This window comes from Bombina bombina, chromosome 7, assembly GCF_027579735.1.
Source record: "Bombina bombina isolate aBomBom1 chromosome 7, aBomBom1.pri, whole genome shotgun sequence".
Classification (NCBI taxonomy): Eukaryota; Metazoa; Chordata; class Amphibia; order Anura; family Bombinatoridae; genus Bombina; species Bombina bombina.
Window position 1 is genome coordinate 393,064,635 of NC_069505.1, and position 144,179 is coordinate 393,208,813.

Here is a 144,179-nt window from a genome sequence, read left to right on the forward strand (position 1 = left end):
GCAAAATGGGGAATGGGTAATAAAGGGATTATCTATCTTTTAATATAATAAATATTTTGGTGTAGATTGTCCCTTTAGCACAAATCAAATTGACACAAAATACAAACAGAAAACACTACACATATAATTAACCAAATACTCATATGAGCAATATAAAAAAGAAAAGTCCACAGGTGATCCTGCAACAACAAAACAATATGTGACAGGCAGGCAGCTCTCTCGACAAAGATGGGTCAGATGACATCAAGTCCTATAAGACAAGGATGAAATGGCAGCTTAGCCGAGAAACGCGTTGCTGTGCAACATTTTCAACATATTTTAATAAATCCATCTTTTATCTGAACCTTGCTCTGCCTTGCGGTTATTGGATACATGCTTGGGAATCCGCATTACATAAACCTATCGTAGGTGTTCCCCCCTTTTAACTCCCCTGGCTTTAGGGGGGTTAACATTCATTACGCTATTACGCCATTGGCTGTGTTCCTTCCGTTGGGACCGGAAGCTGTGACATCACTGGAGACGAGCCCCTTCGTGGCCCAGCTGCTCTGCTGGAGTGTTTGAGTCAGCCGAGCGGCTCTGAAGCCTCGGCTCATGTTTTATTGCACTGGATGTGCATCTCCGTTTGTGAGTACCTTTTCTGCCGTGGCTAAACGCCTTTGCATTGTTTTTGAGTTATTGCACCAAAGGGCGCCTCTTCTTTTCGTCTTATAGGACTTGATTACAATTGATAAAAGAAGGAAATTGGAAAGTTTTTTTTTTTTTACATTTGGTACTTTATCCAAACTATTTAAGTTTAATGATGACTATACTGTCCCTTTAAATATAGGCTATATTGTAAGTTTTCAACAAAAACAAGTATATTCCCAGAGAGACATATAGGACCAGTGATAAATATGTATCAGCAATATTACCCTATAGGTGACTGTTCTGGACTTTCTTTAGAACCTTCTATGCTGTTAGAGTTGGAGGCAAATCCAGCTCTTCTGCAAGGAGTACTTTATACAGACATCACACCGCTCAACCCAAGGCAAAATGACAACCAGATTTGGAATGTCAGCTTAATGTTAGCTGCTCTGTATCCCTTAAGCAAAAGAGAAAACATATTTTAGTGTAGCCGCCTCTTGTTAACCCTGTGGCTCACTTATTTTTTCTTTCATGACTCAGATAGAGCTTTTGATATTAAATAGCTTTCAAATGTATTTCTATTATCAATTTTGTTTCATTCTCTTTGTATCCTTTGTTAAAGGAGTAGCAATGCACTACTGGGAGCTAGCTGAATACATTAAGTGAACCAATGAAGAAAAGACATTTGTATGCAGCCACCAGTCAAACAGCTTGCTCCCAGTAGTGCATTCCTGCTCCTGAGCATACCAAAATATGATTTTCAACTAAGGATATCAAGAGAATTAAGCAAATTAGAATTAGCAATGAAAACAAGGTTTCATGATTCAGATAGAGCATGAGATTTTAAGCACCTTTCTAATTTACTCCTACTATCAATTTTTTTTTTGTTCTCTTGCTATCTTGATTTGAAAAAGCAGTACTGTAAGCTTTAGAGCCGGCCCATTTTTTGTTCAGAACCTGGGTAGCACTTGCTGATTTGTGGCTAAATGTAGCAAACCAATCAGCAAGCGCTACCGAGGTGCTGAACTAAAAAGGGGCCTGCTCCTAACCTTTTATTACTGCTTTTTCAAATCAAGATAACATGAGAACAAAGAAATATTGATAATAGGAGTAAATTAGAAAGTTGCTTAAAATTGCATGCTTTATCTGAATCATGAAAGAAAAAATGTGGGGTTAGTATTCCTTTAAGTGTTTAATCACCACAAACTGGTTAAACACACAGGTAAAGTCCCGTAAGATAAAAACATTTACAGCTCCTGAGTGAAAAACAGCCAGCGCGCCAATCTGGAGCAACACTTGCACAGTTCCACCAATTACCTTCAGCTTCCTATTTGGGGGCAGCAATGCTCGTGGCTTCTGGGTTATACTCTACATATATGTTTAACCCCTCTTTTGTGGAGTTTTAATATATATTTATCTAGGGTCCTAAATATATAAATATATATAATGTGCTAAGACAATATACTTTAGTATCCAGCTCAGACTTGAGAAAAGTGCACAGACATCTAAAAAAAATCTCCTATTTGTCATGCTTAAAAGCAAAGTAACTTTTCAAGGTCAAAGAGACGACCTTGGCCTTTAAAGCTAACATCTAGTAGGAACTGCTTTCTCTTCATTTCTATAAATTTGGGATATTTATTTCTCAGATCTCCTTTAGGAAGCTTCTCTTCCACTTTTTCTGAATAATGATGACTTGGGGGGAGGGGGGGGAGTATGTAGCAAACGTCTGTAACAATTGAGTTTTCTCCATAGCTGTGTATAGAGCTGGTTGCTAAGCAACAAAGACCTCCCTTGGAGGACCACGTTCCTGCAAAAAAAAAACACAAAAAAAAACACTCAGCACATCCTTACATGACATCATGTTGTATTTAACAAGTTCAATCGCTCTGAAGGGGATGCGCCAGCATAAAGCAGCCATAGGACTTGTTATTTCTTGTCTACAAATATTAATATGCCTGGAAGATTGGCTGCTTAATAACAAGCTACAACTGGGATTTGGAACATCCTGAAACATGAACATATCATCTGGGAGGTTGATGATTTTATGAATGAAATGATAATAGGTGTTTTATAGTTTGGGGGGGTTGGTGGAAGATACTATTAAAGGGACATAAAAGTCAAGATTACATCTTCAAGATTCAGATAGAAAGTGCGATTTTAAACCACTTTCCAATTTGCTTCCATTTTTAAATTTACTTTGTTCTCTTGGTATCTTATATACAAGAGCTTACTTAGATATGCTAGTTTGTAACAATGTTATAAATAGTGCTCAGAACACGTGCACACTCCTTAGCATATACACAGGAATACATTCGGCTAGATTACGAGTTCTGCGTTAGTGTTACGGGGTCCTAACGCTGCTTTTTAACGCCCGCTGGTATTACGAGTCAGGTAGGTACAGGTGTACCGCTCATTTTTCTTCCGCGACTTTTGGCTACCGCAAATCCCCTTACGTCAATTGCGTATCCTATCTTTATAATGGGATTTGCCTAACGCTGGTATTACAAGTCTTGGAGAAAGTGAGCGGTACAGCCTCTACCTCCAAGACTCCTACCGCAAAAAAAAGTCAGTAGTTAAGAGTTTTATGGGCTAACGCCGGAATATAAAGCTCTTAACTACAGTGCTAAAAAGTACACTAACACCCATAAACTACCTATTAACCCCTAAAACCGAGCACCCCCCCCACATCGCAAACACTATAATAAAATTATTTAACCCCTAATCTGCCGACCGGACACCGCCGCCACCTACATTATACCTATGAACCCCTAATCTGCTGCCCCTAACTTCGCCGACACCTATATTATATATATTAACCCCTAATCTGCCCCCCCCAACATCGCCGCCACCTACCTACACTTATTAACCCCTAATCTGCTGACCGGACATTGCCGCCACTATAATAAATGTATTAACCCCTAAACTGCCGCACTCCTGCCTCGCAAACAATATAATACATTTTATTAACCCCTAATCTGCCCTCCCTAACATCGCTGCCACCTACCTACAATTATTAACCCCTAATCTTCGCCCCCAACGTCGCTGCTACTATAATAAAGTTATTAACCCCTAAACCTAAGTCTAACCCTAACACCCCCCTAAGTTAAATATAATTTAAATAAAACGAAATAAAATTACTATAATTAAATAAATGAATCCTATTTAAAACTAAATACTTACCTATAAAATAAACCCTAATATAGCTACAATATAACTAATAGTTACATTGTAGCTATTTTAGGATTTATATTTATTTTACAGGCAACTTTGTATTTATTTTAACTAGGTAGAATAGCTATTAAATAGTTAATAACTAATAATAGTTAATAACTTTTATTTTTTTTTACAGGTAAAAGAGCTGATTACTTTGGGGCAATGCCCCGCAAGAAGCCCTTTTAAGGGCTGGTAAAAGAGCTGATTACTTTTGTAATTTAGTATAGGGTAGAGAATTTTATTATTTTGGGGGGATTTTTTATTTATTAGGGGGCTTAGATTAGGTGTAATTAGATTAAAATTCTTGTAATATTTTTTTATTTTTTGTCATTTAGTGTTTGTTTGTTTTTGTACTATAGTTTAGTTTATTTAATTGTATTTTAGTTTAGATAATTGTAGTTAATTTATTTAATTAATTTATTGATAGTGTAGTGTTAGGTGTATTTGTAACTTAGGTTAGGATTTATTTTACAGGTAATTTTGTAATTATTTTAACTAGGTAGCTATTAAATAGTTATTAACTATTTAATAGCTATTCTACCTAGTTAAAATAAATACAAAGTTGCCTGTAAAATAAATATAAATCCTAAATTAGCTACAATGTAACTATTTGTTATATTGTAGCTATATTAGGGTTTATTTTATAGGTAAGTATTTAGTTTTAAATAGGATTCATTTATTTAATTATAGTAATTTTATTTCATTTTATTTAAATTATATTTAACTTAGGGTGGTGTTAGGGTTAGGCTTAGGGGTTAATAACGTTATTATAGTAGCGGCGACATTGGGGGCGGCAGATTAGGGGTTAATAATTGTAGGTAGGTGGCGGCGACGTTGGGGGCGGCAGATTAGGGGTTAATAAATATAATGTAGGTGTCGGCGATGTTGGGGGCAGCAGATTAGGGGTTCATAGGGATAATGTAGGTGGCGGCGGTGTCTGGAGCGGCAGGTTAGGGGTTAATAATATAATGTAGGTGTCAGCGATAGCGGGGGCGGCAGATTAGGGGTTAATAAGTGTAAGGTTAGGGGTGTTTAGACTCGGGGTTCATGTTAGGGTGCTAGGTGTAGACTTAGAAAGTGTTTCCCCCAAGGAAACAATGGAGCTGCGTTAGGAGCTGACCGCTGCTTTTTTGCAGGTGTTAGTTTTTTTTTCAGCCAGCTCATCCCCATTGTATCCTATGGGGAAATCGTGCACAAGCACGTTTTTCCAGCTTACCGCTACCGTAAGCAACGCTGGTATTACAGTGAGAAGTGGAGCTAACGCAGCCATTCAGAAAACTTGTAATACCAGTGTTGTTTAAAGTCAGCGCTGGAAAAAAAGGAGCGTTAGCAACTCAAGTTTTTACCAACAAAACTTGTAATCTAGCCGATTGTATTTAATATGCACAGTGTAATTCGTAAGTTTAGTGCACTTGATGTGCAAAAATCACTTAGAAAGTTGTACTTATAAGTACAAAATACAAAGCATAATTGTTCTTTAAAATGGTACTGAGTACCCCCACCTCTGCCAACTCGAAACAGGTAATATTTGTAATCATCATGTAAATACTCACAAGAGGGGACTGCAAAATACATAAAACATTGTAAATAATGTTGTCCCTTTATTTTTCTCAGAGTTACTGACCAGAATATAGCAATCAAAAATCAGAACCTTTTCTTTGAGTAAATGCACCTTTTCTTTTACAAAAAAAGCATTTTATATATATATTCTGGTTACTGGTATATACATACATGCACCCGTTTAGATGTAACTAACAAAAATTTAAAATAAATAACAAGAAAAAATGTGTTGTTGATTTCTCTAGCAACCAAGAAGAAAATAAATATGAGTTCAGTTTTTAAAGCATTTCCACTCCACAGATTTCAGGGCAGACGACAATGAGAGATATCCCCCTTTCTAGGTACTCTCTCCCTGTGAACACATTCACAATGCTCCAACCAACATTGCTTCAAATTCCAGCACCATGAAAAATGCTTTTGTCGGGTTTCCATGGGAACCAGAATCTTTTCAAACCCCAGCTAATCGCACTACTCATTGGGGGACAGGGTCAGAGGGTATTCCAAATCCAGCCCCTGTTGAGAAAGAAATCCTTCTCTCATCTCTATCTCTCACACACGTACACAAGACATGTAGCTTCTGCTGTAGCGGGCGCCAAAAGATCAGGGACAAGCTAGACAGCGTGGGGAGATGTCGCCCTTTTTTTTTTTCTCTCTCTCTCGCTCAGTGATGATTCTAGTTCTTTATCTTCCCTCAAAGCCTGTTATGTAGGCCTTGACTAGTGTAGCACTAACGAGACTCTGTTTAAATATATACATCTCTTTAAAAGGACATGACACTGTCACACTGTGATTGTAATATAAGATTTTTAAAGGGGCAGTAAAGTCAAAATTAAAGGGATAAGAAAGTCAAAATTAATCTTGCATGATTCAGATGGATCATGTTATTTTAAGACACTTTTAAATTCACTTCTATTTTTAAATGTGTTTCGTTTTTTTGGTATCCTTGTTTAAAAAAAAAATATGCACATATCCTACACTAAGTGGGAGCTAGATGCTGATTGGTGCATGAATAAGTTTGTCTCTTGTGATTGGCTAGCTAGATGTGTTCAGCTAGCTGCCCTTATTGCAATGCTGTTCCTTCAGCAAGGGATAACAAGAGAACAAAGCAAATTTGATAATAGACGTAAATTGGAAAGTTGTTTAAAATTGTATATTCTATCTGCATCATGAAAGAAAATGTGTTTGTTTTTTGTCCCTTTAAATTTTTATGATTCAGACAGAGAATGCAATTTTAAACAAATTCCAATTTACGTCTTTTATCAAATTTGCTTCATTCTCTTGGTTTCCTTTGTTGAAAAACATACCTAGGAAGGCTCAGTATCAGTAGCTAATGCACTACTGGGATTGGGGGCTGCACACATATGCTTATTTCCACTGGAAAAGCACAGCTCTGTCAATAAGAGGGGCAGTTTAGGAGCAAACATCATGGTGTGAATATATCTGCAGCTACAAACAAACCCCATACATTCATATATGTATGTATATATATATATATATATATATATATGTAAGTATGTATGTATGTATATATATATATATATGTATATATATATATATATATATATATATATATATATATATATATATATATATATATATATATATGTATATATGTAAGATAGGAGCTTACCTGTTGGTTTTCATGGAAGCCTGCTCCTAATAAAACTCTTTTGCATTCACCTACAAGACTCAGCGCTCCTTTTTCCTCATTCTACATAGACATGCTGTAGACAGGCAGACACATATTAAATGGCACACAGAAAATTATATATAAATAAAATGCTGGACACTGCTTGGAAACACTAGAATTTACCATCTGGGAGCAGAGTTTGCAACAATGTTATACATAGTTACAATTTACAAACACTGCTGCCATAGACTGCTATAGAAACATGTAAACTCCTAAGCTCCTGAGCCTACCTAGGTTTACTCTTCAATAAAGAATACCAAAAAAAAACAAAGCAAATTAAATAATAGAAATGAATTGGAAGGTTGTTTAAAATCACATGCTCTATCTGAATCATGAAAGTTTAATTTTGACTTTATTGACCCTTTAAGGGGAACACAATTAAAAAAAAATCTTCTGCTAAATTTATTTTGGATGAACAAAATGAAAAAATTGGATCTATCCCTTTAAAAAAAATGACGATTGATTTACTTTTTGCTGTCTAGTTTTCATCTTGTGGGTGTCCCAAATCAGGGTTTTATAAAATAAATCAGCAATGTAGGGGCATTAGCCCTAATCACCCACCCCAAGACAGAACATGCTATAAATATAGCTGCATTACAGCTGCAAAACAAATTTGAGAGATGCTTATTATATCTGGCACTAAAAATAGGGTGTGTATATTTTCCAGAGGCTGAGGTTTCCAGCTCCCTGACTACAGAGGCATGTGGTCACATGAAAAGCCGCTTTGGTATTAGCTATGATTTTACTTAGCATGTATTTTAGCACTTATGGGGTTAATCTTGCTTTGAGATAAAAATACAGCATTAAAGTGGATTATCTGGATTCAAAAATAGGAGAGTCGCAGGTTACATGGTACATGGTACATTATTCATTAGAGTAAAAATATATTTGAGCCTTGAAAATTGCTTTCCGAAAATCTAGTGGTTTGTTATTTTCTTTACAGCAGTTTATATGTTTAGGGACACTAAAGTCAAAACTAAACTTTTATGATTCAGATGGAGCATGCTGTTTTAAGAGACTTTCCAATTTACTTCCAACATCAAATTAATCAGGCTTTATATGCACACTTTTTGAGGTACCATCTCATACTGAGCAACAGTTCGCAGATGAGTCTGTGATTGGCTGATGGCTGTCACATGATATGGGGAGAAAATTGAAGTAAATTTTGAACATTTTAAGACTAAAAATCTACTGCTCATTTAAAATTCAGGGTAAATGCTATGGCATTGTATTTTTATTATGCACTTGTTGATTATGCAATTCTGTATTTAATGGTCTATTAAAGAATATGGAACACAAAATTAAAGTTTAGATTTAGATATAGCTTTAACATTTACAAAAACTTTCCAATTTACTTCTATTGTGTAATTGACCTCTTTTGCTAAAACATAGCCCCTCTCCATGAGAGCATACTTAGGTAGGCCCCTTCTCTTACACAACCAATCATGCGAGAGCCGAGCTTCTCACCACCCAGGAGTGAATTTGATGATATAAACTAACCATCTATACCACGTGAGTGAGCCTGATTTTTAAGGACCATTTGAAGTTTCATAAACGTCCCCTATAGTGCTCTGCACACATGCATGCTATCTAAAGAGAGAGTCCCTTTAATTGTAGACATATTTAATGACATGCACTGTCACTAACATATTATTCTTTACAATATTACAGTTAACAGTAGTTTTAGTTTTATATTATTTGACTCTGTCAGTGGAAGGTTATTTTTACAGAAAAAAAAGCAAAATTGTCACATATTTAAAAACTACACAATAAAAGTGCACCAGAGCAAAAAAAGGGAAGTGTCTTTAACACTCTGGGGTAACAGTGTTTGCAACTATGTACAACATTACTTTAAACATAGTTGTAAACACTACTCCCACGGCTAAAGACATGTGCACACTCCTGAGCTCACATAGGATTGCTCTTTAACAAAGGATACTAAAAAAACTAAGCAAAGTTGATCATAGAAGTAAAATATGTGGTTGTATAAAATGTCATGCTCTATCCAATCCATTTAAGTTTAATTTTGAATTGACTGTGCCTTTAATATATTATTCTCATGTCCCGTTAAGCAGTAACTGAATGCTGGTGGTGTTTGGGTGAATCTATAGCCTTCATGAGGGCATATCTGGTAGAAATTGCAGACAAGGTGATTTTGTGTAGAACGTAGGTTCTCTTCATAGACTAGTGAACCATCTCTAAGTTAGATGAGCCGGAGGCTGCAATATTGCTTGCAACATCTGGATGCCACTTGCTTTACTGCTGTACACCAAAGAGAAAGGGAAAAGTCTGACAGCTAAACCATAGTCTGCAGATGGGCTGTTCCCTAGAAGGAATAATCTTGTCTCTCTTTGAAATCATTAATGGGCTAAAGTGCTGATGTAGAACAGCACTAATTAATTATGTACTTCATTGTGGTTTTGTTAGTTATCTTAAAGAGACAGTAAAGTCAAGATTAAACTTTAATGACTCAGAGCATGTAATTTTAAACACTTTTCCATTATACTTTAGTTATCAAATGTGCTTTGTTCTTTTGGTATCTTTCATTGAAGAAGAAAACTAGGTAGGCTCATAACAGCTCTGGAGTGTGCACGTGTCTTTAATACTCTATGGCAGCAGTGTTTTGCAACATTATTTGTAGCTTTGTTATACAATGTTCAGCCTAGGCCGAAATTATTATTATTATTATACTTTATTTATGAAGCGCCATCATATTCCGCAGCGCCGTCCATGGATACAGATAATTTAAATAAAACAATAGTATAAAACTTCTAAGACTAAGAGACAGGACAGAATTTACAAACACATACAGGAGGAATCGAGGGCCCTATTCCTGTGGGAACTTACAATCTAGAAGGGTAGGAGATTGAGAAACAGGAGGTGAGGACTGCAAGATTGAGAAAGATGTTAATGCAGAGTTAGAGGAGGGATATGTTGTTAGGTAAAAGGAATATTATTGAGTTGGGTGGTAGGCTTCTCTGAACAGAAAAGTCTTCAGAGAGCATTTAAGGAAGAAAGATTTGGGCAAAGCCTGACAGCATGAGGGAGAGTGTTCCAGAGGGTAGGTGCTGCATGACAGAAATCCTGCAGTCTAGCATGAGAGGAGGTGATAGTCGCAGCTGCAAGGAGCAGGTCATTGTTGGATCTTAGTGGGCGGGCTGGAGTATACTTGTTGATTAGAGAGGATAGGTAGAGGGGAGCGGAGTTGGTGAGCGCTTTGTATGCAAGGGTGAGAATTTTGAATTGAATTCTGCTGTGTATGGGGAGCCAATGAAGGGACTCGCAGAGAGGTGCAGCAGATACAGAGCAACGGGAAAGGTGGATCAGCCTGGCAGAGGCATTTAGGATGGATTGAAGAGGGGAGAGGCGGGAAAGAGGAAGGCCAGTAAGTAGGTTATTGCAGTAGTCAAGTCGGGAAATAACAAGGGAGTGGATTATTTGCTTTGTGGTGTTAGCGCACAGAAAAGGTTGAATCTTGGAAATGTTGCGTAGATGGTTGCGGCAGGATGTAGAAAGCGATTGGATATGGGGGATGAAGGATAGATGTGAGTCAAGTGTAACTCCGAGGCAGCAGACTTGGGCGATGGGGAAATACGCCCCTGATAGCCAATACGGCAGAATTGACATTTTCAGTATAGATTTCAACAGACAAAAACAGCTATTTCAAATGACAAAATAAATGTAAAGCAGCAGTTTAGTAAACAGTTTAATACACCCCATCATTTAAAATGGATCAAAGGAAACCCATTAAACGGGAGGGCAGTTTACAGTATACAGGTAGCCCTCAGTTTACGTCGGGGTTAGGTTCCAGAAGGAATGGTTGTAAATCAAAACTGTTGTAAATTGAAACCCAGTTTATAATGTAAGTCATTGGGAAGTGAGGGAGTTAGGTTCCAGGCCCCTCTCAAAATTGGCATAAGTAGCACCTAATACATTATTTTAAAGCTTTGAAATTAATACTTTAAATGCTAAACAGCATTATAAACCAGTGACGTGCAGTCACAGGAGGCAGGTGCGGCAGTGCCTCCCCTGGCCAATCTATGTAATTACAGGCAGCATTTATTTAAAATTATTTTTATTTTTTTTTTCATATATTTTTTTTTTATAAAATAAGGTGACCCCCCCACCCCTCCACCAAAATCATGATTCTGTGTAAATTTTATTAAAACCGACTCTCACTGTTTATACATCAATACATTCATATTGCGCAAGACAAGGACAGCCGGCTGTCCTTGCATTGCGCAATATGAATGCATTGACTACTGTGGAAGTGTATGGGACGCTGAGAGAGACTGCCACCAGAGGAGAAAAGGTGCTAATGCAGTGCTCTCCAATGCGCCCCATACGCTTCCACAGGAGGCTAGCCTCCGTCCTGGCCGCCTCTCAGTCGTCTCACTACTAGTCTGACTCTCAGCCAATCAGATTCAGAATTCAGAACTCGTCTGAATCTGACTGGGGCTGGCTATCTCTGAGTGCCGGGCGGGAATGAAATATATCCTACTGCGTGCGGTCACGTGTCTCAGAGCAGCTCAACGCAGACTAGAGTCAGACGTGGAGGTACTGAACAACGACCGTTATTAACAGTCAGTCAGCATTGATTGCAACCGGAGCGTAGAAGACTACTTTAACTTGTTGTTGTTATCTATATTTGGCGGCGGCGCATCTTTTTAGGTAGGTCAGTGGCGTGGCGGGGTTGACTCACTGTTCTGTTGTTGTGTGACTGTGTTCGAATTGACTTCGATGTGATATTGTGATTATTAGATTGATTTAGGTAGGTGTCAGACTGTCAGTGGCGGTGGCGGGCCTCAGCCTTTTATAGTGACTCCTGAGCCTGCTGGGGCCCTGGGCCAATCTTTTATTTAAGGCGGCAGTGCAGCACTAAGTTGAAGTTAGATAAAGTGAGTTGAAGTGAAGTTGAACTTATACATTTATTACAACGAACTTGCAGCCTCGCTGCCAAAATAGTCAAGTCACTTCCTTTGACTATAGAGGCAGCGAGGCTGCAAGTTGGTTGTAATAAATGTATATCAAGTTGACAAGTTCAACTCAAGTTATCTAACTTCAACTTAGTGCCGCCTAAAAGAAAAGAAAAGATGGCCCAGGGCCCCATCAGGCTCAGTCACACGACAAGGAAGTTGGTTTCTTATTCAAGCTGTTTCTTATTCGTGAAAGTTGGTTTCTTATTCAATTTTTTTTAAAATAAAAAAATAGGTTTTATTAAAATAATAATATGATTCATATAAATGTAGTTACACAGAGGTGGAATCTCTTTATATAACAGATATACAAACTTGAAAAAAGGGCATACGTTGGCACCACTACAAATATTACTATTTTGAATAAGTAACAGATATTTTCAAAGGGTTAATAACCATTGGGCCACTGATTTCACTATGAATATATACAGGGTAGATCCCCCTCCATGCCATGCAATTGTTTTTAGCCTGGCCCAATGGTGTTTTGGGCACAGAAATTGATGCCAACCCTGGCATAGGTGACATAATTCTCAATTTTGAATAAATAACAGATATTTTCAAAGGGTTAATAACCATTGAGCCACTGATTTCACTATGAATATCTACAGGGTAGATCCCCCTCCATGCCATGCAATTGTTTTTAGCCTGGCCCAATGGTGTTTTGGGCACAGAAATTGATGCCAACCCTGGCATAGGTGACATAATTCTCAATTTTGAATAAGTAACAGATATTTTCAAAGGGTTAATAACCATTGAGCCACTGATTTCACTATGAATATCTACAGGGTAGATCCCCCTCCATGCCATGCTATTGTTTTTAGCCTGGCCCAATGGTTATTAACCCTTTGAAAATATCTGTTACTTATTCAAAAATGAGAATTATGTCACCTATGCCAGGGTTGGCCTCAATTTCTGTGCCTAAACACCATTGTGCCAGGCTAAAAACAATTGCATGGCATGGAAGAGGATCTGCCCTGTATATATTCAAAGTGAAATCAGTGGCCCACTGGTTATTAACCCTTTGAAAATATCTGTTACTTATTAAAAAATGAGAATTATGTCACCTATGCCAGGGTTGGCATCAATTTCTGTGCCAAAGCACCATTGTGCCAGGCTAAAAACAATTGCATGGCATGGAAGAGGATCTGCCCTGTATATATTCAAAGTGAAATCAGTGGCCCAATGGTTATTAACCCTTTGAAAATATCTGTTACTTATTCAAAAATGAGAATTATGTCACCTATGCCAGGGTTGGCATCAATTTCTGTGCCAAAAACACCATTGGGCCAGGCTAAAAACAATTGCATGACATGGAGGGGGATCTACCCTGTATAAATTCATAGTGAAATCAGTGGCCCAATGGTTATTAACCCTTTTAAAATATCTGTTACTTATTCAAAAATGAGAATTATGTCACCTATGCCAGTGTTGGCATCAATTTCTGTGGCAAAAACACCATTGGGCCAGGCTAAAAACAATTGCATGACATGGAGGGGGAATGGGATCTACCCTGTATAAATAGAAGCTACTGAGCATATTTAGATATGAATTTCAACAAAGGATATCTGGTTTTCTTCATTCTTTTGATATCCTTTGTTGAAAAGCATATCTAAATATGCTCAGTAGCTACTGAGCATATTTAGATATGATTTTCAACAAAGGATATCTGGTTTTCTTCATTCTTTTATATCCTTTGAAAAGCATATCTAAATATGCTCTGTAGCTACTGAGCATATTTAGATATGAATCTCAACAAAGGATATCTGATTTTCTTCATTCTTTTGATATCCTTTGTTGAAAAGCATATCTAAATATGCTCAGTGGCTATTGAGCATATTTAGATATGATTTTCAACAAAGGATATCTGGTTTTCTTCATTCTTTTATATCCTTTGAAAAGCATATCTAAATATGCTCTGTAGCTACTGAGCATATTTAGATATGAATTTCAACAAAGGATATCTGATTTTCTTCATTCTTTTGATATCCTTTGTTGAAAAGCATATCTAAATATGCTCAGTAGCTATTGAGCATATTTAGATATGAATTTCAACAAAGGATATCTGATTTCCTTCATTCTTTTGATATACTTTGTTGAAAATCATAGGATCCAGCACACACATAGAAAAGTTCATCAAACTTTGTTTGTATGGGGTGCTCGCACGTCAGAGGCTCCTGCACACGTCTCGTGATAGGTGAATTAATAAAATGCTACACAGGTGCTATATAAGGGGTTGAATGGTAGTATTCTATAGCATGATTAAGAGTCAGATAGACTTGAAACGTCGCTGCTGCTTTGTCTTCATGGTACTGTAAATAAAGCTGATACCTTGATGAATTGGTGGTGCTGATGTCTCCTCTTTGGATTTGTTTATATATATATATATATATATATATATATATATATATATATATATATATATATATACAGTATATGTATATATATATATATATATATATATATTTATATATATATATATTTATATATATATATGTATATATATATATATATATATATATATATATATAATATACACCCAAACACACACACACATATATATATAGATATACACCCAAACACACACACACACACATATATATATATATATATATATATATATATATATATATAGAGAGAGAGAGAGAGAGAGAGAGAGAGAGAGAGAGAGAGACAGACAGACAGACAGACAGACAGACAGACAGATAGATAGATAGATAGATAGATAGATAGATAGATAGATAGATAGATAGATAGATAGATAGATAGATATATAGATAGATATACACCCAAACACACACACACATATATAGATAGATAGATAGATAGATAGATAGATAGATAGATAGATAGATAGATAGATAGATAGATAGATAGATATACACCCAAACACACACACACATATATATAGATATACACCCAAACACACATAAACACACACACATATATTTCATCATCAGTATTTCCTGGGAAAACTTTCCAGAGGTTGTACAGGTTGCAGCACTTGATATACTAAGCAGATTGTAGTAATGCTGCACAAAGTGAAGACAAGTCTAAGTAGATTACTATGATTATAAATATAGATTAAAGAATCATTAGCACCAATCACTTTCTTCAATATTCTTGTCTCTTTGCAGACACCGAAGGCAAAATTCACTTAGAAGTCTCTACAATCTATACAACTCCTCTTATTCATAAGTTGTTCTGTGTAACTGGTTCACTAATTCTCTCTATTGTTTAGCTACATGGAATATGATGCAAACTGATAGCTAGTGAGACCTCTTTCATAATGGCCAACTGGCCCGATTTTCTCAGTTACAGTTAGTTAGGTTTTGACCTCCTGTCAAGTGATATAATTGCCCTGGAATTGTGTCCCACGTTGTAAAAATTTGCAATGAGGTATGGTTTTGGCATGGAAGACAACCATGATGTCTTTATCTAAATTATATATATATATATATATATATATATATATATATATATATATATATATATATATATATATATATATATATATATATATATATATATATATATATATATATATATATATATATATATATATTATATATACTGTATATATACTGTATATATGTGTGTGTATATATATACAGATGTGCTCATAAGTTTACATACCCTGGCAGAATTTATGATTTCTTGGCCATTTTTCAGAGAATATGAATGATAACACAAAAACGTTTCTTTCACTCATGGTTAGTGTTTGACTGAAGCCATCTATTACCAATAAACTGTGTTTACTCTTTTTAAATCATAATGACAACAGAAACTACCCAAATGACCCTGATCAAAAGTTTACATACCCTGGTGATTTTGGCCAGATAACATGCACACAAGTTGACACAAAGGGGTTTGAATGGCTATTAAAGGTAACCATCCTCACCTGTGATCTGTTTGCTTGTAATTAGTGTGTGTGTATAAAAGGTCAATGAGTTTCTGGACTCCTGACAGACCCTTGCATCTTTCATCCAGTGCTGCACTGACAATTCTGGATTCATGGAGTCATGGGGAAAGCAAAAGTATTGTCAAAGGATCTGCGAGAAAAGGTAGTTGAACTGTATAAAACAGGAAAAGGATATAAAAAGATATCCAAGGAAATGAGAATGCAAATCAGCAGTGTTCAAACTCTAATAAAGAAGTGGAAAATGAGGCGTTCTGTTGAAACCAAACCACGGTCAGGTAGACCAACTAAATTTTTAGCCCCAACTGCCAGGAAAATTGTTCGGGATGCAAAGACAAACCCACAAATAACTTCAGGCGAAATACAGGACATGTGGTGTGGCTGTCTCAAGATGCATAATAAGGAGGCACTTGAAGAAAGATGGGCTGCATGATCGAGTCGCCAGAAGAAATCCATTACTACACAAATGCCACAAAGTATCCCGCCTACAATACGCCAAACAGCATAGAGACAAGCCTCAAACCTTCTGGCACAAAGTCAATTGGAGTGAGGAGACCAAAATTGAGCTTTTTGGCCACAACCAAAAACGCTACATTTGGAGAGGAGTCAACAAGGCCTATGATGAAAGGTACACCATTCCTACTGTGAAACACGGAGGTAGATTGCTGATTATTTTGGGGATGTGTGAGCTACAAAGGCACAGGAAATTTGGTCAGAATTGATGGCAAGATGAATGCAGTATGTTATCAAACAGAACGCCTAATTTTGCACTTCTTGATTAGAGTTTGAACACTGCTGATTTGCATTCTCAATTCCTTGGATATCTTTTTATATCACTTTCCTGTTTTATACAGTTCAACTACCTTTTTCACACAGATCCTTTGACAATTCTTTTTCTTTCCCCATGACTCAGAATCCAGAAACGTCAGTTCAGCACTGGATGAAAGATGCAAGGGTCTGTCAGGAGTCCAGAAACTCATTGACCTTTTATACACACACACTAATTACAAGAAAACATATCACAGGTGAGGATTGTTACCTTTAATAGCCATTCATACCCCTTTGTGTCAACTTGTGTGCATGTTATCAAGCCAAAATCACCAGGGTATGTAAACTTTTGATCAGGATCATTTTTTGTAATTTCAGTTGTCATTATGATTTAAAAAGAGTAAACACAGTTGATTGATAATAAATGGCTTCAGCCAAACACTAACCATGAGTGAAAGAAACGTTTTTGTGTTATCATTCATATTCTCTGAAAAATGGCCAAGTATTCATAAATTCTGCCAGGGTATGTAAACTTATGAGCACAACTGTGTACAGGTAGCCCTCAGTTTACGCCGGGGTTAGGTTCCAGAAGGAATAGTTGTAAATCGAAACCGTTGTAAATTAAAACCCAGTTTATAATGTAAGTCAATGGAAAGTGAGGGAGATAGGTTCCAGGCCCCTCTCAAAATTGTCATAAGTAACACCTAATACATTATTTTTAAAGCTTTGAAATGAAGACTTTAAATGCTAAACAGCATTATAAACCTAATAAAATAATCACACAACACAGAATATATAATTAAACTAAGTTAAATGAACAAAAAATTTGCTAAACAGCATTATAAACCTAATAAAATAATCACACAACATAGACTTCACTTGCATTTTTCTGCAAATAGTTCTTTCTATGCATTCCAATCTGGACTGATTTATAGACAGGTAGATCTTGTTCCTTTGAAATCTGCTCGATAGCTCAGGTCTGGTTAAACTGATTGATTTCAGCTTGCTTGGCTTTGCTGCAACACAAGCGGACAGCTCCACCTACTGGCTATTTTAATAAATGCACTGCTTCTCAATGCTTTTCAATAGCAGTCACATGACTGTAAAAAAAGGTTGTTATTCTGAATCGGTGTAAATTGAACCGTTGTAAAAAGAGGGCCACCTGTATATATATATATATATATATATATATATATATATATATATATATATATACATATATATATATTTATATATATATATATATATAAATAAATATATATATATATATATATATATATATATATATATATATATATATATATAAATATATATATATATATATATATATATTGGGGCCCAATAATAATATTTAAAGTGAAGGTAAAGTTTTTTTTTAATTGAAGACATAAATTCATACATTATTATTAGAATAAGCTGTTCGCTAAGTTTATTTTAATATTTTTTATAAATTTAGCTATTTTTTATAAATAGATATCTGCCTACCGTTTACATGAAAACTCCTCCCCACCTCTACGTCCCACCCGCTCTATACGCATCTCCAAAGCGCGAGCATGACGAGCATAACTATTGCGCATGCATGAATCACCAATTTCTACCGCTACTGCGCATGCGATGCTATCGGTAACTAAGTGTGTATATAAGTATAATGTTGGTGATGCACATCGATACTAATAATAGTATTTATCCGAAGTACAGCAATGGTCTTCTCAATTTCTGAGACGTCCGTAACAAACAGTGTGACGTATGTGGCTAGTCCTACTTCAATCTATTACGCATGCACAAAACGGGAGCGCGCGTGGAGTACAATATGAAGAATGAGACATTAGCGCATGCGCACTTTAAAAAGGAGGCGGGTGACGTAGATTGATGGCCGCCTAACGTCCAGAATTTCAGTTGGATGTAACGAGAACGTGATCATTCAATAAATAAATTTAAAAAAAAAACGGTTGAATTTGATAAGCTAAAAATATAGATTTATTAGGGCGATAGCTACAGTTAACAATGATTTTATACAAGATGATGAATGAAAGTCATATTCATTTGGGACAGAGAATTTAATTCAAGATCGACAAACAGGTAACTTAACCTTCACTTTAAAAAGAAGAGAAAAAATAGAAACACAAAATAAAGAAAACTTTTCTTCCATGACCGTTTGTTGAAGAGAGGCATTAATAAAGCCAAGAGTGGGGCTGTATAAATATTTCTATTGGTTCATATACAACTTGGGAGAATAGTTACTTATTTTCATTGATAAATAAGGCACAGATACTAATCCGACTGGACAAATTTGTCTTTACAATTCCTCAGCTCGTCCATAAAGAAGCACCAAAAAAACCTACAAAATATTTTTTGATAAATTTGAGTGCACAGATGTGCAGAATCCATAAGAGAAATCTCCTTGCGCTTGATAAATCTTACTCGAAATGGAAAATATTTCAATACATATTATAGGTAACAAATCTTTATATAATATTCAGTAATATTATGTAATGCAGTTTACGCTTATGATGTATATAACAGACTGATCTTTGATCAGCACATCTAACACAAAAGGAATTGCTTTGCTCAGATAAATCAGATAAAAAAGCACTATATTGCTATGTAAGTGTTTATGTCTCCTCTGACATTTAGAAACAGCCTGGCAAAGCCAGCCACGAGGACAGTTTAAAGAGTCCGCTGATGAATGCGGGTCTGCTCCAGTAGAGGTGTGACTCCAGTTAATACTGATTGATTTCCATTGACTGTACTTCGAAACAAGAGCACTTTAAGAGGAAAAAATCCTTTATTGAAATTTCATAAACAAAATGTGGTGGTTCAAAATATAGCAATCAAAATGTCAAGATGCTGCATATCTCGTAACTGAAACGTCTCACATTAAAATATCGCCTTGTTAGGCAAACATTTTTTTTCTGCAGTCTTCTAATAGATTAACATATCAGCAGAGGCTGAACATTATTAGAATAAGTTAACACCTTGTTTGCTGCAGTTGTTTTCAGTGGTTAAACTCTAACTGCCTACTACCTTATTTGGAGGAGCCAATTCAGAATTTAGTCTGGAAATTATAAGGCTTGCAACTGACATTCTATAAACCAAATCTTTATTGTTTGGCTTCTGTGGAAAAGATAAGATAGCAAACTGCAAATTAGGTACAGATAGGTGACAAGGTTAGGCTTGTAAAGCTATCTTGTGCTCTTTCAGTTTTCAGGAATGGAAAATCCATAATTATTTTTTTTTAAACTTTAATTAAAGGAAAAGGGGGCAAAATAAATAATGAAAGCATATTTCAAAGTTCTTTTACAGTTTAAGCATTTAATATTATAATTTGAAAGTGTTAATTGTCTTCTTGAAAGGGACATGAAGCCCAAAATTTTCTTTAATGACAGATATAATAATATATATATTTTTTAAAGTTTCCAATTTACTCATATTATCAATTTTGCTTTGCTCTCTTGTTATTCTTTGTTGAAGAGATATCTAGATAGGTAATATGCACATGCCTGGACCATTACTTGACAGGAAACAGTGCTGCCATCCAGTGCTCTTACTAATGTAATACATTTTTGCTAAACTGCTTTTATAAATTGTTGCTGACATGGTCACGCGCCTGTATTTACCTTCCTTCTTTTCAACAAAGGATAACAAGAAAACTAAGACTATTTGATAATAGAAGTACCTTGTTTAAAATTGTATGTTCAATCTGAATCATTAAAGAAACATTTTGGGTTTTATGTCTCTTTAAGGCAAGCGTAAATAAACCAATAGCAGAATTTACAGAGCTGCAACAATGGATTGAATTGTTTTGTGATGACATTTTAAAGAGAGATTTACATTTCATATATCCACAATCAAGCACTGTTCTGCAAAAGAAATATTTGAAAATTAGTTTAAAGGTTTGGCAAATCAAGACCAGTTCAGAGATATACTTTTTAAAAAGCCTTTAATAATCCATTTTCCTAGTCTCATTTTCTGTGAACAACGAGGGACAGAATAAGCTTGTGCTCTGACCTAACTAGTCACTGTGTAGAATGTTGCAGGGTCACTTACAATTACCCCAAGTATAAAGGATGTGCTGCAGCCTTTATGGGAGGGAGTGGTACAAGTACAATTTTCGGAAGTATTTTCCAGAAAAAGCAATAATGAATGTAAATTGCACCATTGTTTTTTGTTTCTTAATTAAAGGCACGTGAAACACATTTTTTTTCATGATTCAGGTAGAAAATACAACTCTCCAATTGCTGGACTGCGGGGCAGTGCGCCCCTAGTGGAAAGTGGTTTAAACTGATACAATGTTATGTGACTGGTGGCAAACAGATTAAATCAGTGCACTGTTACTGGTGATATGTAATTAAAACATCTGTACTATGTGTATTACTGGCAATAAAGGGTAAAAGCCATGCACTGTGTGTGTCTTACTGCCCAATTGAGGTTTTTAAAGGTGCAGTTAACTCCAAAAATGTATATCATCATGAATATCAAAGAGGATTTTTCAAACACGTTAAAAAAGGGAAATAAAATGTTGGTAGTATGCTCAGGCTGTGCAGCCCACATATGCTACTATGCAATATCTGTTACAAATATTTAAAAATGGCTGTTTTAGCCTTTTTCTCCATGGGGCATATCTACCAATCAGAGCCCGTGCATATGTTGCAGATGTGCACATGCGCAACCGATAAGCCTTTTTTTTAAATGACTGTGTATTGCAAAATAGCTTGAATAGTATGATGGTGCTACCCTTTGTAGATGTTTATTTTGATTTTGAAGCCAACAGGAAGACCTTAAAGACTGATTGCTCACTGGCTGATAAGCAGACCTCTTACTATTATAGGCGGATATGACTCAGAAGCATAAAAAAACTGTAATATATTGTTAAATTCCCTCCTCTAGAGACAACAAAGAAAGAAGATGTAATGTCAACAATATTGTTCAAATAATAAAGATATCTTATATACCCAGGGGCTCTCCGGGATAGGGACAATAGGGACTTGTTTTATGGGCAGGTCAGTGAGTGTGTCATAGTGTGAGCCAGTCAGTGTGGGTGGTGCTGGATTCGAATTTGGGTTTGAAATGGGCGGAGCGCTGTCAAGGGACGCTGCACAATGGACGTTGCACAAGGGATGTTGGCTGCACAAGGGACGTTGCACGGGGGACGTTGCACAGGTGACGTTGCACAGGGGACGCTACACAGGGGACGTTGCACAGGGGATGCTACACAGGGGACGTTAAACAAGAGACGTTGAAAAAGGGACGTTTCACAAGGGATGCTGCACAGGGAACGCTGCACAGGGGACATTGCACGGGACGTTGCATAAGGGACACTGCACAGGGTACGCTGCACAAGGGACGCTGCTCAAGGAATGTTACACAGGGGCGCTAAACAGGAGACGCTGCACAAGGGACACTGCACAGGGTACGCTGCACAAGGGGACGCTAGACAGGGGACGCTGCACAAGGGACACTGCACAGGGGACGTTGCACAGGGGATGCTGCACAAGGGATGCTAGACAGGGGACGCTGCACAAGGGGCACTGCACAGGGGACGTTGCACAGGGGACGCTGCACAAGGGACGCTAGACAGGGGACGCTGCACAAGGGACACTGCACAGGGGACGCTGTGCAAGGGACGCTATACAGGGGACGCTGCACAAGGGACACTGCACAGGGGATGCTGCACAGGGGACGCTGCACAAGGGACACTGCACAGGGGACATTGCACAGGGGACACTGCACAGGGGACATTGCACAGGGGACACTGCACAAGGGACACTGCACAGGGGACGTTGCACAGGGGACGCTGCACAAGGGACACTGCACAGGGGACGTTGCACAAGGGACACTGCACAGGGGACGTTGCACAGGGGACGCTGCACAAGGGACGCTAGACAGGGGACGCTGCAGAAAGGATATTGCACAGGGGACGCTGCACAGGGGACACTGCACAAGGGATGTAGCACAGGGGACGTCATGACATTTATGTGCAGCCACCAGTCAGCAGATTCTAAGCCTACCTAGGTATGCTTTTCAACAAATGATACCAAAAGAAAGAAACAAATTAGATATTAAAAGTAAATTGGAAAGTTGGTCAAAATCATGTTTTGTCTGAAACATAAAAGGAAAAATGTTTGTTACAATAAACTTTATACATAGTGTGAATTCCTTAGACACGGATTACACTGTTCTAACCATTTCCAATTCTCCATCAATAAATTCAGAAACTTAATGAGTCGTTAAAAAAGTATTTAAAATGTAGAGCAGTGCATTATAAATACCATTAAAAACGTTTTTATTATTTTTACAATATGCCTCTTTTAGCAAAAGAACATAATTCTTAAACGGTTAATATTCTACAATATCCCAGTTTGTCAGACTCGGTACTCAGGAAACTATATTTATATCACAGTAGAAGTGTTAGTCCTAACAGTAAGTAGTAATACCTTTTATTGTAATAAAAAAAATATTTTAAAAGGGATTGTTGCCCTCTTTGTCAGGTAGGAACCAATCTCTCTTTCTCCCACTTAAAGGGACATGAAACTCAAAAATTTGCTTTCATGATTCAGATAGAGCCTGCAATTTTAAACAACTTTTCAATTTACTTTGCTTTGTTGTCTTGGAATCCTTTTGCTGAAAAGAATTCCTAGGTATTATGAACTACTGGGAGCTACTGCTAATGGGTGGCTGCTCATATATGTATTGTCAATGGTTCATCCAATGTATTTAGCTAGTTTCCTGTAGTGCAACGCTGCTCCTTCAACAAAAAATACCAAAGAAATAAAGCAAATTTGCCAACTGAAGTCAAACAGAAACTTTTTTAAAATTTTAGACTCAACTTCAATAGAATATTACTTAGCGCCATTATATTGCTTTTTCTGCTGTGGCTGCAGCTGTATTCAAAACCATTCTCTTACCCCTTACGTTGGTCAAGCTGCACATCTTCATACACGAGGCACTAGCGCCAAACCCAATACATTATCCGATTTGATGTGCACCCGGTGACCTCACAGAGCAACGGCCAATCAGTTGGGCACTGTAATTCACTCATCATCACTATTTGTTTGTGCCTCTGCCTGGGGTTTAGGGGGGCAGGCACCCCGCCGATCCTCTGGCATCCACCCCAAGTGAACCTTCGCCCCACCCCCTTGAATCCCGCAGGCGGAGGCAAAAATAGATAGTGAAGATAGGGGAATTACAGTACCCATTGTATATATTGTGTGACATGTATGTGTGGTGTAGACATGTGCTTGGCGAAGAAATTCGGTTCGGATCGATTCGGAATTTTTCGAAGTTCAGTTCGGATCAATTCGAATTCGGAAAATTTTGAATCAATTCGTTTCGGATTCGAAGAAATTCGGCTGGATTCGGTTCGGAAATTCGGTAAGTGTTAGGTGGGATTAGACTAGTATTATGTACTGTATATTAGGTGTAACCCATAGCAGAGTGATATAACCTAACATACTGTACAATACTAGTGTAATCCATGGCCATCCGAATTTCCTGAATAAATCCAAAGTAATTCGGATTTATTCGCGAAATTCGGCAGTATTTTAATTCAGAAATTCGGTTCGATCCGAATCACCGAATTTTCCGAATCGAACCGAACCGAATTGCACATATCTAGTGTGGTGTATAATGCCTCACATACATGTTAGATGTTACATATATGTGTACTGGTGTAAGGGGCTCCTACAAGGCGTTAGCGCTCATCCCATACTATATAATTCTCCAGAAATGGGGCGGCTCCTAAACTTATGTCCCTGCTATTTAACAAAAGATACCAAGAAAATGAAGGAAAATTGATAATGAAATTAAATTAGAAAGTTGTTTAAAATCACATGTTCTATCTGAATCAAGAAAGAAAAAAAATGGGGTTTCATATCCTATTAAATGTTGCGTACATCAATAGCCAGCGAGCACCATGATGTAATGTGTTGCGGTTTTTGAGTAGCACTTTATTCCTTACGACTCTGGGACTGGTATAACATTCCCAGCCATATATAGGCTTTATTTATGTAAAGGGGTAGTGGTTGATAAATCTGTGCAATTCTCTGCAACTCCTGGAGGCGTGTGTAGCAGTTACTAACTTGCTGGTACAAGTTTTTCCTTTAGGATTCACTTATGACCTTCACCTGAGTCCCAGGTTTTCAGCTCACCGCTCTATTTGATTACTTGGAATCCCTGCATAGCACCAGGAGCTGTATGGAATGTTCTGTATTTGGGGAAGTCTCTGACTTTATTATTCTGCTCTATATAACCCTTGGGATTGTTCTGCAATGTCTGTGTTGTGCTATTTAAAGGGACATATAACTCAACATATTGCATGTGAGGAGTAGCTGTTAAACATGTGAACCTTTTTTCTTACAAATTTAAAGGGACATGAAATAATGTCCTCGCGTTTCAAGCTTTTCAGGTTACTTCTCTTATGTAGTTTATCCCATGCTCACGCTATTTTTTCTTGAAGAGCATATCTAGGTAGGTAGCGTTCACGTGTGCTTATGGCTGCAGCTTAACATAGTTTAAATCTATTATAAAATACTGCCATATAGTGTTGTAGACAGGTGCATGCTACCTACCTAGGTATGCTGTTCTACAAACGATATCATGAGAACAAAGTTAGTTTGATAATAGACATAAATTAGATTTTTTTTTTTATTATTGCATGCTCTATCTGAATCTTGTAAGAAAATTGTTAGTTTCAACTTCAGAGAGAGACATATTACCGAACAGGAAGTGTCTGATTCTGTGGATCTGGGTCCTGGAACTATATTGTTCATTGGCTGATAGGGACAACTCCCACAAGGATTTTTTTTAAAGGGACAGTCTACACCAGAATTTTTATTGTTTTAAAAGATAGATAATCCCTTTATTACCCATTCCCCAGTTTTGCATAACTAACACAGTTATAATAATATACTTTTAACCTCTGTGATTATCTTGTATCTAAGCCTCTGCAGACTGCCCACTTATATCAGTTCTTTTGACAGACTTGCAGTTTAGCCAATCAGTGCCTGTTCCCAGATAACTTCACGTGCACGAGCACAGTGTTATCTATATGAAATACTGTACTTGAACTAACACCCTCTAGAGGTGAAAAACTGTTAAAATGAATTCTGAAAAGAGGTGGCCTTCAAGGTCTAAGAAATTAGCATATGAACCTCCTAGGTTAAGCTTTCAACTAAGAATACCAAGAGAACAAAGCAAAATTGGTGATAAAAGTAAATTGGAAAATTGTTTAAAATTACATGCTCTATCTGAATCCTGAAAGTTTATTTTGGCCTAGACTGTCCCTTTAAGCAAGTGTACATCAATTTTTCAAAACATAAAGAACTGTAAACCATTTTAAATATTCTTGTTTAGATGGAACAGAAAATATTTAGCACATCATGTTATTCTATGGCTACCTAGAGACAAAATTAACGTGATATGAACCCCAATTTTTTTTTTGGGATTCAGGCAGAACATACCATTTAAAAAAAGTTTGCAATTTACTTATGTGATGAAATTTGCTTTGTTCCCATGATATTCTGTGCTGAAGAGATACCTAGGTAGGCATCTGCAGCACTACATGACAGGAAATAGCGCTACCATCTAGTGGTCTTGGAAAATGGATAATATTCTTGCAAAACTGTTGCCATATAGTGTTCCATGAATGGGCCGGCTCCTAAGCATACATCCCTGCTTTTCAACCAAGAGAACAAGGAAAATTTGATAACAGATGTACATTAGAAAGTGGTTTAAAATCATGTTCTATCTGAATCATGAAAGAAAAATATTTGGGTTTCATATCCCTTTAAATGTGACAACTCTGGACCTAGATTTTTTTTGTGTGTCAGATATGAGAATATATTTTGGGGTTACAGTATAACTTAAAGGGGCAGAAACACCTTGTAATTAAAGACATGTCTAAAGATTTGCAATAAATGTACATGCTTGAAGGTTCAACGTTTTCTGAATACATTAACACCTTGTTTATTGAAATTGTATTGTAATGGTCAAACTCTACCCATCACTTGATTGATGTGTTGGAATCAGTCCTGACCTAACAATGGAGAAGACTAAAATAAAGTGCAGCATTATTGACTAAAATAAAGTGCAGCATCAGGATACAATATTGGTTTCTCCCCAATGACCGTCTGCGAAGATAAAATACCATTGTTTTGCAATGTACCGTAGCTGTAGCAGCCAAGGGGTTAACCGCAGAGACGTACTCAATAACACACAAGTGCGAGATGACGCGTACTAGGACCCAGCAGCGCCTCCGTCTCAGCCAGAGATGGACGTGCCCCCTTGGAAATAGCGCAGGGCAACGCTTATTGGCTAAAGCACTGTGAGGGGCGTGGCTGTTGTTCTACGGAGGAGGAGCGAACCAAGCGGAGAGGGGAGGTTCGGACGATTAGACCCAGAGGAGGGGAGTGAAGGGAGAGAGCGGCGGCCTGTGACAGGAGCTAGGGAGTCTATAGGGTAGAGACCCGGAGACAAGGCCGGGACTGAGTGGTGAGTAAGGCCGGGACGCGGGAGGGTTGGGTGTCTGTATTTATATCTGGTTCCCGCGGGTGAGTGCAGGTATATATATGTGCATTGTAACCTCGTTATGGGCTGCGGGCTGAGTGCATATGCACTGCTTTACCTGCACTCATGCACACCTAGTGCTCGTACCCCCCGAGCACACGGGTACCCACTGGCACTCTGCATTCTATTTCAATTCCAGTGCTGATACATTTTATCCATATGATTTAGTTTATTCGATTATTATTGTTATTGGCAGTTTTCTCACCCATATGTCTGTAAACAGATGGCTGGGTATATACACATAAGTAATATTTTATATATGTGTATGTAAAAGGTTTGTGTATGTATATATATATATATATATGTGTGTGTGTGTGTTACTGTACAATATTAGTGTGTCCTTATATATCACACTGAATAAACACCTGCTGAAAGTACAATGCAATGTGATTATACATAGAAGCATATTTACATATCTGCTTGATTATGTGATAATGTCACCTATCTATACAATACATATTGCTCCCCTGTACACTTGGTAAGGGTGCCCTGCAGTGTACCCTTTTGACACAAGGATATTAGATTCTAGCCCAATAATTTCTGGTCTGAGTCACAGAAGTCCTTTTGCTATACAGACCTGTATGTGTCTGGGGTGCACTAATTTGTGTGTCTGCTTTATTTTGTTATCAAACTTAGCATTGCAGCTCTGTGCCACCCAGGGGGTATAATGCTGCCCTTGAATTTGACAGTTGTACCAGTCATTGTATATCGGTAACCTTTTGTTTTTTATTAAGTAAATGTTTTAAATAACTATTACTCTGACTTCATAGTAATTACAAACTTTCAGATGTAGCACACATTCTGCTCTTATTCTCTCTTTTTGAGCCATAGGACTAATCCTTTTTTTTTTTTTTTTTCTTTTACGCATTTCACGCCTTTCCTATCATTAAAACGCTTGTTTGCAGACTTAAATTAAGTAGATGCAAAGTTGAACTAGCAAGTTAATGATTTAACAGCTCTAGTAATCTTTGAGCAGATTTAATAACTAAAGTAAATCTCAGTAGTCGATCATTACACCAGAGTTTAACAAATCCCAGACACCTATTCTAGAAATGTATTTCTAGATCCTAATAAGTATGATTTTATTCTTTTATGTATACACAATTGATAGGCTCCTATACATGGTTGACTCTTAATATTGTTTGTCACTGTTTTTTTAATATATATATAGGATAAAAAGCACATTGCTAGTCTAATTATATTTTCTGAATAGTATTTCCTATTTAAGCAGGAAATGTCTGTGAAATGATAGTTTTTCTGCCTGCTATTTTTATTTGTAATTTATTATGATTAATCTGCTTATCATGAGTCAAGGTTAACAATTAATACATTTTTTGAATACATTTTTATAATTGTTTTACATCCAGTAATATTTAATTCAGAGATCATATTTTCCATTGCTGCTTAGATATAACTCTGGCATCCAGTGGGTTAATTCTGTTTTGCTTCTACTATGTATTTTTACTCAGTTTAATTTACTTTCTAGATTACACTTGTCTTTGGATATATTAATATATTATGAAGGACAAATTATCTGATTGGGTGGAGAACATGAGACAATCTGTAAAGTAATATGCTACAACAAAAAAAAAAGTTCTCTGGCGGTTTAAAAAAAACATGTCAGTAATGTGCGTTCAGTAATGTGCTGGACTTTGCCTCTAGCTAAAATCTTGCCTGATATGTAAATTGATCTGTTTGATTTTTTTAATCTCCATTCACAGTATATTTTGTTGGGAATTTAAATGTCAGTGTGCATAACATCAAGGCTAGATGATTACATCTAACAAAAATAAGTTTATTTCTATTTATAAATACTTTTTTTTTCTGCTCTTGTTATCTAAAGTGGAAACCAAGGCACTTAACAGTTCTGATTTTATTTTTTCTATACCCCCCTGCTTTAAACTGAAAGAAAGAATATATTGCTATTTGTAAATACATTATAAATGCAAGCAGACATACTAAATACAGATTTGTCACTAAGGCACATTCTAAAGTTATATTGTGTCAGCTGAAAACTGGAAGACCACGTGTAACTGATTTAACCTCTTGTAGCCCAGCAGCATATTGCTCTGCAATGGACTGCATATTTCCTTGGCCCCAAGTGGATTGACATATTGTGTGGCTTTCTCATTAAATGAGATTTGTCACCGAAAGCCGTTAAAAGTCCCCGTCTAACCCTACATTTAATCCCTCTGAAGCGAAGCAGCAGCAGTAGTACTATATGCTGAAATGCATTTTTGCCACCCACTGTCTGCAATATAGGAAATCCCCTGTAACCCTTTTAAATGAATTTTTAGCAACTCACACATAAACAAAATAAAAATGTGTATTATTACATATAGTAACTTCACATGTACCTATCTAGGCTCTAGGATAATCTGCCCTATGAAGTATTTAACATCTCTTAGTATAAAAATAAAAAAATAAAAACTTTTTGAAAAGTAGACATCTATTTCCCTTTGATTTGACTTTTGTTCTATGTGTTTAAAACATTCCACACATTGTTATAAATGTCATTCATCCTTTATCCATATTAAATAGCAATATCTAATGCTGTTTTTATATTGAATTTACTAAAATGACATTAAAGTGCACATACCCCATGCAATGCACTATTTGGAGCGGGCTGGACACATTTGGTGAGCCAGTGACAAACATATGTACCTGTCGCTAGCTAGCTTCAGCAGAGGAGATTAGACAAGGCAAACATGGTTTTAAACCTAAGGAGACTTAGGTTACAACATGGCAACACCCACTGCTTTGTATAAACATAAACTTTACACATTTATTCAGTATTTATACAGCAAATATAATTTAACAAATTCATATGTATTCTGTTATCAGACTAATCTTTGCTGTGAATGCATCTCTATATCTAGCATTTATTTTGTGTTTAATGCCCTCTTATAGCTCTCTAATCTAGTTAGTACTTGTCAATCAAGCGTTTTATTTCCTCTCTACCTTATCAGGACTAATAAAGATAAGAGTACTGTGATGGGGGATGAGTTTTAAAGGCATTTATGGCATCAGACAATGGTCACTACAGAAGGAACTAAAACTCCTCCCAGGTTAAATTCTTCAGTGTATTAGAATGATGTGAAAAGAGACCAGTATCCAGGATATGATACGAAGCAGATTCCTCTGTGGCAGCCAAGGGTTAAATACTTCACTGTCATGTGCTGCTTTGTTTGTAAGTAGGTTTCTGAAGTTGGGACCCTTTTCTGCCAGTGCCTGGTAGCCTGAGCTAGTGCCTTTTGTTCCAAGGTCACAATGCAAGCAGTGCCGGAACTGTGCCCTTTTCTTCATGTAACTTCCTATGGATAAAGTGTACGGTTCTCCCACACTGTACCTAAATAAGAGGTTTAAGATGGGTGTCGGTAAACGCCTGCGCAAGTTTAGCTTCTCAGTTTCACTCACTGCAAATCTAATCTGGTTAAAGGCATAGGAAAGTCAAAATGTAAACTTCCATGATTCAGAAACCGTTTTTTAAAATTCACTCAGATTTCTCTTTTACTCCTCACATACAGTTTTTGGCCAACTTCTGCCGTTTCCACCTTTTTAAAAATATGTCTAAATTTCACACTTCCTTATACAAGACACAGTTAAAATATTAATCCATTCTCTCATCATTTACAGCCTTGAGTATTGCAACTCTATACTCTCCGGCTTCCCTAGTTGCCGTTTATCTCCCTTACAATTCATAATAAATAACTCTGCCAGGCTGATCTTCCTTACACGTCACTCCTCATCTGCTGCACCTCTCTGCCATTCCCTTTACTGTCTTCCTCTTGCCTCTAGGATCAAACACAAAATTCTCACTTTGACATACAAAGTCCTCAACTGCACTGCTCCCCCCCTATATCTCAGACCTTTTCCCCCAGATACTCTCCCTCCCGTCCCCTTTGCTCTATTTATGATCTCCTCCTCTCTTGTTACCTCCTCACATTCTCATCTACAGGACTTCTCCAGACTGGCTCCTATTTTGTAGAACTCTCTGCCTCGTTCCACAAGACTCTTCCCCTAGTTTTGAAAGCTTCAAACATTTTAAGACTCTACTGTTCAGGGATGCATAAAACATACAGTAACTTTTTTTTTTACAGCCTCTTTTCCTCTCCTTCTTTGTTATCCCTTTGACCCCTTGGTGTGTAAGCCTATGAGCCCAGGTGTTAGTACATCACCTTCATGAGATCTGATTTACAACAGTGCAACTCTTGGCAATACCCTTTACCCACTTGTTCCCTTGCATATCATACCTCTGTTTTTTTGCTGCTGAATCTGTTGGCGCTCTACCATTAACCGATTTGATGTTTCTTAACAAATTGAAATGTCTGATTGCAGCTTCACAAGTTCAGACAGACCACCCGTCAGTCTGTGGTAGGGTAGTAGCAACAAACACTGTGGGGGCTATCCTACGAACTAGATAAGTTTATACTGTTAGGTAAGGTCGGGCAGACTTGCTGGGCCTATGGCTCTTATCTGCCGTCAATATCTATGTTTCTATCAGTCTGCAATTGCCATTTGATGCAGCAACACTTAGCAAAATTTAAGATTGAGCAAGAGTGCTCTTGTGCACTCCATCCCCTTGCTCTTGTGTAAACATTCACAAATGAGTACAGTTAAATTTTGTATTTACACAGTATGGTCTCAGAAGGTGCGAACAGAGCTTCATCATTTTCTACCTTGTATCCTTTGTCGAAACTTTGCTCTTCTCTGAGAACATACTAAGGTAGGCTCAGGGGCATACATTGTTGCAAGCACTGCTACCATACAGTGCTTTAAGACATACACATAGCTGAGCCTGCCTCAGAATGCTCTTCTTGTTGGATACTTTGTTGAAACTTTGCACCTTTCAAAGACAGAGGTATATTGTTCTATCTGAATCCAGTTTAATTTTGACTTCCCCGTCCCTTTGCATTCTTTAACCCCTATGCTCCTAAAGGACCGTAAGGCGGTGTGCATTCATTTTCATTAACATTTATGCTTAATAATCTACCATTCTGTTTATAGTTCTTTTCTAAATGCTCCTTGCAACAATGGGGCTAACTGAAAGTCCAAATAGTTAAACTTCATGGAACATAAGTGAATGGGACAAATTACCACAAACTCTACCGTAGAGTGAGGACAGATCATGTCTGGCAAATCAGGGTATGGGATTGTTTATAAATGGGGCTGGTAATGGCAGTTATTTCCTTGCAGCAGGTGGTTATGCGCAGGGTATGGTTAGAGAATTGCCTATTTGTATTTCCCTGTAATACTTATTTTCTCATTTCCAGACATGCTGATAGATCAGGTACATCTGCTCTCATTTGTAGATTAACGTTAAAGTAACTTTTGTTGAATTATTTATATTTTTAATTAAAGGGACAGTCAAGTCCAAAAAAAAAGTTCATGTTTCAAATAGGGCATGTAATTTTAAACAACTTTCCAATTGACTTTTATCACCGATTTTTGCTTTGTTCTCTTGGTATTCTTAGTTGAAAGCTAAATAGAGGAGGTTCACATGCTAATTTCTTAGACTTTGGAGGCTGCCTCTAATCTAAATGCATTTTGATAGTTTTTCACCACTAGAGGGCATTAGTTCATGTGTTTCATATAGATAACATTGAGCTCATGCATGTGAATTTACCATGGAGACAGCTCTGGCTAAAATGCAAGTCTGTCAACTAAAATAAGGGGGCAGTCTGCTGAGTTTTAGATACAAGGTAATTACAGAGGTAAAACGTGTATAATTATAACTGTGTTGGTTATACAAAACTGGGGAATTGGTAAGAAAGGGATTATCTATCTTTTAAAACAACAATAATTCTGGTGTTGTGTCCCTTTAATATGGTTACAAAAGTGATCTTTCCATAAAACAAGCTTTCTCAGGAAATGGGAGCATACATAGACTGTTGCCTAAAAAGGATATTTAATTATTAAAGCTACCTAACTCCAGAGGTGCATAGGTTTTATTTGAGAGTTTAGGGCCTTCATGGAATGTGATAAACCAGCCATACAATTATTGCTCCAACAAATGATGTACTAAATTCAGACACGACTGGGATAGACGGATCACAGTCCCCAGCTTCCAAGAAACATTACTGTCTGAATATGTAGAATAATACCAAAAAAAAAGTAGCCAGAATTAAACATTTAGGAACCACAGCTCCTTAGTTTTATCAATGAAGAGCAGTTCTTTTGAAAATGTGTTCCTGCAGGAGCTTTGAATACAATTAACTTTTATCAGCATGCTCTCTAAGTGCATAGTCCCTTTTTGTAAAAATAAGTTTACAGCTTACAGATAAAACTGTTAGTACAATTTTTGTTTAGTAGGCAAATTTGAAAAATAAAATTGGTTAGATTAACGCATTGTATGTTGCATTTAATCTTCAATAAGCCAAGCTCCACACGCTACTTGCCTTATTTGGTGGAGCCAATCAGGACTCGTTACTGGAATAGCTCAGGTTAGCCACTGTGACAATGTGTTTTACAGTTTCTTTTCTGATAATCTCTGCTAAAGCCAATTCGGGGCATTATATATGGCAGGATTAGCCTTGTGAAGACATCAATTACAGAAAATAGGGTGAATAACATTTTTATTACAAAGACGTCTTTAATTTACTTAAATGCTGTTTTTAATATAAAATCTTTATTTGTGCACATTGCCAGCTGTAGAGCCCTCAGCCGTATGACACGAGGCATTCAAGCGCAGCCACCAGTCAGCAGTAGCTCCCAGTAGGGAATTGGTGCTCATCAGCCTACCTGGGTATGCTTTTTAACAAAGGACATGAAAAGAACAAAGAAATTCATAATAGACGTCAATTGGATATATATATATATATATATATATATATATATATATATATATATATATATATATATATATATATATATATATATATATATATATATAATATATATATACAAACACACACACACCAGTAGAATTATATAGTTAACAAGTGCATATTAAAAAGACAATGATTTAACACCTACTCTGAATTTCAAATAAGAAGTGGATTTTTTTTTTTTCTTCTGAGAAATTTATTTTTTCTCCCATTTGCCGGCCCCCTGTATCATGTGACAGACGTCAGCCAATCACAGGCTAGTATACATATACACTGTCAGCTTCTGCACATGCTCAGTAGGAAAAAAAGTGTCTTAAAACTGCTGCTCCATTTGAATCATATACGTTTATTTTGACTTGAATGTCCCTTTAAATACAAAAACATCCTTATAATGATCTGTTTGTCTTCTGATTGTGTTAGTCTGTTCTGGGCTGTACAACCCTAGATTCTTTCCATGCTGCCTGGTGCCTCATCACACACAAAGTACTATTTGATTTCTTGCATCGGGAGTGGGTTTTGGAATTTATGGGAAACTTCCAAGAGTCCTGGCACACCCCTCATAAATACAAACCCAAAGCTTAGCTGGGGTGTGTATGGTGGGCGTACAACTGCTTCACACATAAAACTATGAAGATGGTGATGCTCTGGATAAGTTTGGGCAATTTTTTTTATTTATTTAAAGGGACGTGAAATTCAGAAAATTGTGCGGTTAATTATCTGCTAAATCACCTGCATTAAACTTAAATTCATGTTAAGTAATAAAATGACTCAGAAAATTGTTTGTGCACTGAACCTCAGTGACACGGATGTGTACGATAGGCTGAGGTTGTATAGCTGTTAGCAACGGCAGATAGGTAAGATATTTTTACTGGTCACATGACTTATTTATTATCTATTGACTTGCAGTTAGTACTCTGTGCTAAATCTTAAATAACTCCTCGGGCGTTAACACAATGTTATCTATATGGCCCACATGAACTAGCAGTCTCCTGTTGTGAAAGGCAAATATAAAAGCATGTGATAAGAGGCTGTCTATAGTGGCTTAGAAATGGGCAGAAATTAATATAACAATGTTGGTTGTGCAAAGCTGGGGAATGATTAGTAAAGGGATTATCTATCTTTTAAAACAATAACAATTTTAGTGTAGAAGGTCCCTTTAAAGGACCAGTAAATGCAGTAGATTTGCATAAACACATGTATGATAAGACAATGTAATAGCATTTAGTGGGAACTTCTAAGTAGTAGATTTTTTTTTTTTTTTTTCTGACATATTTCAGTTATGTCTATTTCCAATCGCCCTGTATCACATGACAGCCACCAGCCAATCACAAATGCATATACTGTGTTCTGTGAATTCTTGCACATGCTCAGTAGAAGCTGGTGACTCAAAGTGTAAATGTAAAAGAGACTGTGCATATTTTGTTATTGGAAACTGGTTTAAAATTGCTGCTCTTTATTTTTAATCATTTAAGTTTAATTTTGACTTGAGTATCCCTTTAAAGGACAGTGCAAGAAAAAAAAACTCTGCTCTGAGAAAAGTGTTGTTGTTACACAAATGTCTTAGTCCAACATAATGTTTAAAGGGGCATGAACCCCCCTTTTTTTCCCCTCAAGATTTAAACAACTTTTCAGTTCACTTCTATTATCCTATGTTGAAGTAACAGCAATGCACCACTGGGAGCTAGCTGAACACATCAGTAAGCCAATGCAACTACCAATCAGCTGCTAGCTCCCAGTTTATGAGCCTACCTAGGTATCCTTTTCAGCAAAGAGAGCTAAGCAAACTAGATACTAGAAGTATATTGGAAAGTGGATTTAAATTGTATAATCTATCTGTATCACAAAAGTAAAATGTGGGGTTTCATGTCCCTTTAACTCCCACTATGAACTTTGTAAGGCCTGTGAATTGGGATCAATTTACATGTGGCTCCTAAAAGTGTACAGGTGACACCTAAGTTTGATATAAAGTTGCCAACTCCTGACCATGGCAGGATGAACTTGGGTAGTAGCTTAGAAAAAAAGACTCAGGAAAATACTCTGCTTTCGGGGTGAAGAATTGACAATTGCACCTCTACTGCTTTTGTTGAATATGCAACTCTTGGAAGTTTCCCATAAATTCAAAAACCCACTCCTGATGCAAGCAATCAAACCGTAATTTGTGTGTGATGAGGCAGCATGGAAAAAAATAGGATTGTAAATGAAATCTTACAGTACAACGTCCCCTTTAAAACAAATTCTTCATTTTCTGGGACTGTGAATTTCAGAACATTTACCAATACTAATTAAATTTGCCCCAACATGCATTGCTGGCCTTCCCTGCCAAGGGTACACTTCATATAACTATATCCAGGGCATTTGTTTTAAATCCTCGTGAAACGCGTATGAAATATTTACTTTCTCAAGGTTACGGAGCTTATCATGAGAGTTAGGTCTTGGGTAGGTAGAAAGGCACTGCAGAGCTACAGATGTAATCTGATTTATTACACTTTATTTCCCTTTCTAATAAGAAGGGCCTGGTTCTTATCACTTAAACCTCATCTTATTAAGAGAGCTTTGACTAGCAAAATCCTTCACAAAGGTGATCTCATCATTTCTCTGATGAAGCTGCAATTAACCCCAGAATCATGGGCTATATTACTCTTATTGCAAGCGCTTCACTGTGCGGGATGGCACACGCTGTCACATTATTGGCATTTTTAATTAATTGTAAATGAAAAGGATTTTGACTTATTTTCTAGTTTGATAAAGCTGTGTTGTCCAATCTTGCCTGTGTTGTCAAATCTTACAATATATTCACAGCATTATTTATTTTCTGATTATATATATATATATATATATATATATATATATATATATAATCTGACTGTATAAAAAAAAAGTACCAGAATCTTTGAGTGCATTGTTGATTTATGGTTTACCTTCATCTAAATAATAGCTATAGGAACGCTGCCAGTGCAGATATAGTCTTTGCAGGAATAGTAATAATAGAATTTGTTTAAAGGGACATTGTACACTATATTTTTCTTTGCATAAATGTTTTGTAGATTATGTATTTATATAGCCCATCTGGGAGTGTTTTTGTAATAATGTATAGTTTTGCTTATTTTATAATAACATTGGGCTGATTATCAGACTCCTAACCAAGCCCCAAAGTATCAGATGTAGACAGAAGTCTACAGATTCCTGCTTGCTCCTGTTTGTGTAAGGGGTCTTTTCATGTGCATGGGATTGGGGGAGGATTTGCTCTTTTTGCTTTCCCAGCCTCTTTCACTGGGTGTCCCAGCCTAACCTCTTCAACAGTGTTAAACTGGGATCTTTTAATATAAAGTTTTCAACAGGTTTTTACTAGATGTTTATACCAGTGTTTGTTAATTTTCAGTTGTTCTCTCAGAGGATTGGGCTTTAATATCCAGGCAAAGACTAGAAAATGAAGCATTTGTGTGTATATAGAAAGTGGTATGATACAGAGGTCCAATGCACCTGCAGGCTCAGCTCATTTTAAAGAGTTGAGTCAAAGAAGAAAGCCTGCTATTTCATATGCAGAAATAGACCTAAATTAACACTATATATATATATATATATATATATATATATATATATATATATATATATATATATATATATATATATATATATATATATATATATATATATATATATACACTCTGCTGCTGATATAACAAGTTATGGGCAACAAATCTTAAAGTACACTTTTCTTTTAACACCCATACAAAAGATGACCAATGTGGGTGCCAGAAGCCTTTATATTGCAAGATCGCAAGTGCACGCACAGTATAAACACAGAATTCCTTTTGCTTTGTGCAGAGAAATTAATATAAAAAAATGAAGCCAGTAACATTGGTTGGATTCCCTGCGTACACAAGGGCAGTTTGCAGTAATTATATTTTCATTTGAATGCAAAAAAATGTAGGTTGAACAGTCTGCTTGTTCTCTAGATAATGCTGACCGGATCAGATGCGTCTTATGTTTTAGATGAGTTCTACGCTTTTAGAAAAAGTGCTTATTTATGGTGCAGTAGTTCAGGGAGAATTTCCTTGATTAGGGCTTTGGTTTTAAAGGGATAGTAAACCCCAAAATGTTATTTTATGATTCAGATAGAACATACAACTTTCCAATTTAATTCGATTATCAAATTTTTTTCATTCTCTTGTTATCCATTGCTGAAGGGACAACATTGCACTACTGACAGGAAGCTGAAAATATCTGTTTAGCCAATCACAAGAGACAAATATGTGCAGGCACCAATTAGCAGCAGCTCCCACTAGTGTATGATGTGTGCGTATTTATTTTTTTAACAAGGGATACTTAGAGAACGAAGCACATTTGAAAATAGAAGTGAATTTAAAGGTGTCTTAAAATGACCCGCTCTATCTGAATCATCCAAGTTTAATTTTGACTTTCCTATCCCTTTAAGCATTTTATTACATTTTCAATTAGGGCTTGTAAGTTAAAGGGACAGTCTAGTCAAAATTAAACTTTCATGTTTCAGAGAGGGCATGCAATTTTAAACAACTTTCCAATTCACTTTATTCATCAATTTTGTTTTGTTCTCTTGTTATTCCTAATTGAAAGCTAAACCTAGGTAGGTTCATATGCTAATTTCTTAGACCTTAAAGGCCGCCTCTTATCAATGCATTTCCAAATAGATAACTTTGTGCTCACGTCTGTCAAAAGAACTGAAATAAGGGTGCAGTCTGCAGAAGCTTAGATACAAGGTAATCACAGAGGTTAAAAGTGTATTAATATAACAGTGTTGGTTATGCAAAACTGGGGAAAGGGTAATAAAGGAATTATCTATCTTTTTAAGCAATACAAATTCTGATGTAGGCTGTCCCTTTAACGTTATAGGTATTGGCAATTAGTGACTACCAAGTTGACATACTCAGTAGTTAAATACCAGGAAAAAGTTCCAAATGTGGGAGCTAGACCGTAAATATAGTGGCCACAAATTTCAGTTTTCATATCATGGGCTTGCATACCTAGGGGGGCAGCTGTCCAGTATTAAACTGGACAGTTCCAGTACATCCTTTCCATGATATAGAATTATGCGGTATAAAAAAAAAAAGTGGCATGGTTCTGTGTGTTAGTGACAGAGGGTAAAAAACTAAAGCTTTTGGGGAATGGCAGTTGTGACTCACTATCCCTTATGCCTAGTTACCTGCAGGACGTCTAGTATTTTTTTTGAAGATTACTTATATAGGGTTATCTGCAGACACATATAGATTCTTTTAATTGTTTATTATTATTTATTTTTTTCCTTCTTCAGTGACTTATCCTTTAACTGCCAGAAACATAAAGAAGTGAGATGACCTCTCAGTAAGCTGATGTGGCTCCTGCAAGTGCGAGTATTGTGTTATGAGTTGTGCAAAGCATGATGGAAGCTGTAGTTTTGAGGCTTTCATGAGAACTTATCATGCTGTGCGGAATACATATCACAAAGCCACAGATAAGCCAGCTTTTTAAGGGAGCGTATGGCAGTATGTAAATTTGTGGGCGTGGGGAGCAAATCAGGGCTTACAAACCTTGGAGGTGGATACAAAATTGGAGGAACCCTGGTACTGTGTATGTCAAGCTCTGTAACCATTAATTTCAAGTCCTGTTGCATTTTGTTGGGATGGAAAACAAACTGGTTGTTGTTGCAATGTTTTGCCTTTTGCAGGGATAAAGATGCCACTCATGTAGACAGGTGCAATGCTTTTATGAAAAAGGAGAGGTGCTCAGTTGGATGGGATTTGAGCTTTCCCCTTCTCCCACGCTTTATTTCTTTAGGGGAACATGATAAAAATATATGTAACTGCACAATAAAGTTCAGGTTTGCTCTTTATTCTTTTTTGGAATCTCAGGAACTGGCTACAGCCCACGATGCTAGTAGCCAGGGCAGATTTCCGGCCATGCGTTTGCTGCCTCTTTTATGCGTTTGTGCAGCATGATGGCTGCAGCCTGTTACACGTTGTGCATAATGATCACAAGCAGTGGGGTTTTTTATGGTTTCAGTATCCCATCCATGGAATGTGCAAACAGCTGTGATTGGCTCATCTGGTGACCAGATTACACATTATCACTGTTTGCTGATTATATGGAAATGAGAGTTGATAAAGACTAATTTGTGCTGCTGAAAATCTGTCCCTAAACCTGCTCTAATACATGTCTACAGGAACAGACCAGCGTGGGAGTGATATGGTTAATTTGCTAAAATTAATCATGATACCAAGAGAACGAAGAAAAATTTGATAATAGGAGTACATTAGAAAGTTGCTTTAAATTGCCTGCTCTATCGGAATCATCATGAAAAATTAATTTTGACTAGACTATCCCTTTAACCCCGTGTGTGCGAACGCTGGCTATGAGCCGTCGCAGTGTTTCCCACTCTGGTGCTAATGACGGCTCAGAGCCGTCGCTAGCACTCTCCCACCTTGAGGGAGATCTGGGGGCTCCCACCCGCTCCTACCCCGGCGATCGGGCCTGCATAGTGACAGGCATTCACGTTATGCGAGGTGACGTCACACGCAATGACGTGATGACGTCACTACGCAACTTTTTATAATTATAGGAGCAGGGGGCATGCTGCTTAGAAGAGTGTATCTCAGACATCTAAGCAGCTACAGACCCCCAAGACCCACTGTTGGAAAGGTAATCTCATAACCTTTCCAACAGTGTAAGAGGGGATCTGAAGGAGGAAAAAAAAAACGTAAAAAAAAACAACAAAACTTAAAACCGCTTAGCACTTAAAGGGTTAAAGCAGACATCCTCAAACCTGGCCCTCCAGAGGATTTGGAACTACAGTTCGCATGATGCTCAACCAGCTTTTATGCTGGCTGAGCATCATGGGAAATGTAGTTCCAAAACCATTGGAGGGCCAAGTTTGTGGATGTCTGCTTTAAAGCCACCACTGCTATTGGGTACATTTGATAATATAGGTCTTTTTTTATTATTATTATTTTAATTTGCGCACACTGAACAATAAAAGCTGAATTTTGGCTTCCGTGTGTCTTTAACAAAACATTCCATTTCACACTCTGGGGGGCGGCGCACTACCTTGTCACTTCTCACATACACGTAAAGCTTTACATCAAACGGACAACACAACCTGCTAAAGCTATTGCCTTGTGGGAGAGCCGGTGAGACGTTCACCACTGTTTTGTGGATCATCCCTAAGGGTTATTTAGAGGCCATACACAGATTGGGCACTATTGTGCAAAGCTGGCTGCCAGTCTTGCATGTTGTTCTAAATATATATACCTGCCTCGTAAATATTAAAGGGACATTAAACACTAAATAAATGCTAGATAGAATGATGCATTTAAAGAAAACATTAGTCTGAGAATAACATGTAGATGTATTTTTTAAAGTTTAATTAGCTGTTTAAATATTGACAAAATAAGTGTAAAGTTAGAGTCTATAAAGCGATAGGAGCTGCCATGTTGTAACTTAGGTTACCTTCTCTGCTGTGGCCAATTAGAGACAGTTATACATAGGTCATTAGAGTGAGCAGCCAATGGCTGTGTGGAATATAACCGTGTTAGTTTAACTATCTCCTATTGTACACAGCCTTGTTTGCACACACTTTTTATTACCCGATTTATATTTTAATGCTAATTGTCCTTAGCAGAAGAGACAGATAAGGGAAAACCTAGGTTCCAACATGGCGGCACCCCTTATTAATAGAAACAAAACCATTTACATTTATCCTCAGATCAGCAATGTTAAACTGCCATTTTGTTAGATAAACTACAAGGCTTTGATATTGCAGAACAGTTAGAATTGACGTGCCTGGACAGAGGTTACCTCCTATGTGTGTGTGACCTGCATTAGTACTTCTAGAACAAATGTGTCTTTGTACCAAACTTTGTGAATTTTGAGAAGCATATTCGTGCTTGTCCTACACTCCGCTGCCTAGCAGAGCCAATAAAGTAAATTATGTTACCAAGGATTTGTTCAAAATGCTACAAATTACTTAAAGGGACACTCAAGTCAAAATAAACTTTTTTATGATTCAGAAAGAATATGCAGTTTTAAGACACTTTCCAATTTCTATTATCTAATTTTACAGTTTTTTTTTTTTTTTTTTTTTTTTTTCCACGCTTTTTAGTGAACTTAATCCTACTGAGCATGTGCACAAGCTCACAGGGTATACATATACTAATCTGTGATTGGCTGATGTCTGTCACATGATACAGGGGGCTAGAAAATGGCATAAAAAAATTTAATTTGTTAAAAAATATATCTACTGCTTATTTTAAATTTAGAGTAAGTGCTATTGCATTGTCTTTTTATTATGTACTTCAGGGCTCGACAAACCTGGGAGCCACTGGCTCCTAGAATTTTACCCCTGGCTCCTAACTTTTTGGGTTATTCTCCATATATCTATATACAAATCCTAAATATTCTTACTGGCTCCTAATTTTTGAACATATTTGTCAAGCACTGATTGTACTTGTTAATTATGTAATTCTACTGCATTGAATGGTCATTTAAAGGACCAGTAAATACAGTAAAATGCATGATAAAAAGACAATGCAATAGCACTTAGTCTGAACTTCAAATGAGTAGTAGATTTTATTTCTGACAAAAAGTTATGTCTATTTCCACTCCCCCTGTATCATGTGACAGCCATCAGCCAATCACAAATGCATATAGGTATATTCTGTGAATTCTTGCACATGCTCAGTAGTAGTTGGAGACTCAAAGTGTAAATATATAAAGGCTGTGCACATTTTGTTAATGGAAGTAAATTGTAAAGTTGTTTAAAATGGCTGCTCTAGCTGAATCATGAAAGTTTAATTTTTGAGTTGTGTCCCTTTAAATTTAGCTATATGGTTAGTAGCATTTGAAAGTTAATGAATTTGCTCTCTAGATAACGACGTTCAAGCACAGATGTTACACAAAAGCAATAGGTGTTTTTGATGTCCCTTCAGTACTACCCAACATCCTATTGGCTCACCCAAGCAGAACAGTACCCAGCATCCCATTGGGTTACACAAACAGAACGGTACCAGCACCCCATTGGGTTACACAAACAGAACGGTACCCAGCACCCCATTGGGTTACACAAAAAGAATGGTACCCAGCACCCCATTGGGTTACACAAACAGAACGGTACCCAGCACCCCATTGGGTTACACAAACAGAACGGTACCCAGCACCCCATTGGGTTACACAAACAGAACGGTACCCAGCACCCCATTGGGTTACACAAACAGAACGGTACCCAGCACCCCATTGGGTTACACAAACAGAACGGTACCCAGCACCCCATTGGGTTACACAAACAGAACGGTACCCAGCACCCCATTGGGTTACACAAACAGAACGGTACCCAGCACCCCATTGGGTTACACAAACAGAACGGTACCCAGCACCCCATTGGGTTACACAAACAGAACGGTACCCAGCACCCCATTGGGTTACACAAACAGAACGGTACCCAGCACCCCATTGGGTTACACAAACAGAACGGTACCCAGCACCCCATTGGGTTACACAAACAGAACGGTACCCAGCACCCCATTGGGTTACACAAACAGAACGGTACCCAGCACCCCATTGGGTTACACAAACAGAACGGTACCCAGCACCAAGCACCTCATTGGGTTACACAAACAGAACAGAACAGTACCCAGCACCTCATTGGGTTACACAAACAGAACCACCAGATAATAAGGTCTAATTATGCGATGGCTTTGAAAGGGTAAAACCAGTTTCCGGAAGCTACATTTCCTTGAGACTGCTTGGTGCCACCTCGCTGCGTTGATATTTACCCAGTAAGGAATTGTGCTCTGAAGCAAACTGCTTCTAATCTGACCCTGTAAAGTAAATGTTAATATTGCTGCTCTGCTATTCAGAACAGCGTTAGGCACTTCGGGAATTACACTCCCTCTGCATGCGATGAACACGGCGCAGGAATGCCCAGCGCGACAGAGGCTGATGCTGGGTTGCGCTTTATGTATTGGATTACAGCTTCTTTCTGAATTATTTTTTTATTTTATTTTTTTCCTGGCAGAATCCTTCTGGTCTCTAAGGAAATCACAGCTCACCAAATGCCTGACTTGCTTCTTGCAAATTACATAGAAGGAACAGGCTGGAAGAACTATGCATAACATAGATTAAATTATGATTGTATTAAAGGGACACAGATGAACGTAAAACACTAAATATGAATTTCTCATAAAACCCTTTAAAGGACATGAAAGACCAAATTAAAGTCTTGAGTTTGTCCTCTGTATTCTTTGTTGAAAAGCATATCTAGTTAGGCTTAGGAGTACTAATGCACTACTGGGAACTAGCTGGGTATTTTTGGCTACACACATGCCTCTTGTCATTGGCTCATCAGATGTATTTTTGCCAAAATAAAGCTTCCAAATCATTTCAACCTTAAAGGGACATTCTACTTTTTTTGTTTGTTTAAAAAGATAGATAATGCCTTTTCATTACCCATTATCCAGCTTTGCACCACTAAGATTGTTATATTAAAGGGACACTGAACCCAAATTTTTTCTTTTGTGATTCAGGTAGAGCGTGCAATTTTAAGCAACTTTCTAATTTACTCCTATTATCAAATGTTCTTCATTCTCTTAATATTTTTATTTGAAAAGCAAGAATGTAAGTTTAGATGCCGGCCCATTTTTGATGAACAACCTGGGTTGTCCTTGCTGATTGGTGGATACATTCATCCACCAATAAACAAGTGCTGTCCAGGGTCTGGACTTTCTTTTTTAAATAAAGATAACAAGAGAATGAAGAAAAATTGATAAAAGGAGTAAATTATAAAGTTGCTTAAAATCGCATGCTCTATCTGAATCACGAAAGACAAATTTTGGGTTCAGTGTCCCTTTAATGTACTTTATAACCTCTAAATCTCTGCCTCTGTGCATTTTATCAGCCAGACAGTGCTAGTTCATGTGTGCCATATAGATAAACATTATGCTCACTCCCCTGGAGTTGTACAAAAAATAGCACTCATTGGTTGAAATGCAAGTTTGTATGCCTCTTTTCATTGGCTCACCCAATGTGTTCAGCGAGCTCCCAGTAGGACATTCATGCTCCTTCAACAAAGGATACCAAGAGATTGAAACAACTTTGCCTCAAATGATTTGATCTGTCTGAATCATAAAGGAAAAATGGTGGGCTTTTTGTCTGTGGCTAAAATGATGCTCAGTAAATATCCTAAATTTATGTTTTATTGATTTGTTTTTCTTTGTAAGTAGCCCCTTCTTTTCTTTCCTTCTGGTGGCTTCTGGAATAGAACAAACTCCTTTCCTCGGGGGTCTGATCTCATACTGCAGGCATCTAACATGCACCTGTTTCTGTCAAGTTGACAGTACTTGTTTCACACGCACAGCCAGAAGAGGTATGTATTCCCTAATGCAGACAGACATATATCTGGATCTTCCTCCCCGCAGGATGTGCGCTCTTTCTTGCAGATAAAGTTCCTGTAGAGCGTAGTTAAGAGCTTGAATTTCGTCTCTCTGCATTGGTTGGTCGCTTATATGAGGGAGATGCAATTACCTCTAAAACTTAACGTATGCACTTCGTTTATCTGCCTGTCTGCTGTAATAAACCAGTACATGCTTCTTAGATTATATGGGGGGGGGGGGGGGTCAGTATGGTTCTGTGTTTTATGTCTGCGAAACCCAATTAAAGGAGCAGGCTCACACAATTACTGGAGGAAGCTTTAAGCAGCCGCCGACCTTTGTATCAAGCAATGCATTTTAATAGCCTGCGTTCTAAATATAGCATTGTAATGTTCAGTTTTAGTGCTGGCTATCTGTGAGTAAGATGGTGTTTTTTTTTGTTTGTTTTTTTTTTTATAATTTTATTTTAAGGTTAACCTACGTCTTTTACTAATTAGTATCTTGGCGTTTTTTGCTTCCTGTGGTATTTCTAAGATAATGGGAAATTTTTACAAACCCACCTGGTGTGAAAAATATCCGTACTTCGTATTGGTCCGTGTTAAAATAAGAGCGTGGGTTCTGGGAATCTAGAATGGGCAGTCTATAATTACTATTTTTTATGTCTTAACTGTAACACTAGGAATGGAATATGCCCTATTTTGAGCATCAGTCTGGAGATTAGCTGAGATGTCAGACCACAGAGTTGTGGCTAAACTTAGACGTCCACGGCATAAACAGTGTATCTAAAGTCTCTGATTTAAAGCGATTCGTCATCCCTTGCTTATCGGTAAATGGATTTTGTACGTTTTTTAGATTAGTAAGATAAAGATCATTTTAAAAGATAGTCTATTTGAGCATGTTTGTTTAAATAGATAATCCCTTTATTACCCATTCCCCAGTTTTGCATAACCAACACGTTATATTAATATACTTTTTACCTCTGTGATTACCTTGTATCTAAGCCTCTGCATACTGCCCCCTTATTTCAGTACTTTTGACAGACTTGCATTTTAGTCAATTAGTGCTGACTCAACACCACAGAAGTGAGCACAATGTTATTTATGACGCACCTGAACTAAGGGGTCGATTTATCAAGCTGATGCGGAGCTCACCTCTGCCAGGTCTGAATTCCACTGCCGGAATTCAGCTTTGCACGAGCGCTATTTTGCGCTTGCATGCAATCCTGCCTGCGCACAGCCAATCACGTGCGGGCTGGAGCCTGCCGAACGGGTTGACAAATCGACCCCTAACTGTGAAAAACTGTCAAAATGCACTGAGATAAGAGGCAGCCTTTAACGGCTTTGTAATCAGTTTGAGCCTACCAAGGTTTAGCTTTAAACAAAATACCAAGACAGCAAAGCAAATTTAATGATAAAAGTAAATTTATCACAGATTTGTACGTACACAAGCTATAAACCCTTGCATATGCTTAGGAGTTTGTGCGTAATGACTGTGCACAATCCACTGAGAGCGCAACTCTATCGTCTGCCTGCGCTAGCTGCGTTACAGAGAAAGGCTTCTTTATTGCTGCGGAATCTCTTGGTGCTCTACAAATAACTGATGATGATGATGATAATAATAATGTAACGCTCCAACTAAAGAATAAAACACTTTTCCACTATATGATGTGTGAGAAAACTGAAGTAAATGCAAAGGACATTGTTGGGAAACCAATGCCTTATTGTGACCTAGACTTGGGCACACTCCTAAGAACACGCTCTTCAACAAAGGATGACAAAGAACAAAAAAGATTTAATAGACAAATGTATAATTCTGACAGTATACACAAATTTGTATATATCTGTATGTATGTAGATACTACTATAAAGAAGAATATGCACATATACTGACCTACAAATCCAGTTTAAAACCTTTTTAAAAACTTACTTAGAAGCTCCCAGTTTAGCACTGTTGGTGAGTTTAGGCTGGGACACCCAGTGAAAGGGGCTGGCTAAATAAAAAGAGCAGATCCTCCCCCCTTCCCTGTATATAATAGACAGGAGTCTGTAGACATCTGTATACATCTGACACTGTGGGGCTTGGTTAGGAGTCTGAAAATCAGCACAATGTTATTAAAAAAAATAAATAAGCAAAACTATACATTGTTACATAAACACTACCACATGGGCTATATAAATGCATCATCTACAAAACATTTATGCAAAGAAAAATCTAGTGTACAGTGTCCATGTTAAGAGAGTGCATCTACCTGAGTGCCCCATCAAGTGAGTAAATAAGTTATTAATCTGCACTCCAGAGGTTCATTCTCCATTATTAACTGCTTCTCAGTATTTCTGTGGCTGTTCAGGTAAAAAGCTCTTAAAGGGACACTGAACCCAATTTTTTTTTCGTTTGTGATTCAGATAGAGCATGCAATTTTAAGCAACTTTCTAATGTACTCCTATTATCAATTTTTCTTCGTTCTCTTTATCTTTATTTGAAAAAAAAAGGCATCTACGCTCTTTATTTTATTTTTGGTTCAGACACTGGACAGCATTTGTTTGGTGGATAAATTCACCCATCAAAAATCAGCAAGAACAACCCGGGTTGTTCACCAAAAAAATGGGCCGGTATCTAAACTTACATTCTTGCATCTCAAATAAAGATACCAAGAGAATGAAGAAAATTTGATAATAGGAGTAAATTAGAAAGTTGCTTAAAATTTCATGCTCTATCTGAATCACGAAAGAAAAAATTTGGGTTCAGTGTCCCTTCTTAAGTCCTCATAAACCTGTACCCTGAGGGGTACAGGTATATGATTTAATTTTTTTTCTAATAATTCAATTAGAATTTCTAAATTCCCTACCACATGAACTATTGCACTTCTGAATAGTATTTGTTACATTCAAAATTTCGAATGAGGATATTCGATTTTATTATGAACATTCAAAGCTAAAGTAACATTCGATTACCAAAATTTAATGTATTTCATTCTTATTATTAGATTGTCCACAGGACTATTCGTTCTACCAAACTAATTACATTTTCAGCACATTCGCCCTTTCCTACCAATGACAAGGCATATATATATGTACCCACCAATCACCAGCTTGCTTCCTGTAGGGCATTGCTGCGCCTGACCCTACCTAGGTATGCTTTTTTACAAAGGGTACAAGAGTACAAAGTAGATATGATAATAGAAGTACATTAAAATGTTTCTTTCTTAAAATTGCAAGTTTAGAAGGGATATGAAAGTCTAAATTAAAGCTTAAAGAGACATTAAACACTAAATAAATGCTAGATAGAATGATGCATTCAAAGAAAAGATTAGTCTGAGAATAACATGTAGATGTGTTTTATAAAGTTTAATTCGCTGTTTAAATATTGACAAAATAAGTGTAACGTTTTAGTGTCTATAAAACAATGGGAGCTGCCATGTTGTAACTTAGGTTACCTTCTCTGCTGTGGCCAATTAGAGACAGTTAGAAATAAGTCATTAGAGTGAGCAGCCAATGGCTGTGTGGAATATAACAGTGTTCTGCACTTCCATTTCTAACAGGAACTGAAAAGCTCACAATTACAGAATGGAATTACAGGAAAAGGGGACAAATTAAATCATGAAAGTAAAATGTAGAGTTTTTATTTTATTTATGACTTATCATTTTATATTACCATCTCAAAGTGTTTAAAGGGACAGTCAACACCAGAATGTTTTGTTGTTTTAAAAGATAGATAATCCCTTAATTACCAATTCCCCAGTTTTGCATAACCAACACTTATAATTATACACGTTTTACCTCCTGTAATTACCTTGTATCTAAGCCTCAGCAGACTGCCCCCTTATTTCAGTTCTTTTGACAGACTTGCATTTTAGCCAATCAGAGCTGTCTCCATGGTAAATTCACACGCATGAGCTCAATGTTATCTATATCAAACACGTGAACTAATGCCCTCTAGTGGTGAAAAACTATCAACATGCATTTAGAGGCGGCCTTCAAGGTCTAAGAAATTAGCATGTGAACCTCCTCGGTTTAACTTTCAACTAAGAATACCAAGAGAACAAAGCAAAATTGGTGATAAAAGTAAATTGGAAAGTTGTTTTAAAATTACATGCCTTATTTGAAACATGAAAGTTATTTTGAACTTGACTGTGCTTTAATGTCCCTTTAATGGATCAGGCAGAGTATGCAATTTGTTTGCACAATTTGTATCATTTTGCTGCCCAATCCACACCCTTTTAAAAGTCTTATTTCCTCTGCTGAGTCCTACAAGGACAGCTAGAAATAAACAAATACAGTGTTTAAACAATCACTGTGTAAAATGTAGCCCGTTTTGGCTTGTACAATTTGCAGTGGGCACTTCCAGTTCTGCAGAGATAAGGAACACATTAGAATAATGAAAGTATGCTTTGTGGTACTGGCTAGAACTGTGAGAGTGACATATCATGGAATAAGACAACCACATATTTCCTGTATGTAAAAACCATAATCTAATTTTAGGTGCAAGTTTATCTGAAGGTCTGTACATTTTTTTTTTTTTATTTTTTTTTTATTTTTTTTTTCTCCAGCTTCCTTAAAATAATTTACCCACAGTCCCTAACATTTTAGATTTGTTCTACATATCTGTGTTTAAAAGGACTTTAAACACTGTTACTATAAGATTGCACATTTCCACATGGTCATTGTGTGCAAATCTCATCTGTCTCTAGTTGTGTGTAGCAGAAGAGGTTTGATAAGGAAGTCCTTCGTTTTCAGTAAGGAGTCACCCCATACTTAAAGGGATATTAAACCCAAAATTTTTCTTTTGCGATTTAGACAGAGCAGATAAAGTTTCCAATTTACTTCTATTATCAAATTTGTTTTGTTCCCTGTGATACTCTGTGTTGAAAAGATACCTAGGTAGGCATCTAGTGCTCTATATGGCAGGAAATAGCGCTGCCATATAGTGGTCTTGCAAAACTGCTGCCATATAGTGCTCCAGAAATGGGCCATCTCCTAAGCTTACATCCTTGCTTTTCAACAAAAGATACCAAGAGAACAAAGAAATTGATAATAGAAGTAAATTGGAGAGTTGTTTAAAGGGACATGTAACCCAGTATTTTTCTTTCATAATTTAGATAGAAGTAAATTAGAAAGTGGTTTCAAATCGCATGCCCTATCACATTTTCTTTGTTCTCTTTTTATATGCACACTTTCTGAAGCACCAGCAACTACTGAGCATGTGCAAGAGATCAGTGTTTATCAGTCTTTAATTGGCTGATTTCTGTCACATCATACAGGGGGCAGGGAAATATGGGGAATTAGTGATATTTGGATAAATATTATTGCATTATCTTTTTAATTTGCATTTGTTGCAGTTTTATTTAAAGGGACACTGTACCCAAATTTTTTCTTTCATGATTCAGATAGAGCATGCACTTTTAAGCATCTTTCTAATTTACTCCTATTGTCAAATTTTCTTTATTCTCTTGGTATCTTTATTTGAATAGCAAGAATTTAAGTTTAGATGCCGGCCCATTTTTGGTTAACAACCTGGGTTGTCCTTGCTGATTGGACAGCACCAATAAACAAGTGCTGTCCATGGTTCTGAACCACAAATTGGCTAAAGAAAGCAAGAGAATGAAGAAAAATTGATAATAGGAGTAAATTAGAAAGTTGCTTAAAATTGCTTGCTCTATATAAATCACAAAATAAAAAATTTGGGTTCAGTGTCCCTTAATGGTTCTTTTTAAAATGACATTCTCTTCTCTACCTGAGTTGTGAATGTTTACATTTTGACTTACAAATCCCCTTTAACTGCTACTGTACATTTTATTATTATTTTTTTCCGTCAAAGTTAAACTTTCATGGTTCAGATAGACAATGCCGTTTAGGAGTTTATTTGGATTATCAAATCGTGCACAATTTTTTATATGCACACTTTCTGAGGCACCAGCGACTACTGAGCATGTGCAAACGTTCAGTTTAAAATTCAGACTAAATGCTATTGCATTTTTTTTTTTTTTTTTTTTTTTTTTTTAATCCTCAATCCAAAGTAAACTGTATGTGTACTTGGCTGCTCTTGCAGCAATGAGAGTTTTTCAGTAGCACTGAGTAGAGCTATGTAAGGTTGCTAATCTGTTGGGTACATTTGGTTGTGTGCCAGAAAGTGAGGTCAGTCACGTTTCCCACCTTCGGCACTGACACATTTATTACCAAGTGAAGTATATGAATTTGGCAACAACTCGTGGGCCAGGCAATACAAATTTAGTATCCAGACATAGAATTGTAGATGTGCTTTCCTGACTGTTGCCATCTGTGAAGCGGACAGTTGTAGATTTTAACATTTCTTCTAGATTAGAACAGACTATAAAAGACTGTACACCCACCAAGCTCTAAATGAAAACGTGCGGTTTCACCCACACCCCAAAGCATCCCCCTATGTAGGAAATTACACAATAGAAACGCATGCACAGGATACAGCCCTCAGGACAAAAAAAACCCAGGTAAGATAAAATAAATAGAAGCAGGGTGCTCTGTCTATTTCCATTAACCACAAACATCACACGCACAATAATATATAGAGGTGTTAGAGGAAGAAGCAAAAATTAAAGTCCCTCATAGGGAGACACTAAGTGTTTTTTGTTTAAGCAGCTCCTTTCCATACAAGCACGCTCAGGAGCGTTCACGTGTCTTGAGAACCGTATTTCAACCATTTGCAACAATATTTATGACAATGTTATGCATATAGCTTTAAAGGGACAATCAAGTCCAAAAAAAACTTTCATGTTTTAAATAGGGCATGTAATTTTAAACAACTTTCCAATTTACTTTCATCACCAATTTTGCTTTGTTCTCTTGGTATTCTTAGTTGGAAGCTAAACCTAGGAGGTTCATATGCTAATTTCTTAGACGTTGAAGGCCGCCTCTAATCTAAATGCATTTTGATAGTTTTTCACCACTAGAGGGCATTAGTTCACGTGTTTTATATAGATAACAATGAGCTCATGCACATGAATTTACCATGGAGACAGCTCCGATTGGCTAAAATGCAAGTCTGTCAAAAGAACTAAAATAAGGGGGCAGTCTGCTGAGGCTTAGATACAAGGTAATTACAGAGGTAAAATGTGTATTATTATAACTGTGTTGGTTATGCAAAACTGGGGAATTGGTAATTAAGGGATTATCTATCTTTTTAAAACAACAAAAATTCTGGTGTTGACTGTCCCTTTAACAACCTTCCCGCACAGACTTGTCTACATTAGAACATAGTAAAAATAGAAAACACTCGATCGTGTGATTTCAATGATGGGATTGTGTCGAGGGGGGTGCCTATGACGCTAGGCACCCCCTCCAGACCGCGATCCCATTCAGGAAGCGCCTATGGCTTCAGTACAGCCAAACAGCTGTAAAGGGACGTCAAACACACATTTTAGAATTTTAAATCACTTTCCAATTTACTTCTATTATAAAATTTGCTTCATTCTCTTGATATCCTTTGTTAAAAGAGCAGCAGTGCACTACTGGGAGCTAGCCTAATACATTTGGTGAGACAATGACATCAGGCATATATGTGCAGCAGCTAGATCTCAGTACTGTATTGTTGCTCCTGAGCCTACCTATGCTTTTCAACAAAGGATAGCAAGAGTACAAAGCACATTTTAAATATGAGGTGAATTTGGAAATACTTTTTTACTTTTTTCTTAAAGAGGGCAGGAGTATGCATGTATGTAATATGTCTTGTGCATTTGGATCCTTCATTGGGGCCAAAATGCGTCAGTAAGCGCTACGCGGCTCTTTTCAGAGCTGGAATGATTCTGGTGCAAGATCACTACGTTAAAGGGACATGATTTTTTTTCAGGATTCAGATAGAGCATGTTATTTTAAACAACTTTCCAATTTACATCTATTTTTTTTTTTTTTTTAGTTTTCCTGGTGTCCTTTGCTGAAAAGGATACCTAGGTAGGCTCAGAAGCTGGGGGCTAGCTGCTGATTGGTAGCTGCACATTTGTCTATTGTCATTGCCTTATCAATGGGCTCAGCTAGCTCCCAGTCATGCATTGCTGCTCCTTCAGTAAAGAATACCAAGAAAATGAAGCAAGATTGATAATAGTTGTTTAAAAATGTATGTTCTATTTAAGAAGCTTTAGAAGTTCTAGGTTTAGCACTGTTGCTGAGGTTAGACTGGGACACCCACTGGAAGAGGCTGGGAATAGACATCTTCCCCCCTTCTCTGCAAATTTAGCACTGTTGATGAGGTTATTCTGGGACACCCACTGAAAGGGGCTGGGAGCAGACACTCTCCCCTCCCCTGCATATGAAAAGACAGATAACACAAACATGAACCAGCAGGAGTCTGTAAACATCAGTATACATCTGACACTGTGGGGCTTGGTTAGGAGTCTTAAAATCAAACACAATGTTGTTAAATAAGCAAAACTATACATTTTGTTACAAAAGCACTTCCAGATGGGCTATATAAATGGATCATCAACAAAACATTTATGCAAAGAAAAATCTTGTGTATAATGTCCCTTTAATGCATTTGTCAATCCACAGTCTAAAACTTTTATAGCCATAAGGTTGTACTGTGCAGCAGAAGTGTCCCTTCCCGTATGGGAAGTAGCAATTCAGACTAGACTGGAACAAGCTGTATAGCGCAAGAACTCTCTAGCGGTAGGGGCTTGACCCTAATTTCTGACAATGCGACTGAAGGGAATTAAAGCCAATTCTATGCAGTGTTTACAATTGTGGAAAACATTACTATGGTGCTTACATGCCCTCATGGAGACTGATAGTTTGCTGAATATAAGCTTTGTCTGCCAGGCTTTTTTTTCTTTCTTAGACAAGGATTCTTGTGTATGTTGCCTTTTTATGTCTCTGCTTTTTTTTTAATCTTGCATTTCCCCTTATCAGTGACTTTCCTTTATTGTCCAGAAATAGACCACTAATAATGTGCTCTGTCTCTCCCTAGGATGCTTGTGATGAAGGAACGGCGCGTCCACTGAGACCTACGAAGCTGCTTTCAACAGATTTCCTGGGGTTTCTGGGGTGTGTTAAGACGCCAAAATGAATTTTGGATGTGATGCGATTTCTCCTACCTTGACAAGGACTTTATTGGTGCTAGTCATGGCGTCCTCTGCTTTGTCACTTTGGCCAAGCGACCCAAGGGATGTTGGTCAAGATTGGGACAATCAGCTTGAGGCCTCCATGCACTCAATCTTTCCCGAGGTCAAAGAGACTGTGGCACCAATGACAGGAATTCCAGACAGCTCGGCTGTAGTTGGCAGACCCTTCAGAATCAATATCCCAACAGATCTCTTTTCCTCTAATGGAGATACAGTCAAGGTGAGAATGTACAGTCGCTTTTTATCTCCATTGTTGCCACAACAGTGCTGAGAATTGGGTAATACCTGTGTGATATTTGTAGAAGTACAAGTGCTCATCCTATAGAATTACAGTATAATACCACCTGGCATTATCATACTGCAGTAAACAAAAAATAATCCACTGGGAATAACCTCAGTTTTATGCTTATAAATTTGTATTTAGTTTTTAATGTTCCCTATCCACTTGTTACATACGTAAGTGTCAACCTCCGATGCAGCCCATGGGACTTCCTGAATTTACTCACAAGTCGGTAATTTAATGGGAGGCATCGATTGGCTATTCATTTGTGCTCTTTGTTGTTTTTATTTGTTTTTTTTACCCACTTTTTTTTCATTAAGATAAATGATTATTTAATCCCTTCATGGTGGGCAAATGTTTAAAATCTAATTTGAAAATGTGCTTGAAAAATGAAACAATAACATGATATCATGAGGGTGCCCCCCCCCCAGTCCGATTCCTGCTTTCTTCAAAGGGGGAGGCTGCAGGACGCTGTGTAAGGTAGGACATACCATACCGTCCTAATGGCGTGAAGTGGTTGAGCAGACTGTAAAACTAGTCCATTTTATCCCCTTGTATGCAAAAGTTATTTATAAAAAATCTTGTCTGGGTTCCTTATGTTACACATTTATTATTTAATTTGTCAAATCTGTTATACGACATACGTACTGTGTAACACAATTTTTTTTAAATGATTTTAAATTTAAAAAAGGTAGTGGTTTCATAGCAAAAAAACCTATTTAACCCTTTCAGTGCTAACGGCTCTGAGCCTTTGCAGAGTTTCCCACTCTGGTGCTAACGACGGCTTAGAGCTGTCGCTAGCGCACTCCCACCTTGAGGGAGATCTGGGGACTCCCACCCACTCCTACGTCACCACGCATAACGTTAAGGCCCCGGCGATGCCTGTCACTATACAGGCCCGATCGCCGGGCCTTAACGCTATGCGCGGTAACGTCATGCGCAACTTTATTTAGAAATAACAATGTTAAGAATAGGAAAAGGGGCATGCTGCTTAGAAGCCTGTATCTCAGGCATCTAAGCAGCTACAGACCCCCCAAGACCCACCATTGGAAAGGTAATCACCTAACCTTTCCAACAGTGTAAATCTTGGGGATCTGAAGAAGAAAAAAATGTTAAAAAATAAAAAAAAAACTTTAAACAGCTTAGCACCCAGGTGGGAAATTGCTTAGCGGTTAAAGGCTTTCCAAATTACTTCCATTATTGTGTATTGTCTTTTTATATGTAGACATACTGTAGCAACAGCTCCTACTGAGCATGTGCAAGATATCAGTGTATTTGTATTGGAGCAATGCTTCCTAGCAATGCGATTGGAGCTCGCATTTGCAGTTCAAACAACTTGTAATACCAGAGCACATTAGCGTGCGCTGGTATTACTCAGTGGAGCGCTAATATCGATTGCACGCAATATTTAGTGCTCCACTTGTAATCTATCCCTTTCTTGGTATACGTGTTAATGGTAAAAGGGAGTGTCATGTACATGATACAGGGAGCTGACAAATGGAATGACATTTTACATTTGTCAGGGAAAAAATATACAGCTTATTTAAAATTCAGAAATCAAGAAGTGCCTAATAAAATGGCAATGCAATAGCACGTATTCTTCATTATATAATTCTACTGTAGTATTGTGCAGTTCTCACCATCATTTATACTTAAAGGGACATTGAACCCCAAATTTGTTTTTGTGATTCAGATAGAGCATGCAATTTTAAGCAACTTTCTAATTTTACTCCTATTATCAAGTTTTCTTAATTCTCTTGGTATCTTTATTTGAAAAGCAAGAATGTAAGTTTAGATGCCGGCCCATTTTTGGTGAACAACCTGGGTTGTCCTTGCTGATTGGTGGATTAATTTAACCGACCAATAAACAAGTGCTGTCCAGGGTCTGAACCATAAAATAGCTTAGATGCCTTCTTTTTCAAATAAAGATAGCAAGAAACCGAAGATTAATTGATAATAGGAGTAAATTAAAAAGTTGCTTAAAATTGCATGAATCACAAAAGAGAAAATGTGGGTCCAGTGTCCCTTTTAAAATAACGGTAGAGTGTGAATCTGCTGGAAAAAAACATCTAGAAACTTCAAAAGAGCTCAACACAGGGGTGGAAATTGCTCAGCAGTTGAAGGGTTAATGGTCCAACATTTTCTCGGTCCTCCATTTACAATGTAGGTGTGAATTCCAAATTCACCTAATGGGTAGCGAATATAATGCCAGGTTAGGAGAAATCCAGGGAATTCATGGAATTCCTGTATCTAACTACTTGCTTCAAAAAGGTCTCCTATATTTTACTTTTTTTCTTTAACCCCTTAACGACCAAGGACGTGCAAGGTACGTCCTCAAAAAAAAAAAAGGCAGTTAACGCCTGAGGACGTACCCTGCACGTCCTCGGTGTGGAAAGCAGCTGGAAGCGATCCTGCTCGCTTCCAGCTGCTTTCCGGTTATTGCAGTGATGCCTCGATATGGAGGCATCCTGCAATAACTGTAGATGGCCATCCGATGCAGAGAGAGCCACTCTGTGGCCCTCTCTGAACCGGACATCGATGGCCGGTATCGTTGGTGGGTGGGAGCCGACTTGGGAGGCGGGTGGGCGGCCATCGATGGGCCAGGTAATTTAGAGGGGGGCGGGATGGGGGGGGGGGCCGATGGGGGCGCGTGCACGGCGGGCGGGAGCGGGTGGGAACCGCTACACTACAGAAAAGACAGCACTAAAAGTGTCAGAAAAAAAGTTTATATTTAAAAAAAAAATAACAATCAAAGGTATCTAGGAGGGGGTGGGGGTTTGTTCTTTGGTGGGGGGGGGAGCTACACTACAGAAAAAGGGGAAAAAAATAAAAAAGCAACTATTTTATTCTAAACTGGGTACTGGCAGACAGCTGCCAGTACCCAAAATGGCGGCCATTAAGGCAGAGGGGGAGGGTTAGAGAGCTGTTTGGGGGGGGGGGGATCAGTCAGGTTGGGGGCTAAGGGGGGCTCCTACACAGCAGCATATGTAAATATGCTTAAAACCCCCCCCAAAAAGCCTAAATATATCTTTTATTTTAGTACTGGCAGAGTTGCTGCCAGTACTTAAGATGGCGGGGACAATTGTGGGGTGTGGGAGGGAAGAGAGCTGTTTGGGAGGGATCAGGGGGTCTGATATTTCAGGTGGGAGGCTGAGCTCTACACTAAAGCTAAAATTAACCCTGCAAGCTCCCTACAAGCTACCTAATTAACCCCTTCACTGCTAGCCATAATACACGTGTGATGCGCAGCGGCATTTAGCAGCCTTCTAAGTACCAAAAAGCAATGCCAAAGCCATATATGTCTGCTATTTCTGAACAAAGGGGATCCCAGAGAAGCATTTACAACAATTTGTGCCATAATTGCACAAGCTGTTTGTAAATTATTTCAGTGAGAAACCTAAAATTGTGAAAAATTTAACTTTTTTTTTAATTTGATCGCAATTGGCGGTGAAATGGTGGCATGAAATATACCAAAATGGGCATAGATCATTACTTGGGGTTGTCTACTACACTAAAGCTAAAATTACCTCAAAAAGCTCCCTACATGCTCCCTAATTAACCCCTTTACTGCTGGGCATAATACACGTGTGGTGCACAGTGGCATTTAGCAGCCTTCTAATTACCAAAAAGCAACGCCAAAGCCATATATGTCTGCTATTTCTGAACAAAGGGGATCCCAAATAAAAATTTACAATCATTTATGCCATAATTGCACAAGCTGTTTGTAAATAATTTCAGTTAGAAACCAAAAGTTTGTTAAAAAATTTGTGAAAAAGTGAACGATTTTTTGTATTTGATCGCATTTGGCGGTGAAATGGTGGCATGAAATATACCAAAATTGGCCTAGATCAATACTTTGGGTTGTCTTCTAAAAAAAAATATATACATGTCAAGGGATATTCAGGGATTCCAGACAGATATCAGTGTCCCAATGTAACTAGCGCTAATTTTGAAAAAAAAATGGTTTGTAAATAGCAAAGTGCTACTTGTATTTATTGCCCTATAACTTGCAAAAAAAGGAAAGAACATGTAAACATTGGGTATTTCTAAACTCAGGACAAAATTTAGAAACTATTTAGCATTGGTGTTTTTTGGTGGTTGTAGATGTGTAACAGATTTTGGGGGTCAAAGTTAGAAAAAGTGTGTTTTTTTTTTTTTCCATTTTTTTTCTCATATTTTATAATTTTTTTTATAGTAAATTATAAGATGATGAAAATAATGGTATCTTTGGAAAGTCCATTTAATAGCGAGAAAAACGATATATAATATGTGTGGGTACAGTAAATGAGTAAGAGGAAAATTACAGCTAAACACAAAGACCACAAAAATGTAAAAATAGCTTTGGTCCCAAATGGACAGAAAATGGAAAAGTGCTGTGGTCATTAAAGGGTTAAAAGAGAGAAAAATAACCTTTCTTAATAAAACATGTTTTTAATTTTCTTGCATCCATTTGGATATAGATACTTTAAAGGGACATGAAACCCCAAAAATGATTTCATGATTTAGGTATCACAGACCATTTTAAACAACTTTCCAGTTTACTTCTTTTAATCAAATTTGCTTCATTCTCTTGGTATGATTTGTTGAAGGAACAGCAATGCACTATTGGTTGCTAACAGACCACATGACAATCGGTGTTTGTGTGTGTGTGTGTGTATCTGTATGTGTGTATGTATGTATGTGTGTGTGTGTGTGTGTGTGTGTGTATATATATATATATATATATATATATATATATATATATATATATATATATATATATATATATATATATATATATATATATATATATATATATATATAGTGTGTATATGTGTATGTATATATAACACAACAGCAATTTAAAATATGGGCGAAAAGTGAGTTTAAAATCCTCCACTAAATCCAAAATGTACAGCTGATGAGTGGCAATAACCACGAAACAGCTGTCCTGGGATTGGTCTGAATCACTGTACTACCCCTAGCTAAGCTTAGAAGCTGTGTAATGTGGCAATGCTATGGCGTAAAGCGAAGTCTGCCTTAAAAGGCAGGCTAGAAGTAAAAAAGTGAGTCATTGTTAAAATATATATATATATATATATATATATATATATATATATATATATATATATATATATATATATATATATATATATATATATATATATATATATATATATATATATATATATATATATATATATATATACACAGCTACAACCTAGGTTCTTTGCTGCTCCTGAGCTTTCTTAGATAAACCTTTCAGGAAAGGATAACGCGTGAAGGAAGCAAATGAAAAAAATAGAAGTCATTTGGAAAGATTTTTAAAATTGTATGTAATTATGACTTTACTGTCCCTTTTAAGTATAGCTGTAGTGTATGCAGTTTCTGTAAATAAATAGTAGTATTTTACTACATATATTGTCTTGCATCTAGACACTGGTCTGTAAAACTGTATCCCACATAGCGGAAGGTATTGTTTGTTTTGTGAAATTGAATTCTCGCTGCCTTTGTTCCTACACGCCTTTATATAAGAATATGTTCTTAGTCCAATCTCTGCGGCACGCTTCTGCACACGAGTAATGTAAATAGTACATTCTACCTGCACACAATGATACCTATGAAGCAGGTATGTACTTGCGCAGGAAATGCCTGAACTGCTTTTAAGATTCTTAAGAGCTTTTGTGCCTAGGATCAAACACTTGATTGTTCAATCATCAGTTAAATTCACTGGCAAATAAAGGGTTCTTCTTTATCAATTTTTCTCTCTCTCTTTTTGTTAAACATGAAATATTTCACACGCAGCTGCTACAAAATCACTGTAAATGCAGATGAGGAGGGCACAAGAGGGTGTGCAGCTGTTACCGTGCCATAAACCCCAAGCAATCTTCTCTAATTACCAGCATTGTAAATGGATTGGATCGTAGGAATGTGGCGGATTTAACAAAGATGTCATTAAAAGCCCTTCACGTCACGCCGAATCTCTCCCGCCTATTTGTGTCTCTTGTGATGTGTAACCCCTTGTAGTTTTTCCAGCCTGAATTGGCTTTGGGGACATTATTAAATACTATGTATTGCAGCACTATTATGTGCTAAAATACCTGAATCTAAAAAATATATACAATTAAAATTGTAGCCAATATGCTAAAATGAGCTAATAAAAATGTTACATTTTTATTCCACCAATTATTATTTAATACTTTTATGTCAAATTATGCAATTTAAAGGGATATGTGGGGGGGTTCTTTCATGATTCAGATAGAGCATATCATTTTAAGCAACTTTCCAATTTACTCCTATTATCAATTTTTCTTTGTTCTCTTGCTATCTTTATTTGAATGTAAGCTTATGAGCCGGTCCATTTTTGGTTCAGTACCTGGGTAGCGCTTTCTGATTGGTGGCTACATTTAGCAGTGTTTCTCAACCGTGGTTCTTAAAGTACCCCTAACCGGCCAGGTTTTTATTATAGCTGAACTAGAGCACAGGTGAGAGCAGGTTAGTAACCATGGTTACTGATGAGCTGATTATTTCACCTGGACTGTTGAGAAACACTGTTCTACACTTCCATTTCTAAGAGGAACTGAAAAACATAATTTATGTAAGAACTTACCTGATAAATTCATTTCTTTCATAGTGGCAAGAGTCCATGAGCTAGCGACGTATATCCCATACGTTACTAGCTCATGGACTTTTGCCACTTACATGAAAGAAAGCTCACAATGTCGGAATGGAATTACAGGAAAAGGGGACAAAATAATGATATATAATAATCTCATCTTCTCTCTCTATCATCTTCCCTCTCTATCATCTTCCCTCTCTATCATCTTCCCTCTCTATCATCTTCCCTCTCTATCATCTTCCCTCTCTATCATCTTCCCTCTCTATCATCTTCCCTCTCTCTATATATCTCTATATATCTATATATATATATATCTCTATATATATCTATATATATATATATGTATATATATATATCTCTCTCTCTCTCTCTCTCTCTCTCTCTCTCTCTCTCTCTCTCTCTATCTCTCTCTCTATCTCTCTCTATCTATCTATCTATCTCTCTCTCTATCTCTCTCTCTATCTCTCTCTCTATCTCTCTCTCTATCTCTCTCTCTATCTCTCTCTCTATCTCTCTATCATCATCTCTATCTCTCTATCATCATCTCTATCTCTCTATCATCATCTCTATCTCTCTATCATCATCTCTATCTCTCTATCATCATCTCTATCTCTCTATCATCATCTCTATCTCTCTATCATCATCTCTATCTCTCTATCATCATCTCTATCTCTCTATCATCATCTCTATCATCATCTCTATCTCTCTATCATCATCTCTATCTCTCTATCATCATCTCTATCTCTCTATCTCTCTATCATCATCTCTATCTCTCTATCATCATCTCTATCTCTCTATCATCATCTCTATCTCTCTATCATCATCTCTATCTCTCTATCATCATCTCTATCTCTCTATCATCATCTCTATCTCTCTATCATCATCTCTATCTCTCTATCATCATCTCTATCTCTCTATATCTCTATCATCATCTCTATCTCTCTATATCTCTATCATCATCTCTATCTCTACACACACACACATTTTATATATATATATATATATATATATATATATATATATATATATATATACACATACATACACACAACATATATAATTTTATATTACCATCTCAAAGTGTTTAATGTCCCTTTTAAGTGTCTGTAGAAGTTTAGGACATAAACAAGAGCTGCAGTATGATTCTTTAGACCATTCTAGGATGGACAGGGCTGAAAAAACATTGCTGAGGATAAACATTCACATTCCCAAGTGAAGCATAATATTTTTCTTATTTTTTTTTTTTTTTTTTTTCTCTATTCTTGATTTTTTTTTTTCCCGCAATAGGAGAGGATAGTGTTATATGGCGCTGATCAGTTATTCCGTAGATCCCGTCCTGCGAGTTTAGATATTAAGATATGAGGTTTGTAAAGGCTCGTTTAGAATTTTTGCTTTTTTTAAGTTCAGTGTTCGCTGCCGGTGGGTGACGCTGATGTTTGTCTGAGTCCTAATGAAATGATTTCTCTAATCTCCTTTCCCCCCAATCCAGACAGTTATATTATGCCTCCCAGCCAGTTCTTTAAAGGGACACTGTATTATAAAATGTATTTTAGATGATTTATTCTACCCACTGCAGAGTATTAAATGTATGGGAAACTGTTCCTTCATGTTTGTTTATGAAATATCATCTGGGGGGTCTCTCATTAAACAATCACCTAGTATATGCCCATAACAATGGGCTGAGCCTGCAAGTAAAGCAGACCTGCTTATGTTATTTATGGTAGGTATTGAAATGCTAATTATAGTTGGGGGTTGAATAAACACAAACGGCTATTTCACGTACACAATTTCTCTCCCATACCCTACACTGGGAAATTAATCAGTGCTGTTGTCTCGTATTTTCATAGCTTTTCTACAGAGAAAACTTTTGTTACTCATATTTCCAGTGTAGGTTGAACAGGCAAAAGTATATTTTTCAAATAAAGGTAAAGTAGCTGTTTACACCAGCAGGTAAAATGGACCATTGGGAACATATTTAAGGGAAGAAAAAAATAGTAAAATGCCCCTTAAAGGGACAGTATACACTCATTTTCATATAACTGCATGTAATAGACACTACTATAAAGAATACGATGCACAGATAAAAATCCAGTATAAAACTGTTTAAAAACTTACTTAGAACCTCTTAGTTTAGCTCTGTTGAAAAGGTAGCTGGAAAGCCCACTGCAAGTGGCAAATAAGACACTCCCCCCTCCCCCTTCTTTTGCATATGAAAAGACCCTTTACACAAACAGGAGCAAACTGGAGTAGGTAGCTGATGGTATTCACATAAAACTTTGGGGCTTGGTTAGGAGTCTGAAAATCAGAGCAAGGTTATTTAAAAATAAGCAAAACTATACATTTAAAAAAAAAACAAAAAAAACTTTATGGGCTATATAAATAGATCATCTACAAAACATTTATGCAAAGAAAAAATGAGTGTATAATGTCCCTTTAAACACAAACCAATCTATTTCTTGATATGGTTTATTTTGGCTTATTTATTTAGTAAGGGCCAACTTCCTAACACATAGGGGCCACAGATCAACATTTTAGAAGCCTTAAAGGGACATAATACTGATTTGCTAAATCACTTGAAAGTGATGCCCCATAACTGTAAAATGCTGACAGGGAAATCTCACCTGAACATCTCTATATATAAATAAAGAAGATATTTTACTTCATAATTTCCTCCGCTCACCAGAGTAAGTGCTATATAAAATTTATCTTTCAGTTACTGCGCAGGTGCAGGTTTAAAAAAGAAAGACATAAATGAACAGCAGCCAATCATCATCAGCAGTGCTGAGGTCATGAACTGTGATTTCATGAGATTTCATAGGCCGCGTTCGGCAAGTTCTCCAAGCACTGAACCAGGCGCTGGGCGTTCGTTCAGTGCTCTGACGCAAGTTCCAGCGTTTCCAGCATCACTTTCAAGTGTTTCAACATTTGGATATCATGTCCCTTTTAAGGACTACATACTTTATGGGTATGAAACACACAATATATTTCCTACAATACCTACTGCCACAGGACCAGATATAAGTAATGTTGCTGGGTGCCCCCCTATCTGCTCTTCTCCCTGTCAGAGGGCTCATTTGCTCACTAACCAGAAGTCTCCAAAGCACATATTTAGTTCCGCTTTTTCCTGGGACCTGACAATTATGACCCACACTATGTTTGACTTTTTCCCTGGACCACCAGTTTGCCATCCCTGATATAGAGCGTGCAATTTTAAGTTTTTTTTTTCCATTTACTTTTGTTAGCAAGTTGAAAAGCATACTTAGGTAGGCTCAGGCGCGGCAGTGTACTACTGGGAGCTAGCTCGTGATTGGTGGCTGCACATATATGCCTCTTGTCATTGGCTCACCAGGCGTGTACAGATAGCTCCAGTAGTGCATTGATGCTCTAAAACAGTTTTTAACCTCTTTGCTTGGATTTAACACATAATCAAATGGTCCCCCCTTAAAGGGACATACAAAATTATTTGTTGTTTTTACATTTTTTTTGCAAATAAATCTGGTGTGGAAAATAGCTGATTGTGGCAAAACACAGCCATTTTCAGGCTTCATTTAGCCAACGAATAACAGAGCCCGAAATAATGCACATTCTTAAAGGGACAGTCTACTACAGAATTTTTCTTTTAAAAAGATAGATAATCCCTTTTATTACCTATTCCTATTATTAATATACTTTTTACCTCTGTGATTACCTTGTATCTAAAATTTAACTGGTGCGCTGTTAAGATATAATGCTCCTTATGCTAAACAGTCTCCCTCAAGGCTGTCTGTAACGAGTATAAACCCAAACACAAAAGAAAGGAGATGGAGCGCTGCAAAGCAAATTTCCAAAATGAAATAGTACAGGAGAAAAATGGAAAGGAAATATGAGACAATGTAATTGAATCCGGCTCCTGTTATAGATGTCCAATAAACAAAGGAACAATATTTAGCTAAGCCAGAATAAAACATAGATGATAAATTCTATCAAACGGACAATAAAAACACGCTCTCTGCATAATATAAATGAATTCACTGTTGTTCAGAAAAGCAGACATATATGGCTTTGGCGTTGCTTTTTTTGTAATTAGAAGGCAGCTAAATACCACTGCGCACCACAAGTGTATTATGCCCAGCAGTTAAGGGGTTAATTAGGGAGCTTGTAGGGTTAATTTTAGCTTTAGTGTAGTAGACAACCCAAAGTATTGATCTAGGCCCATTTTGGTATATTCCATGCCACCATTTCACCGCCAAATGCGATCAAATAAATTATTTACAAAGTGAATGATTTTTAAGTGAGAAACCCGAAAATTATGACAAACAGTGCAATCCTGGCACAAATGGTTGTAAATGCTTCTCTGGGATCCCCTTTGTTCAGAAATAGCAGACATATATGGCCTTAGCATTGCTTTTTGGTATTAAGAAGACAGCTAAATGCTACTGCGCACCACACTTGTATTATGCCCAGCAGTTAAGGGGTTAATTAGGTGGCTTGTAAGGTTAATTTTAGCTTTAGTGTAGAGATCAGCCTCCCACCTGACACATCCCACCCTCTGATCCCTCTCTGCCCCCCTTTAAACAGCTCTTTCCTCCCCCACCTCACAATTGTCACCACCATCTTAAGTACTGGCAGAAAGTCTGCCAGTACTAAAATAAAGTTTTTTTTGTTTTTTTTTTATATTCAGTCTGCAGTGATGGTTCCCCCCCCCCCATAAATCTCTCTAACCCTCCCCCTCTACCTATTTGCCACCATCTTGGGTACTGTCAGCTGTCTGCCAGTACCCAGTTTTCCCCCCCAAAAAAAGGGTTTTTTTTTTGTTTTTGTTTTTTTTAATTTTTTTTTAATTTCAAATAATTGTGTAGTGTAGCTGCCCCCCTCAATAATCTACCTCCCTCCGTCTCCCAGATCCCTTGTTCAACATCCAAGATCACCCCTCCCTCTCCATCCTTCATATGCATTTAACTTTAAGAGTGTAGATTTGGCGCCCCCCGGATTCTACCGCGCTCACTGCAAAACAAACGGTTTCGGAACCAGACATCGATGGGCCGTCCACCCGCATCCCTGCTGCTGCTCCCACCCGCCAACAAACTGCACCATCAATGGCCTATGTAGAGAGGACCACAGAGTGGCCCCCTCTGCAATTGGTGGGTAAAAAAAGGGATTGCAGTGATGCCTCAATATGGAGGCATCACTACAATACCCTGAAAGCTATCATGATCGCTTCCAGCGCTTCAAACCCCAGAGGACGTGCCATGCACGTCCTTGGTCATTAAGGGTATTTTTTTGTAGGACGTACCTGGCACGTCCTCTGTCATTAAGGGGTTAAGGAATATATCAATCTCCTTCGGTATCCTCCAAATGATGTGTGCATCCAAATGTTGATCCTTTTTCTTTAGCCTGATTACCTGGTAGCTAAGCCTCTGCTGACTGCTCCTCTATCTCAGTTGTTTCAACAGACTAGCATTTTAGCCAATCAGTGCTGACTCATAAGTAACTCCACGTGAGTGAGTACAATGTTTTCTATATGACACACATGAGCTAGCGTTGTCTGTCAAAATACACTGAGATAAGAGGCAGTGCAAGGGCTTAAAAAATTAGCATATGAGCCTACCTAGGTTTAGCTTTCAACAAAGAATACCATGAGAACAAATTTGATGATAAGAGTAAATTGGAAAGCTGTTTAAACTTGCATGCCCAGTTCCCTATCTGAATCATGAAAGTTTAATTTTGACTAGACTATCCCTTTAATAAATAGAAAAAATGCACTGTTTTGGATTTACTCCAAAAAGGAATAATCGGACTACGCACAAGGCATCTCGGTTTAAGCTTCTTGCTCAGAGCTTTTTTATATAGAATTATTGCAGATGTGATATTAACAAAGCCTTTAAACAGCTGATATAAACACAAATAGGCTCATCTAGTCTGCAGATAATCTGATCCCCAGTGTCTGTTGCTGGTTTAATAGAAGCTTGCTGATGTGTTTATAGCTTTTCTGTGTTTGAATCCTGTTTAACTATGAAAATCTGTTGATAGAAGAATAATACATCTGCTAGTTTCAATTCCCATTCAAAACGAGCTTATAGTCTTTAGTAAATTGCGTAAAGTTTAAAATGAAATAAAACAAATCCTAAAAAAATGCTTTATAATTATCCTGTCTTATCTCTGCAGTTGGACAAGCCCAGGGTCATTACTTCTACAATATTTACTCCTGGTTATATTTTTATGTTTTTTTTTTTTGTTTTTCTCCCTACAGTCTTGCAATAAACTAACCATTGTAGCAAACTAAACATGCACTTGAGTGATTAATTTTTTTTAACCTAACTTTAAAAGCACACTATAGTGCAAACAACATTACATGCTTAAAATTGTAAATTATAAACCATGGCACTCTATGTTAAAGGGGCATAGTCAAAATTAAACGTTCATGATTCAGATAGGGCATTTATGAATTTTGCTTTGATAAACCTAGGTAGGCTCAAATGCTAATTTCTTAGCTTTTGAATGCCAGCTCTTATCTGAATGCATGTTTACATTTTTTTCACAACTAGAGGGCCTAGTTAATGTGTGTGTGTGTGTGTGTGTATATATATATATATATATATATATATATATATATATATATATATATATATATATATATATATATATATATACATACACATTGTGCTCACGCCTGTGCAGTTACCTAGGAATGTCAGCACTGATTGGCTAAAATGCATGTCTGTCAAAATAACTAAGATAAGGGGGAAGTCTGCAGAGGCTTTGATACAAGGTAATCATGTGTATTATTATAACTGTATTGGTTATGCAAAATTGGGGAAAAGGTCATTTAAAGGGATATTTATATTTTGAAACAATAACAATTCTGGTGTAGACTCTCTTTTAAAGGGCCACTAAATGCAGTATAATTAATAAGATAATACAATAGCACTTTGAATTAGAAATGAGCAGTAGATTATTTTCTGGCACATTTCAAAGTTAATCCAATTGTCCCTCCCCCTGTATCATGTGACAGTCATCAGCCAATCACAAATGCATGTATGTATATACTGTGCACTTTTGCACATGCTCAGTATGTTTAATTACTTTGAATCATGAAAATAACTTTTGACTTTATTGACCCATAGGTAAAGTCCCACTCATGAGCCTCATAGAGCTGAGCTAACTGGCAGCTTATAGCCTCAAGACCCCACCAATCACAGGCTGTGTGATTGATAATAGAAGCAATTCGGAGAGTTGTTTTAAATTGCATGCTTTATATGAATCATGAAAGTTTAATTTACTGTCACTTTTTAAGATCTTTGTTTCGAATATCAAAGACCATCAATGAGTGAATTGGCTATTACAGTGGTTGCTTTATTTCTTTTAAAGCTTCTGGTCCGTCTTCCACATTATGCCCTGAATTATTTTTTTTTTCCACCAGAAAATAAAATTGGAGCCGCCTTCAGGCAGCTGAAACATTTAAATACAGTGCTAGTAAGATGATCTCTAATGTACCAGTAAGTAATGAGTGCCGTGCTGAGAGTGGAAATCTCTCTACGCTTTAAGTGTAGGAGTATGTGAAGCAGATATGTAACCGTATTATACTGAAAAGGTCAGAACGGTGTGTGTGTACACTAAATATACCCCGTGCTGTCACATTGCAGACATGTCAGATTCTTCTGAGCGCTATATTTAGCTGCGGTTGTCCCAGGAGCACTTTAGTTTTGCACATTCCTAGGCGGTGGGTCTCTTTGGAAAGTATCTGCTACGCTACATCGTTTTTGTGCCTTTTATTTGCAAAACGCCAACGTTTTTCTATCCGTTAGGACCCACTTTCTCTTTATTCCACATGACAAAAACTGTATTTAATTTAAGGGACACAACCGGCTATTTCAAATACAAAAATCAGTCTTTCTGCTACCCCCCCCCCCCCCCCCCATTGGTAGATTACAGGGACACTGAACCCAATTTTTTTCTTTCATGATTCAGCATGCAAATGTAAGCAACTTTCTAATTTAATCCTATTATCAATTTCTCTTGTTAAGTGTATCCAGTCCACGGATCATCCATTACTTGTGGGATATTCTCCTTCCCAACAGGAAGTTGCAAGAGGATCACCCAGAGCAGAGCTGCTATATAGCTCCTCCCCTAACTGCCATATCCAGTCATTCTCTTGCAAGCCTCAACCAAGATGGAGGTCGTAAGAGGAGTGTGGTGTTTTATACTTAGTTTATTCTTCAATCAAAAGTTTGTTATTTTTAAATGGTGCCGGAGTGTACCGTTTATCTCAGGCAGTATTTAGAAGAAGAATCTGCCTGCGTTTTCTATGATCTTAGCAGAAGTAACTAAGATCCATGGCTGTTCTCACATATTCTGAGGAGTGAGGTAACTTCAGAGAGGGAATGGCGTGCAGGTTTTCCTGCAATAAGGTATGTGCAGTTAATATTTTTCTAGGGATGGAATTTGATAGAAAATGCTGCTGATACCGAACTAATGTAAGCAAAGCCTTAAATGCAGTTATAGCGACTGGTATCAGGCTTAAAAATAAAAATGTAATATAAAACGTTTGCTGGCATGTTTAATCGTTTTTATATGTATTTGGTGATAAAACTTATTGGGGCCTAGTTTTTTTCCACATGGCTGGCTTGAATTTTGCCTAGTAACAGTTTCCTTAGGCTTTCCACTGTTGTAATATGAGTGGGAGGGGCCTTTTTTAGTGCTTTTCTGTGCAGGTAAAAATACTGACAGACATTCAGCTTCTTCCTGCATGATCCAGGACATCTCTGGATGGCTCAAAAGGCTTCAAAGTCGTTTTTGAGGGAGGTAAAAAGCCACAGTAGAGCTGTGGCAGTTGTTGTGACTGTTTGAAAAAACGTTTTTGTCTTTTATTATTCAGTTTTGGGTATTAAGGGGTTAATCATCCATTTGCAAGTGGGTGCAATGCTCTGCTGACTTGTTACATACACTGTAAAAAACATAATTTATGCTTACCTGATAAATTCCTTTCTTCTGTTGTGTGATCAGTCCACGGGTCATCATTACTTCTGGGATATAACTCCTCCCCAACAGGAAATGCAAGAGGATTCACCCAGCAGAGCTGCATATAGCTCCTCCCCTCTACGTCAGTCCCAGTCATTCGACCAAGAATCAACGAGAAAGGAGTAACCAAGGGTGAAGTGGTGACTGGAGTATAATTTAAAAGATATTTACCTGCCTTAAAACAGGGCGGGCCGTGGACTGATCACACAACAGAAGAAAGGAATTTATCAGGTAAGCATAAATTATGTTTTCTTCTGTTATGTGTGATCAGTCCACGGGTCATCATTACTTCTGGGATACCAATACCAAAGCAAAAGTACACGGATGACGGGAGGGATAGGCAGGCTCATTATACAGAAGGAACCACTGCCTGAAGAACCTTTCTCCCAAAAATAGCCTCCGAAGAAGCAAAAGTGTCAAATTTGTAAAATTTGGAAAAAGTATGAAGCGAAGACCAAGTTGCAGCCTTGCAAATCTGTTCAACAGAGGCCTCATTCTTAAAGGCCCAAGTGGAAGCCACAGCTCTAGTGGAGTGAGCTGTAATTCTTTCAGGAGGCTGCTGTCCAGCAGTCTCATAGGCTAAACGTATTATGCTACGAAGCCAAAAAGAGAGAGAGGTAGCAGAAGCTTTTTGACCTCTCCTCTGTCCAGAATAAACGACAAACAGGGAAGAAGTTTGGCGAAAATCTTTAGTTGCCTGCAAGTAGAACTTGAGGGCACGAACTACATCCAGATTGTGTAGAAGACGTTCCTTCTTTGAAGAAGGATTTGGACACAAGGATGGAACAACAATCTCTTGATTGATATTCCTGTTAGTGACTACCTTAGGTAAGAACCCAGGTTTAGTACGCAGAACTACCTTGTCTGAGTGAAAAATCAGATAAGGAGAATCACAATGTAAAGCTGATAACTCAGAGACTCTTCGAGCCGAGGAAATAGCCATTAAAAACAGAACTTTCCAAGATAACAATTTTATATCAATGGAATGAAGGGGTTCAAACGGAACACCCTGTAAAACGTTAAGAACTAAGTTTAAACTCCATGGCGGAGCAACAGCTTTAAACACAGGCTTGATCCTAGCTAAAGCCTGACAAAAGGCCTGGACGTCTGGATTTTCTGACAGACGCCTGTGTAACAAGATGGACAGAGCTGAAATCTGTCCCTTTAATGAACTAGCTGATAAACCCTTTTCTAAACCTTCTTGTAGAAAGGACAATATCCTAGGGATCCTAACCTTACTCCAGGAGTAACGTTTGGATTCGCACCAGTATAGGTATTTACGCCATATTTTATGGTAAATCTTTCTGGTAACAGGCTTCCTAGCCTGTATCAGGGTATCAATAACCGACTCAGAAAAACCACGTTTTGATAAAATCAAGCGTTCAATTTCCAAGCAGTCAGCTTCAGAGAAGTTAGATTTTGATGTCTGAATGGACCCTGTATCAGAAGGTCCTGTCTTAGAGGTAGAGACCAAGGCGGACAGGATGACATGTCCACTAGATCTGCATACCAAGTCCTGCGTGGCCATGCAGGCGCTATTAGAATCACTGATGCTCTCTCCTGTTTGATTTTGGCAATCAATCGAGGAAGCAGCGGGAAGGGTGGAAACACATAAGCCATCCCGAAGTTCCAAGGTGCTGTCAAAGCATCTATCAGAACCGCTCCCGGATCCCTGGATCTGGACCCGTAGTGAGGAAGTTTGGCGTTCTGGCGAGACGCCATGAGATCTATCTCTGGTTTGCCCCAACGTCGAAGTATTTGGGCAAAGACCTCCGGATGAAGTTCCCACTCCCCCGGATGAAAAGTCTGGCGACTCAAAAAAATCCGCCTCCCAGTTCTCCACTCCCGGGATGTGGATTGCTGACAGGTGGCAAGAGTGAGACTCTGCCCAGCGAATTATCTTTGATACTTCCATCATTGCTAGGGAGCTTCTTGTCCCTCCCTGATGGTTGATGTAAGCTACAGTCGTGATGTTGTCCGACTGAAACCTGATGAACCCCCGAGTTGTTAATTGGGGCCAAGCCAGAAGGGCATTGAGAACTGCTCTCAATTCCAGAATGTTTATTGGAAGGAGACTCTCCTCCTGATTCCATAGTCCCTGAGCCTTCAGAGAATTCCAGACAGCGCCCCAACCTAGTAGGCTGGCGTCTGTTGTTACAATTGTCCAGTCTGGCCTGCTGAATGGCATCCCCCTGGACAGGTGTGGCCGATAAAGCCACCATAGAAGAGAATTTCTGGTCTCTTGATTCAGATTCAGAGTAGGGGACAAATCTGAGTAATCCCCATTCCACTGACTTAGCATGCACAATTGCAGCGGTCTGAGGTGTAGGCGTGCAAAAGGTACTATGTCCATTGCCGCTACCATTAAGCCGATCACCTCCATGCATTGAGCTACTGACGGGTGTTGAATGGAATGAAGGACACGGCATGCATTTAGAAGCTTTGTTAACCTGTCTTCTGTCAGGTAAATCTTCATTTCTACAGAATCTATAAGAGTCCCCAAGAATGGAACTCTTGTGAGAGGAAAAAGAGAACTCTTCTTTTCGTTCACTTTCCATCCATGCGACCTTAGAAATGCCAGAACTAACTCTGTATGAGACTTGGCAGTTTGAAAGCTTGAAGCTTGTATTAGAATGTCGTCTAGATACGGAGCTACCGAAATCCCTCGCGGTCTTAGTACCGCCAGAAGGGCACCCAGAACCTTTGTGAAGATTCTTGGAGCCGTAGCCAATCCGAATGGAAGAGCTACAAACTGGTAGTGCCTGTCTAAGAAGGCAAACCTTAGGTACCGGTGATGATCTTTGTGAATCGGTATGTGAAGGTAAGCATCTTTTAAATCCACTGTGGTCATGTACTGACCCTTTTGGATCATGGGTAAGATTGTCCGAATAGTTTCCATTTTGAACGATGGAACTCTTAGGAATTTGTTTAGAATCTTTAAATCTAAGATTGGCCTGAAAGTTCCCTCTTTTTTGGGAACCACAAACAGGTTTGAGTAGAACCCTTGTCCTTGTTCCGACCGCGGAACCGGATGGATCACTCCCATTAATAACAGATCTTGTACACAGCGTAGAAACGCTTCTTTCTTTATCTGGTTTGTTGACAACCTTGACAGATGAAATCTCCCTCTTGGGGGAGATAATTTGAAGTCTAGAAGGTATCCCTGAGATATGATCTCTAGCGCCCAGGGATCCTGAACATCTCTTGCCCAGGCCTGGGCGAAGAGAGAAAGTCTGCCCCCCACTAGATCCGGTCCCGGATCGAGGGCTCTCGGTTCATGCTGTCTTTGGGGCAGCAGCAGGTTTCCTGGCCTGCTTGCCCTTGTTCCAGGACTGGTTAGGTTTCCAGCCTTGCCTGTAACGAGCAACAGCTCCCTCCTGTTTTGGTGCAGTGGAGGTTGATGCTGCTCCTGTTTTGAAATTCCGAAAGGGACGAAAATTAGACTGTCTAGCCTTAGCTTTGGCTTTGTCTTGAGGTAGGGCGTGGCCCTTACCTCCTGTAATGTCAGCGATAATTTCTTTCAAACCGGGCCCAAATAAAGACTGCCCCTTGAAAGGTATATTAAGTAATTTGGACTTAGAAGTAACATCAGCTGACCAGGATTTTAGCCACAGCGCCCTACGTGCCTGGATGGCGAATCCTGAGTTCTTAGCCGTAAGTTTGGTTAAATGTACTACGGCCTCCGAAATGAATGAATTAGCTAGTTTAAGGACTCTAAGCCTGTCCGTAATGTCGTCTAGCGTAGATGAACTAAGGTTCTCTTCCAGAGACTCAATCCAAAATGCTGCCGCAGCCGTAATCGGCGCGATACATGCAAGGGGTTGCAATATAAAACCTTGTTGAACAAACATTTTCTTAAGGTAACCCTCTAATTTTTTATCCATTGGATCTGAAAAAGCACAGCTATCCTCCACCGGGATAGTGGTACGCTTAGCTAAAGTAGAAACTGCTCCCTCCACCGTAGGGACCGTTTGCCATAAGTCCCGAGTGGTGGCGTCTATTGGAAACATCTTTCTAAATATTGGAGGGGGTGAGAACGGCACACCGGGTCTATCCCACTCCTTAGTAACAATTTCAGTTAGTCTCTTAGGTATAGGAAAAACGTCAGTACTCGCCGGTACCGCAAAGTATTTATCCAACCTACACAATTTCTCTGGTATTGCAACGGTGTTACAATCATTGAGAGCTGCTAAAACCTCCCCTAGTAATACACGGAGGTTCTCCAATTTAAATTTAAAATTTGAAATATCTGAATCCAATCTGTTTGGATCAGAACCGTCACCCACAGAATGAAGCTCTCCGTCCTCATGCTCTGCAAGCTGTGACGCAGTATCAGACATGACCCTAGTATTGTCAGCGCACTCTGTTCTCACCCCAGAGTGATCACGCTTGCCTCTTAGTTCTGGTAATTTAGACAAAACTTCAGTCATAACAGTAGCCATATCTTGTAATGTTATCTGTAATGGTCGCCCAGATGTACTAGGCGCCATAATATCACGCACCTCCCGGGCGGGAGATGCAGGTACTGCCGCGTGAGGCGAGTTAGTCGGCATAACTCTCCCCTCGCTGTTTGGTGAAATTTGTTCAAATTGTACAGATTGACTTTTATTTAAAGTAGCATCAATACAGTTAGTACATACATTTCTATTGGGCTCCACCTTGGCATTGGAACAAATGACACAGATATCTTCCTCTGAGTCAGACATGTTTAACACACTAGCAATAAACTTGCAACTTGGTTATAATCTTTTTTAGCAAAAACGTACTGTGCCTCAAAGAGGTACTAAACGATTAAATGACAGTTGAAATAATGAACTGAAAAAACAGTTATAGCATCAAACTTTAAAACAACACAACTTTTAGTAAAGGTTTGTTCCCATTAGTAAAATAACAATAATTAAATTTGACATAAAAAATTACAGAGCAACGTTTTTATTCACAGTCAATATAAAATTCTCACAGCTCTGCTGAGAGAATCTACCTCCCTCCAAAGAAGTTTGAAGACCCCTGAGATCTGTCAGAGATGAACCGGATCATGCAGGAAATATAAGAGTAGCTGACTGGAAATTTTTGATGCGTAGCAAAGAGCGCCAAAAACGGCCCCTCCCTCTCACACACAGCAGTGAAGAGAAACGAAACTGTCACAATTAAAAGCAAACAACTGCCAAGTGGAAAATAATGCCCAAATATTTATTCACTCAGTACCTCAGAAATGTAAACGATTCTACATTCCAGCAAAAACGTTTAACATGATAAATACTTATTAAAAGGATTAGTGACTTTTAACAGAGTAGTTCCGGTGAAATACCATCCCCAGAATACTGAAATGTATACATACATGTCATTATAACGGTATGGCAGGATTTTCTCATCAATTCCATTCAGAAAATAAAAACTGCTACATACCTCAATGCAGATTCATCTGCCCGCTGTCCCCTGATCTGAAGCTTTTACCTCCCTCAGATGGCCGAGAACAGCAATATGATCTTAACTACTCCGGTTAAAATCATAGTAAAAAACTCTGGTAGATTCTTCCTCAAACTCTGCCAGAGAAGTAATAACACGCTCCGGTGCTATTGTAAAATAACAAACTTTTGATTGAAGTCATAAAAACTAAGTATAATCACCATAGTCCTCTCACACATCCTATCTAGTCGTTGGGTGCAAGAGAATGACTGGGACTGACGTAGAGGGGAGGAGCTATATGCAGCTCTGCTGGGTGAATCCTCTTGCATTTCCTGTTGGGGAGGAGTTATATCCCAGAAGTAATGATGACCCGTGGACTGATCACACATAACAGAAGAAATTTTGTTAGTGTAACTGCCTTTTTTCACTGTTATTTCAAATTTTGACAAAATTTGTGTTTCTTAAAGATGCAGTAACATTTTTTATATTGCTTGTAAACTTGTTTAAAGTGTTTTCCAAGCTTGCTAGTCTGTTTAAACATGTCTGACACAGAGGAAACTACTTGTTCATTATGTTTGAAAGCCGTGGTGGAGCCCCATAGGAGAATGTGTACTAAATGTATTGATTTCACCTTAAACAGTAAAGATCAGTCTTTAACTATAAAAGAAATATCACCAGAAGATTCTGACGAGGGGGAAGTTATGCCGACTAACTCTCCACACGTGTGGGGATGCACGCTAATATGGTGCCAATTACATCAGGGACGCCCATAGCGATTACCTTGCAGGACATGGCTGCAATCATGAATAATACCCTGTCAGAGGTATTATCCAGGTTGCCTGAATTAAGAGGCAAGCGCGATTGCTCTGGGGTTAGGAGAAATACAGAGCGCGCAGATGCTGTAAGGGCCATGTCTGATACTGCGTCACAATATGCAGATCATGAGGACGGAGAGCTTCAGTCTGTGGGTGACATCTCTGATTCGGGGAAACCTGATTCAGAGATTTCTAATTTTAAATTTAAGCTTGAGAACCTCCGTGTGTTGCTTGGGGAGGTATTAGCTGCTCTGAATGACTGTAACACAGTTGCAGTACCAGAGAAATTGTGTAGGCTGGATAAATACTATGCGGTACCGGTGTGTACTGATGTTTTTCCTATACCTAAAAGGCTTACAGAAATTATTAGCAAGGAGTGGGATAGACCCAGTGTGCCCTTTTCCCCACCTCCTATATTTAGAAAAATGTTTCCAATAGACGCCACTACACGGGACTTATGGCAGACGGTCCCTAAGGTGGAGGAAGCAGTTTCTACTTTAGCAAAGCGTACTACTATCCTGGTTGAGGACAGTTCTGCTTTTTCAGATCTAATGGATAATAAATTGGAGGGTTACCTTAAAGTGAAGGTAAAGTGTCATGCATTATACTTTTCCCCCTGTAAATAATCTAAAAATAAATGGGACTTTAATTCATCAAATTGTTAGAATCGCTATATTTATTTATTATTTACCGTTTCTTTATCCAATTCAGAACACTGCTAAAACAACCCGTTTTTCTCTTTTTCTTTCTAAGCCCGGTCACGTTTTTCTACTAGCCAATTGAAACACTGGCCGTTAGGCGGCCGTCATATTACGTCACCGCATTACTGTTCTCTATGCGCATGCGTTGCATTCACTTCCTTTCTTTTATTCTCAACGCTCGTTCCAGTTTAGCGCATGCGAGATAAGGATTCATAAGGCTATGTAGTCTCTATTTACAATTTTACTGTCACGCAGGCGCAAATGGAATGAACGGTGAATGGTGCGCATGCGCAAGTGGTCCAGAAATCGGGAACGCGCTTTTGTATTACGTACAGAGCGGGTGGGACCGCTCTGTATGTAATATAGTCAAAAACCAGGAAATCAATGGAGGGAGGAGCGAAGACCGGCCGAGAAAGTAATATAAAGTGTTTAGAATACACTAATATATATATACAAATATTAAAAAAAAAATTAGCGATCATAGTATATAGTAGATCAATAATAGAATACAGGCTCCATAAACTAAAAACTTTACCTTCACTTTAAGAAAATGTTTATTCAACAAGGTTTTATTTTACAGCCCCTTGCATGCATTGCGCCTGTCACGGCCGCGGCGGCATTCTGGTTTGAGGCCCTGGAAGAGGCCATCCATACAGCTCCATTGACTGAAATTATTGACAAGCTTAGAACACTAGCTAACTCATTTGTTTCTGATGCCATTGTTCATTTGACTAAACTAACGGCTAAGAATTCCGGATTCGCCATCCAAGCGTGTAGGGCGCTATGGCTTAAATCCTGGTCAGCTGACGTGACTTCTAAGTCTAAATTACTCAACATTCCTTTCAAGGGGCAGACCTTATTCGGGCCTGGTTTGAAGGAAATTATTGCTGACATTACTGGAGGTAAGGGTCACACCCTTCCTCAGGACAGGGCCAAAGCAAAGGCCAAACAGTCTAATTTTCGTGCCTTTCGAAATTTCAAGGCAGGTGCAGCATCAACTTCCTCCGCTTCAAAACAAGAGGGAACTTTTGCTCAATCTAAGCAGGCCTGGAAACCTAACCAGTCCTGGAACAAAGGCAAGCAGGCCAGAAAGCCTGCTGCTGCCTCTAAGACAGCAGGAAGGAACGGCCCCCTATCCGGCGACGGATCTAGTAGGGGGCAGACTTTCTCTCTTCGCCCAGGCATGGGCAAGAGATGTTCAGGATCCCTGGGCGTTGGAGATCATATCTCATGGATATCTTCTGGACTTCAAAGCTTCCCCTCCACAAGGGAGATTTCATCTTTCAAGGCTATCTGCAAATCAGATAAAGAAAGAGGCATTCCTACGCTGTGTGCAAGACCTCCTAGTTATGGGAGTGATCCATCCAGTTCCGCGGACGGAACAAGGACAGGGTTTTTATTCAAATCTGTTTGTGGTTCCCAAAAAAGAGGGAACCTTCAGACCAATTTTGGATCTAAAGATCTTAAATTCCTCAGAGTTCCATCTTTCAAAATGGAAACTATTCGGACCATCCTACCCATGATCCAAGAAGGTCAGTACATGACCACAGTGGACTTAAAGGATGCCTACCTTCACATACCGATTCACAAAGATCATCATCGGTTTCTAAGGTTTGCCTTTCTAGACAGGCATTACCAATTTGTAGCTCTTCCCTTCGGGATGGCTACAGCCCCGAGAATCTTTACAAAGGTTCTGGGCTCACTTCTGGCAGTTCTAAGACCGCGAGGCATAGCGGTGGCACCGTATCTAGACGACATCCTGATACAGGCGTCAAGCTTTCAAGTTGCCAAGTCTCATACAGAGATAGTTCTGGCATTTCTGAGGTCGCACTGGTGGAAAGTGAACGAGGAAAAGAGTTCTCTATCCCCACTCACAAGAGTCTCCTTCTTAGAGACTCTTATAGATTCTGTAGAAATGAAAATTTACCTGACGGAGTCCAGGTTATCAAAACTTCTAAATGCTTGCCGTGTTCTTCAGTAGCTCAGTGTATGGAGGTAATCGGCTTAATGGTAGCGGCAATGGACATAGTGCCATTTGCGCGCCTTCATCTCAGACCGCTGCAATTATGCATGCTGAGTCAGTGGAATGGGGATTACACAGATTTGTCCCCTCTGCTAAATCTGGATCAAGAGACCAGAGATTCTCTTCTCTGGTGGTTGTCTCGGGTACACCTCTCCAAGGGTATGACCTTTCGCAGGCCAGATTGGACAATTGTAACAACAGATGCCAGCCTTCTAGGTTGGGGTGCAGTCTGGAATTCCCTGAAGGCACAGGGATCGTGGACTCAGGAGGAGAAACTCCTTCCAATAAATATTCTGGAGTTAAGAGCGATATTCAATGCTCTTCTGGCTTGGCCTCAGTTAGCAACACTGAGGTTCATCAGATTTCAGTCGGACAACATCACGACTGTGGCTTACATCAACCATGAAGGGGGAACCAGGAGTTCCCTAGCGATGTTAGAATTCTCAAATATAATTCACTGGGCAGAGTACCACTCTTGCCACCTGTCAGCAATCCATATCCCAGGCGTAGAGAACTGGGAGGCGGATTTTCTAAGTCGTCAGACTTTCCATCCGGGGGAGTGGGAACTCCATCCGGAGGTGTTTGCTCAATTGATTCATCGTTTGGGCAAACCAGAGTTGGATCTCATGGTGTCTCGCCAGAACGCCAAGCTTCCTTGTTACGGATCCAGGTCCAGGGACCCAGAAGCGACGCTGATAGATGCTCTAGCAGCGCCTTGATTCTTCAACCTGGCTTATGTGTTTCCACCGTTTCCTCTGCTCCCTCGACTGATTGCCAAAATCAAACAGGAGAGAGCATCTGTGATTCTGATAGCACCTGCGTGGCCACGCAGGACTTGGTATGCAGACCTAGTGGACATGTCATCCTTTCCACCATGGACTCTGCCTCTAAGACAGGACCTTCTGATACAAGGTCCTTTCAATCATCCAAATCTAATTTCTCTGAGACTGACTGCATGGAGATTGAACGCTTGATTCTATCAAAGCGTGGCTTCTCCGAGTCAGTCATTGATACTTTAATACAGACACGAAAGCCTGTTACCAGGAAAATCTACCACAAGATATGGAGTAAATATCTTTATTGGTGTGAATCCAAGACTTACTCATGGAGTAAAGTTAGGATTCCTAGAATATTGTCTTTTCTCCAAGAGGGCTTGGACAAAGGATTATCAGCTAGTTCCTTAAAGGGACAGATTTCTGCTCTGTCTATTCTTTTGCACAAGCATCTGGCAGAGGTTCCAGACGTCCAGGGCTTTGGTTAGATTTAAGCCTGTGTTTAAACCTGTTGCTCCCCTGTGGAGCTTAAACTTGGTTCTTAAGGTTCTTCAAGGAGTTCCGTTTGAACCCCTTCATTCCATTGATATCAAACTTTTATCTTGGAAAGTTCTGTTTTTGATGGCTATTTCCTCGGCTCGGAGAGTCTCTGAGCTATCTGCCTTACAATGTGATTCTCCCTATCTGATTTTTCATGCAGATAAGGTAGTTCTGCGTACCAAACCTGGGTTTTTACCTAAGGTGGTTTCTAACAAGAATATCAATCAAGAGATTGTTGTTCCATCGTTGTGCCCTAATCCTTATTCAAAGAAGGAATGTCTTTTACATAATCTGGACGTAGTCCATGCCTTGAAGTTTTACTTACAAGCTACTAAGGATTTTCGTCAAACATCTTTCCTGTTTGTCGTTTACTCTGGACAGAGGAGAGGTCAAAAAGCTTCGGCAACCTCTCTTTCCTTTTGGCTTCGGAGAGTAATAAGCCTAGCCTATGAGACTGCTGGACAGCAGCTCCCTGAAAGGATTACAGCTCATTCTACTAGAGCTGTGGCTTCCACCTGGGCCTTCAAAAATGAGGCCTCTGTTGAACAGATTTGCAAGGCTGCGACTTGGTCTTTGCTTCACACGTTTTCAAAATTTTACAAATTTGATACTTTTGCTTCTTCGGAGGCTGTGTTTGGGAGAAAGGTTCTTCAGGCAGTGGTTCCTTCCGCTTAATCCTGCCTTGTCCCTCCCATCATCCGTGTACTTTAGCTTTGCTATTGGTATCCCACAAGTAATGGATGATCCATGGACTGGATACACTTAACAAGAGAAAACATAATTTATGCTTACCTGCTAAATTTATTTCTCTTGTAGTGTATCCAGTCCACGGCCGCCCTGTCCTTTTAAGGCAGGTCTAAATTTTAATTAAACTACAGTCACCACTGCACCCTATGGTTTCTCCTTTCTCTGTTTGTTTTCGGTCGAATGACTGGATATGACAGTTAGGGGAGGAGCTATATAGCAGCTCTGCTGTGGGTGATCCTCTTGCAACTTCCTGTTGGGAAGGAGAATATCCCACAAGTAATGGATGATCCGTGGACTGGATACACTACAAGAGAAATAAATTTATCAGGTAAGCATAAATTTGTTTTTTCTTCGTTCTCTTGCTTTCTTTATTTGAAAAAGAAGGCATCTAAGCTATTTTTTTGGTTCAGACCCATGGAAAGCCCTTGTTTATTGGTGGGTGAATTTATCCACCAATCAGCAAGAACAACAGTGTGTTCAACAAAAATAGGCCGGCATCTAAACTTACATTCTTGCATTTCAAATAAAGATACAAAAAGAATGAAGAAAATTTGATAATACGAGTAAACTAGAAAGTTGCTTAAAATTGCATGCTCTATCTGAATCGCAAAAGAAAAAAAATTGGGTTCAGTGTCCCTTTAATCAGTCTTGTTGCCTCCTATTTACATAGCTATTCTATCGAATGATATTCATATTTTAGTGTAGGTGGTGGTGGTTTCTACAGGCTGTTATATTGATATACTTTTTACCTCTGTGATTACCTTGTTCTAATCCTCTTCTGACAGCCCCCTGAGACAGCCCCCTGATTACATGACTTTTTTTTATTATCTATTGACTTGCATTTTATCCAATTAGTGCAGTGTCTGCCACAACCCCATGTACATAAGCACAATGTTATCTATATGGCTCAAATGAACTAGCACTCACTCCCCTGTTGGGAAAAACAAATAAAACATCATGGGATAACAGGCTGTCTTTAATGGCTTAGAAACAGGCAGAGATTTAGAGGCTTAAAGGTTATAAAGTATATGAATATAACAATGTTGGTTGTGCAGAGCTGGGGAATGGGTAGTAAAGGCGTTGTCTATCTTTTTAAACAATTACAATGTTTGTGTTGACTGTCCCTTTAACTCGGACAATTGTAGAATGAGGAAGCAGAGATTTACACAATCTAGGTTCTTCTGGTCTCCTTACTCAGAAAAATGGTTCCTCAACTACTACCTGTTTCCAAACTCTGAGGTTTATCTACACCAAACCAAATGCACCACAATCCTTTACTGGCACCAGAAAGATAGATAGATATGTAATCCTCTCCAGTCCTGAATTCTTTGTTTCTGACAGCAATATTATTTTAATCTATAGTGTGTTTTTATAATCATCCAAAAGGCTGGGGGGGACTGCCTTGGAGGGCTTTCACTTGTGTCTGCAATCAATAATGGTCTAACGGTAATCGTCTTCAATTAGAGCAATCAATATTTTTAATAACGTTTTCAGTTTTATAGATGTCAGGTGTGTTAGTTCAATGGCGTAAAATAGTTTTACCGCACTCTAAGGAAATGTATGTGTTTAACTTTTAAGAGCTTTATATAGGTTTGTTCCTACCATAATTTACAAATGTGATCCTTTTGCAGGATGTGTATGTGTGTGTGTGTGTGTGTATATATATGTATTGCTGTTATGCATTAATTTTAGTATTTTTAATGTCCTTTTTAAAAGTATAGAAAGGCCGAAATTGTGTGCATTTCAATTTTAAAGGGACAGTTCACCCAAAAATGTTCTCTCCTTTAAATTGTTCCAAATGATTCATTTTACCTGCTGGAGTGTTTTAAATTGTTTATAAGTAGCTCCTTTACCCCTATTTTGGCATTTGAAATAGCTGATTTAGCCTGTGGTATCCCAACCTATACTGAAAGTTTCTATACTGGAGTATATTCTATTGAATAGCCCACTGCAAGCTCTCTGAGTTTGAATACTGGTGCATTGGCCCTCACAACATATGTGCGTATGCCACTGAAAAATAGTAATAACTTATACTAGAAGCATCTTTGCTAATGGAAGTATATTGCTAAAATGCTTCTATTTAAAATTGAAAAGTACCCATTCACATTTTAAATTTTGACCTTTCTATCCCTTTAAGGAACCATCTTACCCTGGCTCCTAGGATTTGTCAAGATCCATGTTATTTATAAATATAAATGTTGATGATTAACAACGTCACACACATGTACGTGACTGTTCTAATGGTTTGTAAATGGCAGCTTTATAAATGTATTATTTATCCTTAATAATCTTTTCTTTTATTTCTTTGTAGATATCTCAAGTGGGAAAGGCTATCTTACCTCCCTGGTTACACTGGGATCTGTCTGTCCTAGAAGGTCTTCCTCTTGATGGTGACAAAGGAGTATATGATATTTTGGTGACCATTTTACAGACTGCGCCCAATGGAAGCCATATACCACAAGCTTCAGACGTTTTTTCTATTGAGGTTCACCCTGAGGACCATAATGAACCACAGTCTATACGAGTAGCAGGACAGGAAACAAATGAAGCTGCTCCTTTTGTATGCGGAACTGATGAACCTGTCACTATTCTTACTGTAATTTTGGATGCAGACTTGACAAAAATGACACCAAAGCAGAGAGTGGATCTTGTAAACCGAATGAGAGACTTCTCTAAGGTAGAATTTCATCATATGAAATTAGTTCCCGTTGTTAACAATAGACTATTTGACATGTCTGCTTTCATGGCTGGGCCTGGAAATGCTAAAAAAGTAGTTGAAAATGGAGCTTTGCTATCATGGAAACTTGGTTGTTCACTGGATCAGAACAGTGTTCCAAATATTAGTTCTGTTGAAGTACCTGCAAAACAAGGAACAATGTCTGCTCATCTTGGTTACCCTGTAGTTGGCTGGCACATTGCAAACAAGAAGCCTCATTTGCCAAAGAGGATGCGAAGGCAAATCTATGCTACACCAACTCCAGTTACTGCTATTGGACCCCCAACCACTGCTGTTCATGATCCTCCTGTGAGAATTGTTCCTACTCCGACTTCACCAGCCATTGCACCTCCTACAGATACAACTGCTCCTCCAGTCCGGGAACCGGTTCCGCTGCCAGGAAAACCAACAATTACAATTCGGACCAGAGCAATTTTTCACACTCCAACTTTGGGTCCTATCCACCCAACAAAGCTGGAAACAACCAGTTTGACACCAGGTCAAATTCGTCCAACAATGACCAAACCTGGATATCTAGAGCCAACTGCTGTAGTTACACCTCCATCGGCCACTACAAAGAGGCCAAGAGTGACGACCATGAAACCAGCCACACCACCCACAACAGACTCTTCAACAACAACAACAAAGAAACCTACCAGGAGAACAAAAACTCCCCGGCCCAAGCCACACGTCACTACCAAAGCACCAACTACAAAGATTGAAACCACGTCTCCAAGCCGTGTACGGACATCTACCAGTGGAATTCCTAACACCGACCCTGAACTAACAAATCACATTGATAAGGTTATTGCATGGGTGGGAACATACTTTGAAGTTAAAATTCCACCTGACACATTTTATGACAAGGAAGATGGTACTACTGATAATCTGAGGCTTACATTGGAGCCCAGGAAAAAACCAACTGCTGGTGATAAAATGTGGGTGATTCTCAACAGTACTAGTCAAGTTATGTATGGTATGCCAGATTATAGTCATGTGGGAGACCATGAGTATTATTTAAAAGCTACAGACAAAGGGGGTCGCAGTGCTGTGGATGCTTTGGAAATTAAAGTTCGTAATCTCTTCCAAAAAGCCCAATCCCCAGTTAAGTTCAATGCTAAATTTGATGGCGACCACAACTCTGTAATCAATGATATTAATAAGAAAATACAATTGGTTAAGAAAATTGCTTTTGCATTTGGTGATCGGAATAGCAGCTCAATTACTTTGTACAACATCACAAAAGGGTCTATTATTGTGGAATGGGCAAACAACTCCTTCCCTGTGGATCCATGTCCAGTAGAGCAAATAGAATCAATGGGAAAAAAGATCTATGATGAACGAGGCAATCCACGGCCACATTTCACCAATGCCATGGAACCAGACTTCAAACTTAATAATATTTCACTATCATTCACTGGGAGCTGTAAACATAAAATCTTTAAGTCTATACCTATGAAAACGGAAATACAAATACCAACTGCAGTAGCACCAACCGTAGCCGTAGATAGTAATCTACAGAGGCGCAGCGAGGACGATGTCTATCTTCACACAGTAATTCCAGCTGTGGTAGTGGCTGCCATTTTGTTAATTGCTGGTATCATAGCTATGATATGTTACCGCAAGAAACGAAAAGGCAAGCTAACCATAGAGGACCAGGCAACTTTTATCAAAAAAGGTGTGCCTATAATCTTTGCGGATGAACTGGATGACTCTAAACCACCTCCTTCCTCCAGTATGCCGTTGATTCTCAAGGAAGAAAAAGCTCCTCTTCCACCTCCTGAGTATCCTAACCAGAATGTGCCAGAGACAATTCCTCTTAACCAAGACTGTTTGGGGGAGTACACTCCACTAAGGGATGAGGACCCTAATGCACCCCCTTACCAACCTCCCCCACCTTTTACTGCACCCATGGAAGGTAAAGGGTCACGCCCCAAAAACATGACCCCCTATCGGTCACCACCCCCATATGTACCACCTTAATGAATAATCTCCCACCTGAGGGGGAGGATGGGGGATGTGAGTTCCAAACCAGTGTTGTATGTAGGAGTTGATAGTCTGCAATCACCTTTGTTAGGGTGATGGACCTCTGCTGTTCTAAGCAAAGAAACAAAGACATGGAGACTTTTTTTTTTTTATTTCTTTCTAAGACAAACTCCTCAAAATGGCCTGCCCCCACACAGGTTATAAAGATACCTGGGACACCTCTCATTTGCCTAACAATTTTCATATGTGTTCATACAAACGTGTGCTCACTAGATTGCAGGCTTTCAAAGACACTACAGAAAAAATGTGGAAGTTATTGGACTTCCGTTCAGCGATGAGGTAGCCATTTGGTTATCTGCTGTTTTTTTGCCTTTAACACTAACTATATATATATATATATATATATATATATATATATAAATATATTTTATTTTTTTCTCCTATTCACGTGTGTCTAGCAACAGGACATAACAAAAAGGTATCCTTAAATTTGAGAACATTTACAGAACGTCTGATTTTTGTTTTAAGATTTTGGTTTCTAATCTGCTGTATTATTTTATTCTTTATATGCATCAAGAACAAACCCTTTTATTTTTGCTTTAAAAATAAGCTCAACTTGTTTTGAAAAGGGGTTATCTGTAGTTCTTAAATATCTACCTGTAAGATCTGTCCATTTTGCAACTGGGGGAAAAATGCTTGTGGCCATATGCATTGTAATTCATCAAAACACTAATATATTTATCCTAGCCGTAGACAAAGCAACCTTTTGGCTTGCACCATGCCCACTTTCCCTGAATGTTGTGAGCGCATCCAGCTAAATTTCTTGTTTGCTGATCTTTTCTTAAGTCAATCTAATTTCTAACCAAAGTATTTCCCAAGTTGTTGATTATCAAAGGTATTGAGGAAACTATTTTATTGTACTGTCAATCCTTTTCTACATTTTGCCAAAAGGCATACCGCCACGGGAGCTAGTGGACTGCAGCAAGGTGCTACGTAATGCGTTCCAGTCCTCTCTGGCATCCAGTTGGTTAAATAAAAGTATGTAGCTTTGGTTTATTTCAGAAGTCTTTCTGATAAAATATACTTGAGGTATGAAGGATGCTTCTTGCAGACCAATGTTGGTATTTAAGAGTTTTGGATAATGCTTCTCCTTTATGAAACACTGTTCTAGAATTATGTTAGGCAAAGATGCAATATTTTTATGTAGTGGTATAATCTCATTAGTTAGGAAATATGTGCAGTCATCCGATTCACTCTCCTGCCACCCTAACCACAGATGCCCCGGTCACAGAGGATCCTCTCTCCATCTGACATATTCTGGTGCTCTCCCAGAAAGGCATTGAAAAAAGCAATCGCTCATAATTTTTTTTTATAAATAAAAATTTTGATACAGTTTCAAATTTGTTTTATTAAAAAAAGGATAAAATGGTAATCCGCTTAGCAATGTCTGTAACCGTCAGTTATTTGGCGTTTAAAATGTGAGTTATGTATTACTCACTATTTTTTCTTTACTGTCAGATTTTTTTATTTTATTTATTTTTATTTTTTAATTTTTTGTTAGCTATGTTTTTCTCTCTTCCTCCTTCAGACATTTTAATTTCAATACATTTTAAAGTATTTTATTATTTTTTCCATGATTCTTTTAAAACCATTATGATCTTGAGTTAATCCCCAGAACTAGTTTTGAATGTAGTAGTGGTTTTCAATAAATTATATATATATATATATATATATATATATATATATATATATATATATATATATATATATATATATATATATATATATATATATATATATTATTTTTTTTTTAATTATTAAAATGTAAGAGAAAAAAATTGCAATAATGTTAGCTGCCTTTGGGTGACTGGCAGATCCTGCACACAATACAATAGACACTTAAGCCATATTGACTGTTCAGCAGTATGTTTGTGTGTTTATCTCTTATTCCCGCTACATAGAAGTATGAATGACATTGTTTGGTTTTTAAGTATTGTGAGGGTGGCATTTCCATCCATTTTAAAGCAACAAATAAATTGACGTTCTGCAGATACCTTCAACTTTCCCCTGTTATCAGATTCTCTTGTGTTTATTTTGAGGATACAAGATTTGGGTTCAAATTATGTTAATGGTGCATTTACTTGTTACACAGTTTTCACTAGACATTTATCATGTATGTATAGTTAGATTCATAAGAAGAAAGAAAAAACAATATTTGAGATTTTCAGTGGGTTCCTCCAAAAAATGTTGTCGTCAGATTTGTATGAGCTGTATGGTTGTGTGTTTGCATCACATGAAAACAACAACATGACTTGACCAAAAATATTAAATAACTGCAAACCTTATTTTTATTTTTGGGGAGGGGGGGGGGCATTCAACATAGATTTATCTTAAGCACAAGACGTAGGTTACTAAAGAGATATAACCCAGGCTTTTTGCACTTTTGGTTAATTCAGGTCTAAGAATGGATAGAAACAAGAATGTATTTTCTTCCCCCTTTCTTTGTATATTTGCAAGATTAAATGCACCTTTTACATTTTACTTTGTTTATCCAGTTATTATACATTAAAATATTTTTGCCTTTTGTTTCCTCCAATTGTTGGTTCCGTGACCTATTTTTTTTTCTTTTTCTTTTAAAAGAGTTTATTTTGGGAGCAATAATATAGATATAATTCCATTGAGTTCCTAAAATAAAATAAAAATAAAAAAAGCACTAAGCCTCACAGCACAATTTGTTTTAAAGTGTATTCCTTTTTTTTAACATTTATACTACATATAGTTTTATTATATTTTTTTCGGAATGAAATGAAGAAATTGATTGGTTCTTGGTAATCCAACACAATGTGTGCACCTGACACGGTATCAGACCTTGATTTACTGTGAATATAATTTATACTGCAATTATATGTCCTTGCGGTCAGTACTATGTAGGTAAGACCTTCATGACTTTCAGAGAATGTTGGGCAAATCATAAGAGTGCAATTATGTAGTGCTTTAAAGGATAGTTACTCGGACAAGCTGGTAGCAAGATGCTTCGATGAAAACCATTCTGTATAACACCAATAAGCCAGGGAGGAAATTGCAGTATAGAACCCCTCAAAAAGGAGGTACAGTTGATCCACAGGCTGGATTCCTTGATCCCAAAAGGGCTCAATATAATACTTGTTTATGATTGTTTTATTAGCCTGAGATTTTACTGTCAATACATGTTGTCAATGAGTGTGATGACCTTGGTGCCCCCTACTGGCAGATATGTGATTACATATGTGGGGGGTACACTTGGGTGAGTGCTAACGGGGCTGGACACACCCTCTTATGTGAAATAAATGGGGAGGTATACAATAAATATGCGGTCAGACAGGTGTAGATTGGTTGACTGGTTTAATTTTTGATGGATGACTGCGACTATTCATTAATCACAAAATATGGCGGCATAGAATGATGTTTAGTAAGAAACCTACATTGATTTGTGAATTCTATTGGTGCTATGAGGGTAAAGGCTTTTGAAATAGCCCCGTAAAGGATAAATTATAAATATATCTCAATACTGGGCATGGAAATATCTATTTAATAGAGATTTACAATGCATATATAAAACGTCTATTTCAGGTTTGTGGTTTTGCGGTGCGGTAAATAGTAACTTTTGCATAATATAGTGTAACTAGTTAAGATACTTAGGCAGTAAGAATTAAGATATTTACAGGTGACTGCAACTCTTGGATATTGTGTGGCTGCCGCTAAGATTTTAATACCATCTTTATTTTACTTGGTTACAGAAACCTGTAGTGTAATTTCTGCAGGCCACCTAGGAATACATGTGGCACAGTAAATATGATGTGAGATTGTAGCGGAATCCAGAAGCAGCGGAATTAAATGATCTATTTAACGGCTCCAGTTGTTAATGGGACACTAGACCCAATTTCTTTTGCAAGATGTACTGAGTCCACGGTTTCATCCTTACTTGTGGGATATTATCCTTCCTAACAGGAAGTGGCAAAGAGAGCACCCACAGCAGAGCTGTCTATATAGCGCCCCCCTTCACTCCACCCCCCAGTCATTCTCTTAGCCGTCTCTAAGCAGGAAGGGTAAAGTGAAAGAGGTGATAAACTGTTTCTTCAAGCAAGAGTTTATTTTTAAATGGTACCAGTGTGTACTATTTACTCTCAGGCAGGAGATAGATGAAGATTTCTGCCTAGAGGATGATGATCTTAGCATTTGTAACTAAGGTCCACTGCTGTTCCCACAGAAGCTGAGAAGTACAGGAAAACTTCAGTGTGAGGAACGGTTTCTTGCTATACAGCAATGAGGTATGTTCAGTCATTTTTTCTGGAAAGACTGTAATAATTCAAAAAGGCTGACAGTATTTTCATGAGGGGAAGGGTAAGTAGTAATCCTAGTCTTATAAGAGGCATTACTATCTTGCATAAAGGGCTAAACTTATGGGACACTCAGTTTGAATGTTATATAGAAAACGTTTGTGTGTTCTGGGAGTACTGCTTATATTACTTATGGGACAACTGTATTGAGGGTACACTTGGCTTTTTGGGTTTTTTGTAACCCACATGGCTGTAAAAACGCTTGGTAGATTTTTCTGCAGGCCTTAGTAACATTGAGTGAGATGGGCGGGGCCTATTTTCGCGCCGCAGTTGTTTTCTATAGACAAGCAGCAAGCTACAACACCGGAGGGTCCTGGTAAACGTCCTGGGCCTAATCGAAGCTTTATCCCCACATTATCAATCCCTAAGGGCAGGTAGGCGTCACAGCAGAGCTGTGGCAAGGTGCTTACAGGGGTTTTACCGGTTTTTGACACTTTGTCAATCCGGTTTTCATATTTGGGGGTTAATTGTTTAAATTGCTTGTGGTGCAATCTTACTAAAGCTTAGTGAGTCTACTGCAAAAATTTCGGAAAATTTGAGGTAATTTTAAGCAGTTTTGCAGTTTGTGTATGCCTTTTTTTTTCTCTTAAAGGCACAGTGCCGTTTTTGAAAATTGTTGTTTTTTCATTAAATAAAGTGTTTTCCAAGCTTGCTTGTCTCATTACTAGCCTGTTCAACATGTCAGACATTGAGGAAACTCATTGCTCAATTTGTTTAGAAGCCATTGTGGAACCCCCTCTTAGAATGTGTCCCACTTGTACTGATATAAGTTTGGCTCTGGATGATTCTCAGACAGAAGGAAATCAGGTTTTGCCATCTAGTTCTCCACAAGTGTCACAACCAGTAACGCCCCCACAAGTGACACCAAGTACCTCTAGTGCGTCTAATGTGCATGCTCAGACAGTGGAATGGGGATTATGCAAATTTATCTCCTCAGATAAATCTGGATCAAGAGACCAGAGACTCTCTTCTTTGGTGGTTGTCACAGGATCACCTGTCCCAGGAAATGTGTTTCCACAGGCCAGCGTGGGTTATAGTGACGACAGACGCCAGCCTACTGGGCTGGGGTGCAGTCTGGAATTCCCTGAAAGCACAGGTTTTGGAATTAAGAACGATATTCAATGCTCTTCATTCGTGGCCTCAGCTGGCTTCGGCCAGATTCATCAGATTTCAGTCGGACAACATCACGACACTGGCTTATATCAATCATCAGGGGGGAACAAGGAGATCCTTAGCGATGATAGAAGTTTCCAGAATAATCCGATGGGCAGAGACTCACTCTTTGCCATCTATCAGTGATCTATATCCCAGGGGTAGAGAACTGGGAGGCAGATTTTCTAAGTCGTCAGACTTTTCATCCGGAGGTATTTACTCAACTGGTTCAGCTATGGGGCACACCAGAATTGGATCTGATGGCGTCTCGTCAGAACGCCAAACTTCCTCGTTACGGATCCAGGTCAAGGGATCCTCAGGCAGTACTGATAGATGGTCTAGCAGTACCCTGGTCATTCAACCTGGCTTATGTGTGTCCACCTTTCCCTCTCCTTCCGCGTCTGATTGCCAGAATCAAACAGGAGAGAGCTTTGGTGATTTTGATAGCACCTGCGTGGCCACACAGGACTTGGTATGCAGACCTGGTGGACATGTCAACTCTGCCACTGAGACAGGACCTGTTGATTCAAGGTCCGTTCAAGCATCCAAATCTAATTTCTCTGCAACTGACTGCTTGGAGATTGAACGCTTGATTTTATCAAAGCGGGGTTTCTCTGAGTCGGTCATAGATACCTTGATTCAGACTCGAAAGCCTGTCACCAGGAAAATCTATCGTAAGATATGGCGTAAATATCTTTTTTTGGTGCGAATCCAAAGGCTACTCATGGAGTAAGATCAGGATTCCTAGGATTTTGTCTTTTCTCCAAGAGGGATTGGAGAAAGGATTCTAAGCTAGTTCCTTAAAAGGATAGATATCTGCTTTGTCTATTCTATTGCACAAGCGTCTGGCATATGTCCCAGACGTTCAGGCTTTTTGCAGGCTTTAGTTAGAATCAAGCCTGTGTTTAAACCTGTTGCTCCGCCATGGAGTCTCAATTTAGTTCTTAAAGTTCTTCAGGGGGTTCCATTTGAACCCATGCATTCCATAGATATTAAGCTTCTATCTTGGAAAGTTCTGTTTCTAGTTGCTATCTCTTCAGCTCAATGAATTTCTGAACTATCTGCATTACAATGTGACTCGCCTTATCTTGTTTTCCATGCTGATTAGGTGGTTTTGCGTACCAAATCTGGGTTCCCCCCTAAGGTTGTTACTAACAGGAATATCAATCAGGAAATTGTTGTTCCTTCTCTGTGTCCTAATCCTTTTTCTAAGAAGGAACGTCTGTTGCACAACTTGGACATGGTTCGTGCTTTGAAGTTTTATTTGCAGGCAACCAAAGATTTTCGTCAAACATCTTCTTTGTTGTCTATTCTGGAAAGCGTAGGGTCAAAAGGCTACGGCTACCTCTTTCCTTTTGGCTGAAAAGCATCATCCGTTTGGTTTATGAGACTGCTGGACAGCAGCCTCCTGAAAGAATTACAGCTCACTCTACTAGAGCGGTAGCTTCCACATGGGCTTTTAAAAATGATGCTTCTGTTGAACAAATTTGTAAGGCTGCAACTTGGTCTTTGCTTCATACCTTTTCCAAATTTGATACTTTTGCTTCTTCGGAGGCTATTTTTGGGAGAAGGGTTTTGCAAGTAGTGGTGCCTTCCATTTAGGTTCCTGTCTTGTCCCTCCCTTCATCCGTGTCCTAAAGCTTTGGTATTGTTATCCCACAAGTAAGGATGAAACCGTGGACTCTGTAAATCTTGCAAAAGAAAACAAAATGTATGCTTACCTGATAAATTTCATTATTTTGCGATGTACAGAGTCCACGGCCCGCCCTGTCTATTCAAGACAGATAGTATTTTTTTTTATTGAAAACATCAGTCACCTCTGCACCTTATAGTTTCTCCTGTTTCTTCCTTGACCTTCGGTCGAATGATTGGGGGGGTGGAGTTAAGGGGGGAGCTATATAGACAGCTCTGCTGTGGGTGCTCTCTTTGCCACTTCCTGTTAGGACGGATAATATCCCACAAGTAAGGATGAAACCGTGGACTCGGTACATCGCAAAAGAAAGAAATTTATCAGGTAAGCATACATTTTGTTTTTTTTTTTCTTTCCTGATTCAGATAGAACACAGTTTTAAAGATCTTCCCAATTTACTTCTATTATCCTTCCTTTTTTGTTTTGTTTTTTTTGTTTTTTGTTTTTTTGTTAAAGGGACACTAAACTCAAATTTTTTCTTATGTGATTCAGAGCAGCAATTTTAAGCAACTTTCTAATTTACTCCTATTCTAAAATTGTCCTCATTCTCTTGGTATCTTTATTTGAAAAGCAAGATTGTAAGTTTAGATGCCGGCCCATTTTTGGTTAAGAACCTGGGTTGTTCTTGCTGATTAGTGGATAAATTCACCCACCAATAAACAAGTGCTGTCCAGGGTCTGAACCAAAAATTGTCTAGCTCCTTAAAGGGACACTGAACCCAAATTTTTTTTCTTTCGTGATTCAGATAGAGCATGCAATTTTAAGCAACTCTAATTTACTCCTATTATCAAATGTTCTTCATTCTCTTGGTATCTTTATTTGAAATGCAAGAATGTAAGTTTAGATGCTGGCCTATTTTTGGTGAACAACCTGGGTTGTTCTTGCTGATTGGTGGATATATTTATCCACCAATAAAAAAGTGCTCTCCAGAGTTCTGAACTAATAAAAAAAAAAGCTTAGATGCCTTCTTTTTCAAATAAAGATAGCAAAAAACGAAGAAAAAATTTATAATAGAAGTAAATTTAGAAAGTTGCTTAAAATTGCATGCTCTATCTGAATCACAAAAGAAACAAATTGGGTGCAGTGTCCCTTTAACTTAGATGCCTTCTTTTTGAAATAAAGATAGCAAGAGAACGACGAAAAATTGTTAATAGGAGTAAATTAGAAAGTTGCTTAAAATTGCTGCTCTATCTGAATCACGAAAGAAATACATCTGGGTTCAGTGTTCCTTTAAATAGCAGGTAAGTAACTTCAGGAGTGTGCATGTGTCTGCAGTTTTGTAACAATGTTATAACAATAATGTACAATAAAAATCACACACAAAAATATACCAATATAATATGTGACATGCACTTTTTTTTATTTTGCAACAGTGTTTTACATTGGGAAGAGCACTGGATGGCAGTACTATTTCCTGTCATGTAGTGCCCCAGGCATGTGCATGCTACCTACCTAGGTATCTCTTCAACAAAGAATAACGAGAATAGCGGTGTTTTGCAACATTGTATAATAAAGCTACCAATAATGTTGCAAAACACTGCTGAAATAGAGTTCTGAAGACACGTGCACACTCCTGAGCTCTTATGAGCCTACCTAGTTTTACTCTTCAATAAAAGATACCAAAAGAACAAGTTAAATTTACTGTCCCTTTTAATACACTATAACTTGCGTATAACACCCACAAATAGATAGATATATACGTAGAGATAGGTGTGTATATGTGTGTGTGTGTATGTATGTGTGTGTATGTATATGTATGTGTATATATATATATATATATATATATGTGTGTGTATGTATATGTATGTATGTGTGTGTGTGTGTATATATATATTACACATACAAACACACACTGCAGCTATGCTTTTGGGTGCATCATACTTATGTTTGGCGCATTTTTACTAAAGGTGCTTCGTTACTGCGCTCAGTCTATTTTAGTATGCATGGTCACAGCACTTTTATACTCAGCTTGTGCTAAGTTTTGGCAGATGAAGTTTAGCTAATGTGGGGGGGGGGAAGCGGCTGCAAATCACTCTTAGTGATCTATATTTTAATTAATAATGCATTGATGGTTTTTTACTAAGCTGACCGCATATAAATGTGGTTAGCTTAACCGCAAACATTTATCCGGCGTTCATAAAGTTTAATTGTTACCGCGGCTTCTTGGCTACCATGGGACGTGATCATCCTCCAGTGTTTGTAGAAGTCATTTTGTTCTAGCGTAACGTTGACAAAAGGAGTCACAATATCCTGAAACAATAAAAAAAAAAAGATTAATAAAACATTCTTTTGATTTTAATTCCATTGAAATGTTTCTGTAGCAACAATCAAATCTAACTGGGTAACATATTGTAGCCACAGACCCTTAGCTGTGTGACTAACTTTACAGTTTGTTTGTAATCTCTCTTTTGTAGGCATAAGGATGTTTAAAGGGACATTATAAACTCCACATTTATTTTATTTTCTGATTCGGATAGATAATTTCATTTTAAATGGACAGTGAAGTCAAAATTCAACTTAAAGTGGTTAGTAAAGTTTAAACCATAACTTTTTATTTAAAGGGACTGGAAACCCCAACAACTTTCCAATTTACTTCCATTATCAATTTGATTCATTCTCTTGTTATCCTTTGCTGAAGGAACAGCATTGCACTACTGGCAGCTAGCTGAACACATCTAGTCAGCCAATCACAAGAGACAAATGTGTGCCGCACCAATCAGCAGCTAGCTCCCACTAGTGTAGGATTTGTGCATATTCTTTTTTCAACAATCAATACCTTGTTGATTAGCATATCAACTTACTAGCTTGGCCCCCGACCTTACTAAGCCTGCCTACCTGCATGCAACCAATGCTGAAGTATAATTGTGCAATACGTGGGAAGGAAGTTAGGGAAGAGATGACACTGTCCTACCTTAAAGGGACACGAAACTCCCCCAAAAAATTATTTCATGATTCAGAAAGAAAATGCAATTTTCAACAACTTTACTTCTATTATTTAATTTGCTTCCTTTTCTAGTTATACTTTATCTAGATAAGCTCAGGAGCAGCAAAGAACCTAGGTTCTAGTGGCTGATTGGTGGCTGTATATTTATACTGATTGCCATTGGCTCACCCATGTGTTTAGTTAGAAACCAGTAGTGCATTGCTGCTCCTTCAACAAATGATACCAAGAGAATGAAGCAAATCTGATAATATAAGTAAATTGGAAAGTTGTTTAAAATTGTAGGTTCTACCTAAATCATGAAAATAAATTTTTTGGTTTCATGTCCCTTTAATATTATTTTTATTATTATTATTATTATTATTAATATAAGTTATTTGTATAACGCTGCAAAATTCCGTATACGTAAATAACTGAAAATCTGGTGATTGGAGAACATATTACCGCTATTGCGTACATTTGATCCTAAAGCTTTTAACCCTTTGAGTGCTAAGCACTTTCCCACCTGGTTTCTAAGCTGTTCAAAGGTTGTTGTTGTTTTTTTATTAAATGTTTCTCTTTTTTTTTTAACTTTTTTTTTTTCTTTCTCCAGATCCCTAGGACTTACACTGTTAGAAAGGATAGGTGATTACCTTTCCAACGGTGGGTCTTGGGGGTCTGTAGCTGCTTAGATGCCTGAGATACAGGCTTCTAAGCAGCATGCCCCCTTTTCCTATACTTAACATTGTTAAGTTTAAATAAAGTTGCGTGTGACGTCACCGCGCATAACATGAAGCCCCCGCAATGCCTGTCACTATACAGGCCCGATCGCTGGGGTAGGGGTGGGTGGGAGCCCCCAGATCTCCCTCAAGTTGGGAAGAGTGCTAGCGACGGCTCTGAGCCGTCGTTAGCACCTAAATGGTAAACTCTGCGACGGCTGAGAGATGTCGTTAGCACTCAAGGGGTTAAAGAGTTGGAATTAGAGAAATGCTTTAGTTTGTGGTAGCGTTTAGGAGTACTGTGATAAATAAGTGGTCACTGATACCAGAAAGTATTTGAAAGTGCATTCCAGTGGGGGGGGGGGGGGGAATTAGGGTATATGATTTTTAGCGTTGGGTAAACACATAGTAAAAGAAAGGGAATGGTACAAAATAAAATGCTCTTACAACAGAATATTTTATTTTTACACTACAATATCTCTCATAAATATGTAAATATAAAATGCTCTGATACGTTTTATTATTGCGCTATTACTTGCATATTGCTGTGTTCCCAGTAGTGCTTCTGAGCCTACCGAGATATGCTTTTTTAACAAAGGATACCAAGAGAAAGTTAAAAGCCGGAAAATTGCATCCTCTCTCTGAACCGTAAAAGGTTAATTTTGACTTTACTGCCCCTTTAAAATTGTACAGACTCAAGAACTGACCTCCTTGAATTCTGTTGCTGGAGCACCTAGGATACAATATTTCAGATGTGTAGGTTTTTTTTCTTTTATGTAGATAGGAGTAACAGAATATTATGCATTGTTTTATATAAAATGTTTAGTTATGTATAATGAAACAACTTTGCAATATATTGTCATTATTCTGCCCCCCTTTCATGTAATTTAGCTCTGAAAATTGAGCAATTTCTAATTCTCAGAACTTGAAATGCACCTGCATCTAAAGGCTATAACCCTGCTACATATCTGTCCCTAAGTGACTTCTATCAGATAACAACTGCAAAACATACTATCATTTTAACCGTCGCTGTTCATTAAAGCCATAATTAGCTCCTCCAAATAAGGCAAATGATGGATCGAGTTTGTCTAGTTAATAATTGCAGTAAAAATTATTTTAGTTTGTTTTAAAAATGTTTAGACTTGGCTAGTATGTTATTCAACAGGAATGTCTTGAAATTGCAAGGTTTTACTGTCCCTAAACCCTTTAAAGGGACAGTAAAGTCCAAATTAAACTCTCATGATTCCGAGGGCATGTCATTTTAAACAACGTTCCAATTTACTTTTATCATCAAATTTGCTTTGGTCTTTGGTATTCTTTGTTGAAAGCTAAACCTAGGTAGGCTCATGCTAATTTATAAGCCTTGAAGGCTGCCTTTTATCTCAGTGCATTTTTACAGTTTTCACAGCTAGACAGCGTTATCTAAATGACACACATAAACTAAGGGTTTATTTTTGAGTGAGCACTGGCTAAATTGAAAGTATACACAAAAAAACTATAATAGGTAGAGAAAAAAGAAATTCTGTTTAGCACATGATTTTTTTTTTAAATTAAGGCTTAATGTTTATTAATGATTCTTTTAAAAGAGAGCATGAAAACAGTGGACAAACTGCTGCCACCGAAAAAGTTAAAAACGCATCTCTGTCTCGGGTATTTGAAAGTTTGTTAAACAATTAAGTGTTTGTCTAAGGGTGTATGGTAGTTGGTGAAAAAAAGAATTGCTACTATAACGTAGGGTTAGCATTGTGGGATCTTGGGCTTTGGAATGTATTAGGAATATAAAGTCGCTAAGTAACAATATAGATATCACTTACTACCAAGCCAAAAAACACACATAAGGGAAAAGTTCCTCCCATATTATCAAACCACCCTCGTTATAAACAGACTGGTTTCCCAACAAGACAGCTGGTTAACCGATGAGAAAGACCCCTGACGTGGTCGCGTTACACATTACGCTTCTATATCTATTACAGGTTTCTGTGTATATTTGTACATTATAATACTAAAGCACACTTTTGGATAGTTGCCTACCAATCAAACCACTGTATACTACAAGGTTATCCAAAAGACATTTTCTTTCTCATAGGACCAAACCCCTCATTTCCTTAAAGGGACACTGAACCCAATTTTTTTTCTTTCTTTCATGATTCAGGTAGAGCAGCAATTTTAAGCAACTTTCTAATTTACTACTATTATCATTTTTTCCTCGTTCTCTTGATATCTTTATTTGAAAAAGAAGGCATCTAAGATTTTTTTTTTTCTCTGAAAGTGCTGTCCAGAGTTTTTTTTTTTTATTTAGACCTCTGGACAGCACTTTTTCAGCAAGGACAATCCAGGTTGTTCACCAAAAAGGGGCCGGCATCTAAACTTACATTCTTGCATTTCAAATAAAGATACCAGGAAAATGAAGAAAATTTGATTATAGGAGTAAATTAGAAAGTTGCTTAAAATTGCATGCTCTATCTGAATCATTAAATAAAACATTTGGGTTCAGTGTCCCTTTAAAATTTCATGCTCTATCTGAATTCCGAAAGAAAAGTTTTGGGTTCAATGACCCTTTTAAATTGCAAGTATGTCAAAAGTTCTGAGAAAAGGGGGCACTCTGCAGAGGCTCAGATACAAGGTAACTAAAGAGGCAAAAAGTGTATTAATATAAGTTGGTTATGAAAAACTGGGTAATGAAGGGATTATTTTATCTTTTTAAACTATAACATTGGTGTTTACTGTCCCTTTAAGTGTTTAATTTTAAGGTGCTCTGAAAGTGTATGGTTATGAACAATACATGATGCAGGCAGACATGCATGAAATGCAAGCCCGACATCTGTATTCCTCATGAGGTTTGTTTTAACCATTTCATGTAACCTTGGATTGGGTGTGCAATTGCACTGTGTCCTTAAACTATAAACTGCAGTAAATGCTGCGCCATCGTACCTCAGTGTGCTGTAATCTGGAAAGGCCAGCCAACCCCAATGGGTTGTCCCTAGCAACCGCAATCACTCTCAGCCGTGCGCAGAACTTGCAAGGCCTGGTTCTCTTTGTCGTCATAGAAACTGAAGGCAAAGGGGCAGTGAACGGAATAATAATGGCAGTTTTCTTCCCCATTCCTATTACCAAAAACATTTCCCCCCCAATTTCACTAGATGCTGTAACTATGAAGTGAAACACAGGTGTGTGTGTATGTATGTATGTGTGTGCGTGTATATATGTGTGTGTGTGTATATATATATATATATATATATATATATATATATATATATATATATATATATATATATATATATATATATATACACACACATGTAGTAATCTATAGATCTGTGTATATGTAGCTCTATATAGACAAATATGAGGTGTCAATAAATGAATGTTATAAACTTAAACATTCATTACATAAAAAAATGTTATGGATCAGTATGGAACTAACCATAAATTATAACAATGCAGTGTATTACAAATTCTGCCTTCAGTGGTATTCCATGCATACTTCCCCCCCCCCCCTAATTTCTTTTTGTTTAAAAAAAAAATAAATGCAAGTGTTCCCATAGTCAAAAACTGTGTATATAATATGAGGATCACTTGGCTGTACAGGATTTTTCTGTTTTGTATATCAGACTTTTTAATCGCTGTCAAAATAGTGTGTTCGCTGTGATAGCAAACAAGTATGTAAAAACAAATCTACAATAAAATGACCCCCCCTTGATCCTTATGGGATGGGTGTGTCGGCGAGATACATAATGGTGACAGACCATTACGGATTTAATAGAGCGATCTTATTTACATATCCAGTGAGGAAATGTATATCGCTTGGAATGCATTCTGCTCCTGAATTCTGTAGCTTTTCAAACACAATGCTGTGTGCTGTCTGCAATTCACATTGTCAGAAAGACGTTCATTTTATTACCTCAGGAAGTGGCATATTAACCTCCGTTTATTCAGTGCCTCCGAGATCTGCCTGGGGCTTTTGTAACTCACTTTAAGCTTATATTTAAAAAAAAAATGAGGCCTAACCATATAATGTATGTATAAGGGTTACATAATGGTATACTCATACATGTCACAAAATAACTACTTGGTGTCTCTTAAACGTTAATTTAAGTGTATCTAAACATTTTAACCCTTTTGCGACAGGGTTAAAGTGTCTACATCGGAACAACTGTTCGGATGTAGACAAATTGAAACCACACAATCGTGCACACGATCTCGAGATTTCAATTATTAGATCGTGTCTGGGGGGCATCCCTACAACCCTAGGAACGCCCTCCAGACCGCGATCAAATCCTGAATGCACAGAAGGCTTCAGGACAGCCGTTAGCTATGACGTTCTATTCTGTCATAACGGCTTTAAAGCCCAGTGTAATTATGACGGAATAGAACGGCATCAAAAGGTTAAACAATTCCATGTCCCTTTTGTATTGAATATATAACAGAAATTCAGCGGCACCAGTATTAAAGGGCCACAAAGCAGTGTGTTTAACCTCCAGACAGGGGTTACACAAACAGTTAACCCCTGCTTCAGAGTAGCAGTGCACAGCAAGTACAGACCTGAGCAGAACACAGCTGCTGAGCTAATCAGGGACAGCATATGTGCATAGTGGCCATTTTCAGTTTAGAGTCAGGAGTGTATTGCCACTCCAGCATTGACTTTAAAGGGACAGTGAACACAGTGGTTTTTTTTTCTGCAGGTTTAGCACAGTAAGGCTTTTGAAACCTGCCATGTGCATCTCCAGGTCTCAGAATTGGAAAACTCTTAATAAATGGCAAAAAAATAATTGTACTAAACTTTCAATATTTAAACATTTTTATATTACAATCTCAAAGTGTATGTTTAACCATAACCCTTTTGGTGGGTTAGAGCACTTTATCTGTTTTAACACATTAAGGCTGTGACACACTGCAAGCGGAGCGGTGCTCAGTGTGTCCTGTCTTTTCATCTCTGAGCACTCTGCTGCGTCAGGTCGCGTAGCTAAGCGCTCAGAGATTAAATATTTAAACTTCAGAAGCGATGCAACGCGGAGCGAAGCAGCTGCTACGCCTCGCGCCGCATCGCTTGCAGTATGTCACAGCCTTTAGAGTATTGTAATATTTGCTTATGCTTCTTGAGACATTGATTAGACAAAACAGTTTTCTTGATGAGTAAAAAAACATTTTAACATGTCCAGGCTAAAGTTTTAGTAAAATGCCCCCCACCCCCCCAAAAAAAAGACTGTGAAAGCAAAGCCTTAAAGGGCCATGATACCCACATTTTTTCTTTCATGATTTAGAAAGATAATGCATTTTTAAACATCTTTCTAATTTACTTCTATTATCTAATTTGTTTTATTCTCTTGATATTCTTTGCCTAAAAGCATATCTAGATATGCTCAGTAGCTGCTGATTGGTTGCTGCACATAGAAGCCTCTTGTGATTGGCTCACTCATGTGCATTGCTTTTTCTTCAAATAAGGATATCTAAAAAATTAAGCAAAATAAATAATAGAAGTAAATTGTAATGTTGTTTAAATTTGTATGTTCTATCTGAATCATGAAAGAAAGATTTTGGGTTTAGTGGACCTTTAACTCCTTGGTTGCCAGAGCCATTTCTATTAGCCAAGTGATTAATGATTTGCCCACACATGATTGCCACACACAGAGGTAGCTAAAATGGAAGAACAAATGCACATATACAATGACTATTGTTCTGAGCTAGTCATAAAGCAGGTGCTGTTTTGTTTGTTATGCAGACATTTAGCTTTTTTTCTTGGGCCCTGTAATGCCCAATGAATAATAAAAAAAAAAATCTTAATTACTTGTCTCAGCAGGAGCACCAAAGGCTAAACACTGACTTTACACAGCACCATTCTGATTCCTGAGCTCCCCTGTAGAGGTAAAGAAATGCTGTTCTGATCAGGCAGATATAAGCTTCTCTCATGGTGCAAGGGCACTGAGAACGACTGGATATAAAGCAGCAAGATGTCAAACGTCCTGTGTCTCCCTGACGCATTTCACATCTACCTACTCATATGTTGTACTATCTAAAGGGAATGAAAACTGTGTGCAGTGTGTTTTTAAAAGCTAGAATATATTTAATTGGAAATCTTTAAGGTGTAAGATTTGATGTTTCATGTCACTTTAAAATCATTTTCATCCAATCTTTAAAGGGACATTTTACCCCAAATAATGCCTTCCCTTTTTAATTTGTTCCCAATGATCCATTTTACCTGCTGAAGTGTATTAAATAGTTTACAAATAGTTCCTTACCTTTTATATCAGCATTTTAAATATTGGATTTTGCCTGTGGTATCCCTACCTATACTTAAAGGGAAAGTCAACACCAAAATTATTATTGTTTAAAAAGATAAACAACGCCTTTACTACCCATTCCCCAGCTTTGCACAACCAACATTGTTATATTAATATACTTTATAACATTTAAACCTCTAAATGTCTGCCTGTTTCTAAGTCCCTAAAGACAGCCTCTTATCACTTGCTTTTTTATTTGCTAGTTCATGTGAGCCATATAGTTAACATTGTGCTCACTCCCGTGATTTGTTGCAGAGTGCACTAATTTGTATAAAATGCAAGTCAATAAATAAAGTCGTGATCAGGGGGCTGGAAGAAGGTTCCCAGATACAAGGTAATCACAGAGGTAAAAAGTATATTAATATAATTGTGTTAGTTGTGCAAAACTGGGGAATGGGTAATAAAGGGATTATCTATCTTTTTAAACAATGAAACATTTTGAGTTGACTGTCCCTTAAATTACTACACAACTAGCAGAATCAATTGCACTCACTGTAGTGAGTTGGAGAGATACAATTCTGAAATGTTAATTTTCAATTGTTCTTTTTAAGTATTGTATAGTAACAGAGATAAGAAAGGGAAGCATTGAAGGATGTCTGATCTTTCTACAAGCTTTGCCTATTTTGATGGGTTGTAGTTTCAAAGCGCAAATTTACAAAAATAAATAGAAGGTCGATTTCTCATACATTTATACTCTGCAGCTGGTATAAACAAGTCATTGGGAACTCATTAAGGAGAAACCAATTTTAGAGTACACTTTTACTTTAAAGGGACAGGAAACACAATTTTTTTGTTTTATGATTCAGATAGAGTACAATTTTAAAAAACTTTTCCATTTACTTTTATTATCAACTTGGCTTCATTCTCTTGATATCCTTTGTTAAAGAAGAAACTGCGCTACTGGGGACTAGCTGAACATCGCAGGCCAGCTACGAACTGGAAGCATATATGTGCAGCCACAAATCAACAGCAAGCGTCCAGTAGTGCATTGCTGTCCCTGAGCCTACTTAGATATGCTTTTCAACAAAGGATATCAATAGAACAAAGCAAATTATATAATGGAAGTAAATTGGAAAGTTGTTTAAAATGGCATGCTCTATTTTAATACTGGAATTGTAATACTGACTTTACTGCCAGACTCATAAAAGACACATTTTGGGTTTAATGTCACCTTAAAGGAATAAAAAAAAAAATGAGAGCGGCATAAACTGATTAAAAGTTCATCTTTATTTTGAATACGAAGAATATCAACACAGAGGCATTCTCCATATGCTGGGCAGGTCAGAACCTCAAACCCACAATGAAGCTTACACGTTTTGGAAGAAAGCCTTAATCATAGCTTGTGATACATGTTAAATAGGATGTTTAAAAAAGTAGCCAAAACAGCCTATTGGTTAAAAACATATAAATGGGAGTGTTCAGGTGAAACAATTTAACACATTAAATGACCACATTTTAAATACATTGTTAAGCATATATACAAAAACTCCTATGCCATTTGACAAAAAAAATTGCAGTTCACAAGCACAAAATGGCGGGTGATTAGCAACCACATATGACTGCCAAGGTTGATTGGCTGGCTGGCCATGCTATATTCAGGAGTTGAATTGCTTGTTGCTACAAAAAACATAATTTATGTAAGAACTTACCTGATAAATTAATTTCTTTCATATTGGCAAGAGTCCATGAGCTAGTGACGTATGGGATATACAATCCTACCAGGAGGGGGCAAAGTTTCCCAAACCTCAAAATGCCTATAAATACACCCCTCACCACACCCACAATTCAGTTTAACGAATAGCCAAGTAGTGTGGTGAAAAAGAAAGGAGTAAAAAGCATCAACAAAGAAATTTGGAAATAATTGTGATTTATACAAAAAAATCATAACCACAATAAAAAAGGGGTGGGCCTCATGGACTCTTGCCAATATGAAAGAAATGAATTTATCAGGTAAGTTCTTACATAAATTATGTTTTCTTTCATGTAATTGGCAAGAGTCCATAAGCTAGTGACATAAGGGATAACAATACCCAAGAAGTGGAACTCCACGCAAGAGTCACTAGAGAGGGAGGGATACAATAAAAACAGCCAATTTGCTGAAAAAAAATTAAACCACAACCCAAATATAAGTTTATTCTCATAAATAAAAGGAAAAACTTAAATCATAAGCTGAAGAATCAAACTGAAATGGCTGCCTGAAGAACTTTTTGACCAAAAACTGCTTCCGAAGAAGCAAATACATCAAAATGGTAGAATGTAGTAAATGTATGCAAAGAAGACTAAGTTGCTGCTTTGCAAATCTGATCAACTGAAGCTTTATTCTTAAAAGTTTAAGAAGTGGAAACTGATCTAGTAGAATGAGCTGTAATTCTCTGAGGCAGGGTTTTACCCGACTCCAAATAAGCTTGATGAATCAAAAGCTTTAACCACGATGCCAAAGAAACGGCAGAAGCCTTCTGACCTTTCTTGGAACCAGAAAAGATTACAAATAGACTAGAAGTCTTCTTGAAATCTTAAGTAGCTTCAACATAATATTTCAGAGCTCTCAACACATCTAAAGAATGTAAAGATCTCTTCAAAGAATTCTTAGGATTAGGAAACAAAGAAGGGACAACAATTTCTCTATTAATGTTGTTAGAATTCACAACCTTGGGTAAGAATTTAAATGAAGTCTGCAAAACTGCCTTATCCTTATGAAAAATCAGAAAAGGAGATTCACAAGAGAGAGCAGATAACTCTTCTAGCACAAGAGATGGCCAAAAGGAACAACACTTTCCAAGAAAGTAGTTTAATGTCCAAAGAATGCATAGGCTCAAATGGAGGACCCTGTAAAGCCTTCAAAACCAAATTAAGACTCCAAGGAGGAGAGATTGATTTAATGACAGGCTTAATATGAACCAAAGCCTGTACAAAACAGTGAATATCAGGAAGTTTAGCAATTTTTCTGTGGAATAAAACAGAAAGAGCAGAGATTTGTCCTTTCAAGGAACTTGCAGACAAACCTTTATCCAAACCATCCTGAAGAAACTGTAAAATTCTAGGAATTCTAAAAGAATGCCAAGAGAATTTATGAGAGGAACACCATGAAATGTAAGTCTTTCAAACTCGATAATAAATCTTTCTAGAAACAGATTTACGAGCCTGTAACATAGTATTAATCACTGAATCAGAGAAACCTCTATGACTAAGCTAGGCGTTCAATTTCCATACCTTCAAATTTAATGATTTGAGATCCTGAGGAAAAACAGACCTTGAGACAGAAAGATTTCTGGAAGACCCCACATCTGAACAATTTGAGAAAACACATCTGGATGGAGACCACTCTCCCGGATGTGAATCTATCTGGAAACCTAAAAAGGTTACCCTTGTCTAAGGAATCAAAGAACGTTTTGGTAAATTGATCCTCCAACCATGTTTTTGAAGAAACAACACTAGTTGATTTGTGTGAGATTCTGCAGAACGTAAAGACTGAGCAAGTACCAAGATATCGTCCAAATAAGGAAATGCCACAATACCCCGCTCTCTGATTACAGAGAGTAGGGCAGCGAGAACCTTTGAAAAGATTCTTGGAGCTGTCCCTAGGCCAAAAGGAAGAGCAACAAACTGATAATGCTTGTCTAAAAAAGAGAATCTCAGGAACTGATAGTGATCTGGATGAATCAGAATATGAAGATATGCATCCTGTAAGTCTATTGTGGACATATAATGCCCTTGATGAACAAAAGGCAGAATAGTCCTTATAGTCACCATTTTGAAAGTTGGTACTCTTACATATCGATTAAAAAATTTTAGATCCAAAACTTGTCTGAATGAATTTCCTTTCTTTGGGACAATGAATAGATTTGAATAAAACCCCAGACCCTGTTCCTGAAACGGAACTGGCATGATTACCCCAGATAACTCCAGGTTTAAAACACACTTCAGAAAAGCCTGAGCCTTTACTGGATTTGCAGGGATGCGTGTGATTAAAAATCTTCTCACAGGCGGTCTTACTTTGAATCCTATTCTGTACCCCTGAGAGACAATACTCTGAATCCATTGAGTTTGGACCGAATTGATCATCTTTGAAAAATCTTAATCTGCCCCCTACCAGCTGAGCTGGAATGAGGGTCGCACCTTCATGCGGACTTGGGGGCTGGCTTTGATCTCTTAAATGGCTTGGATTTATTCCAATTCGAGGAAGGCTTCCAATTGGAAAAAGAGGGATTAGGTTTCTGTTCCTTATTTTGTCGAAAAGAACAAAAACGGTTAGAAGCTTTAGATTTACCCTTAGGTCTTTTATCCTGAGGCAAAAAACTACCTTCCCCCCAGTGACAGTTGAAATTATTGAATCCAACTGAGAACCAAATAACTTATTACCTTGGAAAGAAAGAGATAGCAATCTAGACTTAGAAGTCATGTCAGCATTCCAAGATTTAAGCCACAAAGCTCTTCTAGCTAAAATAGCTAAATAGCATAAATGTTTACTAGTTTTAATATCAAGAGGACTAGTTTCCTCCATATCCAATGTAACCAACACTTCTTTTAACAAAGAACGAATATACTCCATTTTAAATAAATAAGATTTGTCAGTGTCAATATCTGAGGCAGGATCTTCTGAACCAGATAGATCCCCATCAGAAAAGGATAAATCGGCATGTTGCCGGTCATTTGAAAATGTCATCAACGTTATGAGAAGTTTTAAAAGACCTTTTACGTTTATTAGAAGGCGGGATGGCAGACAAAGCCTTCTGAATAGAATCAGAAATAAATTATTTTAAATTTACAGGTATATATTGTGCATTAGATGTTGAGGGAACAGCAACAGGTAATGAACTACTACTGATGGATACATTCTCTGCATGTAAAAGTTTATCATGACAACTATTACAAACCACAGCAGGAGAAATAACCTCCACAAGTTTACAACAAATGCACTTAGCTTTGGTAGAGCTGTTATCAGGCAGCAGGGATCCAACAGTGGTTTCTGAGACAGGATCAGATTGAGATATCTTGCAAATGTAAGAGAAAACAAAAAACAACATATAAAGCAAAATTATCAATGTCCTTATATGGCAGTTTCAGGAATGGGAAAAAAATGCAAACAGCATAGCCCTATGACAGAGAAAAAAAGGCAAGAGGCATATAAGAATGGGGTCTTAAATAATGGAAATATTTGGCGCACAACAAACAGAAAAATATTTTTTGGCGCCAGAAACGTCCGGAAATGACACACTCGCGTCACAGAGGACGCAACCTTGTGAAGGACTCGTCCTCGACTAAGACGACGGAAATGACGAATTTGCGTCAACTAACGTAACTTCGAGCCAAAAAAATCTTGCACCAAGAATGACGCAATAAACTTTGGCATTTTGCGCCCTCGTGAGCCTAATTCTGCCCGCAAATTTTAAAAGACTGTCAATTTGAAAAAGAGACTATACCCCAGGTAAGAAATACATTTTTTCTATAAAAGCATTTCCCAGATATGAAACTGACAGTCTGCAAAAGGAAATATACTGAAAACCTGAATCATGGCAAATATAAGTACAATATATATATTTAGAGCTTTATATGAATACATAAAGTGCCAAACCATAGCTGAGAGTGTCTTAAGTAATGAAAACATACTTACCGAAAGACACCCATCCACATATAGCAGATAGCCAAACCAGTACTGAAACGGTTATCAGTAGAGGTAATGGAATATGAGAGTATATCGTTGATCTGAAAAGGGAGGTAGGAGATGAATCTCTACGACCGATAATAGAGAACCTATGAAATAGATATCCTGTGAGGAAAACCATTGCATTCAATAGGTGATACTCCCTTCACATCCCTCTGACATTCACTGTACTCTGAGAGGAATCGGGCTTCAAAATGCTGAGAAGCGCATATCAACGTAGAAATCTTAGCACAAACTTACTTCACCACCTCTATAGGAGGCATAGTTTGTTAAACTGAATTGTGGGTGTGGTGAGGGGTGCATTTATAGGCATTTTGAGGTTTGGGAAACTTTGCCCCTCCTGGTAGGATTGTATATCCCATACGTCACTAGCTCATGGACTCTTGCCAATTACATGAAAGAAAGAAGGGGTTTCCACTGTGTAATTTTTTTCATAAGAAAGTTTAGAAATTAGAAATAAGTCTCCAGACAAAAAAAAAAGAAAGAATCCTCCATAATGTATTTTAAAGGGATAGTCCTATGCTTACATTTCTACTTTTCAAATAAAGATAGCAAGAGAATAAATAAAAAATGATAATAGGAGTACATTTTAAAGTTGCTTAATATTGCCTGCTCTATCTGAAGCATGAAAGTTTAATTTTGACTAGACTGTTCCTTTAAAATACATAATGAAGGATTATTTCTTTTTTTTTTTTTTTGACTGGAGACTTATTTTCTGTGGGAGCTAGCCTTGTCAGCCAATGAGAAACAGATACCTAGGTGTTCATTCTATTTTTCTTTTTTTTTTTACAGATTGAACTTCTCTTTTATATACATGATAGAAAAAAACTTAAATATTCTTTGAATGTTTGTTGTTTACCTCATGAAAATCCAAATGGTCCATAGTATAGAATTAGAATCGGGTTGTATTATGGATGGTGGAATACAGTTCAGAGGGACAGTAAGCTCATTGTAATTACAACACTTTTTTTTCTGTCATCTTCCAAAAGATTTACATAAAAGAAGATTAACTTAATTGCTGCAATTGTTTTTCAGTTTTCAAACTCCACTTGGGAGGAGCCAATCTTAAAGGAATATTAAACCCACATTTTGTTTCTTTCATGATTCAGATAGAGCAGCAATTTTAAGCAACTTTCTAATTTACTCCTATTATCAATTTGTCTTTGTTCTCTTGGTATCTTTATTTACAAAGCAGGAATATAAAGCTTAGGACCTGGCCCATTTTAGGTTCAGCACCTAGGGAGCGCTTGCTTATTGGTTACTACATTCAGCCAATAAGCAAGCGTAACTCAGGTTTTGAACCAAAACATTGCTGCTCTTTAGTACTCTATGGCAGCGCACGCTCCTGAGTTCACGGATTACCCTTTAACAAAGAATAACCAGAGAAAATAAATGTATTATCCTAATAAAAAAAGACATGTATAGGAAAATATAGGCAGTTCTCAAATACTATACACTGAAAGGATAGTGATCTGATTAGTATTGTCTGCAGGATTTCAGTTATAAAGTACGCCCCTGCTAACTTCACTCTCCCCATTGCAGTTTCCTTTTCCAGCAAGCTCCATTACTTTCTATGGGAGGCAGCGCACAGAGACAGACCCTTTTTTTTATTATTATAAAAAACTCCCTGGGGACATCCCCTGGCTTTTCATATATGGTTTCAAAGGGGTTAAACACCCAATAGAAGTTGCACTCAGGATTTGAAGAGCACTGTTGGTCCTGAGCAGAAACCACCACTGATTCTACCAGCAGTCCTCTGCGGTATTTCTTCTATGTGCTTAACCCATTTGCGGGGCACAGTAGTGCAGTGTTGATAGTCTTAAAATGACATGCTCTAACGAATTACAGCATGTTGTTTTATGATTATTATGGCCCTTTAAAGCAACATTATAGTGGAAAAATGACTAGTGACTCTGCAGTGCTATGTGTTTAACCTCTGCAAAGGAGCACTTCTTGGGAGTCGCAGTGCACTGCTGATCCCAAGTAAACACATTGGTTGACCCAATTAGCAGTGTGCGACTACCACTGCTGATTGGGTGACCAACAGTTTCTACTCTTAACCAGCAGTGCTCTGTGGCTCCCAAGTGTGTTTAACCTCGTTGAAGGGGGTTAAGCCCCTAGAACGCCAGGGACTCTAGTATTAAAATGACCTGCTCTAAAAAATTAAAGTATGTAGATTTCATTTATAGATGTAAAATGTGTTTGTATCTATATATGTATTTTATTTAAATTGTACACAAATGTTGAACATTTCATATAAACTTCCAATGCTCTTATTCTTAATTACATATTATTAATTGCCCTAAATTGATCATCTATAGACACTTAATGATATAAAATTGAAATCATTGGGCATTCCTAGAACAACATATTTACACAACAATTTACAAAAATAAGTTGATTGGAGAAGTGATTGTTGGGAAGTTCCTCCCACAAATCAAATCTAATCACAGGCCCATAAAAGAATACATTGATTTTTGTGTAAATGTCTGCACAGCATTGAATATTCTAAGGTAGAGAGCGCTTGGCTGCTTCCTGTTATTCCTTTTCTACAAAGAATTGGAAATGCAGTCTAGGATGGTGGAAACAAAACCACTTTACCTTCCATATTTTGTTCAGGCTGTAGTTAAGAGTTTTTTTATTTTCTTATTTTAAATTAGGGGTGTTCAACTGGCAGCCCAAGGGCCACACGTCTCTTTCTGAGCTGGTTTCCTTTCATACAGGTGGTGCGAGTCCACAATTCATTACTGGGAATTACTCTTTCTTGCCACTAGGAGGAGGCAAAGATTTCCAAACCACAAGAGCTCTATAAAATCCCTCTCACCTCATTAGTAAACCAGTCTTGTCTTTGCCTCCACTGGAGGAAGGTAAATAATGAAGATCTGCATGTTATTCTTCAGTGAGAGGGACACTCAGAGTGCAGGGTTTGTTGGGGGATGTTTGTGGAGTGACATATTTTTCACCCGTTGGGAATTAGTCACAAGCCTTCCACAGGTGTCACAAGGACCTGTTCTTTGGCTCCTCTTGTTGGGTCATCAATATACTCCTGTTCCTTATTCACTAGAAAAAAATCCATCAGGAATAATCAGGACTCAATATGTGTACTGCAGGGGGCCACAGCTGTCTGGTAGGGGGAAACAGCAGACAGAGAGTGCGCTACAACCGTATCTAAATCTGGTCCAGTTTGCATGGACAATTTTAGGAAATATATTATTACCTATGTAAGTAATGGCCGTACATTTATATTGGGACCTTAACGGGTCAAAAAATAAAAATTCATTATTCAGAGAGAGCACGTAATTTCAAACAGCTATCTAATTTACTTCTGTTATCAAATTGTCTTTGTTCTCATGGTATCCTTTGTTGAAGAGTAAATCTAGGTGTGCTGATAGGATCTTAAGAGCGTGCAGGTGTCGTTAGCAGTCTATGGCAACTGGGTTTGCATCTATGGGGTCGATTTTATCAAGCTGCGATGGACAGGGGTGGACATATGCGCCCCTGTCAGCCGCAGCTCGCCTCTGGTGGGCTGAATTCCACTGCCAGGAATTCAGCATTGCACAAGAATGCAATTTTGCGCTCTTGTGCAACGCCGCCCCAATCACGCGCAGGCAGGAGCTGCCAATCTCTCTGGTAGGACAAGACCAGGGAGATTGAAATTCGCCATCAAGAGGTGGCAAAGAGGTTAGGGAAGCAGCGGTCTGATGACCGCTGCTTGATAAATACGGACTGCAGGTTCTCTTGTGGAAACATTGCAGTCGTAGGGGTGCAAATCGATTTTTAAATCGACCCCTATGTATAACATTGGATTAAACAATGTTGCAGACCATGCTGCAGATCGGTAGACACATGCATGCTCCTGATCTCACCTAGGATCACTCTTTTAACAGGATACCAAGTGAATTAAGCAACATTGATAACAGAAGTAATATAGAGAGTTGTTTACATTTTCAAACATTTTCCATTTAAAGTATTATAAAACTCACCTATAAAGTATATGTATCAACAATATGAGTCGATGTATGAATTTAAACAGAATAAAAGGCACAAAAAAACAAAGCTTTTATGTACATAAAAACGTATAGTTTATTTATTCAGAAAGTGTTGTAAACAGGCCCACAAAAAAGATTGGTCTTGTAGAAAAAACAAGTGCCCAATCCAAACCTCGTGCGCAAGTGCAACTGAAGAAGTTTTCAAACGCATGCGCACTAGATCCAGTGAAGCCACTCACTCCAGTAGATTTTAGTGGAACAGCACATGCGCACATTGTTATTTACCACAGCGCCAAGCTATTAATTTACATTTTAAAAAACTTATTGTAAGAAAAAAATGCAGAACGTCTAAATGAAGGTATTTGATTAAATGTTTGATTAGTAACAATCTTTCATTATGACATAAAGGGATGTGAAACACATTTTTTTGTTTATGATTCAGATAGCGCATGTGATTTTAAATAACTTTCCAATTTACTTATTTTATCTAATTAATTTAGTTCTCTTGTTATCCTTTATTGAAAATGATACGTAGGTAGGTAGGCTCATAAGCTGCTGATTGGTGGCTGCATACACACTATGGTACTCAGTATGTTCCATGAAAGGGCTGCATTCTACTGGGTAGAGGGACAGACTTTACTTCTATTGTAAAATGTGCTTCATTCTCTTTGTATCCTTTTATGAAAGTGCAGCTATTGAAGCTAGCTGAGCTGGTGAACCAATGACAAGAGGCATTTATGTGCATCCACCAATCAGCGGCTAGCTCCCAGTAATGCATTGCTGCTACCTAGGTTTGCTTTTAAACTAAGGATACAAAGAGAACAAAGCAAATCAGATAATAGAAGCAAATTGGAAAGTTGTTTAAAATTACATGTTCTATCTGAAACATAAATGGAAAAAAAAGTTGTTTGATGTCCCTTTAAACAATAAATAATTATAGAAAGAATGATGTAAGCAAAGCACATATTAGTCTTGAAATAATATGCAAATTTTTTTAATTTTTTTTTTTATACTTTTGTATTATAAATAAATTAGTGTTAAGTTTTAAAAATGGAATTGTATTGCAGTTGTTATCAGTCAAAGCCAATTAGGGACGCATATGTAGCAGGATTAGCCTTGAGGAGTGAGAGGGTGCATTACCAGCTCTGAGAATTAGGAATTGCTCTATTTTCAGAGATAAATGTCATGAAAAGAAAGCAAAATAAATAATAAATGTATATTACAATGCTGTTTTACTGTTCCTTTTAATTTTGCAGCAGCCTGATGTCAATATTATAACATGACTGGTGTATAAATCTTCCTGGAATTTCCCTGGAAGTGGGACAAAAAAATACAGAGGCGCCTCTAAGTGCAGCAACAACAATACAACCTCGAATCAGCAAAATAGATCTATGTCGATGTACTCACATTTAACAAAGCACACTGTAGTGCAAATGGGACGGACCGAGGCTTCTGAGCCGCTCGGCTGACTCTAAGACAATGGTTACACAGACTGTCTGAGGAAACGGCGTTGCACGCCGAGAAACGCGTCACTGTCTGAGATGTTTTAAAAGTATTTTGATGAAAGCATTTTTATATATTACCGCTGTCCTGTTCACTTACTGGAGTCAATTTACCTTGCACCATACACTGGTACCTGTTTGTCGAATCTCTCTTGGGCAGTACAGCGAGTGGATCAATACGGAGAGAATATGTCACTACAGCCTGCTGTGTAACCATTGTCCTAGAGTCAGCCGAGCGGCTCAGAAGCCTCAGTCCGTCCCATTTGCACTACAGTGTGCTTTGTTAAATGTGAGTACATCGACATAGATCTCTATTGCTGATTCGAGGTTGTGTTGTTGTTGCTGCACTTAGAAGCGCCTCTGTATTTTTTGTCCCACTTCCAGGGAAATTCCAGGATTTCTGACAAGCTTTTCCAGAGAGCAGCCGTTAAGTTTCTTCTGTGCCATTACTTTTGGAACATTTGAAGAGACCTTTTATTACCTATATCGTTTGGGATTGGTATTTACCGTATAAATTGCGAACTCCATTTTGTTTTATACCTGTATTGCATTATATTTGTATATGCTTATATCTAGCTGTCAACTATTTTTGCTAGGTCTAACTATATTTTCTATATACTAATTAACATTTCATTCTAACATAGAAATATTGTCCCACAAGCGGAGCGCCCCCTTAGTTAGTATTGGAGTTATCAGCTCATTACTCTTTACGCTACTATTTTTGTTTAAATCTTCCTGCCTATCACTGTGTGTGCTTGTATGTCTAAGCGGTCAATTCTCTGTCCCCCTTTGATGTTACAGAGCAAAGTGTTTCTGGCCTGTTGGAGGAGAGGAGGTTTTTTTTTTTTTTGCTGGAGTTCCAGTTGCCATAGTGATACTGAGCATCTCTAATGCAATGCGTTTTCTGTCCTTGCCACAAGCTGATAAGAAATCTCTAGCGTTGTAATTCACTGCATATCTCCAGGTGTTATGGGCAGACGGAGCAATCAAACGGCAGAGAGCAAAGAAAATGTAAACCTACCTCTTCCTTTCTTGCAGGCCATGTGAAGGTTAATCAATATCATGCAACAAACCTTAAAGGGACATTATACACTAGATTTTTATTTGCATAAATGTTTTGTAGATGATCCATTTATATAGCCTATGCAGAGTTTTTTTATTTTTATTTAAAGTATAGTTTTGCTTATTTTTAAATAACATTGTGCTGATTTTCAGACTCCTAACCAAGCCCCAAGGTTTTAGAAGTATACTGATGTCTACAGACTCCAGCTTGCTCCTGTTTGTGTAAAGAGTCTTTTGATATGCAGAGGAAGGGGGAGGGAGGAGTATCTTCTCTTTTTGGAATACAACCACTTTCAGTGGGTGTTCCAGCTAACCTTTTCAACAGAGCTAAACTGGGAGCTTCCAAGTACTGGATTTTAAGATATTTATCTGTGCATATTATTCTTTTTAGTAGTGTCTATTACATACAGTGATATGAAAATTGGTGTATACTGTTTCTTTAAATCAATTTTCACATAATACAAATTATTTGGAAATCTAAACTAATTACAAAAGTATTCATGTACAGTTTTATGTTTATGTAATGATTTGTTTTAGAACAGAATAGTAATTAAGACTGTCAGTCTCAATCAGAAGCATTGTTGCAGTATAATAATAAAATCTATCAGTTTCAGGGGCATATGTGCATATGCTGTGTATGATCCATGCAGTTTATGGCTTGAAGTAAACGGGAGTCATTGCTCATACAATATATGATGCCAACACTGGCACGATGAGCAGACAAGGTGTTTGAATGAGGATACATCGGTTAGGCATAACTAGGCATGGGCAAATGTTTTGCAACATTCGAAAAATTAAACAAATTTTAACGTTTGTTTTTCTTTGTACAACATTCTAACATTTGTTTAATGTAATCGTATTTCTAATACAATAAAACAATGAAAAAACCCCACTAAAACAGGAACGCTTCCTAAAAACACCCCCCCCCCCCGGGTGTCCACAGGATAAAGTAATACAAAGAGAAAAGTATTAAAGGAAGCGCTAACAAAAGCTAAATCCTAGATAGGCACAGAAAAAATTGAATAGTATTCCTATGAGGCTATGCAGAAATACAATCTCTATGCAGAAATATAATTGACATAGCAGATATATAATTAAATATAATATTTTAAAATAAAAATGTTATAAAAACACACACATATTAAAGTGATAGTAAATCCTAGCGTTTCTGAAAGGCTAGGATTTACCATTGGAACAAATAAAGGGGACTTTCTGTCATGAAGTATAAAATACTTCATGCTGAAAGTTCCTTTATTCGTATGAAGCGTTCCCAGCACTGAGCGCCTCAGGCAGCCCACGGCAGAATGCTATTTTGCTGTGAGGTGACGTTTTCACCTCTTAGCCAATAGTCATACGGGCTATCCAGCTTGGCGCCGGCTGGAGCGCACAGCTATTTGCTAAGAGGTGGAAATGTCACCCCACAGCAAAATAGCATTCTTCCGTGGGCTGCCTGAGGAGTTCAGTGCGGCAAACGCTTTTATACTTCATGACTGAAAGTCCCCTTTATTTGTTGCACTGGTAAATCCTAGCGTTTCACAAACGCTAGTGTTTACCATCACTTTAACCATATAATAAACAGTTGAGTACTCAAACACAAAAATGGTTAAACTAATTGGCCAAATAGCGTATAATAAAATGTTGAGATTGTGGGTAAAATACATCCAAAATCAGTGTCCTGGACTAAAATAGATAAGTGCACGTACTATCAAAGCAGCATTAAGAAGGTATAGACCCTGTACTTACAACCAGTGATGCTCAGCGCGGCATTCGCAAAGTCCTTCAGCAGAAACTTGTTGTAGCCCATCAGGTTAATCAGAAGGTCGAAACGCGTTACCATTTGCCCGGGATTGGTCAGCCTCTAGGATTTAGATTCTTTTAGCGCTTCCTTTAATATTTTTCTCTTAAAGGGATAGTAAAGTCCAAATTAAACTTTCATGATTCAGATAGGGCATGCAATTTTAAACAACTTTCTAATTTACTTTTATCATCAAATTTGCTTTGTTCTATTGCTATTCCTAGTTGAAAGCTAAACCTAGGTAGGCTCATATGCTAATTTCTAAGCCTTTCAAGGCCACCTCTCATCTAAATGCATTTGACAGTTTTTCACAGCTAGAGGGCGTTAGTTCTTGTGTTTCATATAGATAACACTGTGCTCATGCACGTGAAGTTATTTAAAGGGACATGGCACCCACATTTTTTCTTTTATGATTTAGAAAGAGAATGCAATTTTAAACATCTTTCTAATTTACTTATATTATCTAATTTGTTTTATTCTCTTGATATTCTTTGCTGAAAGCATATCTAGATATGCTCAGTAGCTGCTGATTGGTTGCTGCACATAGAAGCCTCATGTGATTGGCTCACCATGTGCATTGCTTTTTCTTCAACTAAGGATATCTAAAAAATGAAGCAAAATATATAATGGAAGTAAATTGTAATGTTGTTTAAATTTCTATTCTCTATCTGAATCATGAAAGAAAGATTTTGGGTTTAGTGGCCCTTTAAGAGTCAGCACTAATTGCCTGAAATGCAAGTCTGTCAAAAGATTTGAGATAAGGGGGCAGTCTGCAGAAGCTTAGATACAAGGTAATTACAGAGGTAAAAAGTGTATTAATCTAACAGTGTTGGTTATGCAAAACTGGGGAATGGTAAATAAAGGGTTTATATATCTTTTTAAAAAGTATTGAATCTATATATTTGTATCTATTATGTATCAATTTACTAAATCCCCTACCACATGAACTATTGAGCTCCTGAACCTGGGCGTCCACAGGGGGCGGATCCATATAAATAGTGAAGCAAACTTTTGCAAGCACACAGCTTTACTCTTCCATTTATATTCACACGCACTTTTCATTGATTTCTGATTCCATTGCAGGCACACCCCGATAGTAACGCTAGTGGTACGGGCTTGTATATTTTTTTCACGTTGCAGTCTCATTGACTTCCCTATGTTCCCGCGCACTGTTGGCGTTACCTATCGGTGGTATGTTTTTATCACTAGGTACATACCCCCTATATCGGTTCTTCAGTTACCAGGTTTTATCTGCTTTTGGGCTTGCAGCTCCATGAATAATTTGTATTCACTGGTAAGCATGGTGGTTATATGTTTGTAGCTTTGGTCCTTATGTAACTTTATATACTAGCTGTGTTAACCAGCGGCAGTGGAGGCTCCTCCATGTGTGCACACTCGCATGTGCCCCCCTGTGAGTCTGTGAGTGTGAGAGGAAAAAAAAAAATATTAAAAAAAAATAAAATATAATTTTTCCAATATCCCCCTATTGAAAAAATTATATTTTATTTTTAACCCCCAAATATGAAATTCTGATTTTATTTTTAATATAATATTCCAAAAAAATTTCAGTGTCACTAGTGTCTGACTGTTATTTTGTCCCTATCGCACGTGCGGTTAGAGCCCTATCTGCCTGTCAGTGATTTCTAACTTGTTCACTGCAGGCATCAAACCAGGCTGTATACATTGCCTTATCGCACAGGCTGAACTGTGCGAGAGTGGGGAGGGACAAGTTCAGCCTGTGCCCTGATAGGCTGCACCGCATACGTCACGGTCAGAGAGTGGGGAGGCGGGTACAACAACAAGATGCTGCTTACTACGAGGCCGAGCCGAGGTAATACGAGACCAGCCGAGTCTGAGATCTTCCGACAAGTGTTCCAGCCTGTGGATAGGCTGCGCCTGCACGCCACTTTGCCGGGTACGTGACGTCACAACAGCTCCTCCCCCGCATCAACGGCGCGAAAACTTCATATTTGAGTTTGCTGTTGAGCGGAGAGGAGTGTGTTGTGACTCACAGTGTTTCTCAGTCGAATTTCTTTGAATTGTTTACAGCTTCCTAAACAAATTATTAGCTGAGCTAATAATCGATATCATCTCTACTACTAGCTACTACTACTAATAGCATTAGCAGCCAGTGTGTTACTGACATTGACTTTAGTTTAGTTAAAATTTAAAAAAATTTAAAATCCAATACTGAATATTATTGTAGCCTAGAGCGGAGGCCCTAGACAGGCTAGACAGCTAAGACAGAGCGGCTTGCTTGCCTCCCTTGCCTAGGAGAGAGAGCTCAGAGAGGGAGTGGTGGAGGCTGCTGAGCTGGAGCAATATATCTATTTCTTCTATATATTATTAACAATTAAGTTTTGGGCAGAATTTATTGTTAACCTGCTGAGAGCCTGAGACTGCAGAAATTAATAATTAATTAGTATATATATATTTAATTTCCTGAGAGAGGATCCCATTCCTAATCCTTAGTTCTTTCTTGCCTGGCTGGGGCCCTGTCCCTGCCCTGATAATTTTCTAGTTTGTCAATTGTCAGACAGAGAGTGGTCTATCTCAGACTCAGTTTATCAGAGTGACAGACAGTGACACTGACTCAGTACTTGTAAAAAAATAAAAAAGTTTTTTTTTTCTCAAAAAAGCAGTTAACTGCTGCCTGTGCTGCATTATTAACTTTAATTTTATTATACATTTTATTATAAATTTAAATATAATTTATAATTTTTTATTAGTTATATTAGAGTCTCATAGTTTGTAAAACAATTATATATTTTATAACGGCTTCTCAGCTACTTACCTACAGTCCTACAAGTTATATATATTTTAGAACAACCGCATAACTACTTGCCCACTAGTTTTAGACTGTAGTTGACCTTGCCTGTTGACGGCTGTCACGGCCACTGCTGCCTGCTGTAATAATACTATTTAAAACACTATTTTAGTTTAGAATTATTATCAGATTGCAGAGAGTCTCATAGTTTGTAAAACAATTATATATTTTATAACAGCTTCACAGCTACTTACCTACAGTCCTACAAGTTATATATATTTTAGAACAACCGCATAACTACTTGCCTACTAGTTTTAGACTGTAGTTGACCTTGCCCGTTGACGGCTGTCACGGCCACTGCTGCCTGCTGTAATAATACTATTTAAAACACTATTTTAGTTTAGAATTATTATCAGATTGCAGAGAGTCTCATAGTTTGTAAAACAATTATATATTTTATAACAGCTTCACAGCTACTTACCTACAGTCCTACAAGTTATATATATATTAGAACCAGGGGCGTATTATTGGATAGGCCAACAAGGCCTGTGCCTAGGGCGGCAGATTTTGAGGGGCGGCACTTTTTCACTGCACTTAGTATTCTGTGCTCAGTGCTTTAAAAAAAAAATTACTTTTTCAATTGGCGGCTTACCGCCGAGCGTCACATGATCGGCTTTTCGCCGAGGTTTTTAAACAGCCAGCTGAGCGTACACTATCTGCCCCGCCCCCACTATCTTCCGCACATATCTTGAGGGATTCACGCATGTGCACACGTGATCTCCCACTGGCCAGGCGGCAATGCAACAGCGGCAGCCACAGGTGTTAGGTCAGGCGAGAGTCAGGAGGAGAGGAGACTGATTCAGTGGAGCGGTGGAGCCAGTGAGGACTGGAGCTGAGGCCTGGAGGGCGGAGGCAGCGGACAACATACTCAGGTAGGGTCCGACCGATCATCATCATGGACTGACTGGTCTGGAGCATGGAGGACATCTTAGTTTTGTGCAGTATAGGAGAGCGCAGCGCCCGTATTGCTAGTTTCTTTTTAAGGCAGCACAGCAGCAGGGTCACGTCACATATCGTCAGTGACAGTCAGAGTCAGTATGCGTGTTTATCTGTGTTTGTTTGTTTGTGCATGTGTTGGTATCTATATGTGTGTGTCTCACTGGGACACCCCTCTTTGGCTATTGAACTGAAACTAGTAAATACTGTAAGATGTAAGTACAAACAAATACTATCATTCTCTAACCAAAACCAGTTAAAACAAGAATAATATATCCAAACAGCCTTTTTTTAACTATATAACTACCATTTGTATGTATATTTATTTTCTATAAAATAGCAACAAATAATTTAGCATATCCACTTGAGGACAATGTACTGCACGTCAGATAGTTGAATACAAGTTTCAATTTACTCATTAAAAACAAAACTGCAAAATCTGAAAAACATATTCTACAAGCATAACATCTTTGCAGTGCTTCTGGGTTGTTTGTAATCAAAACTAAATACATTATAAACGTTTAATGAACTATCTGGTATGCAGTACATTATCCTCAAGTAGATGTTTAGTGGGATGTGAGCAACTCTCTATTTTCTGGTGCCCAAAAGTGATTTGAGCTCAAGGAAGTAGAGAGGAAGCAGTAATGATCAGTGGATGATGGAAACTGATAGGAATACTGTGAGAGTGTGGCTGAGACACCTGTGCTTCCCTGTGATTGGTTGATTTTGATGGGAGTTTCATCAGCAGAACCTTTTTGCAAGGTGGAGTAACAGTGCACTTATCTGGGTAGCTAGGAGTTGCATGAGCCAGCATGGAGGATCAAGCCAGGAAGTTGAGCTTTATATTACTGAATCTTGAACAGACAATGTTTATCTTTGGAAAAGTGGCAGTTTAATGTACCTTGAACAATGGTTGGACCTTATACTGTGTTTATATTACACAAATGTACTCAAGAGCAGGACTGTAAGTGCTCCTTTAGGGACTATATTTTGAGTTTTAAATTCTCACTCTCAAATAAAAATTCTGGTTTTAGCTGCCTCTTAATGGACATTTGAAACAAACCCTGTGCTGCTTTTTATTCAATTATTTAAATAAAATTATTTATTATTTAATTAGGATCATTCACACTGCTTGACTTTTTGGGCTGATTATTTGTTTTTCTCCTTACAAAGGTAAGAGATAGTTTTAATACACATATTAACTGGAATTTATTTTTTAAATAAATAGCAGTTAATGTATGCAATAATGCAAGCCACTGTTTATTGTTTATACATACGCATTAAAGGCTCATTTAGTGTATATTTTTAATGCAGAAAAATTAACATGGGCTGAGCCTGTGTTTCATCTCACTTTTTACAAGCCCTGGCTGGTAAACATTTATTTTGAAAATGAAGATGAAAAAAAGTCACATTACTAACTGAACAAAAAAATTATATGGCCAAAAATGGCCTAAATCTGGGGGGGGTGGGGGGGCAGCAGGATTCTGTGTGCCTAGGGCAGCACAAAACCTAAATACGCCCCTGATTAGAACAACCGCATAACTACTTGCCTACTAGTTTTAGACTGTAGTTGACCTTGCCCGTTGACGGCTGTCACGGCCACTGCTGCCTGCTGTAATAATACTATTTAAAACACTATTTTAGTTTAAAATTATTATCAGATTGCAGAGAGTCTCATAGTTTGTAAAACAATTATATATTTTATAACAGCTTCACAGCTACTTACCTACAGTCCTACAAGTTATATATATTTTAGAACAACCGCATAACTACTTGCCTACTAGTTTTAGACTGTAGTTGACCTTGCCCGTTGACGGCTGTCACGGCCACTGCTGCCTGCTGTAATAATACTATTTAAAACACTATTTTAGTTTAGAATTATTATCAGATTGCAGAGAGTCTCATAGTTTGTAAAACAATTATATATTTTATAACAGCTTCACAGCTACTTACCTACAGTCCTACAAGTTATATATATTTTAGAACAACCGCATAACTACTTGCCTACTAGTTTTAGACTGTAGTTGACCTTGCCCGTTGACGGCTGTCACGGCCACTGCTGCCTGCTGTAATAATACTATTTAAAACACTATTTTAGTTTAGAATTATTATCAGATTGCAGAGAGTCTCATAGTTTGTAAAACAATTATATATTTTATAACAGCTTCACAGCTACTTACCTACAGTCCTACAAGTTATATATATTTTAGAACAACCGCATAACTACTTGCCTACTAGTTTTAGACTGTAGTTGACCTTGCCCGTTGACGGCTGTCACGGCCACTGCTGCCTGCTGTAATAATACTATTTAAAACACTATTTTAGTTTAGAATTATTATCAGATTGCAGAGAGTCTCATAGTTTGTAAAACAATTATATATTTTATAACAGCTTCACAGCTACTTACCTACAGTCCTACAAGTTATATATATTTTAGAACAACCGCATAACTACTTGCCTACTAGTTTTAGACTGTAGTTGACCTTGCCCGTTGACGGCTGTCACGGCCACTGCTGCCTGCTGTAATAATACTATTTAAAACACTATTTTAGTTTAGAATTATTATCAGATTGCAGAGAGTCTCATAGTTTGTAAAACAATTATATATTTTATAACAGCTTCACAGCTACTTACCTACAGTCCTACAAGTTATATATATTTTAGAACAACCGTATAACTACTTGCCTACTAGTTTTAGACTGTAGTTGACCTTGCCCGTTGACGGCTGTCACGGCTGCTGCTGCCTGCTGTAATAATACTATTTAAAACACTATTTTAGTTTAGAATTATTATCAGATTGCATAGAGTCTCATAGTTTGTAAAACAATTATATATTTTATAACAGCTTCACAGCTACTTACCTACAAGTTGTATAATTTATAACAGCTGCAAAGCTAATTACCTACAAGTTATATATTTGATACCAACCGCGTAACTACTTGCCTATTAAGTCAAGTTTTATATTTTATAACAGCAATACTACTTGTCTAAAGGTTATATATAGATTATAACAGCAAAACTAATTGTCTCAAAGTTATATATATATATCTATATTATAACAGCAAAACTACTAACCTACAAGTTATATATTTTATAAGAGCCGCAAGGCAACTTACCTAGTTAAAGTTATATATTTTATAACAGCAAAGGACTGTTCTTTGTGTGTAAACTAACAGTTAAGATGGCACTTAGTAAAATCAGTGTGTCTGAGCTAAAGCAATTACATTTTTCAACGTTACCCATGGAAAGAAAAATTGAAATTAAAATGCTCAGGCCAACACCTAGCCTTAACCTTATCCAGGTGACAAAATGTAAAACTAGAGATTTCAAAAGAGAATTCAAACCCGAGGTATATGATAAATATCCATGGATTTGTGGCTGTGAATTATCTAACAGACTCTTTTGTTTTTATTGTCTCCTGTTTGCAAAACAAAGTGGTGAATCAAGCTGGGTGAGTTATGGTGTCGCCGATTTATCACATTTAAATCAAAAAATAAATAAACATAATTGTTCACAATCACATTTAAACTCCACATTAGAGTTTAATGTGCTAGGAAGGGTTGATATTCGACAACAACTTGACAGTGCATATCGTTTAAATATTAAAAAACATAATGAGCAAGTAACAAAAAATCGTTATGTTCTTTCGAAAATAATTAATTGTATTTTATTTTGCGGCGCATTTGAACTTGCACTTCGAGGACATGACGAACGCGAGGATTCATTAAATCCAGGCATTTTCAGAGGTCTTATAAACTTCTCAGCAGAACTTGATGCATCTCTAAAAGAGCATCTCGCTAGTGCCACTGTTTTTAAAGGAACGTCAAAAGAAATTCAAAATGATTTATTAGACTGTATGCTTACTGTTTGCCAGAACCAAATAAAAAAGGAAATCTCAAAAGCAAGTTTTCTAGCAGTGATAGCAGATGAAACTACTGATGTTTCATCTGCCTTCCAATTGGTTGTTGTTTTTCGATACATTGTAGGTAACGGTCAACCGGTTGAGAGATTCTGGGAATTCACTAATCCAGCTGGACATGATGCAGAATCTATAGCTACATGTATCCAAAATACTTTGGAAAAAGTTATAGACAACCCGGAAAAATTGATATCCCAGAGTTACGACGGTGCAAGCGTGATGAGTGGTCAGCATGCAGGTGTTCAGGCTATAATTAAACGTACCTACAAGAATGCACATTTTGTGCATTGCTACGCACATCAACTCAATTTGATTGTAAGCCAAGCAAGCAGTCAGAATCAACAAGTTCGAGTATTTTTTTCTAACCTAAGTGACATTACTAACTTTTTTAGTAACTCGCCACAACGCATAGCTATTCTAGATGAAACTGTTAGAAGAAGGATACCTCATGGTTCAGCCACCAGGTGGAATTTCAAGAGTCGAACCGTCAATACAGTGTTTGAAAACAGGGAACAGTTAATTGAATGTATGGAAAAAATAGAGTCAACATCGAAAAAAGAAATAGCTATAAATCAAGCAGGGGCTATTCGGCGTATGTTACAAGACTCGGTATTCGTGTTTTGGCTTACAGTTTTTCACAATATTATGCCACATGTAGATGTGTTATACAACCAACTTCAGAAAACACAAACAGATGCGGCACTTATTCGAAAACATATTAACACTTTCCAGCAGACAATGGAAAACGAAAGGAATAGAATGGACACAGTGACCATGACGATATCAGAAACAGAGGAAACATCTAGGAAAAGGAAGAGAGAAAATATTCACATTGCTCAGACTGTGGCAGCTAAAGAGATATGCGATGTTATCACAAATCAAGTAAAAGATAGATTTTCTTTTATAACTCACTACTCGGCTGTTTCTCTCCTCCAAGCGGAAAAATTTGCGGATTACGAGAAAAATTTTCCAAATCAGCTTCTTGAACAAACATCAGCGGTTTATCACACATTACAGAAAGATCGCCTGAAAACTGAACTAGGAGTAATTTACAGAAGACCAGATTTCCGAAATATGAATGGTGCCATCAGTCTTCTACAGTTTGTAATAGAAAATAACTTGGACAGTACTTTCTCGGAGACCTACAAACTGTTGCAAATTATTTCGACTATTCCCGTGACAACTGCTGAGGCTGAGAGATGTTTCTCAACTTTAAAACGAGTTAAGACATTTCTAAGGAGCACCATGACTGAGGAAAGACTGACTGCTCTAGCCATGCTCACAATTGAAAAACAATTGATCAATGACATGCCTACATTCACCGAAAATGTTATTGATTTATTTGCCTCAAAAAAAGACAGGCGGATTGACTTAATTTACAAAAATTGTACTTGAGTTATCAACATTCTGTTTTAATCTTTACCGTTGAAGTTAATTATTAAGCACTAGTGTAATAGAAATAATCTTCTTTTGTAGAAAGTAAAATGTTGGTGTATTTATATAAATGTTGCCACGGCCTTTGGCTGCATTGCCTAATATCGAACACTGGGGGCTAGGGCAACAATAATTGAGATGTGGTTTTATTTCTCTATAAAGTGGAAGGTTCTTTAAATCCAGGAATATATATATTTTCATAAATGTACATTCAAGATACTTATTATTTCGCAGCTTTGATTAATCATTTGGTTAATATAATGTTATTATATAATTTAACTGAGCATGTATATTTTAAGACTAGACATGAGTATACTGAAGAGTATGGATTCTTGTATATTAATGTAAATATTAGACATGGTCATAATATTAAATATTATAAATATATATATAAATATATATATATATATATATATATATATATATATATATATATATATATATATATACTTACTACTGATAATATCTTAAGAGATTAACTTAATAGTCATTTTGCAAACAGGATCTTGTTTTTATTGTCTCCTGTTTGAAAAACAAAGTGGTGATTCAAGTTGGGTGAGTTATGGTGTCGCCGATTTATCACATTTAACTCCAAAAATATAAATAATTGCTACCAATCACATTTATACTCCCCATTAGAGTTTAATTTGCTATGAAGGATTGATATTCGCCAACAACTTGTCAGTGCATATTGTTTGAATGTTAAAAAACACAATGATCAAGTAACCACAAATCGTTATGTTCTTTCCAAAATTATGAATTGTATTCTATTTTCCGGCGCATTTGAGCTTTCACTTCGAGGACATGATGAACGCGATGATTCATTACATATTGGGAGACTTAAAAGGATTGTAATTTAATACTTAGTATGATAATAATAATCAGCTATACTATTAACTATTTGAAATCAATTGATTAATCATTTCATATTCTGATATTACATTGCATTTAATTAGAATTCTGTAGTGATTAATTTATTGTAACAATATTTATATTTCCTTATTATCCCACTTTAATATAAATATATTCCATTGCTTAATAAAGTATAGGAGTATATAAAACTATATGAAAATTAGGTACAAGTCATTTCATATGAAATTTTGTCTTCTATATGCTTGCATCGATTCTGAGCTAGAAAACCTTTCCAGACGTATATGTGGATTCACACCTTCAAAAGTATTGTTAGTCTCATCATTTGTATATCATACAAGGGATAATTACTTACTTTCCTGAAGATTGAGCATATCTGAACTAAAGTACAGAATTGTTTCTCTGTCACCCCAGAGAGGTAACATGGTTATCTTGTTTGTAGAGATCTAATCTCATTAAGCGATGAAGTAAAGAATCTTTTGAAGCTTAAACTTTAACAAATGGTCCCTTTGTATATTTTTTAGATATCGTGCCTGTGAGCTGTATTGGAGCATAGTATTTATATATAATTGATGTTACATTTCATAAAAATATATTTCATATCTGAGTACATTACTTTAATACAGTTTGAGTGCATGAAATCATATACAGTTGTATGCAAAAGTTTAGGCACCTCTGACAATTTCCATGATTTTCAGTTATAAATAATTGGCTGTTTGGATCAGTAATTTCATTTTGATCTATCAAATAAATGAAGGACACAGTAGAAATTCAGTAGTGAAATTAGGTTTATTGGATTAACAGAAAATGTGCAATATGCATCAAAACAAAATTAGACAGGTGCATACATTTGTGCACCCTTGTTATTTTGTTGCATTGAATACCTGTAACTACCTAGCACTGATTAATTGGAAGAAAAAATTGGTTTGGTGAGCCCATTAAGCCTTAAACTTCATAGACAGGTGTATCCAATCATGAGAAAAGGTTTTCAGGTGGCCAATTGCAAGTTGTTCTCTATGACTCTCCTCTGAAGAGTGGCAACATGGGGGCCACAAAACAACTCTCAAATTACCTAAAAACAAAGATTGTTCAACATCATGGTTTAGAGGAAGGCTACAAAAAGCTATTGCATAGATTTAAGATGTCAGTGTCCACTGTGAGGAACATAGTCAGCATGGTGAGGATATGGAAGACCACAGGCACAGTTCTTGTTAAGGCCAGAAGTGGCAGGCCAAGTAAAATATAGAATAGGCAAAGGATGATAAGAACGGTCAAAAACAGCCCACAGACCACCTCCAAAGACCTGTACTACTGGGAATATTGTTGAGGGTCTCATGGATTCCACTCAATATCAGCAGATACTTGAGAATAATGTTGAGGAATCAGTCACAAACTTCAGTTGAAGTTACCCCCAGGCCGGGGCTGGATATTTCAAGAAGACGATGACCAAAAACACTGCTGGTTCAAATGGGTGGGGCCATTTCATGGGCGTGACTTTTGCAAAGGGGTGTGGCTATTCAAAATGGGTGTGGCTTGTCAAAGGGGGCGTGGTTTTTAAAAAGGGGCGTGTTTTTTCAAAGGGGCGTGGTTTTCTAAAAGGGGCAGGGTCTTGTGCACCCCCATCCTAAAAATTCACCAGCCGCCACTGACCAGCGGTGTTCTGTACCTAATTTGAGTTTTTTGCACTTTACACTGACAGCACATTCTATGCACTTTGTAATGATTGATTTTTATTTTGATTATGATGGATGTGATAATTCATTGTGGTTTGATACCACAAGGATAATTTGACATGTTGTGTCTTATGATTAGGGTAGAACCATTTCTATTGGTGTATTTTCATAAAAAATAAATCCAGCTCCAAAAAAAGCTGAAGGTCACACGTGGCTGCCTTCTTTGGCATTCAGACTTTCCCAAAATAAATCTCTGTTTGGATCCTAACAAAGGATTCAGTGGATACACAGGTATGTCTCTTGGCATTGGCTCACCAGATGTGTCCAGCTAGCTCCCAGTAGTGCATTGACTGCTTTTTTAACAAGAGATACCAAGAGAATGAAGCAAAGTGGTTTAAACCTGCTGATGTAAAAGTATTTACATAACGTAGATAAGTTTGTCATTTGCTGTCCTCTCCTAGTAATTTACACATGCAATGCTTTTGCCATCAGTTGGGACTTCCTTTGTCTTGTCGGTCCTTGGTTCCATCTTCTAGAGAGATCAGCTATGGACAAGCCTTGACTCTTCTTCTACATCTATATTCTCTGATTCAAGCTCTGCATTTTATTAAAATATACATAAATTAAAAGAAAGAAGCACTCAACCTGGGAACGAACAATAGCATAATAGTTTGTTCTATGGCTAGTTACCACCTAAGAAGCAGCCTCTTTTTGCTCAACGTGTGCCTTTCACAGAGAAGAACTTTCCTGTAGCATATCAGTCTGATCCTGACTTAACAGTGCAGTCCAGCCCCGAAATACAACGCAATCCCTCTCTGATCAAGGGAAACGGCAAAACCCCAGACGTACATTTCGGCCTATTGTGGGCCTTGTCAGTGAAGGGCAGCCATATCCCTCTAGGCACACTGAGCAACGGGTCCACGTCTGGATTCCCGCATCACACTTAGGGGACTTCCCTAAGAGTCATAATTTACATAAATTAAAAGAGGGAAGCGCTCAACCTGGGAATGAACAATAGCATAATAGCTTGTTCTATATATAGTTACCACCTAAGAAATATACAGACAGGACTAATTTACTTCTATTATCTATTATTCTTCTTCGTTCTATTGCCATCTTTATTTGAAAAGAAGGCATCTAAGCTTTTTTTGGGTTTCAGAACTCTGGACAGCAATTTTTTATTGGTGGATGAATTTATCCACCAATCAGCAAGGACAACCCAGGTTGTTCAGCAAAAATGGGCCGGCATCTAAACTTACATTCTTGCATTTCAAATAAATATACCAAGAGAATGAAGAAAATTTGATAATAGGAGTAAATTAGAAAGTTGATTAAAATATCATGCTCTATCTGAATCTTGAAATAAAAAAAATGGGTTCAGTGTCCCTTTAATATAAAATCATTGCAATATGTACTATCACTTTAAAAGGATGCTACAACTTCTTTTTTTTTTGTGTAGGGTCCATTACTTCCTGTCACTTCCCCACAAGGGGGCTGTGGTATTTACAGGAAGACAAAGAAGGAGCTTTCTCTTTGAGTGGTTGCTAGGAGACACCTGCACTAGCTCCAGACAGTTTCTTGTCCATGCTCAGTATAGGACTTTTGCTGCACAAATTATGTGACAGTAGAACTTATGATTTATAATGCTAACTCCCTTATATCACTAAATGCTGTGGCTATACTAAGAATTTCTAAATGATCATATTTCAAGAAAACAAGTAAGCTGTTAAATACAGTAAAATTGCATAATCAACTAATGCATCTTAAATAGACAATACAATAACACTTAGTCTGAATTTCATATTAGTGGTAGATTTTGTTCTAACAAATTTCAAAGTTAGTGACATTTTCTCTCCCCTCTTTATCATGTGACGTCCATCAGCCAATCACTAGATGCAAATACTGTGAACTCTTGCACATGCTCAGTAGGAAGTAGGAAATAAAATAAAAAATACACACACCTTGTAGGAAGAGGGCGTCTGTGCCTGTAACAGCTCATCAAGATTCCTTGTTTTAAAGCCAAGAAGCCCTTCTTTAAAATAAAGCCCCTATATAAGTTGTAATAGGTGATCACTGTGGTAATGTCCATTTAATTGAATAGAGGCTCTGGGAGCCCCTATGTGCAGATCAAAATTACACACATATGCCCAAAGGCCCTAATTTGGGGATAACCCCTTCTTGTTTTAAAAATACAGTTTTACATAAATAATGATGTAGTAACCAAAATGTCAACATCATCATGTTTCCCCACTTTTATTACTTTTTAACAAAGGTAGGTAGCAGAAAGGGATGTAATGTTTATATCCAGCTACAATCTTTTTATTTTTTTTAAATATTCTTTACAGAACTACGTGATACACCTACAGTTTCAGTAATATTGTACTGCAACATGTTTTTTGCCTTTAACAGGCCAACAATTTGACTAACTTTCTTTAACCCCTTCAATCCGTTAAGACGTTCAATGGCGTCCTAGCAGAGCTGTGCTTTAATGCTGAAGGATGGCATGGAACGTCCTAACTTAAAAGGCGTCCTGCAACCTCCCCCTTTTCATGAATGCATGAGCGGACTGGGTGCATGCCTAGGGCCGTTTCTAGGGACGGGCAGACCGGGCAGTGGCCCGGGGCACAGTGAGGAGCACTTCATTTTTTTTTTATTATGTTAAAGTGGCAGTGCTTGCTTGATAAACTACTGGTATAGCAAATGTTAAAATACACAGATCGCAAGCATATACATTAAATATATATATAGTAACAAGGGAGAGCACTCTCACTCAGTATCTGAACTGCCAGGGTGCTAGTGTAATTAAATATAGCTGAACACAAAACTGGCACTCTCTGGTCTTTCCAAAAAAATCCTTTATTGTGAAAGTAGTGACATTTTGGGGACAAAGTATCCCCTTCCTCAGACACAGTGTATACAAAGTGCAAACAATAACAAACATTACACAAACCCCACCCCCCAATTAGGACCAAAAAAAACGCCAAAAGGTAGTCATGGTAACCACCCAATCACATAGTAAACAAATATAGTGTGTAGTTAATTACAGCAAAACTAATGCACAAATCTGTCTGAGCTTAAAGAGACACTATACTCAAAAAAAAAAATATTTCGTGATTCACATAGAGCATGCATTTTTAAGCAACTTTCTAATTTACTCCTATTATCAAATATTCTTCATTCTCTTGGTATGTTTATTTGAAAAGCAAGAATGTAAGTTTAGATGCCGGCCCATTTTTGGTGAACAACAGCACCAATAAACAAGTGCTGTCCATGGTCCTGAAGCAAACATTTGCTGGCTCCTTAGCTGAGATGCCTTCTTTTTCAAATAAAGATAGCAAGAGAACAAATTAAAATTGATAATAGAAGTAAATTAGAAAGTTGCTTAAAATTGCATGCTCTATCTGAATGATGAAAGAAAAAATTTGGGTTCAGTGTCCCTTTAATAATAAGTGCATGTGAATAAGATATATGTATCATGTAACTAGAACAATATGATCTGCATGAGAGAATAGGCACAACATAGAGGAACAGGCAAATAATGAAATGCACATTCGCATGTTAGCATGCGTATCTTACTTTGATCGCAACTTAATCACTATACAACAAATTTCCTATACTATACAGACAATGCGAGAAAACCTGTTAACTTGTTACTTTACGGAACCATTAAAGCCTGATCAGAAAATATAATCCAAGTACTTCCTGAAAGGGCACATGCCTACTAGACCCAATCAGCAGCCAGCATCAGCGCACCGTTCACTGCCAAAGTGCTCATAATAGTAGTAAAAGGAAGACCCAATCGATAACGCAGATCCAGTGGGCGGTGCGTGGTCACAGAAAACTCTGGATACTCTGTCCACGAAAAGTCACTACTTTCACAGTAAAGGATTTTTTTGGAAAGACCAGAGAGTGCCAGTTTTGTGTTCAGTTATATATATATATTTGAAAAGAAGTTGTTATGTTTATTGGCTGCATTAGATGTCAATCATACTAATAGAGCAACAAGATCACAAAGGGGGGGGGGGGTGTTAAGACCAGATAACTACTTAGAGCTAAAACTGAAAGTAAAAAGGAGAGGAATCACCCTGAGGAAAGCAGTCTCCTATATCACTGATCTGTGTCACTAAAGAGGTAATGTTTTATGCATATGACAAATTATACATGGTCTTTACATAATGATATGTACATATTTTTAGTTTTACTGAGCTAATTAAAAAAGTGCTTTAAAAACTTGGGTTTCCACATACTAAGGAACAGGTTTTCTGTTAAAGGGACATTATACACTCATTTTTTCTTTACATATATGTTTTGTAGATGATCTATTTATATAGCCCATAAAGTTTTATTTTTTTTAAAAATGTATAGTTTTGCTTATTTTTAAATAACATTGCTCTGATTTTCAGACTCCTAACCAAGCCCCAAAGTTTTATGTGAATACCGTCAGCTACCTTCTCCAGCTTGCTCCTGTTTGTGTAAAGGGTTTTTTCATATGCAAAAGAAGGGGAGGGGTGAGTGTCTTATTTCCCACTTGCAGTGGGCTTTCCAGCTAGCTTTTCAACAGAGCTAAACTGAGAGCTTCTAAGTAAGTCTTTAAACCGTTTTATACTGGATTTTTATATCAGTATCTGGGCATCTTGTTCTTTATAGTAGTTTCTATTACATGCAGTTATATGAAAACGAGTGTATACTGTCCCTTTAAGGACTGTTGAATAAAAAAAAAATCTTTTTGACATTATGCTTTTTATTTTTTTTTGTATGCATTTACTTATTGTTTAATAAAGCTTAAAGGGACAGTATACACTTATTTTCATATATCTGCATGTAATAGACACTACTATAAAGAATAGGATGCACAGATACTGATATAAAAATCCAGTATAAAACTGTTTAAAAACTTAGAAGCTATCAGTTTAGCTCTGTTGAAAAGGTAGCTGGAAATCCCACTGCAAGTGGGAGTAAGACACTCCCCTTGCCCCTTCTTTTGCATATGAAAAGACCCTGTACATAAACAGGAGCAAGCTGGAGTAGGTAGCTGTCGGTATTCTCATAAAACTTTGAGGCTTGGATAGGAGTCTGAAAATCAGAGCAATGTTATTTAAAAATAAGCAAAACTATACATTTAAAAAGAAAAAAAAACTTTATGGACTATATAAATAGATCATCTACAGAACATTTATGCAAAGAAAAAATAAGTGTATATTGTCCCTTTAATAGTGATGGGTGTGTGTATGTGTCATTTACAATGACAATGGCAAGTTTTCACAAACTCACATGTGAGTGCTTGTGTCTGCTATTACTGCCTGAGTGTGTGTGTGTGTGTGTGTGCCTATCTATCCCTGCCTGTGTGTGTATGCCTATCTATTCCTGCCTGTGTGTGCATGTCTCTGTCTATTACTGTCTGTGTGCATGTCTCTGTCTATTACTGCCTGCGTGTGCATGTCTCTGTCTTTTACTGCCTGTGTGTATGTATATGCCTATCTATCCCTGTGTGTGTATGCCTATCTATCCCTGCCTGTGTGTGCATGTCTGTCTATTACTGTCGGTGTGTGAATGTCTTTGTCTATTAATGTCTGTGTGTGCATGTCTCTGTCTATTACTGCCTGTGAGTGCATGTCTCTGTCTGTTACTGGCTGTGTGTGCATGTCTCTGTCTATTACTGCCTGTGTGTGCATGTCTCTGTCTATTACTGCCTGTGTGTGCATGTCTCTGTCTGTTACTGCCTGTGTGCATGTCTCTGTCTATTACTGCCTGTGTGTGCATGTCTCTGTCTATTACTGCCTGTGTGTGCATGTCTGTCTATTACTGTCTGTGAGTGCTTGTCTCTGTCTATTACTGTCTGTGTGTGCACGTGTCTGTTTATTACTGTCTGTGTGTGCATATCTCTGTCTATTACAGCCTGTGAGTGCATGTCTCTGTCTATTACAGTCTGTGAGTGCATGTCTCTCTGTATTACTGTCTGTGAGTGCATGCCGCTGTCTATTACTATCTGTGTGTGGATATCTCTGTCTGTTACTGCCCGTGTGTGCATGTCTCTGTCTATTAAGCACACACAGGCAGTAAATTACTGCCTGTGTGTGCATGTCTCAGTCTATTACTGTCTGTGAGTGCATATCTCTGTCTATTACTGCCTGTGTGTGCATGTCTCTGTCTATTACTGCCTGTGTGTGCATGTCTCTGTCTATTACTGCCTGTGTGTGCATGTCTCTGTCTATTAAGCACACACAGGCAGTAAATTACTGCCTGTGTGTGCATCTCTGTCTATTACTGCCTGTGTGTGCATATCTCTGTCTATTACTGCCTGTCAGTGCATGTCTCTGTCTATTACTGACTGTCTGTGAGTGCATGTCTCTGTCTATTACTGTCTGTGAGTACATATCTCTGTCTATTACTGCCTGTCAGTGCATGTCTCTGTCTATTACTGCCTGTGTGTATAATATATTTGAAAAATAAACAGCTATTACAGTTCTTTATCAAATTATTTATGTGCAAAAATCTCATAGACTTTAACAGTGAATTTTGTAAAAAAAAAATTGTTATAACTTTTCTAAATAATTGTAATAGACCCCTAAATATGTTACAAATACACCCAGTGACATATTGCAATCCATTAGAAAATCTTACCTGATGACTTTTTTGCAAAGTTCAACTTTAAAGTTTATTGGGCGTAGATACATTTTGCATAAGAATTTAAAGGGATGCATTAAACAAATAAATATGCATAGCTATGAGAAAAGTATAAATATAATGGCAATTAGTAAAAGATATAAAGATATTTTTAGATAATATCAATATATTTGGAAAAAACATTGTAGTAGAAAAAGGACATATTTAAAGGGATAGAAAAGTCAAAATTGAACTTTCATAATTCAGGATACACCAAAAAATGTTAAGACAATTCTATTATTCTTGTTTGCTTGGTATCCATTGTTGAAAAGCATATGTACATATCCTTAGCAGCAGCAATGCACTACTAGGAGCTAACGGGTGGTTGGCCGCAACACACATTTGTCTCTTGTCATTTGCTCACCAGATGTGTTCAGCTAGGTTCCAGTAGTGCACTGCTGCTTTCTAGCTGACCTCTAAATGACAGATAGTGATGTCGCAAATCTAAAATTTTCGGTTCGCGAACGGCGGACTCGAACTTCCGGTATTGTTCGCGAACCCGCAAACCGCCATTGAATTCAATAGGCAGGCGACCTTTAAAACCTACAAGGACTCTTTCTGCCCACAATAGTGATGGAAAAGTTGTTTCAAGGGTACTAACACCTGGACTGTCGCATGCTGGAGGGGGATCCCTGGCAAAACTCCCATGGAAAATTACATAGTTTATGCAGAGTCTGCTTTTAAGCCATAATGGGCCTAAATCAACTAACATTCCCAAAGTGGCTGTCTCAAAACATCCCGGACAGAAGATAGATTGATAGATAGGATAGATAGATATACATAGATTGATAGTTAGATAGAATCGATAGAAGAGAAATAGATAGATTTGTTAGATATATAATTACCCTGATAAAGTCTAATAATTAAACATGCGTTCTTGGACCCAACTAGGTTGTGTTAAGTAGTACTGTTCTTCGCACTTTGAGCCCTGTAACTCCCCCTATTGGTGGAGGTCTATATGGCAGTTATGATTACCCTGACAAAGTATAACAACAAGACACGCGGTCTGGGACCCATGGTAATTTTGTTGTGTTAAGTAAAACTTTTCTTCTCACTTGAATCCCTCTTACCCCCCCCTTTTCTTGGAGCTCTATATGGCCTGCATGATTAGCCTAACAAAGTATAATAAGAAAACATCTGGTCTTGGACCCATGGTAATTAGGTTGTGTTTAAGTAGTACTATTCTTATAACTGTAATCCCTGTTACTCCCCCTATCAAGGGAGGTCTATATGGCCTGCATGATTACCCTGACAAAGTATAACATCAAGACACACGGTGTTGGACCCATGATAACTAGCTTGTGTTAATTAGTACTTTTCTTAGCACTTTAATCCCTGTTCCCCCCCCCCCCCCCATCAGGGGTCTTCTATATGGCCTGCCTGATTACCCTGAAAAAATCTAATAATAAGAGATGCGGTCTGGTACCCATTTTAACTAGGTTGTGTTTTAAGTACTACCATTCTTAGCACTTTAATCTCTGTAACTCCCCCTATTTGGTGAGGTCTATACGGCCTGGATGATTACCCATACAAAATATAATAATAAGACATCTGCTCTTGGTCTGCGACCCATGGTTACTATGTTGTGTTAATTAGTAATGTCCTTCGCATTTTAATAGCTGTTACTCATACTCACCCTATCGGTGGAGGTCTATATGGCCTGCATGATTACCCTTACAAAATATAATAACCAAACATATGCTCTGGGACCCATGGTAAGTAGGTTGTGTAAAGTAGTACTGTTCTTTGCAGTTTAATACCAGTTACAACACCAAATGGTGGCAGGTCTATCTGGCCTTCATGATTAGCTGCACCCAAACCCCAAAAAAAGCCGAATGGTCTTAGACTAACACCCATGGCTAACTCGGTTGTTTCAATTTGTACTATTCTTAGCACTTTCATCCCTGTTACGGGTGGTCTACATGGCCATCATGGTTAGCCGAACAAAATACTACAATCCAACCTTTGCTCAGTCTTCATAGGCCCTTCATTGGCTGTATTTTGATAGTACAGTTCTTATTATTTTTATAGCTGATACAACACCGAATGGTGGCAGCTCTATATGGCCTGCATGATTAGCCGCACCCAATACAAAAATAAATCCAAGCGGTCTTGGATTAACACCCATGGCTAACTCTGTTGTTTCAAGTAGTACTATTCTTAGCACTTTCATCTCATCATCCCTGTTACTTCCAGGACTCTCGGTGGTGGTCTACATGGCCATCATGATTAGCCTTACCAAATACTACAATCCAACCTAGGCTCAGTCTTCATAAGGCCCTTCATTGGCTGTATTTTGGTAGTACTGTTCTTATTAGTTTAATACCTGATACAACACCGAATGGTGGCAGCTCTATATGGCCTGCATGAATAGCCGCACCCAAAGCCAAAAAAAGCCAAGCGGTCTTGCACTAACACCCATGGCTAACTCTGTTGTTTCAAGTTCTACTATTCTTAGCTCTTTCATCTCATCCCTGTTACTTCCAGGACTCTCAGTGGTGGTGGTCTACATGGCCATCATGATGACCCTCACCAAAATATAACAACAATACGTGCGTGCAGGGAACCATGGTAAGGTTACTTCCTTTCGCAAAATCGAGTATAATAGTTGCAGGCAGAGGTTCTGACCCTGCATTATGGCTGCACCTCTCCCTAAAAGAGGCATGCGTTACAGAGTCTGTGGGCATGTATGCAAAGAGCTGGCCTGCCTAAAAAGAGGAGCAAGTCTGTACAGGTTGTTCTCCTTCAGCCGTTTTATACGCTGTCCCACGGCCACGACCCTCAACAACCACAACAGAATGAAACACCACATATGCCATCCTTTTGAACAACAGAGTACAGGTATGGCATTGATTTTAGTTACACGGCGATATTTATTATGAACCGTGAAATTGAAAACAAAAACATGATTGGACACCCAGTACAGTACAGGTCGTTCTCCTTCGACCTTTTTAGAATAGTGTTCCGGACCCCCAACAAAAACAACAGCAGGAAAGAGGACATATGGCATCCTTTTGAACAATAGATGACAGGTAAGGCATATATTTTACAAAGCCATAGATAATTTTTTTGCAACTGTGAAATAAAAAAAACCATTGATTGGACACCCAGCACACCTCTTTATCCTTAGGCCTTTTTATAAGAGGCTCCCGGAGCCTCAACAGAAACAACAGCATGAAAGAGGACATATGGCATCCTTGTGAACAATTGATTACAGTTAAGGCATTGATTTTAGAATCCCAGAGATCATTAATATGACCCGGGAAATAGAAAAAAAACATTGATTGGACACCCAGTACACTTCTTTATCCTTAGGCCTTTTTAATAAGAGGGTCCCGGAGCCTCAACCAAAACAACAGCATGAAAGAGGACATATGTCATCCTTGTGAACAATTGATTACAGTTAAGGCATTGATTTTAGAATCCCAGAGATCATTAATATGACCCGGGAAATAGAAAAAAAACATTGATTGGACACCCAGTACACTTCTTTATCCTTAGGCCTTTTTAATAAGAGGGTCCCGGAGCCTCAACCAAAACAACAGCATGAAAGAGGACATATGTCATCCTTTTGAATAATAGATTACAGGAAAGGCATTGATTTTAGAAACCCAGAGATCATTAGTTGCAACCGGGAAATAGAAAAAAACATTGATTAGACACCCAGTACACTTATCTATCCTTAGGCCTTTTTAATAAGAGGGTCCCGGAGCCTCAACCGAAACAACAGCATGAAAGAGGACATATGTCATCCTTTTGAATAATAGATTACAGGAAAGGCATTGATTTTAGAAACCCACAGATCATTAGTTGCAACCGGGAAATAGAAAAAAACATTGATTAGACACCCAGTACACTTATTTATCCTCAGGCCTTTTTAATAAGAGGGTCCCGGAGCCTCAACCGAAACAACAGCATGAAAGAGGACATATGTCATCCTTTTGAATAATAGATTACAGGAAAGGCATTGATTTTAGAAACCCACAGATCATTATTTGCAACCGTGAAATAGAAAAAAACATTGATTAGACACCCAGTACACTTATTTATCCTCAGGCCTTTTTAATAAGAGGGTCCCGGAGCCTCAACCGAAACAACAGCATGAAAGAGGACATATGTCATCCTTTTGAATAATAGATTACAGGAAAGGCATTGATTTTAGAAACCCACAGATCATTATTTGCAACCGTGAAATAGAAAAAAACATTGATTAGACACCCAGTACACTTATTTATCCTCAGGCCTTTTTAATAAGAGGGTCCCGGAGCCTCAACCGAAACAACAGCATGAAAGAGGACATATGTCATCCTTTTGAATAATAGATTACAGGAAAGGCATTGATTTTAGAAACCCACAGATCATTAGTTTCAACCGGGAAATAGAAAAAAACATTGATTAGACACCCAGTACACTTATTTATCCTTAGGCCTTTTTAATAAGAGGGTCCCGGAGCCTCAACTGAAACAACAGCATGAAAGAGGAAGTATGTCATCCTTTTGAATAATAGATTACAGGAAAGGCATTGATTTTCGAAACCTGGGGATAATTTGTTGCAACCGTGAAATCTAAAAAAACATTGATTAGACACCCAGTACACTTATTTATCCTTAGGCCTTTTTTTAGAAGAGGCTCCAGGACCCTCAACAAAACCAGCAGCAGGAAAGAGGACATATGGCATCCTTTTGAAAATTAGATTACAGGAAAGGCATTGGCCTAGATTTGGAGTTTGGCGGTAGCCGTGAAAACCAGCGTTAGAGGCTCCTAACGCTGGTTTTAGGCTACCGCCAGTATTTGGAGTCATTCAAAAAAGGGTCTAACGCTCACTTTTCAGCCGCGACTTTTCCATACCGCAGATCCCCTTATGTCAATTGCGTATCCTATCTTTTCAATGGGATCTTTCTAACTCCGGTATTTAGAGTCGTGGCTGAAGTGAGCGTTAGAATTCTAACGACAAAACTCCAGCCGCAGAAAAAAGTCAGTAGTTAAGAGCTTTCTGGGCTAACGCCGGTTTATAAAGCTCTTAACTACTGTGCTCTAAAGTACACTAACACCCATAAACTACCTATGTACCCCTAAACCGAGCCCCCCCACATCGCCGCCACTCGATTAAATTTTTTTAACCCCTAATCTGCCGACCGCCACCTACGTTATACTTATGTACCCCTAATCTGCTGCCCCTAACACCGCCGACCCCTATATTATATTTATTAACCCCTAACCTGCCCCCCACAACGTCGCCGCCAGCTACCTACAATAATTAACCCCTAATCTGCCGACCGCCACCTACGTTATACTTATGTACCCCTAATCTGCTGCCCCTAACACCGCCAACCCCTATATTATATTTATTAACCCCTAATCTGCCCCCCTCAACGTCGCCTCCACCTGCCTACACTTATTAACCCCTAATCTGCCGAGCGGACCACACAGCTACTATAATAAAGTTATTAACCCCTAATCCGCCTCACTCCCGCCTCAATAACCCTATAAAAAAAATAGTATTAACCCCTAATCTGCCCTCCCTAACATCGCCGACACCTAACTTCAATTATTAACCCCTAATCTGCCGACTGGAGCTCAACGCTATTCTAATAAATGTATTAACCCCTAAAGCTAAGTCTAACCCTAACACTAACACCCCCCTAAATTAAATATAATTTTAATCTAACGAAATTAATTAACTCTTCTTAAATAAATGATTCCTATTTAAAGCTAAATACTTACCTGTAAAATAAACCCTAATATAGCTACAATATAAATTATAATTATATTATAGCTATTTTAGGATTCATATTTATTTTACAGGTAACTTTGTATTTATTTTAACCAGGTACAATAGCTATTAAATAGTTAAGAACTATTTAATAGCTAAAATAGTTAAAATAATTACAAATTTACCTGTAAAATAAATCCTAACCTAAGTTACAATTAAACCTAACACTACACTATCAATAAATAAATTAAATTAAATACCTATAATTATCTACAATTAAACCTAACGCTACACTATCAATAAATAAATTAAATACAATTCCTACAAATAAATACAATGAAATAAACTAACTAAAGTACAAAAAATAAAAAAGAACTAAGTTACAAAAAATAAAAAAATATTTACAAACATTAGAAAAATATTACAACAATTTTAAACTAATTACACCTACTCTAAGCCCCCTAATAAAATAACAAAGCCCCCAAAATAAAAAAAATGCCCTACCCTATTCTAAATTACTAAAGTTCAAAGCTCTTTTACCTTACCAGCCCTGAACAGGGCCCTTTGCGGGGCATGCCCCAAGAAGTTCAGCTCTTTTGCCTGTAAAAAAAAACATACAATACCCCCCCCCAACATTACAACCCACCTCCCACATACCCCTAATCTAACCCAAACCCCCCTTAAATAAACCTAACACTAAGCCCCTGAAGATCTTCCTACCTTATCCTCACCATACCAGGTTCACCGATCGATCCAGAAGAGCTCCTCCGATGTCCTGATCCAAGCCCAAGTGGGGGGCTGAAGAGGTCCATTATCCGGCTGAAGTCATCATCCAAGCGGGAGCTGAAGAGGTCCATGATCCGGCTGAAGTCTTCATCAAAGCGGGAGCTGAAGAGGTCCATGATCCGGATGAAGTCTTCTATCAACGGCATCTTCAATCTTCTTTCTTCGGGAGCCATCATCTTCCATCCGACGCGGAACATCCTCTTCTCCCGACGCCTACTCACCGAATGACGGTTCCTTTAAATGACGTCATCCAAGATGGCGTCCCTCGAATTCCGATTGGCTGATAGGATTCTATCAGCCAATCGGAATTAAGGTAGGAATATTCTGATTGGCTGATGGAATCAGCCAATCAGAATCAAGTTCAATCCGATTGGCTGATTTTAAAGGTGCGGCCAGAAAAAAGCCAGCGTTAGATACGCGGGTCGTTACCGACAAAACTCTAAATCTAGCCGATTGATTTTAGAAACCCGGAGATAATTTGTTGCAACCAGGAATTTGAATCAAACAAATGATTCAATGGACACCCAGTACACTTCTTTCTCCTTCGGCCTTTTTCTAAGAGGGTCCAGGACCCTCAAAAAAAACACCAGCAGGAAAGAGGACGTATGGCATCCTTTTGAACAATAGAGTACAGGTACAGCATTGATTTTACAAACCCAGAGATAATTTTGGTCAAATGTGAAATAGAAAAAAATATTGAGTGGACACCCAGTACACCTCTTTCTCCTTAGGCCTTTTTATAAGAGGGTCCAGGACCCTCAAACAAAATACTAGCAGGAAAGAGAACATATGGCATCCTTTTGAACAATAGAGTACTGGTACGGCATTGATTTTAGAAACCCACAGATAATTGTTTGGAAAAGTGAAATAGCCCCAAAAACCATGCTTGGAGTCCCACTCCAGGTCGTTCTCCTTCAGCTTTTTTTATAAGAGGGTCCAGCAACCTCAACAGAAACAATTGCAGGAAACACCACCACATATGCCATCCTTTTGCACAAGCGAGTACAGGTATGGCATCCATTTTAGAAACCCAGAGATAATTGAGAGGAACCAGGAACATTTTTCTAAAAATTTGATGGGGCACCCATTACAGGTCGTTCTCCTTCAGCCTTTTTATACCATGGGCCACAACCCGCAACAGGCACAACAGCATGAAACACCACATATGCCACCCTTTTGCACAATAGAGTACAGGTATGGCATAGATGGAACACGGAGATAATTTAGAGCAACCAAGAGACGGATAAAGATGCTTGGTCGGTCCTCCTCCTTCAAATTTGTGGCATTTTGCATTCAATTTAATGGTCCACCAGATATGAGTGGTATGCTAAGTTGTACAATTCGTAACAGTTTAATCACTAGTGTTATGTGCCTTATTTTTTTTATTTGAGTTTTGTACCCACAGAGCTGCAGCAGAGGCCTGAAAAATAAGGAATGTACAAATGACTGAAAAAATTGGGTATTGTTGTAGCAACTGCTGTAGCAGCGGCCAGAAAAATTGATGTTTGTAAAACATTTATAAAGTGCCCTAAAAGCTTGTGGCTTGAACACTAGTTGTTGGCGGATAAGTCAAGCAAGTCCTCCGGCTTTCTAACAAAAAAAAAAGGCCAGCCTGTGTACCAGTTGTAGCCCAAGCCAGCTCATCTCATCATCAGGCCTTTTTTATTCAAATGTATCGCCCAATGTCAGTCCTTTCGGGATCCAGCCCTCATTCATTTTTATAAAAGTGAGATAGTCAAGGCTTTTTTGACCTAGGCGACTTTTCTTCTCAGTGACAAAACCTCCTGCTGCACTGAAAGTCCTTTCGGACAGGACACTTGAAGCGGGGCAGGCCAGAAGTTCCATTACATATTGGGATAGCTCAGGCCACAAGTCCAGCCTGCACACCCAGTAGTCAAGGGGTCCATCGCTCCTGAGAGTGTTGAGATCCGCAGTTAAAGCTAGGTAGTCTGCTACCTGTCGGTTGAGTCTTTCTCTAAGGCTGGATCCCAAAAGGCTCTGATGGTGCATGGGAGTTAAAAAGGTACGCATGTCCTC

The 144,179-nt window shown here is 37.9% G+C and overlaps 1 protein-coding gene across 1 annotated transcript; it reads left to right on the forward strand.

Annotated features, from left to right (window-relative positions):
• Window positions 1–27,127: 27,127 nt before the first annotated feature.
• DAG1 (dystroglycan 1) lies at window positions 27,128–87,576 on the forward strand. Its single transcript, XM_053721125.1, has 3 exons — window positions 27,128–27,235; window positions 54,441–54,814; window positions 83,786–87,576. The coding sequence occupies exons 2-3, from the start codon at window positions 54,536–54,538 to the stop codon at window positions 86,171–86,173; spliced, it is 2,667 nt and encodes an 888-aa protein (XP_053577100.1). The 5' UTR covers window positions 27,128–27,235; window positions 54,441–54,535; the 3' UTR covers window positions 86,174–87,576.
• The last annotated feature ends 56,603 nt before the right edge of the window (window positions 87,577–144,179 follow it).

Coding starts and splice junctions, on each gene's coding strand:
- DAG1 (XM_053721125.1), top strand. CDS start 54,536: ATGAATTTTGGATGTGATGCGATTTCTCCTACCTTGACAAGGACTTTA. Junction 54,815..83,785: donor CTAATGGAGATACAGTCAAG/GTGAGAATGTAC, acceptor ATTTCTTTGTAG/ATATCTCAAGTGGGAAAGGC.